The 140,804-nt window shown below is 38.6% G+C and overlaps 13 protein-coding genes and 2 long non-coding RNA genes across 25 annotated transcripts in view; 6 read left to right on the plus strand and 9 right to left on the minus strand.

The window, feature by feature from the left end:
* The window catches only part of LOC149045974 (uncharacterized), a 13,600-nt gene extending 1,721 nt beyond the window's left edge, over positions 1-11,879 (plus strand). For 2 of the 7 annotated variants that reach the window (XR_016186703.1, XR_016186705.1), the window contains 6 exons: positions 1-59; positions 575-620; positions 5,661-5,769; positions 8,622-8,806; positions 9,466-9,574; positions 11,080-11,879. The exon at positions 1-59 is cut by the window's left edge and continues 12 nt beyond it. This is a non-coding gene — a long non-coding RNA (uncharacterized LOC149045974). Of the gene's footprint in view, positions 60-574; positions 621-2,770; positions 3,010-3,476; positions 4,479-5,649; positions 5,770-8,621; positions 8,807-9,359; positions 9,575-11,079 lie in introns of those variants that run through there. The other 5 variants (XR_016186704.1, XR_016186700.1, XR_016186706.1 and 2 more) reach the window with 5 other exon arrangements.
* A 6,121-nt stretch (positions 11,880-18,000) lies between these two features.
* Positions 18,001-39,938, minus strand: LOC113676626 (WASH complex subunit 4). Its single transcript, XM_027193302.2, has 36 exons — positions 39,799-39,938; positions 39,587-39,726; positions 38,473-38,526; positions 37,574-37,639; positions 37,157-37,202; positions 36,298-36,445; positions 36,150-36,192; positions 35,570-35,673; positions 34,891-35,011; positions 34,222-34,339; positions 33,973-34,100; positions 32,953-33,113; positions 32,085-32,202; positions 31,523-31,648; positions 30,788-30,895; positions 30,261-30,302; positions 29,665-29,713; positions 28,928-28,983; positions 28,649-28,771; positions 27,962-28,024; positions 27,117-27,233; positions 26,101-26,193; positions 25,443-25,518; positions 24,590-24,744; positions 24,117-24,191; positions 23,837-24,031; positions 22,867-23,020; positions 22,483-22,549; positions 21,952-22,038; positions 21,137-21,200; positions 20,932-21,015; positions 20,440-20,536; positions 20,046-20,140; positions 19,343-19,441; positions 18,855-18,966; positions 18,001-18,620 (listed from the first exon to the last, which is right to left on the minus strand). The coding sequence occupies exons 1-36, from the start codon at positions 39,890-39,892 to the stop codon at positions 18,559-18,561; spliced, it is 3,540 nt and encodes a 1,179-aa protein (XP_027049103.2). The 5' UTR covers positions 39,893-39,938; the 3' UTR covers positions 18,001-18,558.
* A 182-nt stretch (positions 39,939-40,120) lies between these two features.
* LOC113676615 (archaemetzincin-2) lies at positions 40,121-44,510 on the plus strand. Its single transcript, XM_027193288.2, is given in 7 exon segments — positions 40,121-40,649; positions 40,841-40,957; positions 41,319-41,476; positions 42,092-42,205; positions 42,709-42,817; positions 43,314-43,396; positions 44,295-44,510. Coding segments are annotated over 7 exon segments (1,164 nt in total). The 5' UTR covers positions 40,121-40,159; the 3' UTR covers positions 44,388-44,510.
* Positions 44,511-46,889: 2,379 nt separating this feature from the next.
* On the plus strand, positions 46,890-55,998 carry LOC113676620 (uncharacterized). The gene is made up of 8 exons (XM_089206719.1): positions 46,890-46,986; positions 48,424-49,527; positions 50,416-50,638; positions 51,430-52,676; positions 53,579-53,719; positions 53,813-53,937; positions 54,219-54,375; positions 55,323-55,998. The coding sequence occupies exons 2-8, from the start codon at positions 48,435-48,437 to the stop codon at positions 55,478-55,480; spliced, it is 3,144 nt and encodes a 1,047-aa protein (XP_089062845.1). The 5' UTR covers positions 46,890-46,986; positions 48,424-48,434; the 3' UTR covers positions 55,481-55,998.
* LOC113676621 (uncharacterized) lies at positions 54,777-60,305 on the minus strand. The gene is made up of 7 exons (XM_027193295.2): positions 60,092-60,305; positions 58,712-58,792; positions 57,949-58,049; positions 57,725-57,827; positions 57,090-57,159; positions 56,735-56,852; positions 54,777-56,244 (listed from the first exon to the last, which is right to left on the minus strand). The coding sequence occupies exons 2-7, from the start codon at positions 58,785-58,787 to the stop codon at positions 56,107-56,109; spliced, it is 606 nt and encodes a 201-aa protein (XP_027049096.2). The 5' UTR covers positions 58,788-58,792; positions 60,092-60,305; the 3' UTR covers positions 54,777-56,106.
* A 6,759-nt stretch (positions 60,306-67,064) lies between these two features.
* Positions 67,065-75,612, minus strand: LOC113676625 (uncharacterized). Of its 2 annotated transcripts, none has more exons than XM_089206723.1 (7): positions 75,503-75,612; positions 70,538-70,633; positions 70,303-70,403; positions 69,376-69,478; positions 68,657-68,726; positions 68,091-68,208; positions 67,065-67,320 (listed from the first exon to the last, which is right to left on the minus strand). In XM_089206723.1, exons 2-7 carry the CDS (start codon positions 70,617-70,619, stop codon positions 67,198-67,200), a joined length of 597 nt encoding a protein of 198 aa, XP_089062849.1. In that variant the 5' UTR covers positions 70,620-70,633; positions 75,503-75,612; the 3' UTR covers positions 67,065-67,197. The 2 variants fall into 2 exon arrangements, with proteins under 2 accessions (XP_089062849.1, XP_027049101.2); XM_027193300.2 differs by lacking the exon at positions 75,503-75,612 and adding an exon at positions 72,525-72,780.
* Positions 69,427-71,140, plus strand: LOC149045975 (uncharacterized). The gene is made up of 2 exons (XR_016186709.1): positions 69,427-70,187; positions 70,481-71,140. It is a non-coding gene; the product is annotated as an uncharacterized LOC149045975 (long non-coding RNA).
* A 147-nt stretch (positions 75,613-75,759) lies between the features above and the next one.
* Positions 75,760-80,838, minus strand: LOC113676622 (uncharacterized). 2 transcript variants are annotated; one of them, XM_089206720.1, is made up of 7 exons: positions 80,313-80,838; positions 78,959-79,043; positions 78,351-78,451; positions 77,884-77,989; positions 77,257-77,326; positions 77,005-77,122; positions 75,760-76,774 (listed from the first exon to the last, which is right to left on the minus strand). In XM_089206720.1, exons 2-7 carry the CDS (start codon positions 79,029-79,031, stop codon positions 76,619-76,621), a joined length of 624 nt encoding a protein of 207 aa, XP_089062846.1. In that variant the 5' UTR covers positions 79,032-79,043; positions 80,313-80,838; the 3' UTR covers positions 75,760-76,618. The 2 variants fall into 2 exon arrangements, with proteins under 2 accessions (XP_089062846.1, XP_089062847.1); XM_089206721.1 differs by having other exon boundaries at positions 75,789-76,774; positions 78,959-79,039.
* A 682-nt stretch (positions 80,839-81,520) lies between these two features.
* LOC113673778 (protein DD3-3) lies at positions 81,521-93,285 on the minus strand. The gene is made up of 14 exons (XM_089206724.1): positions 93,109-93,285; positions 92,118-92,171; positions 91,878-91,964; positions 90,856-90,951; positions 90,718-90,774; positions 89,874-89,955; positions 88,916-89,191; positions 87,741-87,913; positions 86,974-87,201; positions 86,140-86,310; positions 85,640-85,824; positions 84,902-85,115; positions 83,808-84,133; positions 81,521-82,963 (listed from the first exon to the last, which is right to left on the minus strand). Exons 1-14 carry the CDS (start codon positions 93,177-93,179, stop codon positions 82,779-82,781), a joined length of 2,205 nt encoding a protein of 734 aa, XP_089062850.1. The 5' UTR covers positions 93,180-93,285; the 3' UTR covers positions 81,521-82,778.
* A 530-nt stretch (positions 93,286-93,815) lies between these two features.
* LOC113673777 (mitochondrial S-adenosylmethionine carrier protein) lies at positions 93,816-100,432 on the plus strand. Of its 2 annotated transcripts, none has more exons than XM_089206728.1 (11): positions 93,816-93,976; positions 94,319-94,425; positions 95,324-95,480; positions 95,902-96,011; positions 96,388-96,492; positions 96,800-96,847; positions 97,098-97,142; positions 97,772-97,841; positions 98,359-98,423; positions 99,079-99,152; positions 99,467-100,432. In XM_089206728.1, the coding sequence occupies exons 2-11, from the start codon at positions 94,381-94,383 to the stop codon at positions 99,576-99,578; spliced, it is 831 nt and encodes a 276-aa protein (XP_089062854.1). In that variant the 5' UTR covers positions 93,816-93,976; positions 94,319-94,380; the 3' UTR covers positions 99,579-100,432. The 2 variants fall into 2 exon arrangements, with proteins under 2 accessions (XP_089062854.1, XP_027046021.2); XM_027190220.2 differs by having other exon boundaries at positions 93,943-94,009.
* Positions 100,433-110,327, minus strand: LOC113673775 (uncharacterized). 2 transcript variants are annotated; one of them, XM_027190219.2, is made up of 15 exons: positions 110,042-110,327; positions 109,805-109,871; positions 109,207-109,252; positions 108,948-109,003; positions 108,204-108,318; positions 107,283-107,431; positions 106,332-106,494; positions 105,882-105,968; positions 105,303-105,451; positions 105,055-105,153; positions 104,396-104,484; positions 103,258-103,354; positions 102,627-102,660; positions 102,066-102,181; positions 100,433-101,616 (listed from the first exon to the last, which is right to left on the minus strand). In XM_027190219.2, the coding sequence occupies exons 1-15, from the start codon at positions 110,062-110,064 to the stop codon at positions 101,140-101,142; spliced, it is 1,767 nt and encodes a 588-aa protein (XP_027046020.2). In that variant the 5' UTR covers positions 110,065-110,327; the 3' UTR covers positions 100,433-101,139. The 2 variants fall into 2 exon arrangements, with proteins under 2 accessions (XP_027046020.2, XP_027046019.2); XM_027190218.2 differs by having other exon boundaries at positions 105,882-105,971; positions 110,042-110,319.
* On the plus strand, positions 110,318-121,511 carry LOC113673774 (uncharacterized). Its single transcript, XM_089206725.1, has 13 exons — positions 110,318-110,442; positions 110,938-111,020; positions 111,535-111,594; positions 111,740-111,778; positions 112,549-112,772; positions 113,124-113,383; positions 113,758-113,851; positions 114,018-114,067; positions 114,506-114,595; positions 115,138-115,214; positions 115,622-115,720; positions 120,040-120,118; positions 120,682-121,511. Exons 1-13 carry the CDS (start codon positions 110,361-110,363, stop codon positions 120,783-120,785), a joined length of 1,341 nt encoding a protein of 446 aa, XP_089062851.1. The 5' UTR covers positions 110,318-110,360; the 3' UTR covers positions 120,786-121,511.
* Positions 116,900-118,641, minus strand: LOC149045976 (uncharacterized). Its single transcript, XM_089206726.1, has one exon. The coding sequence runs from the start codon at positions 118,483-118,485 to the stop codon at positions 117,397-117,399; it is 1,089 nt and encodes a 362-aa protein (XP_089062852.1). The 5' UTR covers positions 118,486-118,641; the 3' UTR covers positions 116,900-117,396.
* Positions 121,512-126,247: 4,736 nt separating the features above from the next.
* On the minus strand, positions 126,248-127,995 carry LOC149045977 (uncharacterized). The gene has a single exon (XM_089206729.1). It carries the CDS (start codon positions 127,829-127,831, stop codon positions 126,743-126,745), a length of 1,089 nt encoding a protein of 362 aa, XP_089062855.1. The 5' UTR covers positions 127,832-127,995; the 3' UTR covers positions 126,248-126,742.
* Positions 127,996-137,590: 9,595 nt separating this feature from the next.
* LOC149045978 (uncharacterized) overlaps positions 137,591-140,804 on the minus strand; it is a 6,025-nt gene continuing 2,811 nt past the window's right edge. The window contains exon 1 of the mRNA XM_089205990.1: positions 137,591-140,804. This exon is cut by the window's right edge and continues 2,811 nt beyond it. Coding sequence (XP_089062116.1) covers positions 137,591-140,804 — 3,214 coding nt within the window.

Genomic DNA, 140,804 nt, shown 5'->3' on the forward strand with positions numbered 1-140,804 from the left:
TTTCAGATGTCAGGAGGCAAGAACAAATCGCAGATGGAAAAAAATGTCTCAAGTACAAGGTACGAATAGGGAAATGTATTCCTATAACTTTTTTGTAAATTTGCATTTTTTGATAAAGGAGTATCACTGGAAACATTAAATAATTTTTGGCGCAAACAGGTATAGTTTACCAGGATTAACTTAAGCCAACTATCTTTACACATAATAGAAAGGAAGGAAACTGGATTTAACATCACCATGAGCCTAGATGTTGTTTCCTTTGAAAAAAATTTGCATGTGCTGTTTGCATGTGATATGTGCTCTTTGAATTATAAAGTTAACATATGTATCCCTTGCTAAAGTTTAAGAAACCTGTAAACAATGAGAACTGAATGAGTGTCAAAAGAAAGAAAATATATGTCGCAATGTTGGAAACAAAACTCTTAGCTCCCTTTAAAAATTTTGAAATGTTTTCCATTTTAAAACTTTTATCTCCTTTTAAATATGTTGAAATGTTTTCCTTTTTAAGGCTGCCATGAGAGAAGTTTTTTTCAGAAACAATTTCTTTGATATTTTTTGGTTAATAAATAATCAGGTCAACTCTACATCCCTTGCCATTAAAGGAGGAACCATTTCTTGAGGTGAGAAGTTTGGCCCTGTGAAAATTAAGTTGAAATGTTTTCCTTTTTAAGGCTGCTATGAGAGAAGTTTTTTTCAGAATCAATTTCTTTGATATTTTTTGGTTAATAAATAATCAGGTCAACTCTACATCCCATCCCTTGCGAACTGAATTCCCAGTTTTCTGGGAATTCCTAGGAATTCCTAGGAATTCCTAGGAATTCTCAAAAATTCCCAATTATGCAAATGACTCTTGCAAACTGAATTCCCAGTTTTTTGGGAATTTCTGGGAATTCCTAGGAATTCCTAGGAATTCCTAGGAATTCCAAGGAATACTCAAAAATTCCCATCTATGCAAATTAACTCTGATTTAAAAAGCTTGGAATTACTGGGAATTTCTGGGAAAGGAAGACTCCAGTTTTGTGAGGACTTGGAATCCCTAGGAATTCCTAAGAATTCTCAGCTTTACAAACTACCTATAATTTAAGAAGTGTGGAACTCTTGGGAATTGCTGGGAATTGAATTTGAGGCAATTTTAATACCCTGAGGTCCACATAAATTCTAAGAAATTCTCAATACCTTGAATGTGAAGGTTTTAAGAAAAAGAGTAATTTCAGAGGCTTAAAACTTTGGCTCAATAAAAGGTATGCTATACAAAACTTACCAAGAGATATACATACAAGTACATGTTTATAACTTAAAGATCATGAAATTTATTACTCAAACTAAGTTTTAGTAAATCTTTATATTAATATGGATTTTCTCATGAACCAGCTGTCAGTTATGTTAAATGGAAATTGCCAACTTCCACAATAATTAACAATAATTACATTGTTATCTTACTTCCCTAACCTACATTACTGGTTGCCTTTGTTAGAAAACCTTGGAACAGTCAAGCTCAGTTGCCTCAAACGCTGTCAGAGACTTTTTGTTGACAATACTTTTAGTAGAAATTTCATGCCTTAGACCAACAAATTCAACACCTAATTAATCTTTCTTTTTTCATGATTGTTGTTGCTGCTTTTTTTCAGTTTTTTGCTCTATTTTCATGACTAATTGCTGTAATTTGTTTTCCTGTTTTTATTCTTACAAAACATTTTTGTAAGAGTTCCAATACTTGTGGATCATCCACACACTTTGCAAACATTTGGCATGCAGACAAGACAGAGGTAGTCAATGTACCCTTCGAGGAAAAACACCTTTTATATGACGTCTTCAATTTACTTTATTTGAAACTCTGATCTGAAAATATTTGTCAACAAGACTTGTTAGTAGTGAGAAGTACCAACCAAGTTTCCTTTCATAACTTAATTTCTTAAATGTCCCAATTACTGGATCTCCCCAAAAAATATTACATCCTTTTATTTTTGGTGCAAATTACAAGTCCTTCTTTATATAAAAATGAAAAATGCTAGTCACACTTCAGTAGTCACAGCTCTTATTAGTTTACTTGTTGTTCTTCTCTTTCTGTCAGCTATCAACAAAATTGTTTTATACTTCAGGCAGTGCATAACTATTTGTGGACCAGAGTTCCAACGCACCTCTGTAATCGCATATAGCTACTCCTGTCTCTTGTACAAATGTTTCTCCTTTGTAAGACGCACTCTACTCTGTTGTCAATACTGCTTTAAGTTCAGTGGAAATGACTGACTGAGGAATCGAGATGGCGGTGTTGGAACGTGTTGCTGAACGCTTGCTACGGTCAAGCTTTGTAGATTTAGGTACTGGTACACTGGGATCATCTATGTATCTCTTACACTTCCGAATGTGGTATCCTTCTTTTATAAATATGAGGGTAAAAGACGATTTGTAGTAGCATTCAAAACTGTGATTGGCTTGTGTTATTTCTCACCTTTGCCATTAACACAACTCAAGTGAGTTTCGAGTCTTTGTTTCCTCGACAACTTTCGGCCACAAATCGTGCATTTGTAATACGATCGATTCTTGTCGATTATTTCTACATAGAGTGAGCTCACATCTTTATTTATATCACCAAGCTATCCATATTCTAGAAGCAGAGAACCGGTCGGAGAAGTCAAAATAAAGTTCGGCGCTTCTCTTAACACTGCAATCGGCAAGCCAGCGGATTCACTTTGCTAGCCAATGACAAGTCCTAAAAGATCCACGTGATCATGCCCGTGATCGGAAACAAAGAAGACTCCATTTGGCGCTCATCTTTGAATGTACTTTTCATCGGTTGATCGCTTTTCTCAACTGTTTTGCTTAATATAACATTTCTAAAGATAGCTTTTATTCTGGTTCAATGGGAAAACGAGAATAGCGTGAGTGTTGTAAAAGAGAAGAAAGTCGTTGGCGCCGTGGAGTTAAAAGTAGGGACAACAGTTGACATATGGACCGGTACAAACAAGGGTCGAGTGGCCATCTGTAAAGCTACGATTTTGAAAGTTTGTGGTGAGTAAAAATTGCGATATTCGTTGTGATCAAAATCTTATAAAAGAATAGATGTAGCGGGTTGAATTAAGCTTACATAACGCTCGGCGCAACTGAAACTAGAATAATTCTGAGAATCGAATCGGTCACTTGCATGCCGCAGTTTCTTAAGCTTATGCTTTACAATGAAATAAACCTATCAGTAAGGTTTCAAGATTCCTCTAGTCACGTTTGGGAACATTCAAGATTCATAACAAACTTTAGTACATAAAGAAGCCCTCCTTGGTAAAAACAAAATAATGAATTCAGCCCTTTTTTAGTAAAATCCATGAGAGAGATGTACTAACTCCAATATAAAAGTCACTCAATATAACACAGATTTCTCAATTTGAGAATCCAATGAATGCCCTTTTCCTCATAGCCATCTTAAAAGCCTGGTCTGAGCTTTAAACATACATATTTTAATATATTTTTTTTTTCAAATTCAGATGTCAAGGAATCCAGATACAAAATGGTCAAGGTTCTTGTTGATAACCTCATTCAAGGCCAACTCATTGTGAGTCCAGGAAAAAAAATACAAACAGTACAAACAGCAGCTAAGTTTGCAGTTTAGGATAACTTCATTCTAATTTATTGTTACAGTTATAACAAGATTTTAATCAAAAAATCAATTTTATTTGTCTGTAATTAGCCCCTTCACTCCCAAGAATATAACTATATAAATATAACTTAGGATATTGTATTTTTTGGAAAAGAATCAACAGATTTTATTCACAATTTGTGTCAAACCAAATTTAATGATTGATTAGAACTATTTTATACGAATAGCTATAATTGAGGATTAATCCGTATGAAGTTTTCAAGAAAAGAAAAATAAATCAAATTCCATCCTAATATTACCACACATTGATGTTAATAATTAATCAAAAATATTTTACATGTACGCCTTAATCAAGCTTTTAAATAAATTTCATTGAATACTTGAATTTTAGCTGGGTTTTTTTAATTTAAAGTATTTATTTTATATCATTAGCCTCAAATTTTTGCTTAAAATTCCCAGTAATTCTTAAACATTCCTAAAAATTCCCAAAAATTCCCAGAAATTCCCAGAAATTCCTAGGAATTTTTTAGATTTACAGCTTTTCAGGGAAAGTCATTGGTTCTCTGAGTTGGAATTCCTAGGAATTCCTAGGAATTCCTAGGAATTCCAAGTCCTGTTGGCTATAAACTTGGAATTTCTGGGAATTTCTGGGAATTTCTGGGAATTTCTAGGAATTTCTAGGTTTTTAGAACCAGAGTTGTTATGGTTGGGAATTCCTAGGAATTCCTAGGAATTCCCAGTCCGAATTTACCGTGAAAATTCACACCTTTATTCCTAGGAATTCCTAGGAATAAATTCCTAGGAATTCCTAGGATTTTCCTAGGAATTCCTAGGAATTCCAAAAGCCATTTCGCAAGGGATGCCATTAGAGGAGGAACCATTTCTTGAGGTGAGAAGTTTGGCCTTGTGAAAATTGAAGTTATTGAATGATAGACATTCTCAGAAATTTGTGAACACTGTGAGTTTCATGTCAAAAGACACCATGCACTAAAAATGTTTCTTATTTGATGCACCAATTTTGACAAAATTAAAGCTAGCAAAATTTTCTTGTAACATGTTCACATAACCCCTAACATTTAAAACAATATTGACACCTACTTAATTACCTTATTTTACCCACAAGAAGTTATTTTTTTTGGTGACATTTGGTTTGTCACACATTCCTCTCAATAACATTGAAGTCATCAGAAGAGGTGCATAATTGCTGCTTGGATTGAAGAGAATAACAAACTGGAACCTAGATAGGAAAAACCAAAAACCGCATTGGATATTAAATCTGAAACCTTTTAGTAAGTTCTTTGATGAAATCTGCAAAGTACAATGAACATCAAAACCAAAATAGTTAAGTTTTTTGGGCACAAAAGCCACAAATTCAATCTAAAAAATACCCAAAACTGTTAAAGAGAAAATCCCAATGCCCCCTCTCTTTGTGTACAGACTCAACTGCTTACCTTTACTGTTTTCATTGGGACTCCAGCAAAAAAACCAGCAAAAACAAGAGCTTTATTTTGATTATGATTGTGAGAACTGTTTTAATATTACATTAGATGATCCATCTGGCACCTAGAGGAAATTTCAAACATCAAATAGACTATCACTATTACCAGAATGTTATTTCTTTTAGTTTTAGTCATTTCCTATCCTAGCAGTATGCAGGAAGTTTGTCACTAAGCACCTAGTTAAACAGCCAAGATGCTACAAGCCTGACCTTTATTCTCATGACATTGATGTTTGATTTAGGGGGCATATTGTAAGGAGAAATTAGATGCTTAATGGTCTGTCTTAGGTTTGCTTGATGGTGGACACCAGAGCTCTCAGACACACAATGATTCTTTTAAGAGCTGAGCATTGCCTCTTGATAGTTTATTGCTAAGGAAAATGTGATAAGCATCAGCATTATAAATCACTTGACTTGCATTTGCACAAGCAAGCAATTAATAACAAACAAGCTCCCATCCCTTAGGCTGGCTATGAATGAATTTTTACCGTCTCAGGAGTGACCAAAAACAAATTTCTCTTTTAGCAATATAAGGACACTTTTTAACATCCTTTTTTTTTTTTTTTTTTTCAGGAATATTGTGTCTGATGCATTTGTAGAGAGGGATAAAGGAAAGAAAGCCCAGTCAGGGAGTTCTGCCATGTCACTGCAAGCTTTCCTTGTGGTTTATCTCTACAAAAAGGTGAATGACGATTTTATTGTTGATATAATTTTCATATCCAGCTTATTACTTCAGTCTGTAACTAGGTGGCAATATAAAATTTCAAACTCATATGCGTGGTGTTTTGGCACGACTTATGTCATGGATTATCAGTTTTTTGTGTTTTATCCACCAACTTTGTTTTTACATGTTACATAAAAATTATGTTTTCAGTTTAATTTGAATCACAATATTTGAAATAAGTATGGTTGCAATAGTTGAATTCAACACTCGCATGCACAAATGTGCCCTTTGGAATGTTGATCTATGTGAAAACAAAATTACAATATTATCCAGCTAATGTTTTGATGGATTCATCATGGCTGTGTTAGTGTGTGGTCAATATTTTCACCATACTTGGATAGTTGATGATAAATTGTTTTCTATCTGGTTATTATGGATATTGGTTAAGCTTAGTTAGTTTTATTCTGTTGTTTCCAATATGAGCATGTTGGAGTTTGTATTAAATAATATTTAGGGTAATCAGCAACAGTTTTCTTAAGGCTGTCAATCTTTCAACCCTATAACTCCCATGAGTGACCAAGACAGCATTTCTCCTTACAACATCAATACAATATCAACCAGATATTAAGTGATGAGAATAAAGAAAAATATTAATCGGGGGTTCATTATTTGATCCAATACCAAATTGTCAAAACTAACATCACAAGAACTGTATAACAGACAGTAAATAAAAGAAAATTGCCAATGAGATCTTGGGAGTTAAAGGGTTAACTTCAAAGATCTGATTGTTAATTCTCCTTTCTAGCATCTAAAAATTTTCTGGTAAATGAGTTACTAGAATTTGATGTTAGATAACATAAAACTTCTAGCTGATACATTTCATTGCTATCTAACTGCGCAAAATAGAGTACAAATAATGTGCAAAGAGAGTTCAAATATCCTGCAATATTGTACAGTTATTTGGACAGGTGGCTATTTTGTACTGTAAAAAAACCTGTTTAAGCAGTTGGCTATGTGTGCTATGCTTCTCTATCTGCTTTGCTTTTCTTGCCTTATGAGAAATTTTATTAGTTTAGTATCCAATTAAAATTTAAATTATTAAACATTTTGGCATATAGTATTGCTGAGTATTCTAACTAACTGAGTATTCTAACATTGTTTTTATTTTGACAAGCCTTACAGGCTCATCAAAATAATGCACAACTTGTAAAAATACACAGCAATACTACACGCCAAAATGTCTAATAGGATATATGTATTCACACTGCCTGTTTTAACTGGATAATGATGGATATTATAAAGAGGAGTTGACTGCTAATAACATCTGGGAGTTAAAGGGTTAAAAATGATCAAGAACTTAACATTTCTATCCTCTCTTGAAGCCTCCCGCTCTATGAGGCTCTTTTCTCTGATAAGTTCCACATCTGAACATCAAGTTCCCTTTAATTCCCTTCTCTAGAACTTCAAGTTTCTAATATGCACCCCTTCTCTTCTAAGCTTCTGTCTAGAACTTAGAGTTTCTGATAAGCCCTCCACCCCTTGTAATCCCCCCCGTTTAGAACTTCAAGTCTACTAAGCCCCCTTTGTAAAAAAAAGCCCCTCTTCTATGAGCCCCTTCCTCAATAAGTTCCCCACACTCTTTAGCACCCTGCTCAAAGAAAGTCCCTTTCATTGAGCACCCCACTCTGATGAGCCCTACTCTTTTCAAGCATGCCCAGGTAACCTGAGCCTTCTATATTATCTGTCCTCTGTTTCCAGTGCCCCTTTCTTGAATTTCCCTCTCTATGAAGCACATCTCTGTGATAGGTCCCTCTGTTTAATAAGCCCAGTTATCTAACACCCCCTGCCTAACTGTGCACCCCTCTCTGATGAACCCCCTCTCTAATAGGCTCACCCTCTATTTAGCCCCCTTCTCTATTAAGCACACAACTCTAATAAGTCTCTTTTTTGATTGAAATAAGCCCTTCTCTAGTAACCCCTTAATCCCTGAGGGTGACTAACATCTAATTTCTTACTGAGGGATCACTACTAAATCCAACATAAAGACTTGTGAGAACCAAGGAAATGATTGCAAACTTGAACAGCTCCTGATTTTTAACTAAATTCTCCTTGTCATTGCCATGAGAAATATATTAAGAATAGTATGGAGAATATGCATGCTGATGTTAGGGTGTAAAGAGGTAAGCCCCTCTTTATTAAGCCCCTTGGCCAGAACATTGAGTTTGTCACAAGCTCCCTCTCTTTCAAACCCTCTTCTCCCCTTTCCCTCTAATGGTAGTGGTGGTGTTTTTTGTGTGGGTTAGGACAGGTTTCATTCCTAAGTGTTCAAGTCTATATTTAAGAGTCTGCATTACTGTACCTTCCATCTTAAATATATTTACCATAGGTTTGTCAGCCATACAATTGCATACATTATTCGGTATTCATTTTATCTGGACAGAAATATAAGAGAGAAATCATGGTTTGCACCAAGGCTATCAGTGGAATTTTGGAAAGCCCCCCTCCCCCCTCCCCCCTCCCCACCAACCTTTCCCAGCTTTGGGGTGGCCCTTGGGACAACTTTGGCTTTGCTTTACTGCACCCGATCCAAATGTGTTTAGAGCAACGTCAAAATACCAAAACCAGAGTTTTTGCCGAAAATTGATCTTCTCGCGCATGCGCATTGTGGGACCGCTGTGTGGGTTTTTCTAAACTGAAATATTTTTTTCTTGGAAGTGAAAACACCATTTCTTTGCTAATTTGCATTTCAAAAGACTGGAAGCTAAGAATATTCATGTGAAATAAGCATTTATATATTCAAGTTCTTTCAATGCTGAACGAGCATGGCGAACAACATTAAAAATTTAGCGTGGTTTTGTCTTTTTCTTCAGCGAGGAGGTCTCCCGCTTAGAGGCTTCGATGTTGGATGGGAACATAGCGTTTTGAAGAATATTTGCCTAAGAAAATATTTCATTTGCGGCTGAAAACAACTCATTGTTGGATTTTTATCCGCCTCTCAGCACGTGGAGATGAAATGACCGAGAAGGTTCAAGATGTGGATGTAGATACTGAAAAGGTACATAACTGGTCAAAGTTTGTTCTTGGAATTTTCCTTAATAGAGTAATTTAATATTATCAACTGAGTTGATAACGTAAATTGTCTTTTTTTTGAAGCAAGAGGGGAGGGCTTACCGTAGTTGGTTCTGTGATAGCTCATCTTAGAATGAATGAAGCGTTATTCATCACAAAGTTTCATTGAGTTTATAAATTAAGAAAATGATTCTCGTAGCTCAGATCTTTATCGACGCCGAAAGGCAGGGCAGCAACTGATTTACAAGGAAGTGTGTAACAGCTAGAGGAGAGAATTAGCAATTAGATCTTGGGAGTTAAAGGGTTAAGTCTGTGTGCTATACGGCCGTATCTGGGGACGAACTCGGCATGAAGCGACCAGATTAGGCCGATTTTCCCGTGGATGGGAAGCCAGACCTTTCCAGTATTTTGTTAGTTTTCCAAGGGACTTCGTTGATACTCCTTAAAACTCTTGGGTGGAGTAAGTCAATATAGATTTTAGTGTCTTGTCTAAGATCACTTCATACTGCTTGGGTTTGAATCTGGATCTCTCGACACAGAGTCTCGTCCAGTCCATTGAACCACAGTGTCTTCCGTTGTGCAAGATGTAGACAACTTTTTCCACAAATAACTTCATCATGTGACAATCATCCTGTCCTCCTACAGGCAAAAGCACGCAAGAACATGGTGGCGATAAACTGGATATGAATAGAAAATCACGCAATTTGTTGAGAAGAAAAGGTGACATTCAGGATGGACTTTTTCCAACGGTGAGGTAATCAATATTATCCAAACTAACACTTAAGTGCGTGGTGTGTGTCATGCGACTTGGGTTGTTTTTTCCGGTAAAATTTCCGCACAGCCCCATACTATTGTATAACAAATCTGTTTTCCCAATGGTAATGTATTGTTTTTGTCATTGTTTTCTCTATCCAAGAACTGAATGTATGATGTGGTATGAGGCTGTGCGGAAATTTTACCTTTTTTCCTTCGGGGAAACAAATGTTTGCGGCTGAAAGTGGCTGAAATTTGTGCTGCATGGAACTCATCTACTATGATTATATGTTCAAGCTACAGAAAATTAGTGAGGAAAGAAACGTATATTTTGAGTTAAAGAAAAATTTTCTAAATTTTGAAGTAGAGGGCTGTATTGTTAATGATTCGCTGATGAATATATCGGTGAGTGTTAATGCGACGTTTTTCATTTGACCGAAGTTATTTTTTGCGGATTGTTTCCCTTGGTGAAGGTTTTCTTGCGCACCTAGGGCTTATGCAGCAAATTCGCCACAAAAAAAAAATGCAAAAATTTTCTGGCCGCATGGACTTCATCGTTATTTTTTGAATGAGCTTTTTTGCTTTAACATTTTGAAATATGCTCAGCTGGGAAAAACACTGCAGAAGTTTTTGCATTCTGGACGTGCATACTGGATTGTTAACACATAAATTACGAAAATGAAATTGACTAATTGGGCCGCTGATTGGAAAGCGAGATGTGGCTTACGAGGTTTTACTGAAAAAAAAAGTAGGTAAAAAGAAAACTGAAAATGATTTGCGAAAGAACTCGAGGAAGGATTGATACCGAGTGCTAGTGATAATTTAAAGTTCGTGTTTTTTTCGGTGATTTTATCAAATGAAGGATTTGGAAAGATTTTTGTTTAAACCTATACTAGTCTAGAATAAAGCCTCAGTCCCAAAGGTAAACTATCGTTTTCGTTCTGTTTGTTCTTTTATCAAAGAAGGTGGTTGCACGAAAATCTTGCTGAACTCAGTTTAAAATTTTCACATTTTCTGGTTGACAACAATTTAAATTTTCTTTTTCAAGTTCTTGGAAAACTTCGGCTTGTAAGAAATAGATAAGACAAACGAATAACTCACGGAGTAATCATAGTAAGATGTGTAATGCAATATTGTCATGTTAACGTAGAGGAATGTTTGTAAATTTACGTTTAGTGAAGTAAACTTTCCCAAATTTGAAATAAGGTGTAAGAGCACCAGTTGAAAAGTTCTCGCGACTCCAATTCGCTGTTTTTTAAAAGGGTAAGCGAAAACGGCAGACGAACAGTGAAGTTTCAGAACAACGTATTTAAAAATTATTTGTGGACTATCGTTATGAACTGTAATGTATGTCCAAAAGAAATGGCAATCTTTGCGAATTATTTTATTTGTTTGTTGACTATGTTGTTTAATTTGCATCCACACAAAGCTTTCATTTAATTATTTTTGATTTGAAGTATCACTTTCGAAAGCCAAGAATAATATTTTTCTGTTCTTTTCTCGCAGCTCGAAGTCTGTCAAGACTCGAAGCGCATGATCGAAAAACAATCACTCAAGCGGGAAACAAGTTCACAGCAGAGTTGGAACACCAAGGTTACTAGATTATCTTTCAAGTGAGATTATTCGAAAGAGATTACAGTAGATTGACGCTTTCGTTTTCAAATAATTTCTTGCAAACAAGTCCATTATAGAAGACGACTTAAAATAATTCGTGAAAAAAAAAACTGACTAGATTTCATTTGGAGAGTTTTCGCGTAAGTTTCAAAAATTGCTTTGCTTAGTTCAGGGAATTCGACTCTTTTCTTTTTTTACAGTTTTTCGAACGAATTAATTTAATTGATAGGGTAATTCAGTATTATCAACGTGTTGATAAGGTATATTAGCCACCGTAAGGAGTTTCAAATCTGACGTTTTACCCTGCTATACTCTCCCACCGACGCAGCACCACAGTTTCTTTAGAAACTTACCCCTGTATTTATTTAATTAATAGCCTGCTTCAGGACGAATTTAAAATGAAAATGTTCTCCTCCCGCTTTTCCTTAGTAACACCTGTTCAAATTTTTAATATTCCTGCCTAAAAACCGCTGAAAATACGCATGCGCCTCATTTCTTCAAAAAAATTATTTATAGGCTTTGTAAGTAACATCTGTTCATATGTAGCAAATTTTCCCGCCAAAAAACTTAAAATACGGTGCTCAAAAATACGCACGCGCCGTTTTTTTAAAAATATTTTCCAATGTTATCGTAAAAGTTCATCTTTCACTTATGCTATATATTTATATTATGAATAAAAGTCAATAAACATAGCAATGTTGTTCACTTTTTTATTTGTAATCTTTATTTCATTCAATGAATATAATTCAAAGTTTTTTGTCTTACAAATCTCTTCTCCTAAATATTCCTTAATTAGTTGATAGAAATTCAATTAAATTATTATAAATATGTGAAACAAAATTTGTTCGTATATAAACTAAGTTTTTTGGCGGGAAAATGTGGTTGAATTTGCACAGAGTTTCCCTTGACAAATTTTTGACCAAAAAATTCAAAATGGTTTCCCTTAAATTCTTCTTCCCAAAGCTTTGTGAATAGCATTTTGTGCAAAATTTCTCAAGAAACCATTTCTGAACAGACTCTCGTCCAAATTCCTTGTAAAATTTACCAGATTTTTAGCTTACATCCTGATGAAGTAAAAATTTTTGAAGCAATAATTCTCTCGCTTCAGAATTTTGGTTTTCGAAAGTTTTTGCACAAGATGCAAATATATGAACATAACTACAAGACCTTTCCCAGCCATGGATTGCTTTGTTCGATATACTTAAAGCTGCCACTGATCGATAATTCTCGTCAAATTCAATTACTAAGCAAAGATAATCCTTCACCGTTTTCTTTTTGATAACGCAACTTCAAGTAATGTTCACGTATCTTTTCTTAATAATTGAGACACGAATTTAGCCGAGTTAAGTTCTATTTTTCGCCGATAAATTATGAAATTCAGATTAAATTCTCCAAAATTTCTTACATTCCTGTGTTACATCAATCTTAGGCTGGGAAAGGTCTGTCTACATTACAAATACGACAAAAAAACTATCAATGACTGGCTCAAAGAATATAAATTTACCTTCACTCGTTTCCTGAGCAATGTTGCATTCAACGAGAAACAACAAAACAAACAATATTTTGTTACGGGTTGTACAAACCAAAATCTTCTAACAATTCAAGAATTCTCTAGTTTCTTCACCATAAGTGAAAGAAAACATACAGTGCGCTACAAAAACGGGATTACGTAGCTAATTTTCATGGCAAAATGTGATTTCTGATCGCATGCGAAGAATTTTTTTAAATGAGAGAAAAACTTAAGAAGCTCTGTGAAGAAAGTGCTGCTTTGAAACAGATCACTGGATTCTCTGAACTTTCAAGTCTGCCGTTAATTTCAGAGCCAAACTTAATTAGAGAATTACTTTTCATTTGCTTGAAACTTTCTCAAGAAAACCTGAGCTGAACATGAATTCTAATTTTTATTGTTAGGGTTGAATGAGATAGACAAATGTTTTTTCTTAAAGATGTCACGACTAACGAGGTTATTGTGAAATGAAAGATAAAATTATTACAGGTTTGGTGCGTAGTTCACTGGAGTCCTTAAAAAATAAAAAAAACTGTCGGATCTTGAGATCTAGTACTTCCAAGCCAAATTGAAGTTTTTATGTGTTCTTCTGTTATTTACTTTGCATAAGAAATCAAAATGTCTTCGATCTTAAATTGACAATTTTGTGGTTTGCACAACTATAAACAAAACAGTTTTGAGAAAATTTCTCAGAGTTCTCTGAACCAGTAGTAGATTTTATTAACTAAAACTTGCAAAAGGACAAGAGGACGTTGGCAAATGGACTTTCCTAAAACATTTTACAAAAAGATAAAATAAATTTTATCGTTTAACTTGGGAGTATCAGTCGATCGTGTGGAATTGCGTTCGTCAAATGTGATTGGTCAATTTTGATCTGTCTGTGAAGTTCGTTCGTTGATGGTTTACAAACAGTTGGAAGGTGCCCATATATTTAATGGCATCTTTTTAGCTAAGGAAACAGCTTATAGCAAGTCAGTTGTTTTTGTATATAAATTGTAGACGATGTTGTAGGTTAAACCAAGAGCAAAGTGCTAGTGTGGTTGTTCGTTCATATTCAGATTTTTCGTCGTTTTCTTGTGTCCAGTCAGTCTTGTGTTTAGGTTTCTGCCAGTCTCATCCTTGTCTTAAAAGTCGATCACTAAATGTTGTAGATTGTAGGTTACATACAGTTTTGCTGCTCTAGATTTCGAAAGTAATTATTTTGTATTGTTCAGTCATCATTGTAAATAATAAGAAAACAGATTCAAGGTATAAATTTTCAAATGCTTTGTAAACAACAGTTTTGTTCGTCTTGCTGAGGTTGGGCTGTATAATGAATTGTTTAAAAAAGTTAGTCGTTTTGTACATCGGTTATGCATTCTTGATGTAGCGTAACCAAATCGTTTTGGTTTTCCAGTAAGTTGTCCTTTACGATAGTGAAAATAAAAAATTTGACATTTTTATCCCATTTTAAGTTTTAAGTTGCCATTGTTCTCTTTTCCAATGCAAGATGGATAAATTGTTAGAAAACTAAGTGAATTTTTTTTAAGGTGGCACTGGCAATTATGTTAAAAAAAATGTTTCCAAATTATCCCCGTCAAGGAATCCCTGTTTTCCAAATGAAGGAGCAACGGGTAATAGCAAATTGTTGCTTGGGTAATACAGGCCAAAATATCTGTTCACAAAGCGTCCCTAAATCATTTTTTTCGTCATTGTAGGTATCGTTGCTTTCTAATAAAGGCCAAAACGTTTTTCATGAATGGCTTTTTAGTCGTCACTGTTTGCAGTTCACCATAGAAATCTTTGTTGTTCTTAATATTCAGAGTTTCTTGAACCGTCTCTCTGTGCCTCCTTAAAAAATCCACCATAACTACTTAACTATTATAGTCGTAGAGACTCGACGGTGATACTTATCAGTGCAGCTTACTTAAAGGTCAGTGCTTGAGAAACCTAAGTCATGCAAAATTTAATTTCTACTGTGCAGTTTGTATAAAGAAATAATACAAATTGAAAAACAAATTAAACAGCTGATCATCTCAGACTTGACCTTTCAGTAAATCTGCACTATCAGTGCAACTGAAAAATTACTACAACAATATTATTTATAAATTCTTATCTTTACTGAGTGATTCCAGTTTGTGTTCCCGAGTTCCCTTTTTTTTCTTGTCTTCTTCCTAATCTTGCTTTTCCTGTAAACAAAAATAAACAAAGCTCTTATCAGATCGGTTGGCTAAATTACAAACTTTAAGTTTACAACCTAGCGCAGAATAAAACTAGGTCAAAAAACGAAGTTAGCAGTAACCAAGAAAAGTTCATTTGAACAATTTTAAAACACCGTGTCACAATTCCTCTTCGCCTACTAAAGTACATGAACTTCAAAAATATAACGCACGTGGCTGCGTTCAACTTGATTTACAAATGGGTCATCAGCTTTTACTCAAATTATTGGAGCAACTTCAGAATACCCCGCAACTCATTTACATGTCATTGAACAAGAATAGCGTCTATTGTGTTATGCCTCGATCTTCAAAGCCTCCCGACACATGTAAGTGAGGCGGAAATGAGTTGCGGGGTATTCTGAAGTTTAGCCAATTCGAAACTACGAAATAATTTATCTCAAAATATTAATGACACAGCATTATTTCTAAGTAAAGAATTGAGTTCGTTGGTTCGTAACAACGATAAAAGTGAACTACGTTCTTGTAGAGAATAACACTTAGTCGAAGACCAAGTTGAAAGCACTGAATGAAAGCGCACGAATTCAGAAACTTTGGTTCATTATTTCGCTTTCAGTTACTAGAATTAAATTAAAACAAAACTCACCATCGGTTGAAATAATGTTTAGTTATATCATTAGCTTCAGGCCATTCGGATTTTAAGCACGCCCTTGGTTAAACTTTCCCTAAACAGTAACACGTCCTCACCCGTCCACGACCTGTTTGGTTTGACGCACATTCAACAGCTACACATGAATATGGATTATAAAAACACCAGCCAATTACTGACGAAGGCGTTATAGCCTTGGAATTCATATTTTTAGTCGCGCTCTTTTGTATGCAAATAACAAAGATAAAAGAAGGTCATTTCAGGTGTAATTTTTTCTCCGAGATGAATAAAATTGAAGTTGCATTTGAAAAAAAGAAACGAAAAAGAAAAGAAACAGTGAAAACCTTGGGAAGTATATGAGAGTCACAAAAAATGTTTACATATTTCACCTCCATGAAAATTTCAGACTTATATTAAGAATTTGAGAAAAGAAGTGATATGAAATAATATCGTCTTTTCCCAAAAATGCTCAGATGCCGCACCAAATAGAATACTGGAAATTTCAACACATTTTGGCGCAAGCGGTGATCAAGCTGAATCTTTCTGGCGCTTTATTTTATTTTTTTTTTACTAGGAATATACGGAGGAGCTTGACACAAAAGAAAATACAACGAACATGATTTCTATGCGTTCGATTTCGGGACTAAAATGATACTGAGTACAAATTTTAGATGCTCTTCGCGCCGCAAATTACATATTTGAAGTTGGATATCTGGCCAAAAGCTTTCACCAAAAGTTCCTTGGCATGAGATGAACAAATACATGAATGAAAATGTATATTTGAAAAAAAGAAATAGCCAATAAATCATAACGATAAAAAGAAATAAAAGTGTTCAGGATTGCAAGGGTGGGGTTCAAGAGCAAGTCAGACATTTTAGCTTAAGTTTTAATCGAGAGACTTTGCAGATATGTTTCATAACTTAACATCTTTAATTTATTTGTACCCTAAATTAATTTACATGATACAAAAAATATATATTACATAAAAAATTGAGAGAGTTCAGGCTGCCCATTATGACCATTGAGGGCTACATAGAGCAACCTCACTGAGGTTATTAATAAATTATTATATAAGAGGGTTAGGTAACACACATGCGCACACATTACACAAAACACAAAAAGAAAAAAAGGAAAAAAGCTTGTAGAAAAAGAGAGACAAAAAGAGAAAGCTAAGTACGCCAGTATTTAACAACGGAAAGCTAGAAAAAGTATAACTTTGGTAGATGTACAGTTAATATTTAGCAAAAAGAATAGACTTCAAACTTTTTTTTTAAAAAGTAACGTTTACGGGAGGCTATCATCAAAGAACCACAATCAATAGGAAGGGCACCTGTACATTTGGCTGCTTCTTCAGTGAAAGGGTTAAAGCACCTTGAATAGATAATTATGTGATTTCTCCTCACAATATCAATAAACTATGCATCCAACATGCAATGAGAATAGACAAGCTTATCGCTAAGGCGTATATAATCTTTTAGTCAATAACTGCGACGTTTGGTTCAAAATACTCTACAGCCTGGGCTCTACGCATACTTACTTGGTTTGTAGGAGAAGGTTTTCTGACTGTTATGTGCAATGATACTCATCCACAAAAATGTGCACAGGACGAAGTAATGTCACAGGCCTCCCATCACAGCACTGATTCGACACTTCTGGGTCGGCGGCAAAGTACACTGATTGCACGGCTATCAGTGCGTATGACAAATGCACTACTATTTTACCACGGTAGATGCGCAGCTGATCAAACAGGAAATACGTCATCAGCAGGACTAGCAGGGAGATGATTAATAGACGCAAGTTTTACGACAAATCACAGCGCAAAAGTTAAGCAGCAATACCAATGAAGTTTGAGACTAATTTTGGAAGAACTTTCATTTGCGCCTAAAGTAATCCTCGTTTTCTTTGGTTTTGCTTAACTATGGGCTGTGAATGGTCAAGAAAAATCGTGCCATCCTTTCAACCAATCAAATTTGAAACAAAACCCAAGCGCGACTTGGTCACTCGCATTTTCCCGTGCTTCAAAAAGAAAGGTTTGCTTTATTTTACTCCGGGTTCTTATTAAGATTAATTTTCAGTTTTTCTAACAAAAATTAATAACTCAAATAATCCAATAACTAGTTCTACTCATTTGGGATAATTAGCTAGATTCTTGGTCACAACCACCTTATTTCTTGATTCTGCGATCCAAAAAAATATACATTGTTAAGCCTAGATTCCATGAAATCGATATAAATTCTACGACCGTCGCAGAAACCGAAAAACGTGATCTCAATCGGTAGTCATCATATGGACATCACACGGCTTAACAGTGGCAGCGATCCCAGCGATCATAGCAAATACAGCGACCACAATCATTGAGATCGAAAAATTCATATCTCATGCCTTGTTCCCAGACTATTAGCTACGAGAGTAGCCACCGCCGAAGAACGTGACTAGCAATTGTTCAAGCGCAGCAAACGGGATTTCTACAATCATTCGGATAAATCAATGTGCTAAGTTAATCACATCATTCCTGCTTTTTATTTCACAAACTAACAGAAAAAAAATCACAGAAAAAAAGCATTTTCTATTGCAATAAAAACCATTTAATACGATTTTTCATATAGTTCACCTGTACCTACCTTCGTTCATTTAGGGACAATGTAAAAACGTGAAAACTCAAAAATCATTTTTCGTGGTCTGGGATGTCTTTTATCTTCACTTAGTTTCCTTCAAATTGACGGATGGACAACTAAAATTAAAACTTCAAAAATTCACTGTACCAGAAGCTACACTAAATCTATTTTCTTGTATTTTATCTTATTTTTCATGTAGTTTCATCTTGAAAGAAAATTTATGTTAGCGCGCCGCGCGGAACTCTGGGAGTGTACGAAAAGCAGAGACTGCTCGTAATCTATATATTGACATTATCAAAGGCCTGGTACTGGCTCACTGGAAAATACGCTTGCTGCACATTTTTTTTCCTTTCCTTGTCATTCCGAAAAAGAGTAATAACAAAGTTTTTTCCCTCATCACACAGAGATAGATCTTAAGTGACTTCCTCGGGCCTCTAACTCAATTCAACTTCCTGTTGGGTCGACAGGGGGGCTGGGGGGCGCTGCTTCCTCATTTGAGGAGGGTCCTATAGGAAGAGAAAATACAAAAAAAAATTAGATTTAGAACGTACATTATTACGCGCAAAGCAATTTACGTTATTTCTTGGTTGAGGATCCTTTAAAGAGCGTTGTACAACAGGGGCCGGAGACAAAGACTATCGCTTTCTTTTGTATCAAAGAAAATAAAGCGTCTTAGTCAGTTGAGATGGAAGCCTCACTTTTCACTTTCCCAGAGCTCTATGATATTAACTTTTCTCTACCTTCTGGGGACGCCTCCTTGCTTTCTTTCTCCTCCTTTTCTTCGTCGGCGGTTTTGTCTGCTCTGAAGAAGATTCTTGCACTGTTCAGCGAGAAGTAGACAAGCTCAAACTCCTGCAAAATAGAGTACAGAGATTTAACGGTTTAATTTTCTAGCTTCAAGGGATTCTATAGTCTTTTTCGGTCGTGGGTAGCGAACAACTGTATTAGATCTGATCGCAGGTAAATAACCGAAGGTAGTTGGCCAGCAGTTGGCAAAAATTTGCCAGCATTCCGTGAAATTTTCGCGCGAGCGACCCGCCACAATTGACCAACCCCAATAACCTGCGACAATTACATTCTCCATCCTTCACATAAACAGCCTGCTTATCTTAATGTTCATATAAGGTGTCCCTACATAAAGATCCTGCTGGCAATCGTCCCGGGTTTGGGGCTGCAAAGCAGCAAAATTTATACTCGACCTGCTCGTGTTTCCTCAAGCAACACTCACCTGTTGATAAGTATTTAGTCGTTTCAATGTTAGATTCATGGTTTGTTGTAGTTTCTCGTCTCGCGCACTCCCACGGCTCAGTGAAACCTTCACTTCAGCCTTAGAGAAATTACATACACAATTATAAGTTAACGTTGTAAAATTATCACTAATAATAAGCACCAAGAATTGTTCAATTATACGGGATCAACTTTTCGTAACAAACCCAAAACATCATGGTTAGCGTAAAAAGGTTGTGGTTATTCATCGTGGTGAATAACAATAAAAGCTAAGTTTTTTCGTTTGTCTCACGATTTAGTCACGTGTGATGTAGATCGCGACGTTTCTACTGCATACTGCTAGTCCTCCTCAGGCGATGAGGTCGACTGGTCATGCGTGATCTTATAAAGCATGATGCTCTGCTGTGATTAGTTATGGTTATCATGGTTAGCGGTTACGAAGGACTTGTCTCGCAACTAAGACAACAAGCTTGTGAATAGATGTATTGATGCACATGTTGAAAGCAATGCTAGTACATCACAAGTACCCAATGCACCCCAAAGACATTTTGTCAGTTTACAGGTACCTATTTACAGCTGAGTACTCCTGGGTAGAGAGAAGCACTGGGTGAGTTCAGTGTGGTACCAAGGATGCTTCTCGCAAACGAGGAAAAAACGAAAATAAATATGAATTCGAACCACTGTTTGAAGATACTTTAATTTACCTTTTCTTTCTCGTATTTTTCCTGCACCGACTGGAACCAGTGAAGAGAATCAAACTCCTTGTACTGGTCAAGTAACTTTAAGATATACGCCACCCCTGCAAGAGATAGTAGGTTGTTCATGAGGGCGGTTAAAGGTAACTACATAGGAGGGCAGAATCTCCTGTGCCTCAATGACGTCACCAAGGCAACCGAGCCACAGCTCTATTTCTTGTTTCAGTTTTGGATCTGATTGGCTGAGAGAACGACACTAGTTTTCTGGGTCGATCACAGGGCGAAAAAAAAGAGGAAAAATCATTGAAAGCAATTCTGTATCAGAGAAATTGCTTTGGCAAGTGTTCTACATACTGTTAGAATCACCAATGTCGGAAAAACCGAATACTTCAGTGAAACTCACCCATTACAAAGCCATCATCAGTAAAAGAGGCTCCAATTTTGTTCTTCTTTGTGAGCTTTTCCTTGCAACTAAGCATGTATTCCACAAAGTTCAGAGTCTGCAAAGGATAAAATGCGAGACTGGTTTAACTTGAAGATAGTGAAAACTCTAGTGCTATCACATCGGAAATAAATAGAACGCTTCACGTGTGGCATGCGGTAAAACCAAAATCACAGTTATTAAAACAGCCAATCAGACAAAAGGGAAATGTCAAGAGCAGCCAATGGCAACTCAAAGTAAAAACGGGAAAATTGCCTAAAGTGCGGGAAAACGAGGGTGACCAAGTCACGATTCGTTTCAGTTTTGAATATGATTGGTTGAGAAAAAAGCGCAAGATTTCTGGACCAATCACGAGAAGAAGTAAAGCAAAAGAAAAACAATCCTTGATTATTATTGACACTCGATTGAAAATAATCAAAAGAAACAAAACGTGGCTCCAGGGAACAAGCTTACCAAAGGAGGTACGATGACATAGAAGTTTCTAAGATGCATGTTTTTGCTGTCCCTGAATTCTGGTGCGAACACATCGACAAGAAGCTAACGAGGAAAAAAACATTACACTGTCAGTATAAGTAAAGGAAACACACCTGGTTAAAGGGGGAAGTGAATAAAGGAGGGAAGGCACTACTTTTCCTATGAGGAACTAATCGTGAGTTACCTTGAAGTACTCGGTCGCACCAGCGAAATTCTTGGCCAAGTCGTTAATTGCAGCATCTAGGTTTCTAAAACAAGAACAATCCATAAATCAAATAACTAATCTAATGACCACCAAGTTCACGACAAGAGCAGTGGTCTGCTTTCGTTTTAGAGACTCACAAGACCGCGAGATTGGTGGACTTAGTTTTTCATAAATCCTTTGGCGTCTAAGCTTGCCCTTACCGCGCACAAAACAACCACGAACCGCCATTTAAAGATTCGTATGAAATCTTAAACGCTTCCCTGAGGACGAAATCCGATCCAAAACAGACTTAAACGCATGTAGAGTGACGCTATAAAGAACTCGTAGATATTCTATGCAAATATAAATAAAATTTACAGTGATTATTCTAAAGGCCGATGATCCTACGATTCTATGAAATAGAATTGAGCCGTCATTCCACAAAAGTCTGCCCCAATTCATCCGCCAACGATTTGTCCGCCATCTTTAATAAAACTTCTAAGGCCGGTCACGAAATTTGCATATCGAATCCCCGCAATACTCTTTCCTTAGCTTCGCATATCCACGAGTGAAAAAGGGAATTAAAAATAAGAGAAATCAGTCCATCTTAATTGATGTAATCACGGAGACAGCAATAACACATGCGTCAATGAAAAATATTCGAGTCCCGCAAAGGTTCGAGCCCAGGCTGTCCTGATTCTACAAGGCCATTGTGACAGGTACACCACACTACTCAGATCAGCAAATTCGAAAGCGTTCTGTTGGCGTCCTCTGCTTTTCATAGGGTATTAGTGTCAGTTACTCATTAAACTCACTTGGACGCCTGTTGTGATTCTTCTGAAAGGTTCTCTTCTTTTACCAGTTCCTCAAAAGACACAATGTCTTCGAGATCAGGAACGAATCTACGGAGATAATCAACAACAACATGTGGGTCGTTTTTTGGCATCATTTCTTGTCAGTACAGGAAAGGATTCCATGAATTGCTGGGGAAGTGGCATTTTTGCCTGCAAAGAGCACTTTTCAATCAATTGATTTTCCTTTATTTCGCTCTGTGATTGGTTCAGAAAACTCGCGCCACCCTCTCAACCAATCAGAAGCAAAATTTTACACCGATGGTCGCCTCCGTTTTCCCGCGATTCAGTCGGTTGGCTTATGTTTTCTCCGAGTTCTCATTGGCTCATTTTGGTTTTATGAACCTCGATCGAAACGCCCCTCAGTCAGTACCAGAATGTACCGATCACAGCCAAGAATACAATGCACCAATGATCACCAAGTGGTGGGAAGTTAGAGTCTAAAATAGCAAAATAGAAATTGCAACAGATAAATATTGAGATAGAATGTTTTACCTGATTGCATTACTACAGCAATGGAGACCTCCAGAACGAATCATACGAACATACCCCATTGCATTCCCTAAAGAAAAATAAGAAACAAAAATCTGAAAACATTATTTCCCTTGCTTACTTTTGTTGTGAACACAGGCTTAACACTCTCAGAGGAACATTTCTGACTCAAATCTAAGAAATCAAGAAGTACTACCAAGGGTGTAGCGTATATATAGCATGGAGAAGCGAAAGCAATTTGCAAATTAGCACTGACGCCTTAAATCCAAAAACGAAACGCTTTTTTTAAAGACGATTTCTCGTAGAATCGAAATCGAGAGACAACGAGACGAGGAATTTTTCATGGCCGCAGCACTTCTTAAGATTCTAACAGAGCAGACAATTTACCAATCTGGCTGATCAGGGTTCTGAACTGATCAAGATATGTTTGACCCTCAGGAGTCAAACCAAGTTTCCTGATTCCCTTGTTGAACTTCTCGGCTCGTTCAAACGGGTATTTTTGATCCGACTGTTCCTTCGTCTCTTTGAAGAAGCGAATATCCTGCAAAGAAGCGTTGGATAGTAACATGAGCCACAGTTACTACCAAAGACCCTTGCTTAGTAAACAAGAACCTAGAACATAAACAAAGTCAATATAATGGGACCATGGGAGCGCGAAGGACACTGCGTGCTTGATTACATGATATCCAAGAGGTGATGGAGCATTTTAAAACGTAGAGGGGGGGGCCCTTATTATTCGCTTATTATTCGCCAAAGCAAACCTCTGTGCAATCTTAACAGTGTCCTCTGTGATCGTAATCGATTTGTGACATTTCGTAGCGGGGCAATCGTTCAAAGAAATTTCTAAGATGAACTATCATAGAAGCTATTTATGCTCGGTCCCCAAGTCATGACCTCGAGCCAAACATTTTCCTTTCTGGTCCAACCAAACTCAGTAATTGACCATTTTTCATACGACCGTAGTTCTTTTCCCTTCTTCCCATTCCTGTGCACTTTGCATCTCGCGAAATCGAACGCAGGGCGGCGCAGCTTTCACCGGCCCAGCTCGCGACTTCGCACAGAACCATCGTACGGGGATTTTTCAAAAATGGCTTTCAGTAAAATCCCGCACGTGGCTGTATGCGTCTTATAACAGAAAATACTTTTTGACCGGAGCAGTCTTAATGAAACGAACTTTAAAATATTCACGGAACCAAATCTCTCGTCCGGGCCAATTTCTCGCGATTCTAGGGTTAATTTCCGTACTGAAACGTGGACGGAGTTGGAATCTGTTCCCCCTAAAATTTTCGTTTAGAGGGGGGGCCAACCTCCCTCCTCCTCCCAATGCCCCCCTACCCGCTACATCATCATCACGTACCTTGATGAGTCTTGCCTTGATGTGCTCGTCGTACAAGAACTGGGAAAAGATGAAGAATTTCTTGCGCAGAAACTGATAAGTAAAATTCACGGTTGTGTTCATAATCCCTGAGCCGTGCGTACGAATGGAGTTGGCAATATGACGGATATTTATAGTGTTCAAATGTTTGTTATTTGATGCGAGCTCGACAAAAATCTGAAACAAAAAACGACAAAGGTTTCAGGTATCACCCCAAAGCATTGATTGTTGACAAGAATTGTACAAAAATACATTTCCTAACCTGGTTGTTGAGGTTGTAAAGATATCGAGAAACAAACACGTGAATGTTCCGCATGATTTCCAACACGTCCAGACCCTACGGAAAAAATGATGGGATAAGGGCATCTCAATCAAATGGCTGAACAAAACATTAAAGCTTGAGTGTACAAATGATTGAATGGACTATCGAAAGATCGATCGGAGGTTGGACGAATGAGTGAACAGACTGACAGATGAATCAATGGACGGACAAAACAAAAGGAAGGAAAGAAAGATAGAGAGATGGATCAACGACCGACCTAACGCAACAACAAACACACAAACGAAGACATCAACGTGCCTACGAAGGGACGAACAAACAACAAACGAATACGAACGAACGAATACGTCAACTTTAAAAACTCTTTACGGTGGCCAATTTATATTATCAACTAAGTTGATAAAACCAAATTTTCTTTGAGTAGAATTTGGTCTTTGATGTTTCTCTGTAATCACCTGTTCAAGAGTTTGACTGGGCAGGTGAGCTTCAGTCATTTCCAGGCTGTACTTTTGTTTTGCTTGGTTTCTCATTTCACCGTACGTCCTCCAATCATGAAGGGCCACTGTAGTTAAGTTGTAGAATGTCGCATCAAGGTAATGAGTCACGTGTTCTGCAAGAAAAAATCAAAAATGAAGATTTAGATATATGAAAATTCACATATTTGCACTGCGGTGGAAAGATGAAATTAGAAGATCCTCACAGCTAAGAACACTACTGAAACTAGTAGTTGTAAGCAGGACCTGAAAAAAAAATTTCAGGCCCGTACGGGATTTGAACCCATGACCTCTGCGATTTTTGAAATTTTTTTCAGGTCCTGCTTACAACTACTAGTTTCAGTAGTGTTCTTAGCTGTGAGGATCTTCTAATTTCAAAAATCAAAAAGTTTTCCTACACGTTTTCGAAGAAAAAAAAATTTGAAAAACTAACTCGCGAAACTTTTCTTTTGAATAATCACACACAGAAAGGTTTCTTCCTAATACTTAAAAGTACTCATCACCTAGTAAAATATTATAAACAACAAAACTAGAAAGTACTGCTCTTTAGCTTTCAAATGAACTCTCACACACCAGGGTGTCATTTGCAGATTTTCACAACACAATAAAAGGTACTATCAAAAAACAGTGCTGGGCAGCTACCTTTTGCATAGTGAAAAACTCCATGAAAAACTGGAGTTTTTCACCAAACTGGAAATCAAAACCACCCCACTCAACATAATAAACAGAACCACATCAAAAAAGTTCTCAGTACTTTTCCTCAAAAAGGCTGTACAGACTGAAATACGGTATAGCAAGGTTTAGAAGAACTCACGTTTGATGTTGATGAACTGATGGAAAAATCTGATCGGCCTCATTTTCAAAAACTGGGAAAGGTCTCTCATTCCAACCTGAACGAAGGAAAAATTAAAATTAAATTGGGAGCACCATATTATGCAGACAGGCAGATCGACAAACAGAAAGACAGAGAGAGAGCAGAGAGCTAGCAGACCCTAAATATTGGCGCTGCGGGGAGATTGGAGACAAGTCACAGAGAGATTTGCTGGGGTCTGGTACTCATTATCGGTACCAAATCCCTCGCAAACCTCTCGTTGGCTAGCGTTGCTCAAGGCCGCATAATTTCCCGCAAAGGAGGAAACGCTCGTACTGAAGAACTAATAAAGACAGCCAGCTCGCGGGCTAACAGAAAGTGAAATGGACAGACTAATACAAACAGATGGACTCAGGGAGCACTCAGGAAGCAAGAAAGGAAGACCAACAAGTTAAGAGGAGGAAAAAACAAAGACCTGCAGAGGACACAGAGAACAGGCAAGCGGTGGACAGACACACAGATAGCCGGACACACTGACAGAAAAAAAAAACAAAAAAAAAAAACAGAGGAACAGATAGATAAGAACAAACAGGCAATGAGTCAGGCGGATAGAGGAAGAGGAAATCAGCTGAATAGCCATACACATAACTAATGAACAAACCTTGAAGGGATTTCTGTCATCTAACTGCAGATGCTGATGGATGTGAAGTCGTAGATCTGTTTCAATGTCACGACACAGTGGTTGAAGCAAGTTCTGAACAAAGAAAACATCAAAAATATGGAACTTGCTTAAGGGACTGTGTCACGCTACCTTACTATCGCGATATTACCAATACAGACCGGCTTTACTATAATGCCCCTGAAAAGTGTCACGCGGGGTCAAGCTAGTTTCCTGTCACGCTGGCTCAGTGCAGGAACTATTGAGAGCAAAAAGTCCGTTTTGAAGAAGTCACTAGCATGATGTCATTTGGAAGACTTGAAAACAGAATGAGACGCTGTCCAACCGACAAAAGAAACTAAGGGGTAAAGCTGAATTTTCGTAGTAATAATTTGGTTTCCAAAAACACATCTCTTGGAAGTTTACAAGTGGAGTAAATAGGATGCTTTAAACTGTAGTTATTTAGGCGTAAAATATTATGTTATGTTGTTTGGGACAGCTTTCACGAGTCACGATTGACAAAAACGAATGTAAATAATAAACGGTGAGGTTCTCCGTGATTGGAGAGATTCGAATGTACTCCATAACCGTCGGTATATTGTAAGATCTCATCAATAATTCTCCTTACTATCTGCCATACAACTCTTATGATGTTACTTTGGAGAATTTGGTATTGGATCTGCTAAAAATCCCCTAATTGCTATTTTTCTTTATTCTCGTCACTTGTCTTCTTGATATTGCATTGACAATGTGAGGAGAAATTCTCTCTTGTTCACTCATGGGAGTGAAAGGGTTGAATTTTACTGCCAACACTAAACACAAAAGGAATTGACAGTGACTGTCCTGCAGGAGAAACAAAACTATTAACCTTGGAAGATCGATTTTAAGCAGATTCTTTGATATAATAACACCTCCTCATGAAGAGTACGAAAACTCATTCATAACTCATAAAATTATTCAACAGACCTCAGGATAACATCCTTGGGAACTGAGAGGAACTTTTTAATCAGCATACTCACTTCATGTAGTGTGTCACCAATTTCTTTCTCAAATAATTCCAGCATGACTTGCGGTGATGGTTCGTGTTTCACTCGCTGAAGGACTGGAACACAATCGCCCAATGCGCTAATCATGTACTAAAAAAACCAAGTTGAAATTATGTTATACGTTACGAAAAGGATATAAAACAAATTATCGATGGATTCCTCCCTCCTCATAAAAAGAAAAGGTTGACTTGAGCTCAATAAAGTTACTGGGTATTTAAGGAGGACTGTTTTTACAGCAAAGGAGGGCTAAATAGCAGCAACCTTGCGACCATCTCTCTGGATTGGCCCTTCTGTACTCCCTTCCCCACTCCCCCCTCGCACTCTCCACTTCCCCCTCCCCCCGCCCCCCGCCCCCCGCCCCCCAAAGGGTTAACGCCGACTAACAAATTTTGTAACGTCTGGGCAACTTTTCTCTTGCTTTTTGCTCGTCTGTTTATTTGTCTGTCTATCTGTCTGTTTGTTTGTCTACTCCCCTTTTGGCCTGTTTTTTTGTTCGTTCGTTTATATCTGTTTTTTTCCTTTTTCTTCGATTTAGCTTTATACTTTACGTTTGCTTTCCTTTTGCTAAAAAAACAGTTTTCTGGAAGTTTTTACGGCAAAGGAAGTGCCAAACACAAGTCTTGAAGACAGCCGACAAGCGAAAAAACAACAAAGTCGAGTTTCGCAATTTCACTTCACCATAAAGCAAAAACGTGTAATGGTATGGCTGTCTATCCACCGATATCGACCTAATGCTTGGGCGAGGTTGCGTTTAATTTTCTTTTGCGGAGAGAGGCATAGAAAGATCTAGGTGCCCTATGACTCATTAGGAAACTTACATGAATTCGATGCACATCTGTAGCACTGTCATACAAGTCTGTCAAGTAAGTTGGAAACACAACCTACAACAGAAAGAAAAATAAAACGATCATCCATCTTTGTCATTATTCTTTAAACGTCCCAAAGTATAAGTACAAATTTCCTGAGCCTCAGGTTGTTTATTCTGTAAAAACAACGCACTTATTAGCCGAACTTGACTGATTGCTCAGTGAGGGAAAGGACTAATGTAGGTAAGCTTTAAAACCTACAACCAGAAGCCTTCCAGTGAATTCGCACGTGCCAGTTAAAAAGCACACCGATGAACGAGCCCAAGGAGATAAAACCACGAACTATACGTAAACAGCCGACAAACCAACGAATGTCGTGTAAACAGCTGACGAACTAACGAACGACATGTAAACAAGCAGACAAATGGGCGAACCGATGAACCGACGAACAGAGGAACTGACGAACTGACAAACCGACGAACTGACGAGCTGACGAACCAACAAGCAGACGAACGACGACGACTCAGCATTTAGCTCACGATTAAACCAACAATATAACAAGCGTATGTAAACCGAAATCTCCCTTTTTCATCCACTTCTCTGTTACTAATCTGCCGTTCACTATCGCGCTTCGTTTTACGATCTGCGCGCCTGGAAAAAGCAAGACAAAGTTAAAAGAGAAGAAAACAAGTAACTTACCCTATGCCAATGAAGAAATCCACAATCGCAAGCTTTTTTAACTCTTGATCTCAGATCACTGACCAGGTTAATTCGCTTCATTACACTGGTTAAACTGGCCATCTCGTCATCTCTGAAAGATTTCTGCGTCAATCAAAAGTTAAAATGGTGAAACTATGTACAATATTCACGATCTTTACATTAATGACGCACAGACTGTCACCAAAACTACGTGTTATTAAATCCTCTATCCACAACTAGACGCTTAACGATGTTAAAAAAAATAATGGAGAAACTCACCATTTGAACGCCCACATGAAGGCCTAACATGGCAATGAGTCTGCGCTCCTTTGTGGCTGAAGAAAAAAACAAAAGCAACAGAAATTCTGTCACAATCAGTGTAATGTTACAGTATTTTTATCACTACAACAGGGTAACCCAGTGTTCTGACGCCTGCTTAGTCTCTCCTCTAACAGTACCGCATAGGCTTGTGCATTTAAAAAAATTCGCTAGCCTACCTGAAGGCCCTCATCATCATTAGCGCTGCAGGACAAGCGTTCCTCCGCCCGCGGGAAGATTTGAGACTAGTCGAGGAAAGGTTTGCCCGGAGTCTGATACTTAAAGCCTCTCACCGGCTTGCGTTTCTCAAGGCTTCATAATTCTCGCAGGCGAAGAACCTCTCGTGCTGAAGCACAAATTATGAGGGCCTGCTCGCGGGCTAAAAATCCACAAGTTCAGTGATTTACAAAAATATGTCCTCTACATCATGGTTTGTTTTAATTCACAAAGCTTATCCTGTTCAGTATATTACCACTTTTTACTGACCACTCCCAAGAGTAAACTACTTGGATCTGACTTATCAATTCTCCGCTCTAGCTCCTATAAATTTCCTCCTCAATAATTTAAGAGATTTTGATGACTTATCAAGACAACACCCTTCACTTGATATGGGTGTCGATTCTCACCACCTGTTTCCTAGATAATGCATCGAAATCGTAGGGAGAAATTAAATGTAAATCACTCATTGTTCAAAGTACCTGGACCATTAAGAGCATTCTGCACTAAGACAAGCGCTGCCAATACGTCCTAAAATCAAGAAACAATTTTTTTTAATTACATTTAAAAAGAAACAAAAATTGATAGCGTGCCCAAGCATAAACTATAACAATTTCTCAAGAAAATCTACATTTCAGTCATCAAATCAATTTTCCATAGAGCAGATCGTTTTCAACGAACTTCAAGTTTATGCTTTACATAGCCACATCCTGTAAAGACGCCCGATGTTAATTCAGTGATAGCAAGCCTCTATATGCCTTGATTCTAGTCTCTCGAAGATCCGTTGACTGTTCGACTGACTGTTACTTACACCGCAAAAATTCAAACCTGATCAACAACCGGTCATCGAGGCAACTTGGATCTCTAAATGATTACCTTCTTTAAATGGACATCTTAGTGTTGAATCACACAGATTTGTTACAGGGAATTAAAAAAATAAAGCCACTAGGAGTAAATGGCTTTTTACTCTACATTGAAGAATCCAATGGGTTTTTCGCGCGTGCGAAGTTATCTAGCGCAGGAAAAACTTATCTTCGCGTTTCAAAGCAAAAAGAAAGTTGTAAGATGCTGAACTCACAAGTCGTTTGTCTGTGTATTTCTTGTCCGCTGCAATACGTTTCTGTAAAATAACAATATTGCAATCTTAGTACAAATGCAAGTGGCTGTATATGAAAACCATTGGACCTTAACTAAAACCTTCGCAGACAAAGATATCTTTCGAAAAGACTTTTTGACTACTTCCTATAAGTAGAACGTATTATATGTGGAATGAAGACATTTATCACTTAAAGGCGCATAACCGACCACAATAAAAGTCTATGCAACAGCCACATGTACAGAACACATACCTCTGCGGTGTTAATACAACAGCCATATGTATAGTACACCTACCTTAACGGTGTCAAAGCAACAGTCACGTGTACAGTACACATACTTTAACGGTGTCAATATAACAATCAATTGCACAGCACACCTCCCTAAGCAGTGTCAATACAACAGCCACATGTACAGTACTTGTACCTTAGCACTGTCAGTACAACAGACATGCACAGTACACCAACCTTAGTGGTGGCAATACCACAGTCACATGTACAGTACACGTACCTTTGCGGTGTCAATACAAGCTAATGCCATGAACGTCAAATGTTGGATCATGTGGTTAACACTTTCTGCTATAAGCATACTGCGCCGATGAAACGTGTGCTCGATGGCCTACAGAGAAAGACAGAAGAACTTGACGGTGCACTGCAATGATTGTTCAAGGACAACCCAAGAAGGCGGGTAACCATGCTCGTTTGTGGAGAATCCAACTCAATCTAAATATTACATGAAATTATCATAAATTTCGTGGGTTTTGATCACTTTCCACGTTTCGAAATCCTAAAACATCACTCAAAATACAGAACTAATGTGCAAATCTGGGGACAATCGTCACTTTTCACATAAGATAATGACATCAACTCCCGATGAGCATGAGACGAAGAAAACTCCAAGTGCCGTGTTAACATTTAAACTCCTGCTAATCGAAGTTCCCATTTCTTAGTGAGGTGGTCTTCAACCTGAGCTACGGAAAACATCTCGGCGAATCTCTCTAATTGAAGACTTACAAGCTAAGTTACCTTCCCAAGAAGTAAAAAATGCACTCACGCTCGTAAAATTTATTTTTTTTCGTGTATTTCTGGTTTTTCATCTTCAACTTCTTTATTAACTTTGATTAGGGAGCCGGAGAAAATGCTAGTGACTGAGTTCCTGGTCAATGTTATATTTTTAATTCTTCCCTTTGCACTCATAGCTTAAGGGAAACACTTACTGTAGTCTTGCAAATGCAGAGGCTCTTACCTTTAAAAGCTCTGTGAGCCTGCACAGGGCCATTACACACGACTTGGTCAGCGGTTTAGATAACACCAGATGCAAATTCATGATAGTGCGCACCAAGTGACTCACAGTGTGCGCTATGAGGACACCCTAAAATAAGTGAAATATTGGGAAAAAGCATTGCTTGTTCCAGTATTCTCTCAAACGTAATTTATCAAGAATTGAGGTTTCTTTGGTCGAGCTTTCAGCAAGAATATTTTGAGGCCTGGGGAACTCACTCTTAAAAAAATAACTCACTTCAGTCATTCTCCAAAATCTTGAACCAAAGCGAGTTTCCAATAGCGTGCGATTTCCTACACGTTAACTCTTTAACCTTTTAGATTGACTAGCATCTAACTTCTCCATACAATATCAGTCCCACAACTCACATTAAGGTCATGGGAATTACGCAAATGATCACCAACTAAAAAACGTCTGGATTGTTAAGCAAATTCTCCTTGTCAGCAGCTCAAGAAATGTAAGAGAACACTATGGAGAATATGAAAGTGATAGGTTAGAAGATGGAGCTAACAGGTTTACAAGGTACCTTAATAAACAGAACACATCGCGTGTTAAGATCATCGACTAAGGTGCCTCCCTTGTTTAGACTGGACTCCATGTGAACCATCCATGAACTGACTTGCATCTGGTACAGCTGTGCATCTCTGAGAAGAAAAACAAAAGCATCACGTATTTGAAAACAGTATTTTGACATCAAGCTTGAAACGTGACGGTCTTACGCCAACAAGTTGAACTCTGAATCAAAGGGTCTGGGTTCAAATCCTACCTGAGTCATTGTGTTGTGATCTCAGGAATGACACTTAATGCTCTCAGCGGCTATATCCTCTCAAGAAAAAAATTAATACCAGCAAACCTTCGGGAAATCTGACAAAACCTGGAGTGTTACGAGCCCATTCAGAAGGAGTAACAATACTAATACAGCAGTCAAAATGTCTGCACATGTGGGAATTTTGTTATAACTAGGCCGCGTGCTTTTATGGTGTACGAACCAAGTTGTCTGACACGTGTTGTAAACAACCAAACAAACCCGTAAGTCACGGTGTTTTAAAAGCGTATAAATTTTTTGGTGAAGCTCAAAACAGAGTGGTAAATGAACATGAAACCTGTAATTAAATGAGTTTTGTGCGCGAAAAATCTTGAGTTGTCCTTCGCCTTATTTTTGTTACCTTGTACAAATTTCTTTGAACGTTTCAATATTTCTGTGAAAAGTTTGCGTGACCGCGGTTGCAATTTTGCGCGGGAAATTAGCACACGGCCGGTCAAAATTGATCTCCTTGCGCATGCCCTACATTTGACCGCTGTCTTAGTAATACTCCCAACCAATTAATTGCAAACTCGTACCAAAACGTATTTGAAAATAAATTATCAAAAAAAGTTAGTTAATTTTCTCCCACCTGACCAAGTTTTGATTACAGTTCGTCAAATACTGCTCCTTAGAAGATTCCACAGCTTGCCTCTGTTTCTTGTCCACAATCTTGCTGAGGTGAGGAATTCTTCGAACGAGAAATTCATTTGGAAAGAACATAATGTCCCCAACAAGATGCACAGCTGGGACCTGAAAAAAAGAATTGTTCAAATTCCACCATCAAAACCTTAATTTTCAAAATACGAAAAATCGAGTAAAAAGACTTAAAGAAAAGGAATACATCAGATGTTTATAAAAGAGAATATTGGAGGTTTGTCACTTCTACATCAGAGACAATGATAAACATAATCAGATAATTGAACTAGATACTTCATTTGCCGAGTAGCAATCCAAACGGATGCTAGCTGACAAGTACATGAATGTATTTTCACTAAGTAGCGTTTATTACGTAACAGTGTATATGAAAAAATTACGCGCTTCTGATTGGCTGAAAAAGAGTGCATTCTCATGTAACACGAGTGCAAAGTTGTGCAAAGTTGTGACACGAGTTTAAATTACAAATAACGTGCACGCTTTCAAAATTTCGTCTGTTTTGACTTTCTGTGATGTTTTTTCCTTGGAAGTTGTTAACGAGCAATAACATAATTTCTCATCCAATTTGGTGTGATAAGCAATTATAAATTTTTGAAAGACTACAAATTGCACTTGCCCTACAGGCTCGACTGTGCAATTTTTTGTCTTTGAAAAATTTCCTCCAGCTTATTAACAGCAAATTGCAGTCGAAATCGTGTTATTACTTTTACTTATCCAAGATGACTCTAACTTTGAAGTCTGTGGATAAAGCCCTCAAGTGAGAACTACTGAGCAGAAATTTCATGTAGTACTATCTCTTATGGTCTACATGGTGGTTTTAAATTTTAAGCCTATGGATGAGAAACTTTCTTAAGTGTGTGACCAGGCAATTGAAAGCTACCCAGCTTGCAGTGCTGTCACGTGCTTCTGTCAGTAATTCAGTTACTGTACAGCATGGATCAAGTCTAGACCCCACCTTTTTATGAATGTCCCAAAACTTGCTGAAGAACTTTCTGTCAATGCCCTTGTATATCTGATGTTGCAAGATAAACAAGCCAAGCAGACCAACAATCTTATGGCGCTGATCAACCTCATGAGGCTCGTCTGAAAACAGAGCAAGAGAACAAATAAATTAGCATTTCCCTAAAAAAATTTGCAGGCTAAACATTAAAATGAAAAAGCAACTCTTACTACAAAATTATTGGAAATTGTTTTTAGTACTTACTCATTCTTGTATCAAGACTTTGAAAGATGACTTTGATATTGAACAGGAATTCCTCGCCAAATTCATTAGTTCTGGCCACTCTCACAAATTGACCATCAAATGGCTGCTCGATGCAGTTCTGAAATATATTTTCATCAAAAAAGATAAAAGGAAAGTCAGCTTGTAAACCCTAAGATCATCCTACTACAGTTCATCTCATTTTCAGTTACTAGGATTAACCTCACCCCCCTGTGATGTTGGTCCACTGCACCCTTCCCCCCCCCCAAAAAAAAAAGTACCTGATCACTTCGCTGACATAAAAACTTGCCAACAACCAACTCAGCAACTCTATCAACAAACTACCCAACAGTCATCTTAGATCAACTCACTGGTATACCAAAGCTATTGGCAAGTTGACAATGACAATTTGATCAGAAGTGAATTGACCACACTGAAAGGGGTTTATGAGTTGACTAACAGTGTCTGCAAGCTGGTTGTAGGTGAGTTGACATGTCAGTAAAGTGACTGGTTACAACCCAAGAAAACAACACAATTATTGAATTGTGGCAGACCTTGAAGCAATGAGGCCATGTACTGACAACCTCTTACAAAAAGTAACAGAAGAATTATTTTAGTAATTCTCTTTATTATCTACCATACAATTCAAGGTCAGAAGTTACTACTCTGTACCTGCAAAATAACACCATCAAGGAGCTGTCCTTCCAAACTCATAAGAAGTTTTTCAAGTCGCCGAAGCTTTGCCTCTTCAATCCCAAACAAAGCAGTATTGTTGTGGACTGATTTTAACATTCTATAAGTTAAAGAAAAGTCTTTATGCATATGAAAATCAGGCATGCATCTCATAGATATGGAATAGTTTTGCAGAGAAGCTTATTTACATTGAAATTATTGTTGCAACACCAGTAAATGTACTGACACAATCGAGTAAAGGACTCAGGTCTCATTCACTGACTTACAGAATCTTTGACTCAGATTCACTGACTCACTGCCTGATTGTCACTGACTCACTGCCTGACTCCCTGACTGATTGACCGACTGACTAGTAACTAACTGACTGACTGACTAATCTAACGACTGACTGACTAATCTAACGACTGACTGACTGAGTAACATACTCACTGACTCACTGAATAACTATTAGCTCTGACTTACCAACTCACTAACTGACTTGCTGACTAACAGACTGACCGACTGACTGACTGTCTAACTGGTTAACTGGCTAAATGACTGACTGTACAAGTAACTGACTGACTGACTAACTCTTTGACCCAGATTTCACCAACCAACTGACTGACCAACCAACTGACTGACCAACCAACTGTATGAAGTGACAAACAAGGCAAGTTACCTCCTGTATTGTTTCCAGTGTTCCTTCAGAGTGTGACTGGCATCCATAATCTCATCCAAGGTGATCAGCACTCCCAGTAGTCCAGCAAGATGTTCAAAAACAGTCTGTCAAAATGGGAAACATCTTAGAAAAATGATGATCATGTGAGCCAATAATTTCACTTCATTTCAAACAGATTCATACTCCTTTACCTGCCTGATACATTGAGCTATTATTAAATAATAGAAAAACGTAATAAAGGTGATAATCAATGTGTAGAAATAACATCACAAATACCATAAAAACCAAAACTAAAACAAGGGATATGGGAATTTTTTTTGGTCATACTGTACACCCTAACAAGAGCCCTTTGACCACTAGGAGAGACTGCCATAGCATCAAATTTCTCCACAAAATATCACCCTTGAATTAATCATTCAGGTCACAAGAACAAAAGAAATGATTATCAATTAGAAAAGTTCTTGATTATTAAACAAATTCTCCTTTTCAATACCTTAAGAGATGTATCAAGAACTGCATGGAGAATCTACATACTGATCCTAGGGTATAATTAGTTAAAATGAAGGGAAAAACTCCTTACTGTAAAATGAACTCCAGTCACATCCATCACTTTAGGACCCTCTCTAGAAAGAAAAAAGAAAAATGCTTGTGATTTCTTCACACATTTTGCATGGTGTATGAAACATTGAGGAAAGGTGCAGAGCAACTTATGAAACTAAAAATCTCACTTTGAATGTAATGAAGCTAACTGCTGTATCACGTTCTTGACAACCTCATATGCTCGTGTCACAAAACTGGAGATATCTTGTAGCAGGGGTAACATTCTTCCAAGACGAACTTGATTGTCTCCTTCTTGCACCTGTTCTTTATCTGCTCCTGAAATTTAAAAAAAAATTACAGACTAAGTAGTGTAAGGGGGCACTGTAGGACATAGCCAATCAGATTCTAGGATTTTGTACCACATGGTACACATAACCCAATCATATCTTGGATGACAACCTGGCCATCTGATTGGTTAATGTGTACAAAACAATACAAAATCTTGAAATAGAACAAGTTTAGAGGATCTTTGTCCAATGTGTTGATTATCCACATGCATAGTGAAATCCCTTATAATCACTGACATCATCTTTGAACATGCTGTGCACACACAAGGGGGTCAATTCCCTGTGTGGCTTTCTTATTTACCCACACCATTTCAAAAGAAAACAGGAGAAACAACCACTATAACACAAAATATGCAAAAACATGAAACAACTTATGAAATTTGTAAAAGGAAAACTAAAGAATATTCACACACAAAGCTAATTTAATTACAGGTATCCTGTGGATTTGCCATTTGATTCGAGCTCAATCAAAAAGTTTTATGGTTTTCAAACATAGTAAATCGCTGGCTTGTGTGGTTGTTTATAACTCCTTGAAGACAACTTGGTTCTGGCTCCAGGTGTTGTACATCATAGTATAATCAATATCTCATCATAATCTTGATTTTCAACACAATTAGAACTTACAGCTTCAAAAAACTGGCCCTTTCTACTATGACAAATGTTGTTTGTTATATTTGCTTAATTTCCTTCCCTCACATACCTGCTTCTTCATAGAGCAGCAGAGGAGTGAAGAACTTTGTTGTGGCCTAAAACATTCAAAAGTTTTTTTGTTTTCAATTTCTCATCATTATTTTTGAGAAAGAAATGATGTAAAAGAGTACTACAAAAAAAAACAAAAAATTATATTTATTACTTGTAGCAATTAAACAGAAATAATTACAATCACATAAAAAATATAATTAAAATGCCACCAATACAATGCTTGCATAAGGCCGCAGGATGTATTTTAGAAAAACTTGAAGCTAAATACTGGAAAATGAAATGATACCTGAATACCAAATCCTTATTGGATGGTTTAACTTACAACACAGGCAATTATTTTGCTAGTTGAAGAAAATTTTTCCAAGCCCCATTGAGGTTAGGAAAAATATAAGCTATGATTACAAATGGTTCCCACCTCATGCTTCAGCTGATCCATTTCCCGACAAAGAGATGCAAACACCATTATCACTTTGTTAAAGACCTGGAAAAGAAAATTATACTTAGTTTTTGTATTACTCAGCCATGCCATTTAAATGATTAGGTAAAAATATCAAATAATTTGTGGTATGAATTCTCACTGGGAACTCAGATCTTTTCTTATAAACAAATTTCCTTAACAATTTTAATACTAATACAAACAGCATCATAACATCATCATCATTATCATATTCGTAACAGTTATTTTATTACAAGTTGTGTTGTGCATATTTATCCCTTTTATCATTAACAGATTTCTTTAACAATTTTAATACTAATACAAAATAGCATCATCAACATCATCATCATTATCATATTCGTAATAGTTATTTTATTACAAGTTGTGCTGTGCACATTTATCTCATAAAATGTTCAAATGTGCACATGGCTGATCAGATATTATGAGTACATTAAGTCTCCTAATAAAAATCTACATGTTACAATCTATGCTACAAATGTAATAACATATATGAAAAAATTGCACACTTCTAATTGGCTGAAAACAAGTGCATTCTCATGTAACACAATGCAAAGTTGTAACACGAGTGCAAAATTGCAACATGAGTGCAAATTTGCAAATAGCACACACATGCCTTTAAAATGTCATCTGTCTTAACTTTCTGTGATGTTTTTCCATGTATATTACTAGCAAGTAATAACGTGATATCTCTTGCAATTTGCTGTAATAAGCACATGTCAATTTTTAAGAGACTGCAAATTACATTGCCTTATGGGCTCATGCAATTTTGTAATTTTTTACTGAGGCTTATTAACATCAAATTGCCCTGGAAATCATGTCATTACCTATACTAACAAAATGCTAAAAGCAAAATAAACCTTGTTTTCTGTCTTGATGAGTTCCAACATCCTTGACTGCTCATACGGCAGAGTCTAATTCAAAAGAGAGCACTGTCATTTCCAAAATTGTTCCTCTTTCCACAATATATCTAAGTTCAAATCTGGGCTAAAAACAATTCTTCACGATTTTAGGGGTATTGATTCAAATTACTCTTCTCTCTTTAATACCCAGTAATACCCAAAACTATTATGAAATTCTCAAATGTGGTTGGTTATCACCAGCCTGATTTGAGCACTAATAGAACAGTGTATGCATCATGATTGTAATAAAACAGTGTAACAGGACAGTTCACACCTTATAGCTATGTGAGTGGACAGTATGTATATGTGTCATATGCGTGCATTCTTGTCATGCACAATTGTTTTTTTTAACCCTTTCACTCCCAAGATCTAATTATTAATTCTCCTTACTATCTGCCATACTATTCTTATGACGTTAGCTCAGAGAATTTGGTATTGGATCAACTAATAATCCCATGATTGATATCCTTCTCTATTCTCATCACCTGCCTGCTTGATATTGTATTGATATTGTAAGGAGAAATTCTGTCTTGGTCACTTATGGGAGTGAAAGGGTTAATGAAAATGTAAAGAAGATGGTAAGACAAGTTTTTCGTCAAATTTTAATTAATTGGTAACAAGACTTTGTGTTGTCAAACTTGGGCTGATATCATACTCATGATTAATAAATCAGACTCCTTCTTTGAAGTCTTCCAATTGTGTTGATCACAGACCAAATTGGACTCCACTCAGACCTATTACTATTATGAATTTCAATTAACCCATTTAGCTGCCAATCAGTTTCTTGAAAACTTGTCAAGATAATTACGCAGGCTATCTCATTAACTGTTTGCTGGATAACGTATTCAACTCGTTCTTAATAAGATATAGGGCCTCAGTAGATGAAAGAGTGAAGGGGGGGGGGGGTGTGCTAAGATATAAATGAGGAGGGGCGGGTGAGGTGGTGGTATCCGGGTCGGAATATATGATCATGACACTTGCGGAGTAAATAAGATTTTGATAAATCAAGGATGATAACAACATATATCTTAAAAAATATATCATTTAACCATCTCCGTAATTTTCTACTCACTTGCAACGCAATGGGATCAAGACTGAAATCCCACGAGTCTCCAACAGAGTCGTCCAAGGCATCCTCGATCGCCTTGAGCTGTGAAGCGTATTCCTCCAAAAATTGGCCATACTTTTTCAACTGCGCTTCGCCGACGAGTTCTGCAGGTAATAAATCCTTGTTAAATAATTTTTCGACTTATGCTAGTGTCAATTTAAAGTGTTAAAACTTACTCAATGAACCGTCGTCGAAGGCATCTAAATGCCACCCTTCCTCCATCTTGGAATAGTCACGTGACGATGAATGAGTCGTAAATGTTGTCATCATGTTTTTCAGTTTTCCCACCGGGGGAGTCTCATACGCAATTCTTGTCACAGCACTTTTGCGAAAGCAAAAGAAGACATATTGCACTTGAATAATCTAATATCTAACCTAATAGTGAAATATTTAGTTTATAAGTCTCTAAAAGTAGAATAAATTGGGATGTAAGAGTCACTTTAACGTGTACTTTTTAAATAATTTAACCTCTCCCCCGAAAGACTGAAAATGACATCTCAAACTTTAAAGTTTGGCCTGGTTACCTGAGATGTCAACATGTCGGCCGCGCGAAGAACAAGGAAACGAAAACAGTCTGAATCTGAAGTCCCATTTGCCGCAGGATTTCGTCTTCCAACATTAAAACAAAGCAGAAATGCAATAGGATTATCTAAGATTCCAAAAATTTACGATCCAGGACCAGAAAGTGCTTATTTTCGACGTATTCCGCAGCCGCTCTCCGAAGATGATTGGTTAGCGCAATACAACGAGGAAGGACAGTCCTTTAAAAACTTTTTGAGGACCTGTCCTTGGATCTCAGGTCGCAAAGTGAAATACACGAGGCAAAAGTTTATTTCCGATGGAAAAAATCTCAAGCAGAGATACCCAGATGGAAAAATTTACTTACAACCTCTGGGCGATTTTGATCAAAGCTGTTCGAACAGTTGTAATCCCGGCATTGATGACTTAGCAGACTACACAGAACGTTTTTATTCGTTGCCTGTTGTTGTATTACCAGCAGTGAAGCTTAGGCTTCCCACAAAGAAAGGTAATGGTGTGAAGCTGTTATAAAATTGTGGATCGCTGAATGTGCCTTGGCGTAAACATATGAAAGTCCTCTCTGCTTCTAATGTAGAAAACATTGATAGCAGGGAGGACGAGACGAGACACTCGTGCTACTAGAAACGAGACGAGACCAGTGGCTAGCATGCCTGACCTCCAAAGAGCTTTCCCTTGCAGGTGATTTGGCATACTGGAATTATGGATTCAACGAACTAGTTACCTCATCAAGTGCATCGCGGACAAGTTCAAGAGTACAGTTAAAACAGCTTGAACTCAATCATCGTTGGTCTCATGGTATGTCACAATTATCTGTTTTTTCTTTGTCGTGACTGGCCAGCAGAGCAGTGGTATGTCATCTGAGGGCATGCATGACATCTTGAAGGAAGCATGTTATCATTTTCCCGATCACCTTGCAAGATGAATGAAAGATTGGCGACCTGGGTATAGGGCTTCTCCTTCCAACTCCCACCTTCCTCTATCAACTGATAATTCTTTCATACTGTGAAAATTCAGCCTAGTAAAAGGCAGAGGCCCATTCTGCAGAGAAAAAATGAGCATTATCTGTCCACAAAAAATATGTTAGCACTGTATAATGAGGTGTGCTGAGTGATTTGTAATTGGTTTAACAATTAACACTGATTGGCTTCTCCACTAGGGCATGTATAACTAAGGGTAGACAGCATCCACAGGCTTCTGCAACAACAGATTACTGGCGATGCTCTCTGTCTAATTGGTCTCACCATGGTAGACCTGTATGAGGACGAATCTGACCTGTTTGTGGCAGGGCTGGCTGCAGGAAATCAAAGAGTTGCTGTGAGTGGGTATTATGACATAACTATGCATTAGATTTGTCATGGAGGTATGACCTATTGACCCCTAGAAGTGATTAACATTCATCTTCTTGTCACAATCTTACTTAACTTAGCAAAAGGTACCAATGATTGGCAAATATAACTGCAAGAAGTGTATGTTCATGTACCTTGGTATAATATCAGATTTCCTCAGAGACATTTAGGATGGGATCCAGGAGTTTTTGATAGGGGGGTATGCAAGCTTTGTTTTGGAAAACAAAAGATTTTTTCTAAGCTATAACTTAAATGAGCTGAAAAATATTTCAAGATCTGTGGATTTGAAATTCTTCATATTGACTTGTAATTTGCAATCTTGTTGTAGTGAGAATTTTGGTGTCAGACAATAAGAAAAGGGAGGTTCTGGAACCCCTGGGACCTTCCTCCTGGGACCTCCCCCCAGGGACCTCCCCCTGGGACCTCCCCCTGGATCCATTACTGACACTGTAATTGCAGGCACATGTTGCACCAATTTACTAAAATTTTTGGATCCTCACTTCACTAAATAACATGACATAGTGTGGCCCTGTGTGTAACTTTTAAAATGTTGTACCTCCTCACATCAGATTATTCCCTTCAGGTTTTTAGTTTTGCGCGGTACGATCCATCTTTGTCATTCTCCACTGAACACTGGTATGACATCTTGCCATCCAAACAACTTGATCCACTCAAGAAGAAGCAGATAATTCTACAGGTACTGATTGCCAGGAAAGTTATGTTATCCTTAACCCTTTACACTCTAACATCAGTATGCATATTCTCCATACTGTTCTCTAAAAATTTCCTAAGGTGCTGACGAGGAGATTGTCAAACAATCAAGAGCTTCTTTAGTTGTTGATCGCTTCCTTTATTCTCCTGACCCCAATATTTGATCCAGGGGTGATAAAGACCCAAAAATGGGTCTTGAATACGTTTCACGACAATCCTAACTCCAGTCTTCATAAGTAGTTGAACAAGACGTCGATCAACTTTGGCCCTGAAATGTCAACATTCCGTCGCGTGGCGTCAGAAGCAAGAATCAAAACCCAACCCTAATTTCAGATCCTACATTTCGTGCAACGAATCTGGCTTGTGCCAGGCTTTTGGTTTTAGATGACGTAGAAGTCAGACATCTCTACCCTGACTTTTTAAAAATACTTAGACAACAACGCGTAAGTTTTATACTTGAATTATAGTCACTGTGGTTACTTTTCACAGAGAAGTTGTAAATTATTGGTACATGAGATTGCACACCTTTTCGGAGTAGAGCACTGCATCTGGTATGCCTGCTGTATGAATGGTTCAGGTCACCTTGCTGAAGATTTCGGTGAGTTTTGTATCAAATGATTTGACTTAACAGTCAACATTTTCCATGATAAACAGCTTGGGCATTTTCTCCGTATCTTCTCTGTGCCTTGGTTGGTTTCCGTTGGTTTTCGTTTTGATTTTGATCGGTAGAGAAGTGGTTTTCTGAGGCTAATCGCAGAACGTAACTTATTAAAACGGACGAATTCAGAAATATAAAACTTTCCCCAAGATTGTTATTTTTCCAAAGATGGCTACCTGACGATACGATTAAATCTAAGGCATAACGCATTGATGTTCTCGACTTCAGTTGGTAAACAAGAGAATATTAAAAGAGGCACAATCTTAACGCGTGAAAGACGCGTTCTTGATGCGACACGACCAGAACCTCTTCCGTTTTACGATCTGCGTTTTAATCGGGCTCGTTTGCTTATTGAACGCTTGGAAAAGTAACTTTCATTGACGAATGATGATGAAATTCTTGTTATGGTTCATTTTTATTTTTTTTTTTTTTCCAGCTCAACCAATTAACCTTTGTCCTGTTGATCTCCACAAACTACAACAACTGTGCGGTTTCGACATTGTTGATAGGTATCAAAAGGTATTGAGTTTTTCTTTTTCTTTTTTATACCTGTGGGAAGATACGACCAGGGGAACTACATGTAGAGTTGGCCACCGTAAAGAGTTGAAAAGCTGACGTTTCGAGCGTTAGCCCTTCGACAATCGCTCTAACGAAAGGCTAACGCTCGAAACGTGAGCTTTTAAACTATTGACGGTAGCCAATTTACATTGTTAACTCAGTTAATAATACTAAATTACCTTGTTATACTCCCCCACCGACGCAGCACCACTGTTTCTTTAGAAACTTACCTCCTTTATACAAATAGAGTTGGTTGTTCATGTTTTGTGGTCACAACTTGACCGCAGTTTTTTAACCATCACGCGTTCCGCTCACGTGACGAGCTTTTCGGCAATCGTACTGTTTCCGTCTTGTTTTCTAAATGGCCTTTAAGAGTCAAAAAATCGTTCGGCTGCTTCGACGACAATTTACCGAAAACCAAGCGACGCTTTCCGACAAAATTCTACATGGAACCCTCTGTTACGATACTTTTACGGCTTGCAAAAGTATCTTAAGGTTATCGAACACTACAAAATATTAGTTTGGTAAGATTTGAATGTAAAACAAATAAATAAATAAATAAACCACGAGTGAAGAAGTATGGCTCAAGATGGAGGAATTCAAACAGATAACCCATGGCGAACCTGATAGAGGAGGAATCTTTCAAAATGCACCAATTTTGATGTGGTTCATTTAAATCATTTAATTAATTTAAGTCAGCGTAAAAAAGCACATTATAAGTTGCTGTGGGATTACGCAAGTAAATTAATCAGTTGAAATTAAAATCTTGTTTCTTAGGGCGACAATTTTTTTATTGAATGTTTAAGAAGGCTGCCTTTTCTTGTCAAGAATTATTGTCTTAATGTATTTTCTTTTATAGCTACTGGAGTTTTTCAAGAAGCATAAAATGTTAGAAGAAACGCGATGGTTTGAGTCAAGACTGGCCTTTATAAATGAATCTGGAAGTAGATAAAGAAGAGAGAAAACCAGCCTGACTTCGCAACTGAAGACAAAACATGCCACGAAGAAAGAAGACACACTGATATTAGCAATGATATTGTCTGCGTCAGTTGAAATAAAAGTTGCTGTTATTTATTTCAATGTCAAATCGTTAAGCTCAGTCTTTTCCCCACACTTTGACACCTAGACTTCATGTCAGGGTTTTGACGCTCGTTTAAAATTATCATCAAATATCAATTCCTGTTTCAAATCTTTCTTTAACAATTTCGAACAAAGCATACATTCGTATTATTTAACAATTCTTTCAAACTTCTGTCAAAAGCCAGAAAGGAGTTTAATATTTACTTTTTAAAAAGAAGCCGAGGATGGCACCGAAACACCGACGAAATAAAAATCCGTTACGGCTGGAAAAGCAAACGGGTTTCCTTTGTTTACCTTAAACATTCGGTATGGTGTGGTATATTTCGCTCTGACGGAGGCTTACGCTCGAAACATCAGCTTAGAAACTTTGTATGAAGGATAATTAACATTATCAACTCAGTTGATAAAACCAAAATTTTCTTGCAATATCCCCCGCTAACGCTACAGCGTATTTCAGACGGCTTCTCATAAAATGGATTATGAGGGACTTTATCGGTTAAGGGCATGTATTGATTAAAGCCAGATGCTTGCAAAGGTGGTATTTTATAAGTTACTCTAAGAGTCTTCTTGAACAAGTAGTTCGGACGAACAAAGCAAAAAGACGAACAGTCAGATTTTTTCTTACTCTTCAGTCTCGCCACCTGATATTAACATGTCATGGATAATTTGCGAATCATCGAGGCGACCCCTCAGGGCCTCATTACGCGAGCCTGGTTTGATTTGTTGCCCGGGTTAAATCACCGCAAAGTGTCCTAAAAATAGCAGTCCACCTCACATGAACCCGAGCTGCCAGTCTGCATGAAAATGTGGTTCTCTTCGAGATTTACTCGGGTCAGCCTTTCCACCGACGAAAACATTGTCAAATAATATTGACTATAAAGTAACAAGACGTCCATTATGACGAAATGGTGCTAGGTCAGGATTTAGAAACAAAGATAGTATTAAAAGCACAGAAAAAATGTTTATTTGGGTGAAAGTGCCAAAAAGAAGTAAAGTTGACTTGAGGAAAAAATTGGGAAAATTCACCCATTCTAGGCGGGTCAACCAGGCTCTAGGCAAGGGTTACACGGCAAGGAGAGCAGGCCCGGTTTGACTACTTTTGTCATTTAAAGGCGTACAAATAAAAAATATGACTCTGAAAGGGTTACCCCTTGCTGGGATTTAATCGAGGGCAAAAAGCAACCTGGGGTTGTGTAAAGAGGTTCCTGATCCAAGCCCTAGGATTTCTAAAGGTCTTCCCCCACATTTAAATTATATAAAGTGTTAGTTTTAAAAAACATTATGATTATGTTTTTAAAACTATTCTTTGAAAAGTTTAAAGTACTGAATGAACTTGAGCTTGAAGCTTGAAGTTGGACTTGGACTTGATTATGTCGTGTTTGGTTCTTTCGTGATCAAAACTGTGAAAAATTGGAAAGATTTCTATAGCACCCCAAACTGATCTTCGACAAAGCATGAGCCCCAAAGGTAAACTGTTATTTTATCCTTTGTTCTGTTTTTTTCCTTATTATCATTATTTGTTTTTATCAAAAACAAATAATGAGTAATGCATAATGAATATCCTCAATGAAGAATGGGTTAAAACGAAAGTCTTGCGTAAAAATTCAAAGTGTGAAGCTCCAGGAACCTTCATCAGTTTTAATTAAACAATATATATCAGTGCAATTCAGAAATCTTTCTTTCCTTCATTTGTTAGCTTTCGTCAGTTAATTGATGGACCAACCTTCCGCTTACGAACATGAAGTAAAAGCGTCTTGTTTGATGTCGATATTTCCGACATATCACAAGAAACAGTGGTCACAAATACTTCCGTGATAGTGCAGTAATAGAAGCTGATAGTACGACAGCCTAATAAAACTACAAATTTAAAAGTATATTTAAAAATCGCGCATGTACTTTTTTCACCCCAAGGCTTATTTTTGGTGCGATAACAGGCCGCTGTCCAGGGGATGCACCCACGTCCCGCCTCAATAGAGTTCCTTCTCAATGACCGAAGCCGAGCAAATGGCAGAAACAGAACCTACCTTTTTTACCGAGACATTGGTCCAAATTAACGCTGCTTTCCTGTGCTTTTAAATCATAGTTTCCTGTTTTCGACACAATCAAACTCTTGCACAAAAGCCCCAAGACGCAAGTCCTAAATAGGATGATCAAAGACAAAACGGATTCATCCGTTCTTGTTACTAGCTCATTAATTTCTTACACAGCGAAACTTGTGAAAATTTATCTTTGCCTCAGAAATCTGAGCCCTTTCCTTTATTTCTCTAGTTTGTTTTCGTTCTTCTTATTGTCGTAGAACACGGTTTTGGAAGGAAGTTTGACAATCAAATTAAAGCTTTCGAAATCTTTATTTGGGATTTTTTAATTTAATAAGCCTTAGTAGAAAAAACCCTTGACATTCTGTAAGTTGTTCGGTAAGCCTTCCACTGAGACACACTTGAGGCCTGAAGTTTACGACGGAATCGCTCAAGGTATGACGTTAAAAGTGCAACTTAGATAAATTATATCATGACGCTGTCAACATAAAAGCATAGTCAGTAAAGAAATTCAGACCTAAAATCATGATAAGATTTCATAACCATACCTTCTAAGAAACATTTTCTCCATTTCCTATATTTTAACTAGTTTTTAGGTGGAGCTAATAACCAGACGATAAAATTCAACATTTTCAAATGTTTTTTCAACGCATGCATCGGAAAGTTTTTTTTCTTCCAGAAAAGAAGTTCCCTACACATCAATAGCTAACAAGATTTTCTCCCTTGTAACAGCTGTAACTGACGGGTTTTCGTTTCGTTCTGTGAGGGTGAAAATCGTTCACATAATATAAAATACTGTAAAAAAAACGTTCGTTTGGCACCAAATAACTAACTACCAAAGGTCTCCGAAACTCAGGTTTTAATAACAAAACTTTCTTACTCGCTATCAAAATCTGAAAACGTCCTCGAGACGTTATTTACGAGGTAAATTTTAGCCCACGTGAAGCCATAACTTCCCCCCTAGGGTGAAACTTAGGTCATCAAGCGCTCAACCTTTTCAATGCATGAAGTTTAGTTCATCATACCAAGGTAAATTTACTAATCAAGAGCCAAAATATACAAAAAGCTAAGAAAAATTTGAGTGGATGTTTGAGAGCCTGGTGAAATGGCCGATCCATTCGAGAACTCTGGAGAGCCTAAACAGAATTATTTCAAGACGTTTTCTCATCAAGTAAATGTAGCTTCGTTGATCATTATAAAATTCATCAAAATAGTGAACGGATTCAGTTTTTTATAGTCTAGTCGATGATGTTTTGGCTGTGAAAAGCGTTGTATGAGGAGATTGAAGGTTTAGAATCTCGGGAAGTGATGCGCACTGCGCATAAAACGCTTTGAAGTACCTCTCAAGCAACGATACACGAAACTTGTTTGTTTGTTTGTCTTGTTTTGTTTTGCAATATGGTTCAAGAATTAACTTACATCTGCAAAAATTTCCCTTAAAAAACTGCATACTACTCAATGCTGTCTGGCCAAAGTTACCCGCACAGTTTTGTAAAGAACCATGAGTCTATAGATATGGCGCTACAGAAATCTTTCAATATCGATCATCATCATTATTATTATCATAACTGAAATTTGAATCACTACGCTGGGTTCGTGGTCGACTTTCATTTCAATTGAGTGTCAAAGGTCATGTGGAATTTTATTGCATTTCCCTTTTTGGCGATGTAGAAGACACGCGTCACCATCTCAACTAATCAGATGCTAAGCTAAAACCAATAGCGACTTGTTAAGATCTAACTTTTTTTGCACTTTCCGTCTGATGTTTCTTTTTTATCTGATTGGCTAATGTGACTTTTCTCGGCTTTGGTGTTTCGAGATTTAAGCTCTTGTTCATCATTTTCCTCTTTATACATTTCTGGTGTCTCTCAGTTGCGGATGCTATGTTCTCACTGTGGGTCATAGCTATTCTTGCGCCATCCTCGGCACAATCGCCTTTGACATCATCGCCGTCTACACTGACGCCATCACCATCAACTTGGCCATCTTCAGCATTGTCAGCTTCATCATCAACCTCTCCATCGCCACCTCAAGAACCGCAAATTATCCGGCCACGACCGATTATCCTTCCACCAGGACCATTATCTGCACAAGTAACATCACTGCTATCTTCCCTGACACTGTCGCCATCGTATTCAAGATCGTCCCCAGCTTTACTGTCAGCTTCATTCTTATCCACACCATCGGCTCCTCAAGAACCGCAAATTGTCCATCCACGACCGATTTTCTTCCCACCACTTCCACTTCCCGTAGCGTTACTGCCACAACATTCTTCTCCGACTCTGACCTTATCCCATGCACCACCGTCCTCAGCATTATTGTCCACTTCATCTTCATCTATACCAGCGCCACCTCAAGAACCGCAAATTTCCCCGCCAAAATCGATTTTCCTATCACCGACACTGCAATCTACCCTGACACCGTCGCCATCGCATTCAGCATCATTATCACCCTGGTCATCAACCTTATCATCAACGTCACCATCGCCATCACTTTTACCATTGTCATCAGTATACCGCTTACTACCAACCTCATCAACACCTTCGCCATCACTTTTACCATTGTCGTCAGCATTCCGCCTACTATCAACCTCATCAATACCTTCGCCATCACTTTTACCGTTATCGTCAGCATCCCGCTTACTACCAACCTCATCAACACCTTCGCCATCGCAACCACCTCCACCTTTGCCGCCAAAGATACCTATACGAAATCCACCTTGGGTGCCGCCACCGCCACAACTTATACAACCGTTATCACCTTCTCCATCGTCGTTACGGCAATCACCGCTGATACTAGTTCCATCACGGGTGTCAGTAGGACAGTCCGTTTCCGTGCCACCATCTTCATTCCAATCGTCCATGGTGATGCCACTTCCGCCAATAACACAACAGTCAATGACAACGATGTCATCAATATCACCATCAGAGTCTTCCACGTGGTCAACTACAACATCACCACCACAGAAAAAGACAGGTAAGGGACCGGTCATTGGGGGGGAGGAGGGGTTGTCTCATCATAAGATTCCCCTGATTTCCCCCCACCCCCCCTCTTTAAGGCTCTGTAATGTTCTGATGAATTTTCCCTCCCCTCCCCCTATTCGTTATTAATTGGAAGTCAATATTTTACAGACACTAGTCAAATATTCCGACCACAGGTGTTTTACATTTTTTACATAAGGGGGGAGGGCAAAGTGAGAGTGGTAAAATCCCCACGGCTCTTATTTCGCTAACGACTTTGGACGCTGATCTCAGAAAATTTAGAAAGTCTGCGAGATGCGTATCTTAGAAAGCTAAGCGGTGATTTGTTTGGCTGAAACATTCCAAACTAGCTGTCTTAGATAACGAGAAATTAAAAGCCGGTCGCTCTTACATGTTAAAAGGTTAACAGAGCTCACTCACAAAATAACCCACGCGTGATGCAGGTACAAAGCAGGAAAACGTTTGTGAATTTTGTTGGTGCTTTTGTGATTTACTACCTCATCGATCATTCCCTAAACATCCCAAGTGATTTAATACCTATTTCATTAAAATTAATTGCAAAATTTTTTACTTTTCTAAGAAATTATCAAGATCATAAGGATAGGTTGATTAATGATAGCGTGCATAAGATCTCCAGTATCTCAGGATTTATCTCATTCGATTTTAACACCTCGGTGTTAACAGTTAAATGAAAGAAATTATACTTATTTCTTGCATTATTTAACAATAACTAAGGTCGCTGAACGAGATTCGACACGCAGATAGCTCCGAAATGGTCCAACAACCGTGCGCGTTTTTAAAAAGAAACAGAGCGAGTATAAGAAAGGAGACGAAAACCGGGAAGAGCCACCAGACTGAATTTTTTTTTCATTCTTGTTCCCAGGTCCTTGTCAACTATTCAAGAAGAAACAGAGTAAACTTTGCTCTGAAATGCAGAAATTGGAGCAAAAGTATGGCGTTGGAAAGTTTTGCAATCGTTATAAAGCGTCATGCAACTACAACATCACTGATGGTCCTTCAGACCGCAAAATGTTACTTTGGAAAAACTGCTATTGTGATTCTCTCTGTGAGGAAATGGGTGATTGCTGTATCGATTATGACAAATGGTATGAGTCAGTTGAAATTTTTTTGGTCACATTAGTTACAGAAAAACGTTAGACCAGTTTGTTTTTGGTTCAAGTACAAGTATCTTCTCATTCTTTTCAGGTAACAACATTAACCCTGTAAAGAAAGGTGTTATTCGTCTTGTCACAAGCGTGGGACAAAGAAAAAAAATCTGAGTTCCTATGAGGAATCAAACTTCTTATTCTATTTACAAACATGACGCTATCGACATTGCTGATCCTAGCAGTATGCAGGACGTGAGTCATATGAACTTCGTAATAGACTGCGCTCGCCTTAAAGTCTCTGTGGCTCAGTGGTAGAGCATCGGAGCGCAAATCCGAAGGTTTGAGGTTCGATTCTTCATGGGGCCTCAGAATTTTTTCTTTGTCCTGCGCTTGTGACAAGATAAAAAACATCTTTCTCTATATCTTTACCGAGCTCAAAATTTACCATCTCTATTATTCTATTCACAAACATTAACCCTCTTCACCCTAACATCAGTATTTATGTTTTTTCCACACTGTCCTCGTTTCTTGTGGTTGCCTTGGGTCGTTAGGCGGTTCGCGTAGTGAACCCCCAAAGCTCCTTCGTTTCTTCACTTACTCGCTAGTATTGCGCCGTTTACCATTGTGCTTCGTCTTCTAACTAGCTGAAAGCCTGCAGGGAACAAGTTGTCGGATGTGTGATTGTCTGACAGATTAATTGATTGCTTGTCGTATGACTCAGAACAGTGGTGAAACTTTTTAATTATTTCAAACACTGATTAGCATACTGTTTGTACTTATCATTTAAGGCGCACAAGTGTTCCAAAAGCACCAAAGAACGAAACTCAGCAAACGCAACTTTCTTGCATAAGTGCTCCAGGGTCAAAGAAGAGATCCTGCTACGGTTACATTATGATTGACAGCTGCCCAACTTCATGGTGGAATCCACCAATCAAGCGTGCTTGTAAGAAAAGCAATTATACCGCTGACCCTCTCGTGGCTTTACCGGTTTTTGATGTAACAACAAACGTTAGTTATGCCAATATATACTGTGCCATATGTAATGGAAAGTCACGCAATCTTCACTTCTGGAGTGTCAAGATTGTACACGCACCGCGCAGAAGTTCTACTTTGCAGGATATTAAATATACCGATACCGTTTGGCATACAATACCGATTGATGCTAAAAAGACTGAAAAATGTATTGCAACACCTCTTGTGGCCAATAGAAAACCTCGTCGTAAGATCGATCGTTTATGTCGTTCATACGCAAATGTTATTAAATGGCTCGATGGAAATCAGCCGATGCGTTTGTTAAAAAATCCTCACTGTGCTTTATTAGAAGATGCAACAGCTCTAGTTAACAAAACCGTCAATTGTCCAACCAATGTTAATGTTCCCAACGTCGGAATCAGAGATTATTCAACGATTTTCGTGTTCTCTATTTATGCAGAACATTTCACTGATAGCTTCGTAAAGACCGTGCCTGTGAAATTTAGTTGTCCTGTTCACACGTTTTACGATCCGTTCGAAGAAAAATGTTTGTTGGTACCACGTAAACCTTCCTCTGTTAAGAACATAGACACTAAGAACGTCTCTTTCACCCTCGTCTCTCACACCCTCGTCTCACACACTCTCGTCTCTCACACTCTCGTCTCACACACTCTCGTCTCTCACACCAACGATGAATCTCGGAGTACAACGCCCACTACGCATGTACACGATCCACGCGTTGAAAGCGGAAAATCATCGGATTATTCGCTAACTCTTCGCATCACCACCTGTGTCGGATTCTCCCTGTCAATCACTGCCCTGCTCTTCCTGCTGATGACGTATTTCCTGTTCGCTGAGCTGCGCACATTTCCTGGTAAAATGGCGATGCAGTTGTCATGCGCGATGATAGCCCTGCAGTTAGTATACTTTGCTTCAGACCCGGATGTTGTTTCCTGGGCAGTCTGTGCCGTGATGGGAGCTCTGTTACATTATTTGAACCTGGTTGTATTTCTATGGACGGGCTGCATCGCCCACGATACTCACAAAACTTTCACAAACCCAAGTAAGTGTATTGCGCTATGGTTGTGCTTCTGCTATCAAAAAAATACACTTTGGCCTGATGCTGGTCTCGTACCCAGACCTTTCACGGCTAAGCGGTTTCAGTTACAGCTACACGGTAGGATCTGGGTACGGGATTAGTCCAACGCCTTTCTCCACCAATGTAAGTGGGTAAGTGGGTACTTGCCAAATACCAAGGAAACTGGGCCGTGGAGTGGCGGGGGGAAGGGGGGAGGGGATACACACTTGTCCAGCGCGTGCATTTCCCAAAAGTAGGTAATCTTATACTCGTTTCCACGTCCTTCTTGGTTATGCTGCGCTTGTTTGATTGGCCTTAAAATGTTATATCCCTCTTCCTCCTCCGAATCGATCAGATGAGAAACTAAATCCAATTAAAATGGTGCGTTTCCTCACGCGGAAGATGGTTTGCTCACTTTTACTTGGATTTCCATCGGCTCCATTTGATGTTTCCGTTTTTTTCTGATTGGTCTGATTGTAAGTCTTTAGTTTTACAAAAATCACTGGAAAGGCATTTGACCCTTTATACCCTAACATCAGTATTTATATTCTCCGTACTGTTCTCTGTACAGTTACTAAGCTGCTGACAAGGAGAATTTCTTTAACAATCAAGAGTTTCTTTTAGTTGGTGATCATTTCCTTTATTCTCATGACATTAAAGTATGATTCAGGGGTGATATTGTAAGGAGAAAATAGATGTTAGTCACTCCTAGGGGTTAAAGGGTTAATCAATGAATTCTTCTCGTAAACATTTCCTTTCTTTCTTTATTTTATGGAGATTTTATAGCTCAACTTCGAAATAGTCCGGAGTATTTTTATTAACTTTGAAAACTTAGCCATGGCGTAACAGTGAAGAACAGTGTAATCCTTTCCTTTCCTTTTCTTCAGACATTGATTTCCAAGAGCCGTCGGTCATCGCCAAAAGGAAGAGGTCCTACAATCGTTGCAGCTTGTTTTCCTGGGGTTCCCCTGTCGTCGTTGTCATGTTTTTCATGACTTTGCAACTGTCCAATACCGCAAATATTTACGGTGAGTTTACGATGGTTATTTTCCACACCCCTTAGCTTTGTCCTTTTTCAATGATTCCTTTTATTTTTACTTGTAAAATTACTTGTCTTGCAGGAAACGAGCATAACTGTGGACTGTCGTTCCCAGCTCGCTATTATGCCGAAGTGACGCCTGTTTTATCATCGCTTCTGTTTGTGACCATTGCTTTAACTCGCACAGTTGTTGCCATGAACCAGCAGGTACAGATATCTATTTCTCCACCCCTCCCTCTCCTTCCTTTTGGCCGTCGCCCACCCCCTTGGTACAAATTTCTGTCTCTCCTTATAGTCTCAGCCTTTCGCTGCTGTAAAAAAACAAAGATGGCAGCTTTGATTTTCACCAAGAAAATACTGAGCACCCTCTCGCCAAAATTACGACTGCTCTGCAGGCTTGCCAAGATAATTTTGCAACTATATTCCGCGTACATATGATATGTAAATTTCCGTAACAGGCTATGTCATTTTTTTACTCTGTATCACAGGGCAATTCAACCACCTTCCAAAACCACGCTACCCTCCCTCAAACGGTGTTAATTTTGACAGTTGCCATAGGGATAACCTGGATCCTGGGACTTGTGGTGGCTTTTCATCCTACTCCAAATTTGGAATACCCATACGTCATAGTCAACAGTTGTCAAGGTGCGTATCGTTTGAATGGTCTCTAGCCCCTGTCTTTGTGACTAGATCTCTTATGAATTTAACGGTACCAGAAACAAAGGCTTCGGCGCGACATGCACGATTTGCGTGCACTTGCACTTAGACATACTGTATATCCTCGAGTAAGCGCCCACGCTCTAATAAGCGCCCACGCTCTAATAAGCGCCCTCCCCCCAAAATAAGCGCCCACCCTAATCTCGTACCCAGATCTTAGACTTTAACTGTAACTGAAATAACCGCTTGGCCGTGGAAGGTCTGGTTACGAAAATACGCTCACCCCCTGGACCATAATTTCAAACAAGTGCTCCCCCCCTCGATTAACAGCCCTCCCCCCATTCTTCCGTCCTCACTTTCTTAAATAATAGGACTACAAAGATAGCTGGTTTCTATTGCCACTTGATTTATAACTTTTTAAGCCTCGACTAAAGTGGAATCAATACAGGAGAATAGTTCTTTTCAGTTCCAGTTATTTCTATCTCCATGTGCTCGAAGATTTCCGAGTTATGTGTGTTATCTTTCCTTTTGATTTTTTTTCCTTTTACTCCGCCAACTTAACAGCCCTCCCTCCCCCCCTCTTTTAGCCGAAATTTTAAATAAGCGTACGGGTGCTTATTCACGGAAATTTGGTATTCAAATTTGTAGGCTTGCTGGCAAGTGGTTCGTGGGATTATCACGTGTGCGAATGATTTTTACCGCGTTCCCATTTCGGGGGTATTTTCTGGCCCATTATTTTTTTGTATCATTCTCATTTCTGGATTCCCCTCATCATGAGAATTTTTGTGGTAAATCTGCAACTGCATCTATCCCCACAATGATATGCTAATGTAACAATTACGTCACAGTAAAGAAGCCCATAATCCGATCACGAAAACCTACCACCAGTCTCCCAATGAAACCTCTCAGATTCATTTCTTCAATTTATTTCACAGGTGTCCTCATCTGCATTTTATTCGTATTTAAGAAACAAGTGATTACCCTGTACAAACAGAGGTTTATAAACAAAACAAATCCTGGGCCGGAGCCGAACGGAGATGATCAAAACAGGATTACTGATCAGGAACTCACAGGAAACGGGGACGGTTATTAAAGTGCAGCCATCCTCTAGACAGCAAGAGACTTGTCAAAACAAAAAAAAATAAAGGAGTTGGAATAAAACCGTATCATTAACTGCACTGGAATAGAGTGAAGAGTTGGTACCAAACTCCTCGAAAGGTGCTCCCTCGTTATAACAAAAAATCCGAAAAGTAGTAGAGTCCAATGACGTAGTTAGAGATAGAATAAATTTCTTAAATCCAAAAGAAATTTAGCTTGAAATGAAGACTTCGAAAGATCTTGACTCCAAAACAAAACAAGTGACAAATTTTCGACAAAAAAGCCCAAAAACAAAACTGAACTGTGAGAAACAAGGGAACACGAAAGTACCCTCGTCAACTTCTATTGCCAAATTCAAATCTGTGGACGAGATTGGCTAACTTATCGAATCATGCGTGCCGCGTAATACTAAAGAATGAACTATACAAAAGCATGAGGACAATTTCAACACTTGTGTTACCATTAAGAAAGATTACCGACATGTTCTAAGAGACACCAATTTCTTTCATTCGAAAATCAATAATACACTGAAGACTATTACTGTCGTTCGACTGCCATAGCAAACTTTAGTAATTGCAAAAAATTCTAAGTATCTACTCAAGGATAGAAACCGAAACTGTTCTAGTTTAAATCCCGGCTCATTGTTGGCGTGAGAAAGATAACACCGCATCCCAAACGAGCACCTGCGTTACCAGTTATCAGGCTCTCGCGTCTGGCTGGACCAACCCCTCGTCCGAGGTCGTCAGGTCTCTGATGAATCTGTGAACAAGAGGAATTAAAATAGTTGAAGGTGCAAACCGTTTAGGGCGTAGCATATAAAAAGTGTCCTGATCTTTAACCAATACTGGATTGTTCTCTTGAGGAACGAGTTTGCTAACCTGCGTAATTGGCAGTTTTGTGCGAGCTTTAAGAGTTTTTAAAGCATCAGAACCGCAAAAAACAAGGTAGTCGTGCGAAGCTTGGGACGGGAAATAATGGTTTCTCCGCTCAGACGTCAACTGCCCGTTTTTGCAGTTCCGCCCTTTTCATGAAAAAAAACGTCTGCCATCCTCTCAACCAATAAAATTGAAGAGCTAGAGCCAATCGCGACCTGCTCGTCTGCGTTTTCCTACGCTTCAAGCTTTTAATTTGACTGTTTTTATACGAAAATCTCATTGGTTCCATGTGACAATTACCCCCGTTCTGATTGATCATTCCGTTTATTGTCGTTTTGGTTCTACGATTCTCGATCGAGAAGCAGTCACCTTACCACAAATGCTCGTCCTAATACTGATAAGGGTCCGACAACAGAAATAAGATGATCGGAAAACTTTGCTTTGATAGTTCCACTCGCATCCGCAACAAGGTTACCCAAATCTCCAACATGGCTGCAGATGAGAAACAAAAATACCTTACTTTCCAATATAAAGTCCTTGTATATTGTCTGGCAAAGCTTAAAGAGACAGCATGAATATTACAGAGCCTGAATGTGGGATCAGGCAAATTTTATCGAAACATGATCAAAATCCTCTGCCCTGCTCCCCCCCCACAATCCCCCGGACGATAAACACTGATGCCCCCCCTCCCGCCATCCTCCAGGCGATAAACACTGGCGTTTCGCTTACCGAAATTGGTCTTGAGGTGCTCCATGGCAAAGATTAAACGGGTTGTAATGGCCTCCCGTGCTCTGACATCCTACGAAAAATTGTCGTATTTATTATATGATTAAATCTTTGATCAAGATAACAACGTACATGTCACTTTCAACCATAGTTAACATGTCGGGTCAGACAAGTGTCTCACGACATATGCCGATACATGCCGATGATTGCCGACGACGATTGCCGTTGATTTTTCGAAGTCTTTGAACTTCTTTTGTCAGTCTGTTCTTATATTTCCCTTCATTGTTTCTTATTCGTTCTCACTTGATCGCTTGTCAAAATTGAAACGAAAACTGTTTTTATGTTGACCCAAAAAAAACACCTTGAGAGGAACTCAAATTGGAAAAAGTTTCCGGAGATAATTTTATAAATTTTTTTGATGTCAACTTTATCTTCAAAGGTACTTTGATATGTTGTTTGTGTTACGATAGGAACTGATTATCTGTAATTCGAGGCGTGACTTGATTTACGTGGGGCGCACACCTACGGTGGCTAATTTACCGAATCTTCTGTGTAACCCCGTGCATGATTTTAGCCGTATGAAATAAACTGATTGTTTTGAAACTGAAAGTTGTCTTCCCATTTTTATCACAACGTACCTTCCGTTAAAGTATCTCCGTACTCGTGAACATGAAAGCCGTGTGTGGTGTTAGGGCCAAGACCTGATATATTTATTTCTATGCATGTTAAACCTCCATACCGCTACAGAAAGAAAAAAGCAATACAAAAATCTTCAACTGGGTCCAAAAATATGAAACAAGTATTACCCTAAAAGACGGTTGTCAAGCTGCGTGATAAGATACTCGTCACCAGTTCACCTTACCGGTTGCGTCAGTTTGACTGTTCCCCTCACTGGAGTCTTGGTGCCGGGAGGTGGCTGGGAATTTGGAGCGATAAAACTCATAGCTTTTACTATATCTGCACCTAACCGAGAAGGAATGAATACTTTAGAAATTGTAATACCAATGAAATTGTTTTCTTCGATGAAGTGTTGTAAGGAGGATTTGTCACTTTCCTTTTACTGATTGACTGACTGACAGCCAGACAGGAAGACTGACGACTGACTGACTGACTGTCAAAAAGACTGATAGGGTATTTTAGTATTATCAACTGGGTTGATAACGTAAACTAGCCACCGTAAAGAGTTTTAAAGCTGACGTTTCGAGCGTTAGCCCTTCGTCAGAGCGATTGGCGAAGGGCTAGCGCTCGAAACGTCAGCTTTGAAATTCTTTACGGTAGCTAATTTACGTTATCATCTCAGTTGATAATACTAAATTGCACTTTTGTACTCTCCCACCGACGCAGCACCACAGTTTCTTTAGAAATTTAGCTCATTTATTCATTTGTTGTAAAGACCGACTGACTGACAAACTGAATGACCTGACTCGGCCATAAACCGATTGAAAAGGTTGACTGACTCACTAACGGACAGTCAGATTGACTCACCAACTGGATAACTGACTGAGTCACTGACAGACCGTAAGACTGACGGACGGCACATTGACCAACTCTCTGACTGGTTCACCTAAGAACTATCGCAATAGCTTACGGATCGACCTACTAACATAATTATTCAGTTTACTTACCAGGATAACATCCGTAGACGTGGTCAGCAGCTACCGTTGCCACAACGCTCAGTGCCCAAGTAAAAATCAGAACCATTCTCCCTACGGATTTTAGAAGTTCCTTAATGTCACTTACGTCACTTTACCAAGATGCATGGGAAAGTGCAGGAAGGCGAGTGCATTCCGTGATTTTTGCGTATGAGTGGTGTTTTTAAAGATGTCTTCAAAACGTCTCGAATTACAAAATTTAAGAGCATTTCAAATAATTTTCTTTTCTTTAACATAAAATCTTTCCCTAAACCTGCTTTGTAAATACTAAATCAGTAGATAGCGTCGAAGGCGCGCTCTGATTGTCTACTCAACACCGAATATCCTTTGCCATTCACCTAAAAATAAATATTGCAATCGTTGCAGAGATGAACGAGTTAAAATTATATTTTTGAGCTATGTTATCTCATTGTTTTAGTATATACCAAAACAACTATTTACCTCAATGTCGGTGGCTGGTTTTGGATAATTCGTTAAATAGTTGTTAAATATGGTAACGAAATAAAAGTGGCTGTTTGTATCTTACTCGAGGAAGTATCCATGTTCACTGTATGTATGTTATAATGAGTAAATGGTAAGCCGCTGCTAAGAGTAAGTTTGAAAGAATTCCACTATACTTATGTTGGGGAATCATACTAGAATGACGAATCATAGAACTCGAATGAAAAGAAATTATGAATTTTCGTGCCTTAAATTAGGAATAATGAAATACGAGTTACTGTTTAAATACGTCATGAGTGTCGAAAAAAACATGTCAATAAATCATAAATCCTTGGCTACAAAAAGGCAAGGATCACGAATCAGGTCAAATAATTCCTACTATGGCCCACGTGTGTAATACAAAAGTAATTATCCCAGTACAAAGTTATATATTCAAGTCGAAAATTGTTTACTCCGGCATAAAAATATTTATCCTAGTATAGAAATATTGTCTCTGTACAACATTAGATTCGATTCCGCCTCCATTAATCCCGGTAGAATTGTTCGCGGGGTGAATTAAATATGTAACGTGAAACATAACCTTTCCGGAGTTTTTTCTGAACTGTTTATCTTAAACTCAAACATGCAAGCTAGTTGATGTTCTTATCAACAGTTGTGTGAGCACCTCTGCATACATTCTAAAAATCGTTGTTCAACAATTCCGGAGCCTCTTTTTGCTTCTTCTTTTAATAAACGTCGGAAAGATTCAAATTCCGATTCTTTCAGAGAAAATCTGGCCAGAAAAGAGATTTTGGCGTTGCTAAACGGCACGATCCACCTCAGACATGTATCAAAAAATTTCACCTACGACTGCAAACACTTTTTTTTGTAGCCGTCTAACTCTAAAATCTAAGAAAAGGAATCAGGTCTTACCTGCGAGGTGAACTTCAGAGCTTAACTGGAAAACGTCCGTGTCAATTCAACTGTCTGTGTGGCCTGTTCTCTAGTTGTTCGTGTGACTTCTCGTGTGTCTAAATGGCAATAAATAGCAGGTATTTGAAGGTGGCTAGTTTCCGCGTAGGGAACTTGTTCTGCTCTCTAACCTGTTAACCCCTCACCTCCCAAGAGCCAGTGATATAGACAGACTTTCTCCTTACAATATCAATACAATATCAAGCAGACAAGTGAAGAGAATAAAGCAAAATAGCAGTTAGGAGATTATGAGTAGACCCATCACCAAATTCTCCGAACTAACATCACAAGAGTTGTATGACAGACAGTAAGGAGAATTATCTATGAGATCTTGGGATGAAAGGGTAACTCAACTCATCTATCAATCACAATAGTGGACAATTTCCTGGTTGGTGGTTTCTATAGATATTGACATTTGTCATTTTCTACAAAACTGAAAAATATTCTGCGTCTTTCTTATGTTCTTTCAAGGGTGATTAATTCAATTTATTAATATCACCCTTTGAAGGCTCAAAATCGCCAAAATTACATCTGCTGTCAAGAACGATGACGGGGACATTTGAGGAAGTAGAACTCAGGTCTTGAATAAAACCTATATCGCGAGACACAACGTAACAAAGCCTTCACACAACAAGTTTTGTCAGCGATATTCGACTTACGAAAGGAGATGAACTTTATTCGATTGTCTCATCATGGAGTCACTTTGGATGTTAATCGTGAGACAAAGGAATAAAATTCATCTCCTGTCTTATTCAACGATGAAAAATAACCACATACGTTATTAGATATTCGACTTAGTTTGCAATATTTATAATTGTTTCCAATACACAAGCTAACAAGAGTGAACGAGAACTCGCTCGTGCTATCTTTGAAAGCTTGAAAAGCTGATTGTGACAGTCTTTCAAGATGCCTTGAGAATGTAAAAGACCTCCTCTCCTCAGTTCGTACTTTGGAGACCAAACGTTGATAACATTGGGTCACCAACACCTATCGGAACAAGTTTACGTCATTGCGGGGTTCCCCAAGGACCTAACCTGAAATAGACACATGCTTTCAACATAAAAACGCAAATGAAGTCACTTTTCATTCCCCTTCAGAAGTGGCTCTCTAGAGGCTCCTTCAACAAAGGGTTCATTAAATTTGTAATGCTTACTCAATCAAACAAAAGATTCCCTTGATGACATCTCTCCAGTCTGAGAGTCAATAAGCTAAATCTAAAAATATACCAGCACTTTTCGTCTGTTTTCACTGTCTGCAGAGGCGACACGATTAGTCGTTAGGCTCACCAGACGTAACCACTCAAGTGTTCCTCTTGATCAAATACAAGAAGAGTCTCGTTCCTAAATCAGTCAAAGGCTACTACAGGAGACGACGAAAAATATTTTTTTTGATTTTTAGCTTGAACCCCTCCATAAAAAAAGAAATGAAATAAATGAGTAAATAAATAAAGAACGATTTGAATCTCCTTCGGATTCGTTCCGATTTTGCCGCCAGCAGCTCTTCCTCCTCAGCTAGAGATAGCTTATTGGCTTGTTCCGTCATAATCTAAATTTGTATATAACACGTTTCCGACTAATTACATAATCCAGCAATATCATTGCTGAAAGCTTTCTGCCCTTGATGTTAGGATAATAAGATTTGAACACGCTAGTCGAATAAATAAACACCATTGACTGTTTGTCCCAAGCCTTTGGGATACGAAAATGATTTTACGAATTCAGGAAAAGCCGCTTTTGAGTTAGTGAAGAGAGTCTCAGTTTCGAAGGGGTAGCTGTGACGACGGTTACAGTTAGATTTTTTCAGGTTAAATTCAAATGCCTATGACGGTAGACGTTTATTAGAAGAATATTTCTCATACAGGTCACATTGGAGCTAATTTTGTTTGTTTAAAATGTAAATCTGTCTAGAAGTTCAAAGCGACCTTGCCATAATCTTGCAAATCGCTAAAATTTCGCCTGTCATCTAAGGAATCGAAGTCCTGCCTCGGAGGATTCCAAATTTTGGCAAAACAGGCATTTTGATTAAGCCATTTCAAAATCAAAATTTATACATTGCGGAGGTCATGTCTGAAACAAGTACGTCGTGAATTACGTTTCCTTGAAGCCGATTCTACCCGCTGAAACGTCTGCTGGTAGTGTACCAAGGATACTGAAATTGCTGTGTTGCTTTTCTGTTAAGACTGAAAGACAATATTCTACCCAAAAACGTACCCGAAAGCCGATACGATTCGTGGCATGATCAGAAACAAATTATCGATGTAGTGAGCTATTTTGATTATCAAAATATTTACAAGATAAAGTTTTTTTCAAATTGTCGAAAATTAGTGAAAATTTCCATAGAATGAATATATTTGGAAACTTGGAGATTGCATTCCAGATGTAGAGAATCTTCCAGATCTCGAACTGTTCGATGCAAGCTGCTACAATAATGAGATTTGAAAGAACTTTAAACAATTTGACTTTCCTGAATAAAATAAAGGAAATATATGTTATTTGCCGGCTGGGAGGTCCGTATGGTGAAAAACTGTGACCTCGGTCTTGAAACACAGTTTTTCACCATACGGACCTCCCAGCCAGCAAATAACATATTTATTTTTTGGAAACTTCACGGAATTCTTTCCGAAAGAACCTGAACGATTTAGAACTGTAAATACGGCAAGATCTTCCATAAACTGAACAGTTTTTGGGCGAGTAAATGGTAGTTAAAATAGAGATGATGCAAATTCAAGAGAGACGCCTCAGCGAAACATTTTCATTTCCGTAACGATAATTTAAAAGGCTTCAAAACAAACCTTGAAACATTACTTTTACAAGTATCTGTCACAATCTGACCTGTCAATTAGAGAGTGCGCAAGTAAAAAAAAGCGTAAGAATATTTGAAAAACAACGGAACTAGTTTGGCAAGGACTGCCACGACAATATTTTCTTCAAAAACAGTCAATGATCTAACGGATAGTATTATTCACTCTCATCGACGATTGATTCATGTACGAAGATTTACTTCTGTTCATTAAGTAGACGGCGAAGAAAGTAATTGTGAGTAAATTCAATTTTTTTATTTCGAAGTTGTGAGAGTTTGCTGCAATAGCGTGTGTAAATCTGGTCTTTCCTTCACAAAAACTAAATTCGAATGGCACACTCCAACGAGACACGAGGTGATTTAATGCGGCCTTTTCTCAAAAAATTCCTTCAGTTTCTCTTGTGCAATTTACAGTACAAATGTTCAGATTGAACGGACTTGGAAAGACTCACCGAGAGCGTATATTTGTTGTAGAACTTAAATTATAACTTCGCTCGCTCTTTCACTGCGAACAAATTGCATGAGAAAATTCAGGTATTAAATAAATGAAAGTTCCATCTTTCAGTTTAACTGTAACCAAATACCTCACGTTTTAACTTTCTAGGTACTTTTTGTGAACGATTAAAATTAATTGCAGACGGGTTTTAGGCCGCTTGTCAACCAACGTAATGACACTATTGTTTATACAAATTCACTCTGAAACCAATATTTTTCTGTCAACCAAAGTGATTTGATAGATAGAAAAGAGAGGAATCATAAGTTATTCATCGGCTTAAAGTAGTGACCGACGTGTTAGCTTAAAAATACTGCCCAGCCGGAAAAACGAGATATATTTATGAAAAATGGCAACGAAAGTTTGGATGCACTTGGCGACTCATGAAAGCGTTACCGTGGCCCGGCCCGTGGGCAGAGATGGGAAAATACTGACCAGGTAAGGAACCAATCAGATTGCAAGATTCGTTACCGTGCCCTCTCAAAAAAAAAATAAATATATGTTATTTGCCGGCTAAGGGTCGGTCCGTATGGTGAAAAACTGTGACCGAGGTCTTGAAAATGCTGCCCGAGGCCTACGGCCTCGGGCAGCATTTTCAAGACCGAGGTCACAGTTTTTCACCATACGGACCGACCCTTAGCCGGTAAATAACATATTTATTGTTTTTAAACTTGACGAAATTCTTTCCGAAAGAACCCGAATGATTTATGGACGTAAATACGGCAAGATCTTCCATAAACTGAACAATTTTTGAGTGGGTAAATGGTAGTTAAAATAGAGGTGATGCAAATTTAAGAGAGATGCCTTAGCGAAACATTTTCATTTCCGTAACGATAAAGGTGATTTAAAAGGCTTCCAAACAAACTTTGAAACATTATTTTTACAAGTATCTGTCACAATCTGACACCTGTCAATTAGAGAGCGCGCAAGAAAAAAAAAGCGTAGGAACATTTGAAAACCAACAGAACTAGTTTGGCAAGGACTGTCACGACAATGTTTTCTTCAAAATCAGTCAATGATCTAACGGAAAGTATTATTCACTCTCATCGACCGTTTATTCATGTACGAAGATTTACCTCTGTTCATTAAGTAAACGGCGAGGAAAGTAATTGTGAGTACATTCAACTTTTTTATTTTGAAGTTGTGAGAGTTTGCTCGTTTGTTTGCTGTAATGGCGTGTTTAATTCTGGTCTTTCCTTCACAAAAACTAATTTCGAACGGCACACTCCAACGAGACACAAGGGAATTTAATGCGGCCTTTTCTCAAAAAATTCCTTCAATTTCTGTTGTGCAATTTACGGTACAAATGTCCAAATTGAACGGAATTGGAAAGACTCACCGGGAGCGTATATTTGTTGTAGAACTTAAATTAAAACTTTGCTCGCTCTTTCACTATGAACAAATTGCTCGAGAAAATTCAGATATTAAATGAATGAAAGTTCCATCGTTCAGTTTAACTGTAACCAAATACCTCACGTTTCAACTTTCTGGGTACTTTTTGTGAACGATTAAAATTAATTGCAGACGGTTTTTTGGCCGCTTGTCAACTAACGTAATGACACTATTGTTTAAACAAATTCATTCTGAAACCAATATTTTTCTGTCAACCAAAGTGATTTGATAGAGAAAAGAGAGGATTTATAAGTTATTTATCGGCTTGAGGTAGTGACCGACGTGTTTGCTTAAAAATACTGCCAATCCGGAAACCGAGGTATATTTATGAAAAATGACGAAAGTTGGGATGTACTCGGCGACTCACGAAAGCGTTACCGTGGCCCGTGGGCAGAGATAGGAAAATACTGACCGGGTAAAGAACCAATCAGATTGCAAGATTCGTTACCGTGCCCTTTAAAAAAACAATAAAAACTGATATTTCATTTCTCTAAATTAGGATATATTCACAGCCCCTTTTCCTGTCTTTTCCTGTCTATAATAATAATGATAATAACAGTAATAAAGTTTTTTGGGCGCATTTAGAAAACTCAATGCGCCCACATAACTATACAGAAAAAATAAATTAGTTAAAACCTACAAAATGTTTCTTATAGTAGTAATAAATAAAATAAATGAAATAATTAATTAGGAATCAGGTGACATGAAAGCTAGGTATAGTTCCTCATAGAATAAGTCAAAAATAACATTTCTGAAACAAGAATGTTTTGAGGGCAGATTTAAAAGATGAAAGAGATGTTGTATCCTTAACAGAATCCGCTAGACTGTTCCATGATAATATAAGTGCAGAAAAAGAAAAGGCATGTTCACCGTATGCCACAGAGTTCACAGTAAGGACAATAAAAAGTAGTTTAGAGGATAAGCGCAGGCTTCGCTGCGGGTGGTATTGTTGTAGGAAGGAACACGTAAGCCACATTCACGCTTAGGGTTAATTGTGGCTGCTGACGAATGTACCAAGGAGGGACGACGAAGTAGGCTGGACAAAGTCCATGGATAATCTTGAAAGTGATGAGCAGAACTTTGAATATAATTCGTGACTCAACAGGTAGCCAGTGTAGTTCTCGAAGGGTAGGTTTGATGTGCTTGTATCGTTTAGTTCCAGTGAGCAGTATTTTGAATTCTTTGCGGTCTATCCAGTTCCCGTTTTGGGAGATCATAAAGGATACTGTTACGGTAGTCTAGACGTGATATTACTAGTGCATTGACTAACAGTTTGAGTTTTTCCTTGGTGATTTATTTGCGAATGCGATCGACCTATGGACCTGATGGTGTTAGCTGCTTTCCTACACGTCTCGTTTATGTGGTGTGTCAGTGATAGGCTTTTATCTAAATTAACACCATGATCACAAACTCTCTCAGTTCGTTCAATGACGGTATTGGCAAAAGAGAGCTTTTCGATATTAGGTGTCTTAGTGAACCTGGATGTAAGTAGTATAACCTCCGTCAGCATTACTTTTCAGTATGTTTTGCGTGTTCCGTCGTATTACATCCTCTATACAACTTCGCAGGGTAGTCAGAGATAGAGCCTGATTTGCAGGATCAATAGCTATATATAGTTGAGTGTCATCTGCATAAAACAGTTCAAGTTATGGCGAGCAATTGCATCTTGAAGAGGGGCGATATACAGGGTGAAAAGCAATGGTACACGTATAGACCCTTGTGGGGTACCATGACGCAGAGCGCAACGAGTAGACACTTGATCTCCAATGACTATTGATTGCCGACGGTTTTCAAGGTAAGATCTGAACTAATATAGAGTCAGTTTTGAGAAACCAAAGTAAGGCTTGAGTCTTTCCACCAAGATTGTATGATCAATAGTGTCAAAGGCCGCTGATAAATCAAGTAGTACTAATACAACATCTTGGCGACGGTCAATCGTTCAAAGAATACCGTTTGTCACACGTAGCAAGGTCGTTTCCGTAGAGTGGTGTTTCCTATATGCAGAATGCATAGTTGGCATCAAATTGTAAGCTTCTACGTAGTTGTGCGTTTGTGTGGCGACAACATTTTCGGTCACTTTGCTAAGGAACGGAGTATTAGCAACAGGTCTGTAGTTCTTAAGAATCTCCTTGTCGAGGTTATCCTTTTTCAGACGTGAGCGTACGTGTGATAACTTTAAGAGAAAAGGAAACTCCCTCGTTGTCAGTGACTGATTTTACTATATTAGTTATCAAAAATATTGCAATCACGAAAATTTATTACCGCTTTTAATTCCACTCGTTTGTGATCATGAACTAAAATAAATTTAATCTCTTAACAACAGAATTACTTTAACTTGTCGAGAGCCGGTATGGTATCACAAGACGATGAATCTTTACTTTACTTAGTTGGTAGGCATGTAGAAGATAACACCGCATGCCAATCGCGGACCTGCATTTCCAGTTTTTAAGCTCTCATTTCTAGCTGGCCCAGTACCTCGACCCAGATCATCGATTTTCTGATGAATCTGTTCACAAAAAGAACAAAAAAAAAACATGTTTTTAGTTACGAACTGGAAATCGCCCACCTTAAAAACTTTCGCGCGTTCCACATGGCGCTTTTGAAACTACTTATCTTAGCTTGGTGAAGGATGATTGAAATATGAACCAAATACAGAGTACATGAGCTTTCTCGGTACAGGCTCTCCGAAGGTCGATGGCAAAGCATCCACCACTAGTAATGCGGAGGGGTATGGGTCCCACTCTCCCCAGGTATCAACATTCTTTTATACTGGGCACACCACACATGAATGCGGAGATCTTCGAAAATTGAAAAATTTGCGCTAAACCAGTTTTCTCGTCTGCTCGGGAAGACGAAACCTCAAAAGCTGTTCGCTGTATTTACTAGATTAAACGCCGTCAGCGATTTCGTGCAACCCGCAAGAGAGCGGCGCATCACAGAACTCATCGAATATACAGGGAATATAAATAAAAGATAACCAAGGTAGAACAAAAGTAACAGAAGTAGCCCCCAAAGCTGTGGCTCATTCTTTTTGCAATGAGCACCGCCTGGGCAAGCGCTGCACTTGAGCCGCAAAGCATTAAACCCGTTCCAGGCTGTTCCTAGAAACGAGTGAAGGAGGGGAGGTTACCCAACGTTTCCATAACAACCACAACAGCCATCTGTCGCTTGCCAGCTCCTTCGCTCGTGTCCAAGGAATGGACACCAAGAACAGGTGGGAAAATATTCGAACCACGACGTGCCGTATGACTGAGTGAGCAGGTTACTCCAGCTTACCACAAAAGATCTTCCCAGGACAGAGTACTCCCCTACGAGAGACACTAGGTGGTCAACAATCTTCGTACTGATCATTCCCCTCTCATCTGAGTACACGTTTCCTAGGTCACCAACATGACTGAAAACGATAGAAGTCATTCAGTTTTTTATCTGTCCCGTGCGCCCCCCCCCCCCCCTCGCACGTTTTTATCGAGAAAAATTGAACATTCCTTGTGGAAGTGCCGTATGCGATAGCGTCGGGAAAGACGTACGGCCTGACGAGATACAGGCTTAAAGAAGAGAGAAAGAACGAAAGACAGCTACATCTATACAATAATATGCTCATTAACTGTGCCTAGGTCAAGCCGGACAGGTAAAATAATTGAATCTCAGTCATGAAATAAGGGCGGGCCATGACCTGGAGGCAAATATTTTCTCGTGCGGCCCTCCCACTCAGTCCATAAGTGCATAATACTACGTCTAATTTTACAGCTACAGAGCAGAAACTCAAATCTGCTCATTTCACTTTCAACTCTTACAGTCCAACGGAAGTAACTTAACGTGACATTGCATGGACGTAGGGTTACCGTTTCTTGTCCAGCGGTCCTCCGTGGGTCATATTGAACGGATTGTAATGACTACCAGTACTCTGGCACCCTGAAAAATATTCATCGATATTTCTCATTTTCAATCTATTTCGATATATACATCGATATTTCTCATTTTCAAGCTCTGTCGTGCACCCTCGTCCAATCTCGATCCCAGAGTCCTAATTCCTTTGACAAGTGCCTGCTCCCTAAGAAAAGGGTTATAGAGACTCTCGGAACGATATTGCGCCTTACATTGCACAGCGGTTAAACGTCACGCACGCACACATGGAATAATTTGCCGAGCGCTGACAGGTGCATGGAAATCTACGAGTTGAAAGTTGAAGTTGAAGGCGTAGCTTAAATCATTGATTGTCCAATTAATGCTTTCAACGTTCGCACAAGCGCAGAAAATAAAGACTCTACATGCAGCTCCTAAGCACAAATGGTGCTGCATCGAAGCTGACATGTGCTGATACGAAAGCTGTGTACATTGTGTTGCATACCACCATCTTACTGAAGTAACGCTATCTGATACATAATGCTGCCTTTAGGCAGCTACGCACTTCCATAAGATAATTTGTAGTTACATCAACATACCAATCTAGAGCTAATAAATGTTTCTTATCTCATCATTTGTTTGCTGGATTGATATATCCATAACGTAAGGAAAAGCTAAAAATTGATCACTTTTAGAAATAAAACAGTTACAAGCTTACCCTGTGAAAAAGTATCTCCAAACTCGTGAATATGGAAGCCGTGAGGTGTGTTTGGAGGAAGATTTAGTAAGTTAACAGTCATGGTAGTTTCGCCACCAGATTTCTGTAATAAATTGATAAATAAACATTTATATATATAAATAAATGAATAACTAGATTAATAACACGTATGAGAGGTTATCAAGGGCATTAACCGTTAGTCGTAAAACCGCCGGAAAATTTAGCTGTTAGGCGTAAAAATTGACAAATTTTAACTGATAGTCGTAAAAAAAGTTAGCCGCAAAATAGGTTATGGTGACAACAATGGAATAATATTGACGTTAGCTGTAAAATAGCCAAAATTTTAACCGTTGGCCATAAAAACCACCACACATTGAGACCCTCTCATAGTGATAAATACACCTCGAAATAAAAATGTATTTGCTGTCCTTTAGCTAAACACTATGACTTTCGCTATCACTTGTTTCCTTCGTTTTTGTTTGTGTTTTTTTATTTGGCTTGTTTTTTCTGCTTTGCTTTGTTTTTATGTTGCAGGGTCAAAGGTCTAGAGCGCTTGGAAAAAAAAAGACAGAGGAAGAGACTGGGGAGAGACGCATACTTCGTTAGCGCTCGGACATTCTCGTTCCAAGACCCCTCGCTCCTTTTGGTCAAGTGGTCAGCCGAGGGAAAACGAGTGACTCTCGAGACAAGATTGGTGCAAAGCACGAAAATTGTCTCTCTTCCCACATGTACTTACTCAAGTTTGTGGAATGAAGCGCGGGAGATATACAGCAAAAAGACATCCCCGCACGTTCGCCAGCGGTTAGAGCAAAGTACGTGAACAGTAAGAACGTTGCATTAGAAATTCTCCGTATGTTTGTTTTAATTTCTACGAACCATTACTCGATACATCGATGAAATCTAATGTTCGCCACTAGTTCACCTTACCGGCTGCATCATCCTGACTATTCCCGCGACCTTAGTCACAAGGCCGGAAGGGGGCTGGGTATTCGGGATGATAAAGCTCATGGCTTTTACAACAAGTTCACCTGAAAAGTAGAAAAATAGGAAACGATTTTTTAAAATGTTTTCTCCTTTCTTCCATCTTTTATTTATGCCGCAAAAGTGACAGGTCACGCAAGTAACTTTGGTTTAAACTATCAAACAAATTAACTGATAGTACCTTCAGGGGTTTCCCTCGAAATGGCTTCACGTGAGGCAGCTGTCGCCAGCATCACCAATCCACAGGCGAAGAGAAGCATCATGTATTTGATTGGATCTAGAAAGATTTTGGAAATAATGAATGACGGCCTCTTTTAAATGCCCATTTCACTGCGTTGTCTCAACGTGCGATAAGGCTCTCATTTAAAAAACGGCACTACACTCCTTTTTATCATAAGAATCTTTTCTATAAAAATATTCAGGCTGAGATTAACACAAAATTTTAAGAATATGCTATGAGCATACCCAGGCTGAGAGTCAGTTTAGTTTGTAATTATTTTGCTCTTTTTTGCGAGAGGTATGCATCAGCATGAGAGAGATGTAAAACTCAAATATTAAGTGAAATTTTTTACCGTTAAAAACGTGGTTTCCTCATAGTTCGATAAACTGAACTTTAACCTTGTAACTCCCCAGATCTCATTAGTAATTCTCCTCACTGTCTGCCATACAGTTCTTATGATGTGAATTTGGAGAATTTGGTATTGGAGCAACTAATAATCCCCTAACTGATATTTTACTTTATTCTCATCACTTCTGTGCTTGATATTATATTGATATTGTAAGGAGAAATTCTCTTTTTTGTCACTCATGGGAGGTAGAGAAGATTTTCAGGCTTAGATCGCGAAAAAAAAATTTTTAAAAAAGTTCAGTCTCGCCCCCAAAAGTAGACGTTCTCGTAAGAAAAAAAAGAGTGTAATCAGTCTAAACAATGCTATTCCCTTCTCTATTCCTGCTATGTTTTGAGTTATATTTTCTTCTTTACTTCTTGTTCGTCTATAAAAACTTGTAATTTCTAAAACCCTGGGCAAAACAATAGCTCAGCACGTGCGGTTTAAAACTGTGTACATTTCTTAGCCGTCCTCTGCAAAACAACAACAACGAAATCACCAAAATTCCCTCGATCAGGGAGAAGGAAACCCCGATGGAAAATTATTCAAGTTTCCATTTGAGACTCGACGCGGCTCCCATACATTATGCTTAAGTTAAGGTGTAGCACCGTAAGAGACGGCTAACACATCCAGCTATTAGCGAAATTCTAACCAAAAGTATAAATTAAATCGACCCCTTTCTTAGCGTTGCTGACTGCTTAAAGTCCCTATCAGTAAGAACAACAGCAGCAAACAAGCGTGCTCTTCTTTGTCAAGCTGTTTCCCTTCAGCTTATTGTTTTTCGTTTTTGAGGATCCTTTGTTCTGCCTCATTCGTAAATTTTTAAAATTAGCTTCAGTACCGGAAGAGTCCACGACGACATCGACTGATGGAAGATTCTGAGCGATCATCAGAAGTGACACATAAAGAACATGTTTCTATGTCACGCCTTCCACACTGATCACGAGTTTTTACCCTTGCCAGGCGCTTATCACCACCCCCCCCCTCCTTGTTAAGCTGTTTCCCTTCAGCTTATTGTTTTTCGTTTTTTCGTTTTTGAGGATCCTTTGTTCATCAGAAGTGTAGCGGCTGATACAAGCGAAGCAAATTTTCAACGACAACTATGAGTGTCGCGAATAAAGACACACTATCAAGCGAGGATATATTTTACGGAAAAGACTTAAATCGTTTTATTAGCGTAGTCGAGGTATCCAAGTACTTATTATAAACTGAAATATGAAATTATAAGGAAGAAGCTAAGCTAAATTCTAATACATGAACCAACATTCCAATCATTCCGATATAAAGGCAAGATCCAAAAAGACTAGCCAAAACTCTGAAACAAACTCACAAAAAGACTAACTTCAAAGGATAAAGGAGAACCGCTTGAAAACGAATTCTAACAAAACTAATAACCGAGTAGGAAAAACGAGCGGCATTCTAACAAAGCGTGAACAACGTAAGCCACCTGTTACAAGGTTACGAGAACAAGTGATAAAGAAACTGGTGTAAAAACTGGGCGAAACTACTGAAAGACTAGATGTTCAGTCAAGCACAAAGAAAAGGGACATAAGCACTTACATAACAGTCCCGCTTGTAAGAGTTTGACCTGAAAAAGAACTTCAAGATAAGGTAGGCAAAAAGGCGCTTTTTTATAAACACGTCTTATCGTTAGCTCAAAGCAAGACAACTAACTAGAATGCGGTTCTGCGTGGAACTTAAAGATCACGTCCCTCATGGACAAACAGTAACGTCACTATTGCGGTTTAACACGTTTAACACGAAACAAACTTATAGCGAATCAGTGTCCGGTGGCAAAGGTGCGGCAGCCGTTACAGAAGTGACACAAAAAGCAAAGAGCAGGTTTCCATGTCATGCCTTTCATGCTGATCACGAGTTTTTACCCTTACCAGGCGCTTATCACCTCCCCCTCCCCCCTTTGTTAAGCTGTTTCCCTTCAGCGTATTGTTTTTCGTTTTTGAGGATCCTTTGTTCATCAGAAATGACACATAAAGAGAATGTTTTCATGCCACACTTTACACAATGATCACGAGTTTTTACCCTTGCTAGGCGCTCATAACACCCCCCTCCCCCCACGACCTAAACATACACTTATTTTGTCAAGTCGAATGCTACATCCCTTGCCTCATTGTACAATAAAAAGAAAGAGACGAAAATAAGCAACAGCAATTGCTAATCCACAGGCGATGTTTTTTGGCACCACACACCGCTAAGGTCAACGAGGGGGGCATTGGGATTATTTCGGTTTTGCGGTTTCTATTAGACCCAATGCCCTCCTCGTCAACCAAGGAGAGCCCCTTCCTCCCCCCACCCCTCCGGGTCCTCAGGGTGTTGCTTTATTATCCCAAGGGAATATTAAAGATAAATTAAGAAAGTCTAAAAAAATGTCAACACGGTTCGTGTACGTGCTACGTGGCACTTGGCAAGTTTTTTCAGTTGTCTCGGATCAAATGCAGTGACCTTGCTTGATATTAGTGTTTAGCCATGCAGGATTTAGATATTTTTTTAACTCCTCAAATATTTAGGTTCTTCAACAATTGTATAGCTTTAAGTGGAGTTGTTCGTTCGATAAAAAGCCACAGACAACAAGTTTAAATCAAACTTGTCGCGGAAGAGAAGAGGTAACGTTAGCATGCATTGACACATTGAATAAATGATTCTACTACTGCTGTATTTAAAAGTATTCCCTGGTGATCGAAGCACAGTTTTAACAAGCCTCTCCAACTTACTAGCTAAATCAAACCAAACGGATTGCGCAAAGAAATTGAATTATACTACCAAGTGTACCAGTATGTTACATCGTCAACTGACATCTTATCTTTGAACAAAGCCTTCCAAAATGCGTAAATACAGTTTATCCCAAAGGGTAATATAGTTCTCCGTAACAAGGTGTTTGAAAAGAACTGAGGACACTCAAAAGCATGGTCTGTAATGGATGTATTAACCTCAAAACGCCTAAGGTAACGAGATTCGCTTGAAAAAAAGTAACAAGTAGTTGACAGTCTGTAATAACGCATTCACCCTTTTGGGGCACCTTCACGCGCTATCCACCAATGTCAACAGCTTATGTTACAGTATTTGACTGCAAGAGAAGAGAACTGCTTCGATATATGTTAGACATGTATCAAGAATGTAGTATTGATATGAATATTGCAATCAACAATCCATCACTGAGGTGAAAAAAATCGTGTCAAAACAAGTTTTAGAACATTTAGAATGTTCTTTGCTTAAATGGTGGTTTCCTTACAACAAGGCAAATACTGGAGCATCTTGTGGTTTTCAGGAATATCATTTGTAAAATGTTTAGTTGAGGTTTAGGCACTTATGCTTTAAATGTGTGGCAGAAATTTACATAAAGCTCATTTGGTTTCTTTTTTTGTTACTGTTCAGTGCAGCTTTCAAACATTTTTATCCACTTTTCAATTTTATAGAACTTGTAGAAAGTAATTTAGAAAATATCAGAGAATGCCATCATAGTTATTGTTACAGTTAAAAATTTAAATGATCAAAATAATGTGGTATGATAGCATGCATAAATACTCAATTTACTTTCTTACTCAAACCTACTTTAAAGATCGATGCTGTTTTTATATCAGAAGTTATAAGTCAAGTTATGTTTTTGTGGTCCAATTGAACAAAGACAAATAAACTATTTAAAAAGTAATTGGTTGGTTAGTTCTAAAACCTAATATATAGATCTATACTATTTATAACTCTGGTTCTAAATATTGTGTTAACCCCAGTAAGCGGAAGTTAACACTCCCTTATAAGCAAAGTTATATGTTTGCTCTCATTTGCTTATCTCAACAAACTTATTCGGTACTGAGAATTTGATCATGTTTGCTATACAGAGCGAAGTTGGTCAATGCTTTTTTTGGTCAAGAGTTTGCTCACATTTACCATACCAAGCAAACTGGGTCAAACTTTTGATTTTGTCAGCATTTTATTATCTGAGCAAACTTATTCAATGCTAAGAATTTGATCATATTTGCCATACGGAGCAAACTTGCTCAATACCAAAAATTTGCCATGCAAATCTCATCAATTCTACGAGTTTCATCATGTTTGCTGATCCAAGTAAACACTCCAAAATTACGCTTTTGAGTACATTTACAGCGTTTTGTGAGCTTGTTGGTAATCATAAGTTTGCATGTTTTTACATCGGAAGCAAACGTGGCACAAAAAAGGAGATCTGCTCATAAATTTACCTCGTGTGTAAACAGGCATCAAATAAACACATTTACATCCGCATTTGCCCCGTGGGCAAATGAAACGAAAATTCATAGCTTCACAATACTTTTGTACAAGAGTGGAAATCTTTAACAAATGTGGCATTTACCACCTTTGCTACGGGTAACAAATGTGGTGTAAAATCGATCTTTGTTCTTTGGCAAACTAAGGCAAATATGTACAAATGTGGTATTTGCTTCCGTTTTGCTATAGATTTGCTACCAACGTAAATCTATTTTTTCGTCCAGTGTCCGTTTATAATTTAGAGATAGAGGTTTTGAAGGCAAAATAATAAACTTTAGTCTTACTTTTCTCTTGAAGAGCAGCGCTGAAACTGCGTCGAAATTTCGCTTTTGTTCAGCTGGGTCTCCTACGTAAGTGACGTATGTAATTATCGAAAACAGGATTCGATTCTTCTGGATACAAGCCAGGAAACTGGGTCGAGTATTTTATTAATCAACTATCAACTATGTTTAAAATTGCTTTTACTTCTAAAAGTACAACAATTTATATCAACTGGTATAGGAAGAAAAAAAAAAACAGATCAATGATGAGGAAATCTAACAAAAACCATTTAGGCTTGTAAAGTAAGGTTCTTTCCGTGACGGAGGGGGCGGGGGAGGGAGATTTAGGGGATAACATGGTTTTCAGGGGGGAATGGAGGGGGGATTACTCGTCGCCTAAACAGTTTAAAGGGGGAACTGGCTAAAGAGAATTGACAACAAATCAATTATAAATGAGAGGGGAGGGGGTGGGGGAGGTTAATAGAACATAACAGAACCAGTAGTCCAGGTAATTTTATTGTAACAAAACCAAACTCCTCCAAATCCCACCCACCTCAGGCGATAAATAAGGACCGATCCCTAAATAAATCTAGAAACAGAGCTCGTTGACAAGCCATATCATAATCTACAATGAAATTAGCAGTCGTTAGGTTTTTAAGTTTTTTTTTCTTAATAGATGAAGTCCAGGCTTGCTGGCAGAATTCCTTAAAATGCTGCATTGACGAGTGTGAAACAACAATTTACTTCAGTCATTCAAGACAATTTTTCCGGGGAAAGTGCCGTCGCACAAATGACTGCTTTTTTCTACAGAATGTTGACCAAAATTCCAAACATTGATTCCAGCTAAATTGAAATAGGCTTTGATACCATTACTATATGTGTTCTCAAGAGAAAAGAATGAGACCATTATTTTCTTTTGGTATTCTTGAGTGCCTCGAGACCTCATTGTAAACCTATAATAAACCATATTCATTCCATTTTTACTTTTAACTTCCAGAGAGCGTTAAAAATCTGATAGCAATCTTCATTAACCGCGAAAATCTGGTGACCACAAAATTTTGATTTTTCTTAGCCAAGCAGACGGCGTCATCATGAGGTTTCGACATCTGGATCTTGTTGGCCTACTTTCAGACGGCGTCATCATGAGGTTTCGACATCTGGATCTTGTTGGCCTACTTTCACGGGCGCAAGTCGAATAACGCCGCATCCCAAACGAGCGCCCGCGTTACCGGTTTTCAAACTCTCAACTTGAAGTGGCCCAGTCCCTTGACCGAGGTCATCTATCTTTTCATGGATCTGGGAACGAAACATAACAAATCTCTCAGAGAAATGAACGTTCTGCAGTCTCAATGAATTTTCTATGCAGTGGGAATATTTATTAAAGAAAAAGATCTGATAATGATGATGATTACATTAATGGAGACAAAATAATTTAATAGCGATGTTGATGAACGAACTGCCAACGCGAGCTGAATGCGTCTCTTCTTCGGAAATTATTTACAATATGTTTTCCAATTTCAGCTCACCACAAACGCTCTTCCAACAACTGAGAAGGGCCCAAACAAGGACACCCGAGGATCAACAAGCACAGCATTGACGACTCCCTCTTTATCTGCAACCACGTTTCCCAAGTCTCCAAAGTGGCTATAAACAGAAATTAATTGTTTACTCTACGCAACAAATAAGATACGCCATAGCGATATGTATTAGTCACATTAAAAGAAACATAAACAGTCATATAACGATTGTGCGACATTGTGTGACAAGCAGTTGCTTACCGTATTTTATCTTGAGGCGCACCGTGTGTCATATGCAACGGGTTGTAGTGACTTCCGGTGCTTTGACACCCTGGAGGATAATTTAAAGCGATCAGTGTTAGTCTTAGTCTGGTGATAATCAGTGCCTTTGAGCGCGTGATTAACCGAACTTATGCTTCATTCTTTATGTTTGGAAATGGGCGATTTTTACGTTCAGTGTGGATTGGGACGAAGGCGAGGTCCATAAAAACGAAAAAAACAGAACGAAGCCATCATCCAGCTACCTTGATCGAACAAATTTAGCCAAATGAAATCACAAGATTAGTCGAAGTTTCCTTTGTTTTTAGTGTCTTCATGACAAGGATTGGGACAGGTGTTTGTTTGTTTGTTTTTTATTTTGTCTTGTCTTACGAGAGAAGGCAATCGCTCGGTAAGAGTGAGGAGAACTCACACGTTAAGGAGCGCTTCTCCTTCTCCTTTGGTGCATGACTCGCCCTTCACGCTCACCTCGCGTTCCCCTCGCGTTTGTCTCGTGTTCGCCCTGCGCTTGCCTCTGCTCGTCTAAAAAACGTGGAAAGACGAGGCTCGTTCCGCATGCTATCAAGACGTTGGTCACGATTTTATTAGTATTAGACCAGGCAAACGAACCTTCTGAAAATGTGTCTCCGTATTCATGGATGTGAAATCCATGTACTGTGTTGGGAGGAAGACCTTTTATATGAATATGCATGGTTGTGGGACCCATTCCCAATGGCTGCAAAAAAAGAAACAAAAATGACAAAGAACAATTTGAGAACCATCAAACAAAAAGAAACATGTAAGAATTGTGCTCTGATAGCTTTAGGTGATATCGATCTCCCCTCCCTCCCCTCTCCCCCCTCATTACTTATGTCCCATCTGATCAGTGCTGAGTCTCATGCAAAAGACCTCCCACTAAAATAGCGGCTGAAAATAAAATCCCTAAGCGTTAATTGGAAAACAAGCTAAGAAAATAAACATTGAATTTAAGAAATTTCCTTAGATTGGTCAGTAGTGTATTTAATGTCGACCACTGGTCACGGTAACGAAGGCTCTTGGTTAACGGTGTCGTGACATTAGGTACCAGTTCTCCTTACCGGTTGAGTCATCATTACTTCTCCTCTAACTGGTGTTTCAGTCCCGGGAGGGGGCGCGGAATTAGAAGTGATATAACATACAGCTGTCAATAACACTTTTTCTGAAAGGCAAAACGGAACTCAGACAAACTGTCAGTGATACAGGTTTAAAATCCTGCACGAATATATAACGCAAACGCGTAAGTACTATAGTTGCTGCAGTTTCGTTTTATCAGTCAAATTGTCGGCGTCAAAGCTTGCTAGCTTATTTTCGTTGATAGACGCTCACGTTATTTTAATTATAAGACTCCTTTCTTTCAAATTATTTTCTACCCAGGACTCGTCCTTGCTATTACGACATTTCACAAAATCATGTTAGTAAAATGAACTAGACTATCACGTTCTTCCCTAAAATTGTGCTGATTCACGCGCGCGCTTATGCGGACTGGTCCCAAAAACACTCTCGCTTGGCAAGCAAGGAAGCTCTGACATTGGGATCGGTATACTCCTTTACTAATGAAAAATTCTTCAGTGTACATGTTACAAACCTTGAAGGCCTTTGGTTATTCAATAAGTGAAATAGGAAATTAATAATTTTAGATCATAATGAGAAAAGCAGAGACATCTACCTGCGACACCTTTGACGTTTACTTCCCCGACAGTTGCTGACAACAGCACAAATCCGTAAGTAATGAACAGCATTGCGCCGTCTTCCTGAAAACATATCAATACTTGAAATGATTCAGTTTACACTGGAATATTTTTGCAAGTCAATTGAACTTAAAATCAGAAAAAAGTAAGGGACTCTCTTTTCAAAATATAAGATTCATCGATTTAAATGAATATCAGAGTAGGCCATGAGTAGGATGTGCGTGTAGAGAGAGACAAGCGTGGTAATAAACGATTAAGGCCAGAGAAAAGAACGAAAATTTTCCACGCGCGTAATATTTATGCCCTGTAAACCGCAAAGCACCCTCTTCGAGTGAAAAAAGCGCGCCGTAATCTGTCATGGTTCCGAGTCGGCGCGCTCAACCAGAAAATTCTATTGCGTGCTAGCTACTTTCAATCTCTTTAACTACAGGTAGTTTTATTTGCGGAAATTATGATAGAGTTGATGGTAAGTTTGTACTGGAAAGCCAAGAACTGAATACACAAACGATTTCAGGGTGCGAGGAACTTCCAACTGTTGCCCGTGTAAGGTGGCCATATTGTGTCGATTATTGTTTATACAAGTTGCACAGGTTTTGATAAGCTTATATTTATTCCAAATACTTCAATTTTTTTTACTATTCTGATAGCTTGATCACAATGTCGAGCGCTGGTTATTTACTTGAGTTTTAATCACTAATGAAGACTTATACAGGCTGAAGATTTACCAGGACACAAATGACTGATTATGCAAATTTAAGGCAATTGGTGAATTAGCAAGTACCTCAGGCAAACAGCAAACAGAAAATCTTCGCTCATTAAATTATCATTTTCGCGATAAAATTTGCTCTTGCTTACTAGGAAGGTACGCGATTAATTGTTTCTCGACAGATTGAATGATTTCAATGAATGATTGAATGAATCCTCCACGTCCAGTTAAGACTGTTAAGACAAAGTTTTCCAAAGTTTAGCAAGCGGGGATCCAAGTGTGCGATCAACTGAATCAAAAGAGTAATTCAAATTAGTATATCCTGGTGCCTTTGGGACGAAACACACCAAATTTAACTCGGAAACAGCGGACAGGACGGGACCGCTTAACCTTTGATTTCAGAAATGTTCTACCATGTTAAAATCCTAACATTACTTCAAGTACACTGCAGGTTTGACCACTTTGAAGACAACAGTACCCTACCTACGTACAGCGCCCTACAATGATATGACTCATCGATGCAGCGATGCGTGCCATTGGTAATCTCTCGGTGGGAAAAAAATTTAAAAAGGCAACACGACTTTTTAGTACACTAAAAAGCTATGGTAAAAGCACTCATATCTTACCTATGTCTTGAGAAGCAGAGCTGGAAGAACCTGATACTCTCTCTTTTGACAACTACAGTAAACGTGTGTGCGGTGCAAAAGGCGCTCTGTTTTATTCAAATTGTCGTATTTAACACGAGACTCGCGCTGTTGTTGTACTCATATATACAATCAATTGGAATTAATTTCTCCTGCAGGTACCTATTTTAGGTCACGAGCACTCAAGGCATACATTATTCAATACATAGATCTCACCTAGCGGAGCTTCAAATGTTATCTTTTTGAAGGTCTGATTCACAAAGATGAGCCACCTACTTTGTCAAAGACGGGAAGGCCAGCCATTTTTAATTCAATATATTGATTCAGCCGAGTATAAAAACGGAGCTTCGAATGTTTTAAGCCGTATATAAGTCACATACAGGGCAGGTAATTAATTATATGATAAGCTGAAATGACTGTGAATATATAAAAATATATATGTGAACTGCGGATAAAGACGTGATATGAAAGCGATCTTCGTAGTAATAAACGCTATTTGAGCAGTAACGAAAAGAAGGCCTGAAAAAACAAACAAACAAAAAAAAGATAATAAAATTCAAACCCCGTACATGCCTGAATTTTTTTCAGGCCTTATTTTCACTATAACTGCTCGAGTAGTGTTCATTACTACAAAGATCGCTTTCATATTCGCATATGCTGCAATATGCACTCATTATTTTGATTGGTTCTTCCTTATCATCTATTAGAGGCCAGACGCATGGTTGACGTCACCATTAAGAACATTTTGCTTTCCTATCAATAAATAAAATCGATTCATATTGCCGCGGTTCTACACTATAATATCTCACAGATGTCAAAACGTATTCTTACCGTGTTTTGATGTCATCTGAGATCTATTACTGAACAGACAGACGCTCGACGCTGTTTTCCAAAGAAATATATTTCTTCCCCATCAAGAGATATAAATATTCCAGCAAAGATATACAAAGAGAATTTACTTTCGCGACCTCGGAAATCCCCGTTTGGGAATTTTTCTCTCTCCACGCTTGAAGGCAAAGCCAGCGCCTTCAAATTTCTTCGATTTTGTGAGCGTTCTCTTTAAGATCTGTTTTCAATATGGAGAACTTATCTGCATAAGTGTTTAAAGTTGCTTTAAAATTCATCCGAGGCAATGTGAACCGGGTTTCAAACTAATATCCACTCATTTTCCTTCCCCCATAAAACAACACTTTTTTTTATAGAAATGCAATCATTTTATTACAAACGACAGTAACAAATAATAATAAAAAAACCACTCCAAGTCAAGTCCATAAAAAACATCTTAAAAATTCGACAAAGGAATTGTAATTTCATGGTTGGGGAGGTTGAACCAGCAACCTCGTCAATTCAGACCACAAAGTTAATATTTGTCAAAATTACATAAAATTTACTCAACACTTATCTGTTGATTTAATATTTACATCGTATGACAATCGCAATCTTAAATTTAAGTATTCATACAGAAAACTTTGAAACTCTGATCTGATCAAACACATGAACCTACGAAACTGTGGTAAACTTTACATTTTTCTCAATCTGAAATGAACCTTTGCACACATTCGCATGATACTTCAATAACCCACTGATAACAACCAGGGACCTCGTTAAAATAATGATTGCGCATGACTGACGAAATTCTAACGCTGTTGTTTTTGAGCCTGCCAATGCTGCTGCACGTGAATAGAGCGTGGCTAACATAGTTTGCGCAGGCGCGACAAAATATCAAGCGCATGTGCACAAAAGCTCCTCGTCTCAAGATAACTAAAAGTTTACAAATCTCATTGTTCGCAAGTTTGTGATAATCTTTCTGGTTCTGGTTGGCCGTTGTGTAAACTTAATTTAAGACTCCAAATCACTATAGGTGCTTTATATCAATATTTCAATTCGGATATATACTCTTTAGGAAACCATTTAACAATTAAATCCTTTTTCTAAACTCTATCAGTAACAATTAAGACAATGAATTCGAAAACTTTCCATTCAGACACTGTATTATTCCTTTCTTTGTCTGCCAAGAAGCTACGCAACGAGATTTTGAACCGTTTCAACTCAGAGGCGCAGAAAACTTCACTCAGCGAGAGGTTAACTATTAAAGAGTGGTTTGGTCAGATAGAAAAACAACATGGCGTAGTGCAGGTCCTCATTATTAGCGCTTCGGCACAGGCATTTCTTCGCTCGCGGAAAGTACGAGATGTGTACAGGGTCTAACACTGATAATTAGTACCAGACCTCTCCCCGACTCGTCTCAAGTCTTCCCGCGGGCGGAGAAACGCACGTCTTGCACCGATGATAATGAGGGCCTGATCACAAGCTAAATAGGGATCAACACAAATAGAACACGGATGGAAAAGAAAGGCAGATTTACACAGATTGCAAATGACAACGTTAATCCTGAGTTTCATACGGAACAAAAACCCGTTAAATAACTTCTTCTAATCTCATATTTGATCAAACTTTGCCTTTGCACGAGCGGCATCCATTCACAACAGATGTCTTAAGATTCTGCCATTTGTCTGGGTGACGTCTGAAGTAAAATACTGATCCACCGATCGCAATCACGATAACAAGACACATGATCACTATCCCGGCTATAGCGGCTTTGTCAGGCACGGTTCGTGCCACGTAGATTCCGCCTAGAAAAAAATTAAACAAGAGGTTACTCAAAATAGCAAGTTTTCGTTATCGAGATTATAAGAGAGTGGGACTGGAATTGGTTTTGTCTTACTATGGTCTGTGATTGGACCGCAAAACTTGCGCCATGTTCTCGACCAATAAAATGCATTGCTGGCTAAGTTTAATCGCGACTTGACCTCTCACGCTTTCCCGCGTTTTTACCTCTCACGTTTTCCCGCGCTTTTACAGTCGGTTTCCTTGTTTTTACATGGAGTTTTTTTATTGGCTTCTTTTGATATTTTCTTTGTTATGATTGGTCGTCGCTATAACTTTAGCACTGGCTTCATCACAATTGGTCGAAAAGCGTTCTGATAAGCAGCATTAGAATTGCCTATAAGGCAATCGCCAATGTTTTGGCATTTCTTTTACAAGGAAACGCATACGTATACAGTTGAAGGAAGGGACTTTCGAAAAGGTGAAAAAGCTGTACCACGCTTCCTTATTATGTCACGGTTTATTCACTTGATTTAACGATTCTATTACAACGCTTCGGTTAACTCCCACTCACAACTCCCAGCTCCTTCGAAAAGAACACACTTAAACGTCCCGTAGTAAGAACGTAGGAACAATACCATATATAGGGCGATAAAACACGTGCCGCATACATGTTTGTTTGGTTATGTAAATATAAGCGAAATCACTTATAAATGTCAATCAAATTAAGAATAATTAACGTATCGTACAGTTTCCAGCAAGACGCGTTGTGAAGTCATTGAAGCGTTCTCACTAGCATAACTTGTGATGACTTACTAGATTCATCCTAGATATTGGGCGAATGAATAGGAGAATTAATAAACGTCTCACCTTTATCTGTCTCTACTGTGGCAAAGTCGTCTGAAATGGTAGAGTCCACTTTGTACCAAGTTTTTAGATCCATATCGTCGGAGGAACGATAAAACTGCACTTTAGACGCTGCACTGGAATCAATCTTCATTCCGATTTTGAACTTTTTGTTCGTCTCTAACGAGTGTGGGTTCACAGCTAAAAAGGCGCTCGCGTACCCACTACCAACACCCATTCTACCTCCTCTCTCCTCGATCATTTTGTCGCCATCTTCTGCCGACATAAGCTCGACACTGATTGGCTGTAACTGAGATAGAGCCTCTGCCTCAAAGGTCACATGCTGACCACTGATGGGAAAATGAAAAATGAGAGTTTAGCTCTTAACACCCTAACATCAGTATGCGTATTCTCCAGACTGCTCTTTACACATTTCCTAAGGCGCTGACAAGGAGAATTTGTTTACCAATCAAAAGCCTCCTTCGTTGGTGATCATTTCCTTTACTCTCACGACCTTGACGCGTGATTCAGGGGTGATATTGAAGGAAGAAATTTGACGCTAGTCACTCTTAGGGTTTGAGGAGGTTAACGTTAGAGATACATTATTTTAGCAATTCAGATACAAACGAAAGAAAGAGACAAAGAATGAAAAAAAAGGAATGAAAGAAATAAAGAAGGAAAGAAAGGAAGACGTGAAAGAAATGGATTATTAAATGAAAGAAAGATGGGTGGAAAGAACGGGAGAAAAGAGAATGGGAGAAAAAAGAATGAGAGAAAAGAGAACGAGAGAAAAGAGAATGGGAGAAAAAAGAATGAGAGAAAAGAGAACGAGAGAAAAGAGAATGGGAGAAAAGAGAATGAGAGAAAAGAGAATGAGAGAAAAGAGAATGGGAGAAAAGAGAATGGGAGAAAAGAGAATGAGAGAAAAGAGAATGAGAGAAAAGACAATGAGAGAAAAGAGAATGAGAGAAAAGACAATGAGATAGATAGATATGAAAGAGAGAAAAAGAGAAAGAAAGAGAAAAAGAAAGGAAAAATTAAGTGAAAAAGCGAAAAAAGAGAGAAAGAGAGAAAGAAAGAAAAAAGAAAGAAAAAAAGAAAAAGCCTGTATCACTTACTCACTAAACACTAGCTTTCCGCCAGTTCTACCGATCATTTTCTCGATTCGCTCTGTGTTTGAGATAATGATCTTTCCTTTCTGGCTGCGATTTGAAAAGTTGTTGTTTCTGGTGCTCATGTAATGATATGTTCCTGTTCCAGTCACTTTCTTTGGTCCCAAGTCAAAATATGTTCCGGCATCGTCCAGCTCTGACATGTCACCTCCAAACTGACCTGTCACCATATCATATAGCATTGTTTATTGACATATATCGTACATTTTCATCTATAATCATATATTACAAGTCATCATACACAACCACCTATCACCATTCATCTAGCCTACGTGTAGCCGTACCCTTCCCCCTCCCAGTTGAAACGGAGGGGAGGGAACGTCTACGAAAACCTGACACAAATCGTGTTCTAAGACGTTACTCTTTTGCGAGAAAGTACACAATGACTTTTAATTGGTTGACCCTTTTTGTCGATTTCCTTTCCTGAATTCTGATTGGCCGAGGTTGGTGGTATTCATTCTGAAGAGGAAAGTCCTCAGGAAGGAAAAGTCAACTTCACAGGGCCTTTTTCTCCTTAAAAAAGCGCCGGAGAAAAGACTCTGGAAACCTGTGCAGTTGATGGTAAACTAGGCGTAAAAGCAAAGCACGCGGAAACACACGTGTCTAAGAATCACTCGCTAACGTATATCAGTCCTAGATGTGAAGACTAAAAAGGCAACATAAAGATTCTCTGACTTTACTTACTATTGTCTAAGACCGCCAGGTTATGCAGACTGTTCTTATCCAGACCTAAAAAGGTGGTACTGTCCAGATGTGGCGGGTAGTTTCTACGCCATTCGTTCTCTTTCAATAGGACCACGTTTGATCGGTCTGTTCCGGCTTTTCCCTGGCCATCGTTGTTATTAGGGTTCGAGTTTGAACCAGTCCACCTGATAATGGATAGGATTACCATTACCATTTTGTGCCAATATTGTCCCAATACTGGTGCTAATAGAGCTATTTTCAACTGAATATCGAAATTAATCTAGGATTGTATTTGGTTTGCTTTATTTATTTTTGATTGGTCCAGAAACCTAGCGCCTCCCCTCAACCAATCAGATGTGAAACTGATATCAACCGCTGACTTGGTTGTGATATTTTTTCTTCTCTCTGATTGGCGTTTTGATAAATTTGGTTTGGGTTTCAACAACACTTAATTGGAAAGTGCATTATATAAGAAAAGATTTCTCCATAGTTTTACTTACTGAAAGTGGATGTAGTCACCATCTTTCACAAACATGGAGTTGGGAAAAAAGTCGTACTCTACGCCGGGATAAACTTGAACAATGTTACCGCGCTTCCCACGAACATTCAAATTGTGAATATGGACACCTTCCAGATCAGATGGCCGGGGGCGTACTGCAAATGTGTGGGACCTAGGAAAAGTAAACTAATGATGACTCCAGATGTAGATTATTAAAGATAATTGCTGCGATGAAACGACTCAAAGATTCTGTGAACAGATGGACTATGAGTGTGAGACTTAGCAATCTGTAGAATAAAAGCCTACGAACAGGATTCGATTGGAAGGACCCAGGAGTTTCGAGAGAAGAGGCCGGTCGGAGAGGGGGGAGAATGAAGATCGTTCGGTCTCCTAATACTGCCTTACCTTGACCAGAGAGCCTGGGTAGGAGACAAGATGGCCTAGTACCAGTCTCTCTATCTCGGGCATGTGTATTGTTTTCAATATCGTCATCGTCAAAGTTTTAAGGGCGTGACCCCCCTCTCCTTTAAGATAATTATTTTCCTTTAATCAACAGCATATTAACATGATAATTCAGAATTGAGGAAGCATGCGTACGTAAAGAATCTTCATGGTATAAATCTTTTTCAGTATTTAATACTGAATACGCCATTTGCAGGTCCTTGTTGATTTAAGTACGAGCCCACTGACAGACAGCGTTATCACCAACTACACTTTGCCCCTCCTCCGAAAAACATACTGGCCACCCCCTATACGAAAAACTTGGCAACCCCCCGCGTTATCTCTACGGCTATCGTTATTTTGTGGGGATATTTGACGCGTAGTATGAACCCACCTGTCTTGAAAAACTCGGCCATATTGATTTGTATTAATTGCTAATCTGAGCTTCAAATCAAAAGACGGGAACAGTTTTACTATAGGATTCTGTTTGTAGACGTAACCTCTTTGGGCTGCCACTGTCTTGTTCATTCCGTACTTCTCTCCCACGTCAAGCTTTATTCCATTCACGGAGCTGTTTACTGAGGAGTCCCAACCGTCATAATCGCCAGTGGAAATATTGTACCTGAAGGAAATGTTCATTAAACGCAAGCTAATGATCTGCTTCACCAAAGAGGAAATGCAAATTGAACATGCATTACGTACGCATCTCAGCGGTCAAACGTCGCGCATGTGCAAGTGGATAAATTTTACCCGGCCGCGCGTCAATTTCCCGCGAAAACTTTTTTAAGCAAAACATATGCAACAACCGCTGTCACGCAAAATTCGACAAAAGATAAAGAAGAAACAGATGTGTCAGTAAAACGAAACAAACAGGAAGTAAATAGAAAACTCGAGACTTTTCGAACACAAAGTTTACCTAATAACGTGTATCTATGTAAATTACCACTTCGTTTTAAGCTTTACCAAAATAGTCATACACCAACATATCAAAATTCATCTTTCTTCAATATTAAAGAAAAAAAAAATTCAGAGCTTCCTTAAATCTCTACAAATCAACAGGTTCGGCCTTACTGTGGAATCATGAATGCGTAACTAAATCATAAAGCTTAAGGGCTGCAATTGTACACAAGTCAAAGACAAAGCCTTTATCAGGAACCTCACCTTATTCGCAAGACGCAATTTTCGTGATTCAACTTGGGTAGCGTCCAGTTATAGTTATTGGCGTAACCACCCATTCCGTTGCCAAGGTGATTGTCACGTGACCAGGCGGATTCCCGGCACTCTGGAGCATCGAGGCCATGTGACGGGAACCTCTTCCACGTTGCATTTAATGCCTTGAAAAACAGATTACAAAGGATAAATTGCTTACGAGTGACACGCGGTTAAAAAAGTCTACACGTGCGCACCATGCCTCTAATTTAAGCACGCGGTATTTCAATCCACGGTATTAATTTTTCTTTCAACTGCTTTCTTGCATTGAAAAAAGGTAAAAAAAAACAAACAAAAAAACACGGGGTCTTATTTTCACGACCGGATTGACAATAAGAGAGTTGCATTTTCCGTCGAGTTACAGGAATGGGGTCGCACATTTTCTAGATTTTAGGGGTAAAAACATTCTGGTAGGTAGGAATTTAAAAAATGGAAGATTGGCGGATAAAAAGTTGATACTGAACATTGCGATCGTGAAAAATTACATTCGTCCAACAGTGACCGAGACGGGGTCTCAGTTGGCCACAGAATAGACTTTAATGTATGCCGAGTAGAGGTTTCGAGAGGCCGGCAGCATTGGTGATCAAAACTACACTGTTATATGTCGCGCTCTAATCAAATCTATAACACAATTCTCGAACGTGATTAGTCATCACCAGCCCGATTTGAGCACTAATAGGACAGTATACGCGTCATGCTTGTAATTGGACAGTGTGAAAGGAAAGTTAAAAGGACAGTTAACACTTCATGCCTGTGTAAGTGGACAGAACGCGTCATGTGCGCGCGCTGTCTTCTTGCATTTCGCCGAGTTAACTGTTGTCTTTTTTATGTAAACGTCTAACCGATGTTTATTGTCTTTCTAAAATTATTTCATAGTTTTGATTAATTGGTGACAATACTTTGTGTCGTCCAGTTCTGTCTGAAATCATACTCGTGATTAACAAATCGGACTACCGCTTCGCGATCGTCCGAGTTTGTTACCGAATTGGACTCTACTTGGTCACGATATGATCACTATAAATCGGGCTAGTTATAACCAATCACGTTCAAGAATTTCCTTATAGTCTTGTATACTGTATCATCCCTGATGCAGCATTGTTTTATCACCATTATAGTAACTGTTATACCTTGCATTCCTCCTCGTTGTTTGGTATCCTGTAATTCCTCCATCTCTTAGCCTTCAGGTATTCTTTGGGTAATTCGCAAGCGTAGCGATCTTTCACATTCTGGCTTTCTGACTGGTACAATCCACATCTCGAAATATCATTGGTTAACACGGCAATGTCCTTCCATGGGGTGGGGTGCCAATAAGGGTAATAGTCTCTCTCTTCGGGACATTCATAGCCACGCCTTGTTCCCCCAGGGTTTTGCCTGGTTGCAGTGGCAGATAACCTCTTCAGCTTCTATAGGAATACAAAGAAAGACAGAGTTCAGGAAAAAGTATTCTGTATAAATTAATTACAATAATTTGGTGTTAAATCAAGATAACAACTTTGACCTGATAACTTTGAACATTCTCATAACCTGTTGGCTGAATAATGTATGGATATTATAGGGAGAAGATACATGTTAATCACTTGGGAGTTAAAGGATTAAGTGGATATCAGGTGGTGTAGGAGAAGGAAAGGGTGGATTATGGGGGGGGGGGGAGCATGAGGCTCTCTATTATATTCTCTTTCCTTTGCATTTCTCAAGTCACTTTGGTCCTTACACCACAACTCATTATCAATGGCAGTTCAAAGGAGAGGGTCTGAGGGTCTGCACCCCCCCCTCCCATCAGACATATGAGTATTTTACCACTAGCCTGATGCCAAAAATTTGTGCAATGATAGAACTCTACATCTCTTTATAATGCAAGGTCTTTAATTTATTATGCAATAATTCTTAGCTTATTCAGCCTATTACATTAAAAAGTTGCATTTTCTGAATCGAAGTTTGAACCCTTTCCATCAAAAATTCCTGGATCTTCTCCTTACAGGTATCTCCCTAAGGGTGCTACAAGAAAGGACCCAGTCTCCCCTTTAGGCAAATCAATAGTACAATAATCAAATGAAGATAAAAACAGCATTCATCTCTGTACATTACCTGATCAGCAGTAAAAAGACCTTTGTTTCTGTCCCTGTATTTACAATCCATGTAATAATCATAGTCCTCATGCATTCCAAATCTGTCAGAGAAAAATTTAAGTAAAATTTATGCCAATCAAGCCAAGCGGCTCATCTGGTCAGAGCATATTGTAGTCTCTGTAGCAAGAGAAAACTCTAGGAGTATTTCTTTAACCCTTTCTCTACCATGAGTGATCAAGACAGAACTTCTCCTTACAATTCCAACACAATATCAAACAGACAAGTGTTGAGAATAAAGAAAAATGGCAATTAGGGGATCATTGGTTGATCCAATACTAAATTCCCTGAGCTAACATCATAAGAATTGTATGGCAGATAGTAAGGAGAATTATTAATGAGATCTTGCTAGTGAGAGGGTGGATCCCCTAGATGGAATGCTAGTCCATTGCCGGTTACTACCCTTCCACCCCCCCCCCCCCCCCTCCCTTAGTATTTTAACAGCCTTCCATCACTGACAGTTTTTCCATTTTTATCCTGGGTGGAGAGAGTTATTGTGAGAGGTGACTGCTTTGCCCAAATGCAGACCTCTCAACCTGGAGTCCAGAGTGCTAACAAAAGGCCACTGCATCTCTCAAACAACAAAAAAACAACAACAACAATGAAGATTATATTGGTCTCTTAATTGGATCATAATACCATAGGTAGCAGCGCTAATAGAACACAGGCTTAGAGAATCAGAATAATTTGTCAGACATACCATCCAAAAAGTCAGTGGTAATATGTCACACATTCAGTGATGAACAGTAAGTCACAATCAGTGACCAATTAAGGCCACCAAAAAGACTGGAAGTTGCATTACTCACCTAACATCACTGTTACAGTCATAATTCTGGCACAATGCAGGATTGTCTGGAATGGTTCTAGAAAATGAATTGACACAGGTACTTTATAAAGAAGTCAGAACCCAAAGAGCCACACAATGAGTTTATATAGTTACTTACTGTGTAGTGATTCCATCCCGTACATCATCCCCACACATGTACTGTAAAATCGTATCACAATGGTTGTTAGGGTCTGCACAAGAATGTTGATTTGTCCTGAAATGAGCATCAACCAAATATCAATAAAATATCAACTTACACCCAAGTAGGAGGCAATCTATTTATATGAGCAAATTTTTTTATGGGTTAATGCACATGTACCATTCATGTTTCGCCTCCATTTTAGATGTCAGAACACTCATAAATAAATTAGACTTTTGGTGCTGAGGTAGCTTAAGCATGCCTTTACCTACCCCTGCCTAAAAGTAACACTCTGGACCCCTTTCTATTATCTTATTCTGTTGTGGATTCTAAAGCCTGCTGTCTCGCAACATGGCACTGTAAATAACACGCCTAACTGTAACTAAAGGAAAGGGTAGTTTATTGTCATATGACAACAAAACCCCTAAAATATTGGGCCTTTGGAGCTACAATTGTAAATAGCTTAACCCTTTAACTCCCAAGATCTGATTGTTGATTCTCCCCTCTGGCTGCTATCCATTTCTTTGTAAATTAGTAACGAGAATTTGTTGGATTAAGATAACAACTTCTACCCGATAAGTTTGAGTTTTCTTATGACCTGTTTGTTGAATGAGGTGAGGATATCTTAGGGAGAAGTTACATAATAATCACTTCTAGGAGTTAACCCTTTAACTCCCATGAGTGACCAAGACAGAATTTCTCCATACAGTATCAATACAATATCAAGTAGACGAGTGATGAGAATAAAGAACAATATCAATTAGGGGAGTATAAGTTGATCTTATACTAAATTCTCCCAACTAACATCACAAGAACTGTATGGAAGACAGAAAGGAGAATTACCAATGAGATCTTGGGAGTTAAAGGGTTAAAGAGTCAATATTTGTGTGTGCAGTGTAGGGCATCTGTCAAGTCTGATTTTTTTTTCCAATTAAGACTTCACCATCATCATCATAAATCTCATTGAAAAATAAATCTGTAATCTATCAAAGGATACTCACCACTCAATAGACAGGACTGAGCCTTCATAGTAATATAACTTTCCAACATTGTATCCACCACGGTTATTGTTCTGTGAGTCAAATAACCTGTGCATGCAAACAGACACTTTTGAGATTAAAATATCAGCTGCTTAGTGAAACACAAGCACAAAAGATAACCTGGTACAGAACACTGTGGAAAATCCAAAAATTGTGGAAAAAATTTCAAAAGTTTTAAATATTTATAATAATATTCATTACCTGTTTGCATTATTTCTCTCTCTCCGAGCTTCATTAAGACGATTGTTGCTTCCTCTAAACAGTGGGCAACAAGACAAAATTATTTAAGACTTAACTAAGGACGTAACTCAGGTAGAGTATTGATCTTCATGCAGATCAGAAAAAAATCTCCTAGCTTCAGTTTCGTCACTGTTTACCGCAACGTGTGAAAAACGGTACTGATAGTGCAAGATTTCTTTAGAAACACTTAACGTAAGTATCTCCAGGAAATCTTGCTGTTAAAAAGCCCAATTATTTTGGTATATTCTTGTCAAAATTTTACTTTGAAGTGATATGCCAACTATTATCAAGTTTTTATCTATATCTTTCGAAAGTAAAATTTAGGGGTGTCATGTCATTAACAGTCGAAATATGTTCCAAACTAGGTGAGTATAGAAAAGGAAGAAAAATAAGAACTTTTCAACATCCTGATTTAAATTTCAAGTTGGTTGTTTTCACTTCCTTGTTTAAATTTCAAGTTGGCTGTCTTCACACAAACACATTAGACGAAACTAAAAAATTATCCCAAGCAACATCTTTAAAGTTAAACATTAACCGAAACTTTTAAAGATTTCAGCAATATAAAGACGTCTTCAACTTAGCACTGCAGTACTAATACGACGTAAAAGAGCAACTGTTTGAAAGAAAAACATCCAATTTAAAGAACAGTGGCATAATTCGAGTATGCCAAGAACTTATCAAAGTGATAAACTCTTGTTAAGTATCCTCATTGAACTGCAGATTTACATTTCCTTTTCACAAATTAATCAAGATTGTGATTTTATAGCGGAGAAGATAAGAATTAAAGCATATTGGGCGTAAAAAAAGATAAAACATTTTGATTTAAAACGAAATATTGGTTGATCTCACGGTTTGTTGATCAAGCGCACAAACGTACCAAATTCATTAGCGCTCGACTCTTCGATGATTCTCCTTTACAAGCATGAAAATAGTTTCGGAAAAGTTGTCTCACCTTGGATTGTGCATATAAATGTCACCTGCGACTAAAGCCCCCAAACACGAGAAGAAGAGAAGGGAATTCATTTTCAGTTTTCTTTAAACACTCCGCGATGTCGCAGCTTATGTGTTCTGCAGCGGCGGTGTCCAGAGATTTCGAAATTAATTGTTATTTCCTCTGATGATATTACCAAATATGGGTATCTACTGACTTCCGGGACATGACATCATGACGAAATTTAGTGAAGTCGCGTAACACAGGCCATCTGTAAGCCGGCAGTGCTGATACTAGGTGAACATTCTTGTGTAATAAAATTTGGTTCACAAATTTCATTGCTTTTGATCATTCGAAAATTAAATGAAATAACGGACTATGACCTAGTGGAAACACAAAGCCTTAATTTACCTATGAGCTGAGAGAGGAATGAAACAAGTGAGCAGTCACGCATATGTCACGCAAAACGTGATGCTTTGAAAAAACAAACGATTTTGTTCAATCTACATCAGTTATATGTGGTACGGGTAGTATTCAAAAGCGAGGTTAAGTGGTGAGCTCTGTCAAAAAGTCAATAAAAATGCAAACTTGCCACTGCACAATCTACTCAATTTGTCATAAAAAAAAGGTACTGCTACGAGGAATGTATAAAGGAATATTCTTGCTTTATAACATTTTTTTAAATCTGATTTGTATTATCACTGTATTATTAAATCTGTATCTTGCAGCGTTTCAGTTTTATCACAGGCACCTCAGACATTGACCTCGAAAAAGGTAAACCAAGTAGATGTCACGTATATGTCACGCAAGACATTAGTACAGTTTGTGATCACGCAATCTACTTAAGTACCAGTAGATGTCTCGTGGTTCCAAAATGGCGGCAAGCACAGTAAGTTATGCTTTCCAATTTCTTTTTGTTGAGGTAAATAAATTATCAAAAATTATTTTTTCCTCGACCTTTACTAAATGGATATTTTTTTCGTTCCTGTAAAAAGTTGTAAAGGTAGCCAATTATTTTTTAATTTCGACCCAGTCTCGATCTTTCAATATTCAATGGTATTCAAACGAAGAAAGAACCGTGAACTTTTTTGACGATCAGGGATGAATCGATAAATATTTGGCTATTTATACGTATTTGGTGTAGTGTTCTTACAAGCATAACACAGCTCTCACTTACTTCAAACACCGGTGGGTGCAAATTTGTGATTTAATTTCATTACATGTCTTGTAGTAAAGCAACTAGAAATGGAGAACGACAAGACTACTTGTTAGTTTGACCAACAAAAAAACCACATGACAAAGAAAGAAAGACCAGTTCCATTTCATGTCTCCCTTCTGGTAAGGATATACTCAGGAATTGTATATTAACCCATAAACTTCAGTGAAGTGATTAACATGTAATTTCTCTACAAAATTTCCATATATTATACAGCAAACAGGTAATGAGAATATTAAAACTTATCAGGTAGAAGCTGTTATCTTGAATGAACACCAAATTTCCGTAACTGGGGGTTAAAGAAGAAGGTGAAGAAGGTGGTGTTGTGAAATTAGGATTTACTCTACTGTTGGTCACTTCTTTAAGATTTACCCCTACCCCCAAAAGTAGGTGACCAGTCACTTATTGTCACAGATCGATTCATTTTCACACCTCCTCTCTCTCTCTCTCTCTCTCTCTCTCTCTCTCTCTCTCTCTCTCTCTCTCTCTCTCTCTCTCTCTCTCTCTCTCTCTCTCTCTCTCTCTCTCTCTCTCCCAAAATGCTCATTGAGGTTGTAATACATAAAGAACCTCTGAGTAAAACATAACTGGAACCAACATGCTAAGAAACCACAAATAAGTGACCTATGCCAATAGCCATAAATTATACAGCTAGGGTGTTAGTTCTCTAGGTTGGTGCACAAACAGTGAGGCCATGGGTGTTGAGCAGTAAGATGAAGACAGAAAAAAGAGGGTCTGGACAACATCTATACATATCAGGCAACAAAGGACTTTGTTGAATTGGGTGTTAATCTGTGGTTAAGGGTAAATTTTAAGAAAGAAGTGAATTGAAACTCACCCAAGGCTTAGGGAATTGTTAGTGTGATGCAAAGTTCAGGGTTGTAAAAATGCATTTGAATAAACAATTGTACAGATCAGTTTGGAGTTTTTTCCATTTCTAAGATTTTGTAGAGTATCCACTCCTTTCTGAAGTGTTAATTGGACTGAAGCCTAACAATGTTTATTCTTATGATTTTGTAGGCAGGAGGAGTGGCTGGAACTGCTGTTGATGTGATTTTGTTTCCCCTCGACACTCTGAAGACAAGGCTGCAGTCAGTAGAAGGTTTTGTCAAAGCTGGTGGCTTCAGAGGAATATATTCAGGGATTGCTTCTGCCGCAAGTGGTTCAGCTCCTGCAGGTGATGCATCTATGATTCTTTTTCCTGAACTCTGTCCTTTTGACCCTTCAACTCCCACAAGTGACTAAGACAGAATTATTCCTTTCAATATGGAAATAATATAAAGCAGGAGTGATGAGAATAAAGAAAAATATCAATTAGGGGATTATTAGTTGATCCAATACCAATTTCCTTAACCCTTTTACTCCCACAAGTGACCAAGACAGAATTTCTCCTTACAATATCAATACAATATCAAGCAGGCAGGTGATGAGAATAGAGAAGAATATCAATTATGGGATTATTAGTTGATTCAATACTAAATTCTCACAAGAATTGTGTGACAGACATTAAGGAGAATAACTAACAAGATATTGGGAGTGAAAGGGTTAGGAAAATGAAATTCTTTACTAAATTTGGATTTGATGTTCATCTCTTTCAGCTGCTACATTTTTTTGTACATATGAACTGACCAAAAATGTACTCAAGCCAAGGACATCATCAACAATGTTCCCATTTGTACACATGTGTGCGGCAACTCTTGGTGAAGTCGTAAGTTATCATCAGCCCTTTAACCTTTTAACTCCCAAGATCTCATTAGTAATTCTCCTTACTGTCTACTGTACAGTTCTTGTAATGTTAGTTTGGAGAATTTGGTTTTGGATCAACTTATAATCCCCTGATTGACATTTTTCTTTTTCTTATTACTTGTTTGCTTGATATAGCATTGATATTGTAAGGAGAAATTCTGTCTTGGTCACTCATGGGAGTTTAAGGGTTAAATCTCCCTTAACCCTAGAAAAGGTGAACAAAGATCCAACCTGTGAAAGTGTTACAGCTGATTTCTAAACTTCAATTCAATATAGTATCTTCTTTTTTTACATTTAAATTCATACCTAAGTAAAAAATTATTCTATTTATGTGACAGGTATCACTTTTTGTGAGAAATCCATTTGAAGTTGTAAAGCAGCGAGCTCAAGCTTACACCCATATGAACAGTGTGCAAGCTCTGAAGTACACCCTTGTACAAGAGGTACCCTGTACATGCTAGTTAAAAATTTACATTTAGAAAGTATTTGCTACATTGTACACTTGGATACCTAAAATAATGTTCATGTAACTGTCTTTTTTGGGTCTATAATTGAATATCCATTTGTTAAAAATATATTTAAAAATGGTATTGACAAGGATGAAAATGAAAATAATGGTAATAATGATGTCCTCAGAAACCATGCTGATGACATTAATAACCACAAAAAAAAAATGACTGTGGACAGTTATAAAAAGAGAGAAAATTTATATCCTTTAAGTGATGCTCATTTTGGTAAACTGCATTCTAGGGTGTCCGTGGTTTTTACAGAGGTTACTGGAACACACTTATGAGAGAGGTACTGTATTATACAATCCACTGTCCTTAAATTATTCAGAAGGACTTGGATATGTGGAAACTAGATTTTTCTTTCTCAATTCTGCTCTATAGGGAAACATGTAACATTTGTACCACTTGTTCACTGTGTTCACTACTTCATTTTTTTGATGCATCCCAACGCATGAAGAAAAATTGTTTGTGCACACTTTCCATGGAATAATCTCTGTTTTTCTCGAAACTCCCACTTTATTTTTTTTCATTTTCTTCAGATACCATTTTCACTGATACAGTATCCGTTATGGGAATTGTTTAAGGTGAGGATCTCAACAACTGGACATGAATGTAAGCAACAAACTAAATAATAGCATGTACCTTTGCCAAAACATCATAAGGACCGATTTAGAAAATTTTTTTAATGGATGGGGGAAGGGATTGCAAACTTTGATCTCAAGAACACAAAAGCTTTTTACAGCAAATTACTTCTTGACCACCCCTCCTAACCTCCCCCCCCCACCCTGCTATACTTGCAGTTACACAAATATTTCACTATCAACAAAATCAGCAGATGAGTGTAGAACTGATATGTGATCCTGTCATGGATGGTGAGAAGCCTCTGTTTGCCACAGAGTAACCCTCCCCTTTGAAAAATCATGGTCACAACTCTGCTTATTGTTGCCAGGTGGCAAGGAAGGGGGGAGGGTTCAGCTAAAAACAGGGCTGAAACTATGGGAAAATATTCCACAGACAGTGAGGAGAATTGATTTTCAGATCATAGAAGTAAAAGGAATAGCAGTCAACTTTATCTATAGTAAATCCTCCAGCCTTAATTTTCAACTACTTGTGGAAGTGATGATAAAAAAGGCTATAGGGATATTTGCATGACAAGCACCTATCAGGTTTCTTTTTGGTTTATTTATTTTTTATGATTCCTTAATCTTGTCAGAGTATCTGGTCATGGGAACAAGGCTATCAAGTTTGGGCGTGGCAATCAAGTATTTGTGGTGCAGTCTCGGGTAAGAAAAAACAATTTTTGTTTACGTGGCTGCTCGAGCTTGTTCTGATTACTGAGGGTTAAATAGCATGTTCCAGGCATTCAGTTAGAAAAATGGAGCAAAAAGTAAACGGCGCGATAAAAGCGGCAGAACGCAACCCGACTCAAATCTCCTTCGTTTCCACTCCTCCGCTACTATCGCACCGTTTCGCAACGCTATTCGCTGCCATAAATCTCTTTAAGGTGGATAGCGCATTACGTTTTGTTCACAATTATCGGTTGAATAGCGATTTATCCTTGGGACAGCGTTACCCGCCCTTTGAAGAAATGGGCCTTAGAAGCTAGAGTGTGGAACTCTCCTTGAAAACTAAATACGATCACTTATGTTTTCGTGAATTTTTTTCCGGTTTCACACAGTTAGATTTAGTTCTTGTAGGTGTTTGCTTTTTTTGTGGCTTTACGACACTCAGTTTGCGTTTTACAATCACCGTATCTTAGTCTCTCAATTACCAAATATTTTCTCTTATTGTATTCTTCAGGTGGATTTGGAGCTGCCGTTACGACGCCTTTAGATGTTGCAAAAACAAGAGTTATGCTTGCACCGGTATAAGAAATTATATTTTAAAATCTCTCGTGTATGTCTTGTCAAAAGTAATGCATCGTTGCGACTCAATTTCAAAGGGTTTGCTTCACTATGTTCTATGATTGGTCAAGGAATTCGCGCCACCCACCTAACCAATGAGATTTAAAACTAAAGCCAATCGCGTCTTGGTCACACACGTTTTCCCGCGCTTTAGACAGTTTGCTTATTTGTGAGTTCTCATTGGCTCCTTGAGATATTTTTCAGCCAATCAGATTCAAAACTAAAGCCAACTAAGTTTTGTTCACTCAAGTTTTCCCGCTCTTGAGGTAGTTTGCTTGTTTTCTCCTTCGTTCTCATTGGCTACTTGAGATATTTCTCTTAAATCTGATTGGTCGTTGTGGTTACTTAAGTTTACGGATTTAAACAAAAAGATACAAGAATCGGAAACGGAGCAAAGTTGACAAAAGTGTCATCGCAGGCCTTCAGCAAACTCTGGGAACTTTTTTCCTTATGTACAGTACTTTGCTGAATTAGAATGTACAAGAGTGGTGGCCCTTTGCTAGGAATATTCCTCTGAGACAAATATCTACCTTTTTTCTGTTAGTCAGTCTTGCCAAATGTGAAGAGCAAAAACATTAGTCAAAGACTGCAACATATTTTTATTCTTCTTTAACAGAAAGATTCTCTGTACACTCAAGCAAGTGTGACCCAAGTGATTATATTAATCAAATCTCAGGAAGGATTTGCAGGGTAAGGTTACTTTGTACGTAGTTCCTTTAGGTCACATACATGATCTCGTCCGAAGTCTGTTGTTAAATTTAAGCTCGCCAAGGCGTAGGTAATCTCAAAATTACTGGATTTTATTATATGAAAACAATACTGCTTTTATTTTCTGTAGAAATGAAGTGCTGTGGTATCTTTTTATTCTAAATGAAATCCGAAATGAGCGGCGGTCGCAGAGGTTATCCCTGGGGTTGCCCGCTATAGTATAGCATCACATCCCTGCATTAAGGTGCCAGTATGCTCTTGACACTAAAAAAAACTTTTTTTTTTCGTCTTCACAGCTTATTTGCTGGGGTTACAATGCGAACTACGTGGATTTCTCTTGGAGGAGCAGTGTTCTTTGGTTTTTACGAGAAAGCTAAACAAGTTCTTATGAATAAGCTTGAAAGCTGACTAATATTTTGTACCTTTGTCGCACTGAAAATCTACAAAAAATAAATGTAATGAGGCAGCTTTTTAAAAATGTTATTTAACAATATAAGCAAGAGCGGTCTAAGTGTAAGAAGCTTGTGACTATGAACTCACATTTGAAGCCCTAGCGATGCAGGGAATTGGAGAAATGACATGTTTCCAATTTGTTTTCATTTTCTGTTTTGTAGCTTAGACAAGTGTTTCCTCTATGTTAAGTAATTTTTCATCGCCGCCTTGAAATCTCGTTATTTATTCATCTGATGAACAATGTCGAGTTTACTGCCATTTGTTTCTTTTCTCTCAGAATGATTCACAAGGCAATTCAAAACTTTTAAAAAGCGTCTCAGTTGATAACCATGCACGCCATTTAATTCGCAAAACAGATTCTCTCACTTCGGTAACGATGAGCGCTATTCGTTTTCGTTTCGTAAAAGCAAAATCAAATGTCATCACAACGGCTTATCAAATCAAAAAAGGAATACACCACAAAAAGCTAATGAAAACTCAACGTTAAAACAAGCAACCACTTAAAGCGCGGGAAAACGTAAGCGACTAAGTCGCGGTTGGTTTTAGATTGCATCTGATTGGTTGAGCGAAGGACACCAGTTTTAAGGAAGTATTGCTAAACCAATGGAATCCCCCATTACTTGCGAAACAACTGAAAATTGCTCTTTCAAAACGAGTATTGAAAGTTTCGCAAATTTTATAAGCGGCAGTTAAAGTTGAGATGCAACGAAATGAGTATTTTGATACTTTTTGTGGAAAACAAGAGAAATAAAAGCCCATGTAACGTTAATCAGAATTACAATAAACTCATATTATTAAAAAGCCATAAATGCATCGTTGTCCTTTTATTTAGGATGCATGTACAAAAAACAACTTTTTTTCGATAAGTCATGACTGAAACTGTTTCACACTCGACAGTAATTAAATCGCATACCTTCAGACGAATGCATATATTAAGCGCAACTATATATACTTCATGTACGTGTAAAAACTTGTAAACTTTAAACCTGCTCACTCGAGGAAGTTTTGGAAGTTATTGTTATGGTGGTTTTAAATCTTAGCTTGCTCCGATTTGTTTCCGATCAATTGCTCGGAAATATCGACCGAGCACACGTGACAAACTTACCATCAACGTAAAGTAAAATTCAACGGAGAAATGATCTCTGAATCAAAGACAAACTTATCACAACGCCTCAAAGGAAAAACATAAAATAATTCCTTTTAGCTGAAAAAGGATCACAAGGAGTCGATAGGAACTGGAATTAAAAACTTGTAACCGTCCTCTAAAGTGAGAAAACACACGTGACCAAAGCGCCATTGGTTTAATTTTTGTTTGTGATTGGTTGATAGAGTGGCGTGAGTTTTCTAAGCCAATCACAGTACGAAGTGGAACAAAACCAGTACAATCTACGATTGCTTCGAAATTCAGTTGAAAATTCCACTGAGGTAGAGACTTCCTGTAGACAAACGATTTCTCTATGGATCGCAACGACCATTTTGCAAATAAATAAGAGTATTACAGCTCTTCAGGCGTTCTTTAAGTTCTGCTCTTCGGCCGGTCACCTCTGTCATTTGAGAGAATCGAGTTCTGTGAATGAGCGCGTGGATTCGATTCTCTCATAGAAGCCCTAGCAAGAGAATCATTTAAGCTCTGTCCCTGCATATCTTGATCATCTTCCAGAGTCACGCTCTGTTGTGACCGCCTGCCGTGCCGTTTCAGCTTGCTTGAATCATTTCTTTGTGAACTCTGTTGACTCTGAGCGCGGCGCTCTTCATTACCTGGTTTGCAAGTGCTTCGGTGCGTACTCTGTGCACTATCCGGTCTCGCGTTCTCGGAATTCTCGTCGTCAAGTATCGCGAACATAGCGGTTTCATCTTCCTCTTGGATCATTTCCTCTCCTGGTCTGGCGGAAGAAAGAGCCGACATGACACTTTCCGACACTGTTGTACTTCTTGAAGTTGTTCGTGAGCTAACATCAATAAGCCTGGCCAGGATCTCTTCCGACAAACCAGCCTGAAATACGTAAATTAAAACCCTGATTATATCTCAAGTACATGTCAAAAGGAACTCACCATTACAGTAATTTTGCTTCGCGTCTCTGTGATTAATCAGAAAAACTCGTGCCATTCTCTAAGCCAATCAGTTGCAAAACTTAAAACAATTGTGACTTTGTCTACCGCGTTTTCCCGCGCTTTAGCTTTGTGATTGGTCTAAAAAACACAGATGCAAAACTTCAACCAATCAAAACTTAACAGCGTATGTTTTCCCGCGCTTGAAAACGGTTACATATTTAACTTTGAGTTTTCATTGGCTTCTTGAGACATTTTCCTTTTCTTCTGTTTGGCCAATTTGATTACTGACGTTGATTCTGGATTAACGAAAGTCACTCAAGATGCTCTCTAGGGAGTGGATTGCGCCAGGATTAACCGTCCAAATCAAATTTTTCGGTAACTGTTACTGACCTCAGATTCATTACCAGTCTCTCGGTACAAAGTCTGAAGCTCAGCTTCGATAGCAAGCAGTCTCGATTTCATGTCCCTCATTTCTTTTTCTTCTCTAAGAATCCTCTCTCCCAGTCCTAAATAATAACAATTTATAAATAACTGAAGTATAGAAATAATTTCAATTAATACGACAAAATTAAAACACAGTTTTGTAAAAGGAATAGAATATAAGAATAATTTTTCATCGAGTGTTGAAAGCAAAGCGGAATTCCATTGGTTTCGCTTTCTTCGCTCAATGATTGGTCCGAAGAACTCACGCTATCCTCTTAACCAATCAGACGCTGCAATAAAACCAATCATGATGCGGTCACATGCATCTTCTCGCGCTTAAGACGTTTACTTAGTTGCACTACGAGCTGTCAAGTGGCAACACGGTCTGGTTGTTTTCACCTTTTCTTCTGATTTGTCGAGGTGAATACCCTAGTTTTGATTTCGCGACATTCGGTGAAAATGATCCCTGTGGGTCGACACTTTTCAAAATCATACGAAATATATCATAAACAAGGGAAACATACTCACCAATGGTGTCTGTACTTATCTCACTTGAACTGTCCTGGGAGTCAGTAAAAAATAATATTAGTACTCAAAAAGCAGAAAATATCACTTATATTTTTAGGAAAAATCTTCCTCCTTAAAATCTTCGTGTGGAAAATTTTGGTATCAAAAAACTACAAAACAGAAGAAGTCGTACAAAGTATCCGTAAGTGCAGTAGGATTGAGCAGCATTTAAGAAACAGTAATTAAAAACAAGAAGGGACAGACGACTAAGGATGATAGAATATTCGGTTTTGTGAACAGAGTTGATGATGTAAATTGGCCACCGTAAGACGTTTTTAAAGTTGACGTTTCAAGCGTTAGACCTTCGTCAGAGCGAAGCGGTAATCAAGGGCTAACGCTCGAAACGTCAGCTTAAAAACCTTTACGGTGGCCAATTTACGTTATCAACTCAGTTGATAATACCCTGTCGTACTCTTCCACCGACGTAGCACCACAGTTTCTTTAGAAACCTACTCCCTTTATTAAGGGAGGAAGATACCGACAAGGATTGAGAATTTTGGAAGTTTAAAACTTTTAGTTAGATTTTTCAGGATGAACAGTCCGTAACCCAAAAAACAAACAAACAAACAAACAAACACATAAAACTTCTCACTGTCTGTGGTATATGATCCAACTGTTTGTGAGGCTCCCAATTCTCTTGGTTTGCTAATAAGTCGATTTCTTCTTGAGGTACAAGTTCCTGAAGTTTACTGGAGAATCAGGAGAAAAGGTGTAGTTAACTAGAATAAGTAACAGCTTTTCGACAAGTAAAAAGCGAAGTTAATTTAGGATAGATGTTATTCATTTGTACCGAGCGTGACGCAAAGAAAAACTTTGAGTATCCCACGTACATTCAAACCTCTAAGCTGTTCCAGGCCTTCAGTAAGTACAACGAGGTGCGATTGTAAACGGCGGCGATTACAGCGGAGGGTTTAAAAAAACGGAGGAGTTTTAAGTCGCTTTTTCACTCCACCGTTACTATCACGCGCTTTCCTATTTTGCTTCGTTTCACTAAATGAATGCCTGGAACATGCTGTCGAACCGCAAACTTCAAGGTTTCGCAGTCTGCTGTTCTGCCACTGTGCTAAAGAGAACTCCGAGACCGAATAACGCACCGTTGTCAGAACTACTTCTCGAGCTTTCAGCCTTTAACTCCTAGAAGTGATCAATGTCAAACTTCTCCCTATTATATTCTTACACTATCCAGAAAATAGCTAATGAGGATATTTAAACTTATCAGGTAGAAGTTGTTATCTTGATCTAGCACCACATTCTCATAACTAATTTACAAGGAAATGTGTAGCAGCTAGAGGGGAGAATTACCCAATCAAATCGTGGGAGTTGAAGGGTTAAAAGCACCAACAAAGATTTTCAGGGAGTGAATGTATAAGCTACGTAGTTGACCGTTTTTTGGCCGTTCGATGGCTTTCCTTGTGACTCGCGGCTAAAAGACTAAAAGCAGTCCCTCCTTTACGGCGAAGTCCGTCGCGCGAGAAAAAATAAAACCAGTGAAAATAAAATTGATGATAATGTGCCACGTGGAACTCTGGGAGTTAGTCGCAAGAAAAGTTCGGCGCGGTGCGTTAACATGGATTTTTCTGAGCTGATGTTTTTTTTTTTGTTTAACTTACGCGACGGGCTTTGCCGGAAAGGAAGGACTGCTCGTAATCTCTGACTTCCCTGTTCATCACTTCAAAATGCCCATAAAAATCGCTAGCTGTGCAGGGCAAAGGATCTGTGGAAATTCTAACCTGTCTATTTCGGCGAGTGAAGCTTTTGACTCACAGTCCAGGGTAAAACCTTCACCTGCTGCTAGTGATAGTCCTTCTGAGTACGCATTCTGTTGGACGAAATACAGAAAGTCATGAAAGAAAACATTTTAAAGTACATTTTAACTAAGTGTTGTTGAACAATACTAGAGTAATTACAACGACCAATAAGAACATAGGTGCAAAAGGAGCCAATGAAAACTCAAGATAAATCCACGTGACCGGCCTTAAGAGCTAAAGCGCGGGAAAATGACCAAGTCATGGCTGTTTGCAGTGTGTCATTTAATTCGTTGAGAGCATAGCGCAAGACTTGTAGACCAAAGCGAGTGAAACAAATTTTTTAAAGCGCGTTTGACTATAAAGCGTCGAAAAGGCAAAACAAAGTGTAATCACAACGCAAAATCAGAACAAAGGTAAATAATACAAAAAGCCATTGAGCATTTAAACTAAAAAAAGGAAGCTCCCTGAAGCGCGGGAAAAGTGGTTGCCCAAGTCGCAGTTGGTCTAAATCTTGTATCTGATTGGTTAAGAAGACGGCGTGAGTCGAGAGTTTCCTATCCCAATCACAGAGCGCAGTGAAGTAACACTGGGAAAAGGCTAAATTACTTGTGACATTATACAGAAAATTGCTTGAGGCAAACCTCCACCATTAGAAGATCTGTTTCATCCGAGAGTAGTTCATCTAAACGTTTTTTCTCCGCTTCTGTCATGGGGATCAGATTCCCAGCATCAGCAGCCAACTGAAACAAAGTTACGTAATATATACTTAGCTGAGCTGATGTAGTGTTAAATTCTTACACCTCATATTACAGGAAATACAAAACAATCTGTCGGGAGAATAACTATTTTAGAAACAAAAATAAAACGAAATATGTAAATCACATTATACCTCGATGTTTCGCTTGACAAAGTTCTGTTCTTTTCTTTTAGTTTTGGAAGATTGTTTACTCCCTCTCCTCTTGGGCGTTCTTTTGGAGCCTTTGTTTTCTACATGGTCAATATCTTGTTCTGTCCATGAATCACAGCTGGAGGTAACACCTGAAAAGGGAAACGCACACGCTTACTCTTTGGCAACGACTTCACTAGAGCGCATTCCGATTGTGTGTCGCAAAAGGAAAACCAAAAAAATCACAAGAACCAATCAGAGCGAAGGAAGATATCACAAACAGCCAATGAGAATTTTCATTAAAATCAAGCCAACTGCCTGAAGCGCGGGAAAACGCAAGTGACCAAGTCGCGATTGGTGTTACTTTTGAATCTGATTAGTTGGGAAAATGGCGTAAGTTTTCTGAACCAATTATAGAGCGAAGTATTTCGCTTATTGCAAAGACTAAGGCAAAGGTTCTTAGAAGTGTGGTCTGGTCTTTGTCCGGGTCTTCGTAGCTTTCCGTCAGCATATCGCTGCCAAATTACTCTCCGACCTAAACAAAGAAGCACTTAAGAAAAAGACAAAAAATTGTTGGCCTACCTCTGTCAGAGGGAGAAGAGCTGTGCTTTCGTTCATCAGCGAGAGGTTGTGTGGCAAACAACGGTGTAAGAGGTGGCTCCTCTTCATCTGCTTTCAATAAATACAGAGTTAGTGATAACTAAAACCAGGTTCTTAGGTAATAAACATCCTTTAAACTTTTCAGGATCGGAAACCTCAACGAGAAAGATTCTCATGTCACAATAGCAGTTTCTAAACATTGATAAGACATCTATTCGATAGCTCAAGCCACGAGTTTCTCCACCCGCGAGAAGAGAAAGGACGAGTCGGGGATAAGTTTACCGGGTGTCTGGTACTAATTATATGTACTAGACCTCTCGCAGACCACTCGCCAGATATCGTTGCTCAAACGAGTCAGTCCGGCCCAAAACAAATTCATGCCTGCGAACACTACCTCTGTTGTTTTAATAAACGATTATTCATAACTGTTACCTGGGACGTAGTCATCAGCGGGCGGACCGAGGGCCAGTGCATGGCTGACACCCAAGTCAATTTTACCATGACCTTCTTGTTCTCGTTGTTGGTCCAGTTGATTTAACTCCTCTCTCCACTTCTTTTCCAGTTGTCTTCTATGAATCTTGACCTCTTTTTCTTTCTGTGAATGTTTCAGAAAACTTAGCAAGGTTGACAACACTTCTTTTTGAAGTAAAAGGAAAGATTAGCGGCGTGACTGTCAAATTCATTGACCCTAGTGAACGTTTGAAGTTGTCCTTCAGCAGAATTTTGTTAAAAATGATTAAAAAGACGATTCAATGGAGGCCATGAGCTACTGTATTTTTTTCCAAAGCGTTCGCCGATCTACGGCATCGTCAGGGAATGATAATAACCCAACCAGGGTTTTAGCTCTGAGCAGGTCTTTGCAAAACTCTTGAAAGGCTTCTTTCCAGCAGGAGTAGGAGTGGGTACCAGTAAACATGGAAAAAAGCTGTAAGAGACTTGTAACAGACATACCAAGCGTTGACGGTTTTTGGTCGCGATGGATTCTGGGAAAATTTTCCCAACTAAACTTGCAGTGTAAATCACCAATTTGGTGAGCTGTGTTCGGTGGTCATGATTACCAAGTTGTAACATTCTTATAATTTAGTTTTTATGGTCTGAAGTCAAAGTGACGAGGACATTTTCAAAACTGTCACAGATGTTTCTTTTAGATGCAATTTCTTTTGAAAAATTTTGTACAACAAAAATCTTTTTCTGGTAATCATTTTAAATTTTAGATCTAATGGCGACTTTGAAAACAAAATTGAGCTTGGAACACTAAGACTGTGATATTTTCTTTCCAAATTGTCATGTTCCTTTTTCTGAAACAAAGCAAAAAGTAGGAAAGAGCATTAAGAAGACAAATAAAAATTAAGTACAGGAATATGGCAAAAATCAAAGACTCACCTTCAGTTTATCAGCAAGAATTGCATCCAGTTTCCTTATCCTCTCAAGTCCTTTTCTAACTTTTGGATCCAGATTTGCTTCAAAATCCTCCTCATCTTGGGACACGCCCTGTTTGACTACATGACCACTCCTCTCTGATGCACTCTCCTCTGTTTTTATGAATATATAAATAAAGAAATGATTGAAAGTAAATGATGAAGTTATGTATTGTGCAAATAGACTGCAATGTCCTTCCATCCAACTCTATCTCAGTTCCTCTGGTTCCACTGCCATGGGAGCAGGGGCAGGCTGGACACAGCAGAAGATTCTGGATACCACAATTACCCACTTTCCATTTAAGCAGGGCAGATCTTACAGTAAATTCTTCCTCACATTTTAATTTGCTAGCAAGCAGGCAGGTAGAGAGAATTTAGCAACCTATAAACTTGTGGATACAAATAACCAAAAAGAAATGTATGTGGATCATTTTGGAGAATAAACTTTTGGATCTCTTAGCCCTTTAACCCTCTAACTCCCATGAGTGACCAAGACAGAATTTCTCCATACAGTATCAATACAATATCAACCAGATAAGTGATGAGAACAAAGAAAAATATCAATTTGGGGATAATTAGTTGATCCAATACTAAATTCTCTAAACTAACATTATAAGAATTGAATGGTTGACTGTAAGGAGAATTTCAAATTTGATCTGGGAGTTAAAGGGTTAACCCCGTGAGTGACGAAGACAGAATTTCTCCTTAAAATATCAATACAATATCAACCAGATAAATGATGAGAACAGAGAAAAATATCAATTTGGAGATAATAAGTTGATCCAATACTAAATTCTCTGAACTAAAATTGTAAGAATTGTATGGTTGACAATAAGGACAATGACAAATTTGATCTGGAAGTTAAAGAGTCGATTGACAGATTTACCTGATTGATCATCTTCCTGATCATCTACCACTTCCTCTTCTACACTGCTGTTTGCTGTAGTAGTTCTTTCTGGGACGTCTTCTAAAATAACATCATTTTCAACAGGAGATATGATCTGCAAGAGTATTAAGAATGTCAATTCTTCTTTGCAAACAAGTTTTAATGTTTTTTGATGCTCTTGATGGTAAGTTAAAACATAAAAAAAAATACTCAGAATCAGAAACCCATTCACAGGTGTTCTCTTGAACATGGTGCTCAGAGCAAGAATTCTTGGGCTTTTTTTTCAATGGCCTAAACTAGATTATATTCAGATGTAGAAAATATCCTCCTGTTTCACCAACAAGTGTAGCAGCATTCTCCCCCTACTACAATTAACAATTGGTTCCTACGTCAGCGTGCGTTCATCAAGATATGAAGCATGCGGGAAGTTTGGAGAGCACGAAAGATGCGCAAGAGTTGCCCAAGGCATAGCCAAGAGCAACTCTAGCTTCTTTAGTGCTCTCCAAACTTCCCAAGTGCTTCATATCTCGATGAACACACAGCTGACATATGAACCAATTGTTTTATAACATTCGCAACCCGATGGAAAATTTTTTTCTCGAGGGATTTGTTTGCTGATGTCATGAGCGTGCACAATAGGAATATGAAGCATGCTTGCGCAGTTGAATTTGATTAGACAAATTTACTAGCTATGTTATAATTCTTTATGAAAACCATGTTAAAAGGATTACAAATGAAACTTACTGAGTCTTCCTCAGAGTCAAGATGATCAACATCTTCATCTAAGGTGTTTGTGACAGCTGAAAGTAACACATTGAAAACTCTTTACTATTTGATACTGTGAAAGATAATATTATTATGTGAGACACAAGCATACTTGGAAAAAAAATTCAGAGTAATGCCGACACTCTGGTAATTGATTAAAATGAATTTTTAAGGTCTGCATATAAGAAATAAATGAAAGTTCTACCTCAAAATGACATGAAGATTCTTCCAAGCTTACCTTCAGGAGGGAGCTCTTCTAGAAAGCCTCTCATTTGACCATGTTTCTATTACAATGCAGAAAAACAATGAATGGTTAAAATATGGGAATTCCAGTCAACTGGTAAATTCAACAGGAAAAACTATCTGTCATAACACACCAGTCACAAGGGTGGGACAAGGAAAACAACTAAGGTCCACCATAAGGAATCAAACCCTGGACCTTGGCATTTCACTCTACAATGCAACAAGGGAAGCAGGGATGGCACAGTGGTGAAAGCACTTGCATCCCACCACTGTCAGGCCCAGGTTCGATTCTTGGATCTGGCATCACATTTGGGTTGAGTTTGTTGTTGGTTCTCCTCCTTTCCCCAAACTTACATCCAGAAGACAAGGAAGAAGCTGAGCATTCTTTGCCACCTCACTTAGTTTGTTAACCGTTTAACCCCTTGAAGTTACCAGCTTCTATTTTCTCCTTACAATATCACCCCTGAATCAAATATTAAGGTCACAAGAATCAAGGAAATGATCACTAACTAAATGTTACAAAATAACAAATGTATTTATAGTATTTCTAATTTAGAGTTTGTTAGAATGGAAAGGCCTCATTGGAAACTTACTTGAGGTAAGTTTTGATCTCTAGATCTTGTAGTATCACAACTTGCAGGTCTGCTTATAGACTCCAAACTTGAAAATAAAAAGAAAACAATAAAACAATGAGATGCATGCATGGTTTCTTAACACCAGTTAAAACATACTTGTCAGAGTTATACTATAATTTTTTTAAACACATCACGCATCAGAAGAAGCAACTTAACCGTAATAAAGTCTCGACTTTAAGAATAATGACAACTAACCTTCCTTCCGAGACGATTTCCATGACAACTTCGTTGCAAGTTATCCAGAACGCAAATTCCAAACTGGAATGGCACTCTTCTTTAACGAACGCAAGCAGCCGTTTCTCATCTTTCTATCCACAAACAATGGTAAAATTCTTACAAAAGTGAGATAAAATATTCTTTAGACGACAGAAGTTCCCTGATCTCTTCCAGAAATATCGCAAAGATGCAGCAATAATTTCAGGTCCATCGTAAACAAACTCGCGGCTGCTAAGTCGCCATTTTGAATTAAAGGCGAGGTTCCAAAGCTATAGTCAGTTTCCGCAGAGAGGACAACATGTCGCTCTACGATGGAGTCGACATCGACGGTGTGCCAATGCAATCAACTGCCACGGAAGGAACCGACATTACCAAGCTTTGTAAGTTATCTTATGGTTTATTTTACTTCAAGGTGTAGTCTTTTGCAGCTAACCGGCAATTAATATAAATTTGTAGCATTCGTAAACACAACTTTGTTGAGCGAAAGTGATTCAGATTTGAATAAATCGTGAGTCATGATCATACAGTTCGATTTGATAAATGGAAACTTTAGAACAAAGGCATATCATGTGGACTACGTCCTGGCTGATAAGGAAAGCACAGACACGTTTTTGTTGCTCCAGACTGGGAATTGATGCGACATAAACACGCGGAGGTCAGGGAAGGTAACAGAGATCAATACTTGGGTTCCCCCCCCCCCCCCCCATCTCAGGTTGAACGAGCGTTATAATTACATTTAACTGAATGGTGCTATCTTGATTTTAACTTGATATAACAGAAAATTCTCAAAACTAATTTAAAAGGATATTTATGGCAGCGAGAAGAGAAAATAACTGATAAGTTCTTGAGATATAAAGAGATAAAATTTCTTGCAGCTGGCTGGTCCTCCAGTTACAAACTTCTACAGACTCAGCTACAAAGAAAGAAAGTTGCTCAAACAAGACCATTATCAACATCTGTAAGTTGTTCAAATGCTAACAGTCAAACCCTTTAAAACTTCCTCTCTCCTTATGGCACAGTCTTTGATTCCTGTTATGTTCTTTAATCAAACCTATCAACTTTTGGTTTTAGCAACACAACTGGGGTGACCAGAAACAATTTTCCTATGCTTCTGTCTCAAAGAATGAAATCCTGAAGCTGTGAACAAATCTATCAAGGATTTGCCGAGGCTGTCCCTAAAAACTGTTTGACTGAATTTCCCAATAACATTGACATAAGAAATCAGCAATCTTTTGGTTAATAAGTGTGTGAGAATTGTTTGAGTATGAAGAGGGGAAGTTTGTTTTTGAGCACTCTGAAGATAGCTGGTTAGAGTGTTTGAAAACTGTTTTTAGCCATTTCAAGTTTGATGAAGTTTGTTGTTCAGTCCTTCCACTTCCATTGTGAAATTCTACACTTTGATTAAAAGTCTCCTTATCACAATAAAGTTTCTTCTTCTGATTTTTGATTTGTAAATATGCTTTGTATTACAGCGAACAAAGGCTGTAAATCAAGTGGTCCTGGGCATCAAGAGAACAGCTGATGATTTGGAGGTTATTGTAATGTTTTGTTTTTTTTCTCTTCTTACATGCATCTTGCTAACTGATTTTGAGGTTTATGATGCAAGTTATGGTCCATGTTTTTTTCTGCTAGGATTTTATGGCCCATTGTTTTAATTTTTTCTCTTGTTCTTTGTAGGATTCTACAGCATCAGATATTGATGGTAGAGAAATGCTGGTAAGCTTTATACCTCTCATACCTCTTTCTAATCATTTGCAAGTGCTGTACTGTAGGTTATGGACTGAGTTTTTGCCCCTTTAATTTATGGTGGAAGGGGATGGGTCATAAATAGGCAAGGAAAAAGATGACCTGTAACGTATCTTACAGTACAAGAGGATAAGGTTTATATGATGTTTGTCATGTGGCTGCTGTGTGTACAACAGATTCCAGGAAACAATCTTTTGGTCATAGTAAAGAGCTTCAAATTGACTTATGATCATCGAAGAGAGACAAGGTGGAGAATCCTTGTAAAGTCATTAAAACATTCTTAAATCCAATTAAAAAGATATTAACCTTCATTAGCCAGTCAGAGCTATGTCAAATTGCCAATGAATAATGATGTTTATTAAGTTTAATAGGTCCTGCAATGTAGTACTGCCAACTTCTATCATTCTGATAATAATTCTTCTTTTCTTAACCCTTGAACTCCCTGAAGTGATTAACATGTCACCTCTCCCTACAATATCCATACAATATCCAGTAAACAGGGAATGAGAATACTCAAACTTATCAGGTTGAAATTGTTATCTTGATCTAACACCAAATTCTCCTAACTCAGTACCAAGAACTTGTGTAGCAGCTAGAAGGGAGAATCAACAATCAGATCTTGGGATTTAAAGGGTTAAAACATCTTTATCTGACCATATACTTGCAAATTTTGATCTTGACTTTGATAGAAATATTTAAAATCATAAATAATGTCATCACCTTTTCATTTATTTTGCAAGGATGCTGACCTCCAAAAGGTCCCAGAACCCTTCACAGAGACAGAAGCCTCACTTGCTGTTGTCATCGATGAATATGATCCTTTGAGACCAAATGAATATGAGTTGGTCAAACAAAAGTTTAGGGAAGAGAAAGAAAATGAGAGAGGGGACAGAGGTGAAAGGTCAGAGAGGACAGACAATCGAGAAAGATCACGCGGCGACCGTGATTATGATAGAGGAGAGAGGTAAGTCAGCACTTCAACCAGCAATGTTTCTCTGTAGAATGAGGTTAAAATGATTCCAGGTTAAAATGATGTCAAACTAGGTTGAATTGCATTTCCTTGTGTTCAAAGACTGTGGGTATTTAAATAGAAAAAAGAAGTTAACCAAAAAACCTGGATTCAAATAACTTTCAAATTGAAAGAAAATCTAGCTTCAGTTTCAACCATGACAACCACCAGTAGGTTAATAAATGTATATACAGTGCTACTGCTTGGCTTGCTTTTCTCAAACTTTCCTGCAGATAAAAAAAGCTTGTACTGCAGCACAAGAGCATACTTTCGGGCTACTAACCAACATACACTTTTTCTTGAAAGACACAGAGATCGTGAGCGCGACAGAGACCATGATCGTGAGAGAGACCGTGACAGGGACCGGGATAGAGACCGCGACAGAGATCGTGACAGAGATAGGGACAGAGACCGGGATCGAGACTACCACAGAGACAGAGGAAGAGACAGAGGAAGACGCAGGGGTGATGATGACGATAGTTATGGCAGCCAACCTCCACGTCGAGGATTTCCTGGGGGAGCAGCCATTGCACCACCCCCATCTCTTATGCAGGATTCAGCACCTGGTAATCAAACCTAGAATATCAAGGGAATAAGTAAAAGTAGTATGAAATAATTATGGTATTTAGGGAAAAACCAGAGTTGTACCCTAACCCTAACCTAACCCTATACCTTGACAATTCCATTTCTGAGGCTTAAAAAAAAGCTTAAAAGGCCTAAATTGGAAATAGAAAGTTATAAATAATTTGATTGTTGTTTTGTAAAGTGTAAGGAAATCTTTCCCTTCTAGTATCAAAACTTTTACATATGAGAATTTATGAGGAACGACCTTCTGAAGGGAAATCATTTTGGTTGAGATTCTGTTGTCTCAAATATTTGTGTATTTTACATTTCTTACCAAATTGGGCCTTTTAGAAAATATATTTTTTTGTTCTCTTAGTGGAACAAGCTGCCCAACAGTGGCCAGTGTCCAGTGGAGCAGACTTTAATTTTGCATCTGAAAATAAACCAAAAGCTGGTGGCTTTTCTGCCAGGTGAGATTACAGTAACTAGTGATGATGGATTTATGCTCTAAAATCATGGACAGCTCAATAGCATTTTTTTCCATTAATAATATCACTTAAAACTGTTTTCAAAATTCTCAATTGCAATTAGTTAAATACAGCTGATTAAGGTAACATTGTTCAATCTCCCTTACAGTCCTGTTGCATCTCAGATTATGGCAAAATATGGTTGGAAAGATGGCCAAGGTAACTTTATGTTTTTTTGTTTTTTGGTGTTGTTTGCTTTTGTTGTTTGCAAATTGTTTGCACCTTGGTATAAACTTTGTTGTCACTCAAAGAAGGCAATTCTTAGATGAAATGAAAATAATAATATTTGGAAAAAGAAGTGATGGGTTTTAAACCCTTGGCACCTAAGATTTGTGAATGCTTAATAGTGATTGTCTTAATAATTTTAATAGACAGTCAAACCACAAGAAAGAAAAATTTTTCAGCCACAGATACTTCCTTAGATAAAACAGCTAGTTATTAAGCTAGTCTAGGTGGAAAGAATTTACTAGTAAATCTTGGGAATTAATAGATTAATTCTGTAGGGAAGAATTAGAGGAATTTCTGTTTTAATTTATCCAAGTTTGAGAGTGATTTTGTAATAGAAATCTGATGAAGCCACTTTTTATTTATTTTCAGGTTTAGGAAAACAAGAGCAAGGTATTAACACATGTTTGCAAGTGGAGAAAACCAGCAAGCGAGGCGGAAAAATAATCAACCAAGACAAAGGTTTGTGTTTTATTTATTATCATTTCTGTTAAAGAACTAAAGAGGTTCTGGCATAAAAACCAAACCCAACATAATCACAGTAGCCAATTACAACAAAGGCACGCAACTCAATGAACCAATGAGAACTCAAGGTAAATTCACGTGACGGTCTAAAGCGCGGGAAAACGCGTGTGACCAAGTCGTAGCTATTTATAACCTCACATTTAATTGGTTGAGAGCTTGGAGCGAGATATTTGGACCAATCACAAACCATTTAAAGCAAAACTAGTGCAATCCCCGATAACTTCTTTTGTGCAAAGTGTACGACTCAGCCTCAGCAGCTGCGAACGGTAGACCAAAATACTTTCTTGCCATTATACTTTCTGGTATCCCAGATAATTTCCCGCCATTTGTGCCGCTTCTACCAAAGTTCTCAGTTGTTTTGCCGCAAGTTGCTCTAAGTGCACCGATATATCTATTAATTCTCCCAAATTTTGAAAATAGGAAACTTTAAGGAGGCTTGAAATGTTCAATGAAAGAGTAAATATCCTTTTGATCAACAGAATCAAAAGCTGCAATGCAAGAAGCAGAACCAGTTACCAGCGTTATGAGGAACCCAAGCAAAGTTGTTGTTTTGAGGGTAAGTAGCAGTGTTTTTTGGCCTTTTTATGGAAGTCTCTAAGTAATTATTTCAGTTTTTATTTAAGTGTCGAAAAATCAAAACTAAAGTTTTCCCAGCGACCCTATCAGAACAAAGGATTACATCATCAATAGCAAATGAAAACTCAAAGCGATGACAAGTAGATTTCTTGAAGCGCGGGAAAACGCGGGTGACCAAGTCGTGATTGTTCGTAGTTTTACATCTCATTAGTTGATACGAAGGCGCTGGAACAATCCCAAAGCAAAGCGAAGTAAAAACAAAGCAATCCTGGATTGTTTTCGACATTTAATTGTAAATTGCTTTGTTCTGTGGTTTCCTTCACTTCGAATCTAATTACGCGTGTTGCAACATTTAATTTGGGTTAAAAACGTTCGTCTGCTTTTCAGAATATGGTTGGTCCGGGGGAGGTGGACGAAGAGTTACAACCTGAAGTCGTGGAGGAGTGTAACAAGTATGGTGAAGTTGCCAAAGTTGTAATATATGAGGTGGGTGTCTGATGTTAATGGTTAAATTTCCTGTCAGTTTTACATGGTATTCTTACAGGCATATAATTATAGAAAGATACTGAAAATTTGAGTCCTTACTCATCAAGATGGTCCGAGCTCAAGATCTTCCGATTTTACTTTCAAGTACCCGTTCTTGTACTTCTTCGAAATAGGAAAATGATGAGATTTAACATATAATCTTTCAATTACGAAGTATTATTCATTTTTTTCTTAGTTTCGTCGGTGCTTCGCGAGATTCAGCAGAGAAATGCGACATTAAACAACGCTTTGTGGAACATTCCGTCGATGTTTTGCACTTTTTCTGGGGCCCGTTAACAAAACTGTCGCGTTTTGCAGAATTTATGATTCGCGCAAATGACACTCTGGGGAGCAATATGACAATTTCTAAAATTTAAAGATAGTACGCGCTCTCTCATTGGTCTACAGATGTGTACAGATGAGAGTATGCAAACACGGTTCTGACCTCACGCTTTCTGTTCTTTGTGAGATATATTTTTTAGAAAACCGATAGGAGACCTTTCTTTTCAAAATTCAGAGTTTGTGCGCATGATTCATTTATGATTCACCGTTTAACATTTTCGCTTTGTTATTGGAGGCAGGTGTGAACTTGTAATGGTAAAAAATCAATTTGTTTTCCACACTTGGACTATGAAAGAGCACTTGAAGTCTAACTGGTGCTCGTAGTTTACTCTTCCTGAATTTTCTATAAACAAAGTACCAGAGAAATGCTGTAATCATTTATTCGCCCGCAACTTGCTAGATTTATTATTTAATATTCAAATATGACGCATTTTAAAGTTAAGGTTTGGTGTATTCATGTGGAAGTTTTTTTTCGTCGTGATTCTGGGGCTAAGTCGGCTATAAGAGAAAAGAGAAAAGCAAGAAAAAGCATTGGTTCACTCTGTATAAATGTATCGATGGAGAAGCTGGCATCGCCCCAATGACATAAAGTTAGGGAAACGAACATTCTTCCTCGATTGAAAACGCCGCTTACGCAGGGTCTGAGAGGCACGCGCATTTGAATGGTTCCGACTGAAACTTTGAAAAGGTTTCAAATGAAATTGTTGTTTTTAACTTCACTGGACACGATTTATTCAGTCTATTCTCCAGTTTTTAGGGAGACATAAGCGAGGACAGGACATAAATCATGATCTAACCTGACGGAAATGTTTTGTTTATTCACGTGCAATCGTTAAATACATATTAGAATACTGGTTCCAAGAAGAAAGCGGAAAAAATCTCAATCAATCACTTAAAGTATGTTATACTAAACGATAAAAACTAATGGATGTTAGTTCTTCTTCGTGGTAGAGGATGAAAATTCTACATAGCTCCTATTTACATGGTAATTAAGTTTTCGACTTTGCGAAAGCATATATATCTTGTCAGTGTTCAATTATTTCCCAGTCTGCTATGATATTGAATTGAAGACGATTGTTATCTTTGAAGTCTGTCATTAAAGTGAGAGACGATGAACCTACGATCTGCCTATTAGTACTTAGAGTGCTCTACCACTGAGATATAGGAGACTCGAGGCAGCATTGGCGGTTTAACTAGTTTCTACTAAACTTTTGTTTAAATATAAACGGTATTTATGAGATTCTGGTGTTTTAAAAACACGGAAGTCTTTTCGCATGAATACAGGCAACCTTCAACTACAAACAACAGCAAAACGCCTTGGCTGTATTCTTTACTGCCATTCTCACTTCTCTGATCCTCCAGCAGTAAAGAAAGGGATTCAGAGATGAATTTGAATAAACTAAAGTTACCGTGAACAACCAAAGACCATAAATTGTTTTTCCACTAAGTACTGTAAGTCTCAATAATGACACAGTTAAGAAAGGGGCATAGCATACTACTAAAGTCAACTGCAACCAGAATATGCTGTAAACTACTTTCTTATATTGTACGATATTCAGTCGAACTCTTTCTTGAATTCTTCGCTTTGGTGATACTTTTGCTTTCCCTGCTCTTAAACTTCTTTCATCTGTCGCTCTTCCTGTGCCTTCTACTTCTGCGCCTGGTTCTTCTTCTGTGTCACTACCTGCCCCTGTCGTTTCTCCTACTCCTTCCTCTGTGGCTCTTCCTGCCTCTTTCTCTCCTCCACCCACCTCTTCATCTTCGTTTGACTGTCCACCCCCAGAGCTGTCTTCTACTGTAGCCTGATTCCCCTGTAGTCTCAGGTGGATCTTTACGTAGCAAAGCACGGAAGTAACTAAAGATACCAATACGATCACTAAAAAGACAATCTGTGAAATCGTTTGACTCCAGACGCGAACCAATCCACATGAAACAGCAGTTACCCAGCATAAGACTATAACAACTTGAGCGCGCTTCAGAGTCACAACCTGTCTGTACTTTAGCCTCAACAACAGGACAAGAAGTCTGTCCACACTGATGGTTGTCGATATCAACACAGACACTCCACACAACACAGAACTGGAGATATGAATAACTTCACCCACGTACTGCAGAATATCCAAGTTGGTGTCGGCAATATCAATGTTAAGTATGATATGAGCTACGAACAGAGGCTGCGAAAAGAGACCCACACAAAGGTCGGTAGTTGCCAGACACGCAAACAGGAGCTTTGTCACAGGATGCAGAAAAGAAACTTTATAAAGTGTCAACAGGAGCAGAACATTACCCAGAGATGCGGTGAAGGAGAGGATAATGTTGAAAGCTAGGAGAGATGTGAGGACGCCAATTGGTAATTGTAATGATGTGCCTGTAATGTTGGCCATTGGTGTTTACATTCAGACGTCTGGCTCTATCTTTCCTTCTTTTTTTTCAGCAAATGAACCTTTTACGGACGATAATTATTTGGTATAGGCGTCCTGTCGCAGTGTTGCCCAATCAGCAGTTGCTATTGAATAAAAATGCTCCACCCCGATGTTTCAGTTGACAAATATTGCAGCGTCAGTCAGACCTGTTTTTAACTCTTCTGCTTTTTAACTATATTTTTCGCGTTTTATTAATATTCAATGAGCAGTGTAGCCTTGGGGTGCTTAGTAAATTTGTAAAAGCTATCATCGTTCAGGTGTGTTGTCGACATAAACATATTAGTATAGGTAAATAAATAGACACGAGTAAATTTTTTTAAAGACTAACAAAATTGCACGAGCCCCTAGGGCGAGTGTAAGTTGTGGTCGTTGAAAAAATTAGCAAGTGTTAATAATATACAAGATGGCTTATAATTAAGAATAAGCAAAGCGCGCTTATCAAGTGCAAAAATAATTTATTCAAACCGTGCGTTCGGTCAAAACAACCGCGTACGATCAAAACAATAGTATGCAATGATATCTTCACATCTTTAAGGTGCAAAAAAGTTCAAAGTCTGGCTTAACAGTTCAAGGAACTGTTCAGTCTGTGTCCGAATCACTTTCGATGAAATGGAATCGTCGTTTCCGAGGTTTAACCATGTTTGTTTTTAATTTCAGCGTTGGATCGCTCGAGCAAAGTGTTAGGCAGGGTCGGCTCGTAATTTTTCCTTGGCAATTCCCTTCTCTAAACACCACGTTTTCCAAACCGACAACCGAAAAGCAGTGCTTTTTACAGTATTTTCGTTATGTGAGCTGTTTTTCAGCTGCGGTGGCGAAAGAAAACCTACTTAATCACGCCGGCCATTGTTTCGCTCACAAATTTTCAAATGTTCAAATTTTGTTGCGACATCTAAGGTTGGCATTTGATTGGCTATCTGCGAGTTTCTTTGATGATTGACCAATCAGAATATCTACTTTCTTTGCACTGAATTAACCCATTGAATTAACTCTCTTCTGCACTAAATTACCTGAAAACTGCATTTATCTTAACCAATCAGAACTGAGTAATTTTTCCATGTATATTATTAAGTCGGAAAGCCGATAGTTAAGCAGAAAAAACAAACAAACAAACAAAAAAACAAAACAAAAAATACGAAAATTGTCATAGTTTCACTACCTGTCGGAAGTATGTTTATCGTTTATTTTTTATGGAACCAGTCATTTTTCATCGCCTTGGGGGTGGGGTGGAGGATTTTTGGGAGAATATATGGCTCGAGGGGGAACGGAGGGGGGATCATTTGTCACCAAAAGAGTATTAAGGGGGACTATAGAATATTGACTGCCGATGAGGAGGGAGGGGGGGTCACGAGAATATTAGAGAGCCTTATTGGGGAATCAGGTAAATTTTATCATGACGTAGCTCAAATCCTCCAAACCCCCCCCCCCCCCCCTCCTCCTCCTGCTCCTAGGCGATAAAAAAAAAAAACGGTTTAGGTGTCCTCTCTCCATTTTTAACTTGCATTTTTTTTCTGTCAGTTTCCCCAAGGAGTTCAGCCTGACGAGGAATCAGTTCGCATTTTTGTGGAATTTCAGCGGGTTGAGTCTGCGATAAAAGGTATTTTAACACAGTTTTTTCTCGAGCATCAAAATAAACCTAGTATTTCATCGGTTTGCTTCATCACTGATTTGTTTCGAAAACTGCGCCATCTTCTCAACCAATCAGACGCAAAGCTGAAACCAATCGCGACTTGGTTATCCGTGTTTTTCCGCGCTAGAGATCATTTGTGTGTATCTACTTTGAGTTTTCGTGGGTTCCCATGCGACAGTTTCTTTTGTTTTCAACGGTTGTTCATGGTTCGTGGTGACGTCAAGCTTTGTTGTGATTGGCTGTGGAGTTTTCCTTTTGTTTTGCGACACTCCACCGAAAGCGTCTTAAAGCTAAAAAACGCCTGGGCCCTGATGTATAAAGGGCAGATAACACTATCCAACGGATAAACCGCTATCCAGTGGATAAGGGATTGCAAAACGTTTAGCGCTATCCACCGCATAGAGATTTATCCAGTAGATAGTGTTATCCGACCTGCGAACAACCGGGGCCTGATCTTTAGATGACTCATACAACCAACAATTTACCTCTTGACTTGATTGATTAATTTTCCTCTCCAACTTTCTTTACAGCTCTCGTGGATCTCAATGGAAGATTTTTTGGGGGTCGAACTGTCAGAGGTGCATTCTTCAACTTGGACAAGTTCAGAAGACTCGATCTAATGGCCGATCTCTAATTCGGACAAAAGGCCGTATGATAATTTATGGAACTTGTTTATTAGTCGACATGATTTCGAACTAGAAATGAAGTGCCATAAGAGAATCAGATACGATTTCGTGGAGGAGTTCAAGTTTCATGTCTATCGCATTGGCCAAAGTAGAAAACTTAACATGTCTATATTTGGAATTGCGGAGGAGTCTTGTTACCGACCCTCGTTTTATCCCTCGGTTCATAGTACAAAGCATGCGCACGAAAATCGATATATGCAACAATTTCCTTTCCTTGGCCAACAGTTTTTGTTGAGAATTTTTGTGCAGTTTATCGATGGAAGCGGGTGGATCTTTCACCGCCTGATGCTGCTTTCCGAACGGACCCAAAAGAATTGGAGAACGAAGTCAAGAACTTTGATTTAACTCTGGCTTTTAACCCTTTACACCCTAACCTCAGTATGCAAACTCTCCATACTATGCTCTATACATTTCCTACGGTGCTGACAAGGAGATTTTGTTTAACAATCAAGCGCTTCCTTAGTTAATGATCATTTCCTTTATTCTCGTTACCTAAATAGGTGATATGGTGAGGAGAAATTAGGTATTAATCACTCCTGGAAAGAATAACAGATGACAGACCTACACCCATGTAATTAAAAGCGCGTTTTCCTTGTTTGTTGTGTCAATGCAACGCTGCTCTAAAAATTACTTAGAATGTATTTGCATTTATAAATGCAACTTGCCAAGAAGAACACCTTAGTATTTGTTTGGGATTTTTCCTTCTCTCTCACAGTTCCCGTAGCCTCCCCGCGAGGCACCCAAAAATGCAGAGTGCTGTGGTGGTTGAGGGTGAGTGTACACTCATTTCTAGCCCTTCTTATGAGGTTTCGATTAAAGCATACTAAGTCGAAAAAAAAACCGCAAGGGCACGTTTTTCGAAGATCCCGATAACTGAAAGGACCCCTTAAGCTGTTCTTTTTTCATTCAAGAGGGAGGGAAGAAGTCCGAAAGTTTTTCTAGTTACACCTTGGAACCCCCAGAAGTGACTAAAATGCAACTTCTCCCTGTAATATCAATATATTATTTAGCAAACAGGTTATGAGAAAACTCGAACTTTTTCGGGGAGCATTTATTGTAGTCGCACACCAAATTCTCTTAATCAATTTGCAGAGAGCTGTATAGCAGCTAGAACAGAGAATTAAAAATCAGATATAGGGTTAACCTCGGTCACAACATGGGCAGCCTTTTCCATTTCAACTTTTAAAAATACTGAAAAAAAATTCGGTTATGAACAGACTTGTATGACTTATCCTTCAACAACACGGAACGTGCTACGCATGTACCCTTAGCACTGAGGTCACATCCTGTCATGACAATTCTAACTTTAAAATTTCCATCCAATAAAATAAGGCTTGCTTAAGCCATGCACTTTAAGTAAGGGGCTGGTAATTTCACAAGAAAAGCAGTTCTGACAATTATGGTAAAAACAGGAAAAGAAGAGTAATTTGAAGGAATTTCCATCGGAACTGAGGCATCTCCAATTGATTTACCACAGGAAGACACTTTACTCCATAAATGGGATAACTGAACATGTAGAGCTAATTATGTGGTTGCTTTGCTTGCTCACATTTTATATTCTGATTTCCGAAGATAAAGAACTGACTCTAACCTTCATTAGAATTAAGAACATCCCCGCAGTTTGGGAATGAAGAAACACTCAATGTGAAACTTCCTTCACAATAAACATTATACACTGACATAATACAGAGCAAGCAATTACTTTTTTCAGCTGCGTGCCTCAATTATTTTTAAGAATTTATTTCATCGGCCAGTGTAGAATATGTCATGTTGTTACAGAAAGGACTAGCACCGTTGTCTTGCGATAAATCTGTTTTGTCCATACTAGATTTCAAGGAGCTACAACTACTGTTTTATGGTGTTCAACAGGCACAGTCCTTTGAGTTGAGTTTGTTATCATTTGAGAGTCTTTGGTACCTGTTCTTGTGCTTCTTCGATATAGAATAATGATGAAATTTAACATTTAATCTTTTAATTACGTATTATTGTTTTTTTTTTCTTAGTTTCGTCGGTGCTTCGCGAGATTTAGCAGAGAAATGTGACATTAAACAACTCATTGTGAAACATTCCGTCGATGTTTTGCACTTTTTCTGGGGCCCGCTAACAAAACTGTCGTGTTTTGCAGAATTTATGATTCGCGCAAATGACACTCTGAGGAGCAATATGACAATTTCTAAAATTTAAAGATAGTACGCGCTCTCTCATTGGTCTACAGATGTGTACAGACGAGAGTATGGAGGACTTTTGAGAGAACACATGGCTCGAGGGGGAACGGGGGGGGGGGGGGGGGGGAAAGAGAGGAGAGAATCGGTGGTCGCCAAAAGATGAGTAAGGGGGAGGATGATGAGAATATTAGAGAGCCTTATTGGGGGAATCAGGTAAATTTTATCTGACGCAGCTCAAATCCTCCTCCTTGCAACAATTTCTTTTCCTTAGCCAACAGTTAGTTTTGAAAGTATTGGTTCATTTTTGATGGAAGTGGGTGAATCTTTCACCGCCTGATGCTGCTTTCCGAACGGACCCCAAAGAATTGGAGAGCGAGGTCAAGGACTTTTATCCAACTCTCGCTTTTAAGACTACAGTAGTAATATGATCAAAGGACATAGGAAACGAACTTTTGACTGCAATTGTCGTTCAAAACAAAAGACAGATCTAAACCCATGTAATTAAAAGCGCGTTTTCCTTGTTTGTAGTGTCATTACAACGCTGTTGTAAAAATTACTTAAAATGTATTTGCAATTGTAATTGCATCTTGCAAGAACACTTTAGTATTTGCTTGGGATTTTTACCTCTCGCTCACAGTTCCCGTAGCCTCCCCGCGCGGCACACAAAATGCGAAGAGCCATGGTGGTTGAGGGTGAGTATTTTCTTATTTCAAGCTTTTTCTATGAGGTTTCGATTAGAGCACGTTAGATCGAAAAAAGGTCCCGCTGGAGCCCGTTTCTCGAAGGTTCCGGTAACTGAACGGACCCCTAAAGCTGTTCTGTTTTCATTCAAGAGGGAGGGGGAGAGTCCAAAAGTTCTTCCAAGTTACACCCTCAAACCCCCAGAAGTGATCCACATATAACTTCTCCCTATAATATTCATACATTATCTAGCAAACAGGTTATGTCAATAATCAAACTTGTTCGGGTAGGATTTATCGTGGCCGAACACCAAATTCTCGTAATCAATTTACAAAGAAATGTGTTGCAGCTAGAGGAGAGAATTAATAATCAGATGTGGAGAGATACAGGGTTAACCTCGGTCGGGCAGCCTTTTCCATTTGTACTTTTAGAAATACTGAAAATGATTCGGTTATAAACAGTCTTGTAGGACTTATACTTCAACAACACGGAACGTGCTAAGCATGTACCCTTAGCACTGAGGTCACATCCTTTCATTACAATCCCACGTTTAAAATTTCTATTTAACAAAAAAATGAGGTCTACTAAAGCCGTGCACTTGAGCAAAGGGCTGGAGGTATTTCCATTGGAACCGAGGCAACTCCATTTGATTTACTACTGGAAGACACAATTTTCTCCATAAATGGGTAACTGAACATGTAGGGCTAATTATGTTGTTGCTTGGCTGTCTCACTTTTTACATCCAGGTCCTTCTTGGTTTCCAACAATAAAGAACTGACTCGAACTTTTATTAGAAAAACAAATTAAGAACATCCTGGCAGTTTGAGAGTTAAGAAACACTGTGAAACTTCCTTTCCAATGACCATGTGTGAACTTTTCTGGCGAATAAAATAGTCAACGATTTTGATATATGATTACTAGGAAAGTGTCTCTAAAACCACCACTTTTTACCGAAGGTTTACATTTCATTTAATTACATACATTGTACATTCATTTCAATCTATGATCTACTACTACAGTGCAGCAAATTTTCCACATATCACAATCATGCAATAACAACGTAACACAAATCAGGTATGACAATAAATCTATTTCTCTGTGGAAAAATGTCAAGATATGTAACAATATTTCCCCTACCCACTAATACAGACGAGTGAAATGCTACAAAATTTTATGACAACTGACATTTTTCCATGCAGGAGACTTGGGTAAAAATTGTGGCATCCTTCACAATAAACATCGTACACTGACATAATACAGAGCAAGCACTTACTTTTTGCAGCTGCGTGCCTCAATTATTTTCAAGAATTTATTTCATTGGCCAGTGTAGAATATATCATGTTGTTACAGAAAGGAATAGCATCGTTGTCTTGCGCTAAATTTGTCTTGTCCATACTAGATTTCAAGGAGCTACAACTACTGTTTTATGGTGTTTAACAGGCACAGTTCTTCGAGTTGGGTTTGTTATCATTTAAGAGTCTTTGGTACCTGTTATTGTGCTTCTTCGACATAGAATAATGATGAAATTTAACATTTAATCTTCCAATTAGATATTATTGTTTTTTTTCTTAGTTTCTTCGGTGCTTCACGAGATTTAGCAGAGAAATATGACATTAAACAACGCTTTGTGAAACATTCCGTCGATGTTTTTCACTTTTTCTGGGGCCCGCTAACAAAACTGTCGTGTTTTGCAGAATTTAAAATTAGTGCAAATGACACTCTGGGGAGCAATATGACAAATTCTTAAATTTAAAGATAGTACGCGCTCTCTCATTGGTCTACAGGTGTGTACAGATGAGAGTATGCAAACACGGTTCTGACCTCACGCTTTCTGTTCTTTGTGAGAAATATTTTAAAAAAGCGATAGGAGACGTTTCTTTTCAAAATTCAGAGCTCGTGCGCATGATTTATTTATGATTCATCGTTTAACATTTTCGCTTTGTTATTGGAGGCAGGTGTGAACTTGTTATGGAAAAAAATCAATTTTTTCCCATACATGGACAATGAAAGAGGCTGAAACGAATGCCAGGGTTTTCACCATAGAGCACTTGAAGTTTAACTGGTGCTCGTTGTTTTTTCTTAGCGAATTTACTATTAACAAAATATAAGAGAGATGCTGTAATCACTTCTCCGCCATTTTTGTGGCATCCGCAACTTGCTAGATGTATAATGTGGTCCTATTTAATATTCAAATATGGCGCATTTCAAAGTGAAGGTTAATTGTATTTATGTGGAGGTTTTTTCTCTTGATTCTGGGGCTAAGTCGGCTGTAAGAGAAAAGAATAAAACAACAAAAAGCATTGGTTCACTCTGTTTACATGAATGGATGGAGGAGCTGACCCAATGACATTAAGTTAGGGAAATGAACACTTTTCCTCGATTGAAAACGCCGCTTATATACGGTCTAGGGGGCACGCGCATTTGAATGATTCCGACTGAAACTGTGAAAAGGTTTCAAATGAAAATGTTGTTTTTAACCTCACTGAACACGATTTATTCAGTCTATTCTCTCGTTTTTAGGGTAACATAAGCGAGGACGGGGCATATCGAACAAAAACACGATCTTACCTGACGGAAATGTTTTGTTTATGTATGTGCAATCTTTGAATACATATTAGAATAATGGTTTAAAGTAGAAGGCGGAAAAAATCAATCATTTAAATTATGTTATTCTAAACGATAAAGACTAATGGATGTTAGTTCTTCTTCGTGGTAGAGGATAAAAATTCTACATAGCTCCTATTTACATGGTAATTAATTTTTCGAATTTTTCGAGGGCACTTATAGCTTGTCAGTATTCAATTATTTCCCAGTGCTATGATATTGAATTGTAGACGATTGTTATCTTTGAAGCCTGTCATTAAAGTGAGCGACGATGAACCTACGATCTACCGATTAGTACTTAGAGTGTTCTACCACTGAGATTTAGGAGACTCGAGGCAGCATAGGCTGTTAAACTAGGTTCTACAAAACTGTTGTTTAAATATTAACGGTTTTTATGAGATTCTGGTGTTTTAAGAACACGGAAGTCTTTTCGCATGAATACAGGCAACCTTCAACTACAAACAACAGCAAAACGCCTTGGCTGTGTTTTTTACTGCCATTCTCACTTCTCTGATCCTCCAGCAGTAAAGAAAGGGATTCAGAGATGAATTTGAATAAACTAAAGTTACCGTGAACAACCAAAGACTATAAACTGTTTTTCCACTGAGCAATGTATGTCTCAATAATGAAACAGTTATGAAAGGGGCATAGCATGCTACTAAAGTCAACTGCAACCAGAATATACTGGAAACTACTTTCTTATATTGTACGATATTCAGTCGAACTCTTTCTTGAATTCTTCGCTTTGGTGATACTTTTGCTGCCCCTGCTCTTAAACATCTTCCATCTGTCGCTCTTCCCGTGCCTTCTACTCCTGCGCCTGGTTCTTCTTCTGTGTCACTACCTGCCCCTGTCGTTTCTCCTACTCCTTCCTCTGTGGCTCTTCCTGCCCCTTTCTCTCCTCCACCCACCTCTTCATCTTCGTTTGACTGTCCACCCCCAGAGCTGTCTTCTACTGTAGCCTGATTCGTCTGTAGTCTCAGGTGGATCTTTACGTAGCAAAACACAGAAGTAACTAAAGAAACCAATCCGATCACTAAAACGAAAATCTGTGAAATCGTTTGACTCCAGACGTGACCCAATCCACATGAAACAGCAGTTACCCAGCATATGAGTATAACAACTTGAGCTCGCTTCAGAGTCACAACCTGTCTGTATTTTAGCCTCAACAATAGGACAAGAAGTCTGTCCACACTGATGGCTGTCGATATCAACACGGACACTCCACACAACACATAACTGGAGATAAAAACAGCTTCGTCCATTTGGGACAAAATGTCCAAGTCGGTGTTGGCAAGATCAATGTTAAGTATTTTATTAGCTACGAACAGAGGCTGAGAAAAGAGACCCACACAAAGGTCGGTAGTTGCCAGACACGCAAACAGGAGCTTTGTCACAGGATGTAGAAAGGAAACTTTATAAATTGTCAACAGGATCAGAAAATTACCCAGAGATGCGGTGAAGGAGAGGATAATGTTGAAAGCTAGGAGAGATGTTAGGACGCCAATTGGTAATTGTAATGATGTGCCTGTAATGTTGGCCATTGGTGTTTACGTTCAGACGTCTGGCTCTGTCTTTCCTTCTTATTTTTGGCAAATCAACCTTTTGCGGACGATAATTATTCGGTATAGGCGTCATGTCGCAGTGTTGCCCAATCAGCGGTTGCTATTGGATAAAAATGCTCCACCCTGATGTTTCACTTGACAAATATTGCAACGTCAATCAGACCAGTTTTTAACTCTTCCACTTTTTAACTATATTTTTGGCGTTTTATTAATGTTTAATGAGCTGGTGTCGTATTGATTTGATCTGATTTATTATGCAGATTTTCTTACTTATTGTCGCTTCTGTTTTGAAGGGCTTCAACAACGGTTATGTATTTTTGATCCGTGTGTTTCTCTGCCCTTCATACCCATACTCGCTCGTTTTTCATTTTTGTTAACGCAATCAAATCTCGAGTTTTCTAGGTCTGAAATCTAATTTCTCGATGTTTCTCTCTCAACGATAAGACAATTACTCAAGTTAATACTTAAAATACTCTGCTGGTGTAGCCTTAGGGTGCTTAGCAAATTTATAAAAGCTATCATCGTTCAGGTGTGTTGTCGACACAAACATATTAAGTCGGAAAGCTGATAGTTGAGCAGGAAAACAAACAAAGAAACAAAGAAACAAAGAAACAAGGAAACAAAACAAAACAAAAAAATATATACAAAAATTGTTATATTTGCACTACCTGTCGGAAGTATATGTATCGTTTATTTTTTGAGGGACCAGTCATTTTTTATCGCCTTGGGGGTGGGGTGGAGGATTTTTGGGAGAACACATGGCTCGACGGGGACGGGGGGGGGGGGGGGAAAGAATCATTTGTCGCCAAAAGAGTATAAAGTGGACTATAGAAAATTAACTGCCGATGGGGAGGGCGGAAGGGGGAGGATGATGAGAATATTAGAGAGCCTTATTGGGGAAATTAGGTAAATTTTATCTGACGCAGCTCAAATCCTCCTCCATGCAACAATTACCTTTCCTTAGCCAACAGTTAATTTTGAAAGTGTTGGTTCATTTTTAAGAGAAGTGGGTGAATCTTTCACCGCCTGATGCTGCTTTCCGAACGGACCCAAAAGAATTGGAGAGCGAAATCAAGGACTTTTATCCAACTCTCGCTTTTAAGACTACAGTACTAATATGATCAAAGGACTTAGGAAACGAACTTTTGACTGCAATTGCCGTTCAAAACAAAAGGCAGACCTAAACCCATGTAATTAAAAGCGCTTTCTCCTGGTGGTTGAGGGTGAGTATTTTCTTATTTCAAGCTTTTTCTTATGAGGTTTCGATTAGAGCACGTTAGATCGAAAAAAGGTTCCACTGGAGCCCGTTTCTCGAAGGTTCCGGTAACTGAACGGACCGCTAAAGCTGTTCTGTTTTAATTCAAGAGGGAGGGGGAGAGTGCAAAAGTTCTTCCAAGTTACACCCTCAAACCCTCAGAAGTGATCCACATATAACTTCTCCCTTCTTCTATAACTTCTTCTCTTCGTCGCCGAACACTAAATTCTCGTAATCAATTTACAAGGAAATATGTAGCAGCTTTTGCTGCACTGGGGGAGTGGGTAGTGTAAATATGCACTAGTAAAATCGATCTCTATCGGTGTACCCAGGTGTAGACTTGACTCCGTTTAGCCCATCGAGCCAAAGGTTCGCAAATTCAAAAATAATTAAATTTATCCGTATTGCAGTGACTTATCTAAACCACCTCTCTCTATATGTAAGTCAAGTCGCCTGGTTTTTACCAGTCAGTTTTGTCAACGTACAAATATATTTTTTGGTCTTACTACTGGTGTTAAATACAATCGAAAGTAAAGGTTTTCTGTGGAGAGCTTCGAGGCGATTAAAGACCTTTAAGATTAAAGCACAGCTGTTTTCAAATGAGGCGCTCATCATTTTTATAACCAACATGTTTACCTAACACGAGGAACCTTTTTTTGCAAAAGAGCCGAATTCGTGTAACGTGTTGATGATACAAGATATACTGATCAAAGCAATGATTTCCAGTTTTTGCGAGAGCATGTATATGAGTTATTTTCGTTTTTAATCAAACGCGTGGCAAGATGAGGGTGTGATATTTCTTCTCTCACGAGACTCACAATGAAGAAGGTGCGAGTTTTTTTTATTTGTCTTTTGCAAAAAAAAAGCTGGTCCCGCTTAAAAGTAAGTCTCTCTCATTAAAAACTATTAGAGTTTTACAGCGGATTTTAACAATCTTTGTTAAAAGTAAGGAGCTGTCAACAGTCAAATTCTCCAAATTTTCGCAGAGAGCAGGCGCTGGCGCACAGCTGTTTTCTAATGAGGCGCTTACTTTCTAGAACCAACAAGTCTACCTAAGAAGAGGATTCTGTTTTAAAAAAGCACAGAATTCTTGCAAAGATGTTGATGACACAAGATGTACTGATCGAGGAAATTATCTCTAGTTTTTGAGAGAACATCTTTTTGAGTTATTCTCGTTTTCAATCAAACGCGCGGCAAGACGAGGGTGTGATATTTTACTCACTAGTCTCACAATGGAGAAGTTGCGAATTTTTTTTGGTTTGTTTTATATCCTCTTTCAAAGAAAAAAAAACAGGTCTTGCTTGAACTTACATAGTTTTACGACGGATTCTAACAGTCTTTATTAAAATTATAAAGCTTTCAACAGTTTTCCCTAATATTCCCCTTGTAGAAAGCGGACGTTAGGACTTTATGTTTGTTCTCAATCAAGTGAGGCGGCATTTAACGAATCAAGAGGTGTGATTTTTTCGCGTGTTAAGTTTTTGCTGGGCTTATGCATTTACGCTGCGGTAAACAATTAGCATTTGTACGGTAAATAGAGTGTTTCAGTAAGCAAATTCATTATCACTTACGACGAACTCGTGAAAGATACATCTGCCTTGCTAAAATGCCGTAAAACTACATGAATTAACGACGCGCGAGGCTTCGGACGTTATTACCAGGTTTAAATCATACGCTAGAGTAAGGAGAATATGAACCTTTTTTGTGCACATCAGGAACAAAATCTCATTCACGCAGCGCGAAATTTAAATACACGCATATTAAACAATCGAGCAAATGACGATAGTCTCCTACATGATTCAACGGCGTGGTAGGCTTCGGACGTTAATACCGGTTACACATGCTCTCGTCACCTTTGTATCGCACAGTGAGCCTCTAATTGAATATATCTTTCGCCAGTTTTAAGCAATGTAAAGGAAAAAACGGTGACATCTCTTTACTTCAGATACGAAAGCTACAGTCGCCCCACCATCCACCCCACCGTGACTACTTGCATCCTAAAAAATCTACCAGAATCACCCCCACCGGGAGGATTCGTCTTATCATCGGTTTTGCCGATGGTTTAAATCTACCGCTCGTATGATAATCGGAAATTTTGAAAAATCCTGCGTGTATTTTAAAGCTGTTTCCGCCATTGTTCCAAAATAGCCATATACGGTCATTTTCAATCGTTAAACAAAGCCTGCTTAATTTTAAGTTGATCCGCTTTTCTTGATACACTAGAGGAGAAAATAAACGATCAGATGTAGGGAGATTCAGGGTTAACCTCGGTCAAAACATGTACAATCTTTTCTATTTGTACTTTTAAAAATACCGCAAAAGATTCGGTTATAAACAATCTTGTATGACTTATAATTCAACGACAAGGAACGTGCGAAGCATGTACCCTTAGCAATGAGGTCATATTCTTTCATGACAATCTCAGGTTTAAAATTTCTATCAAAAACAATAAGGCTTGCTAAAGCCGAGCACTCAAGTAAGGGGCTGGTAATTTTACAACAAAGCAATTCTGACAATTTTGGTAAAAACTGGCAAACGAGTAATTTTAAGGTGTTTCCAGTGGAACTGAGGCAAATCCATTTGACTTACTACAGGAAGACACACTTTTCTCCATAAATGGGATAAGTGAACATGTAGGGCTAATTTTTTGGTTACCTGGCTGTCTCACTTTTTATTTCCAGGTCCTTCCTGGTTTCCCACAATAAAGACTTGACTCGAACTTTTTTTTATAAAACCAAATTAAGCCGGAACATCCTGGCAGTTTGAGAATTAAGAAACACTGTGAAACTTCCTTTCCAATGACCAAGTTTGAACTTTTGCCGCGACTGAAATAGTCAACGATTTAGATATATGTTTACTAGTTAACTCAAATTAATTATTCCTCTCTTTACAATTAGCAGTAGTTATTGAGCAAAAGCAATAATTAACCGTAAAAGTGTGAACTATAAGTAGACCTGGTAAGATACTCTTGACACACTAGTACAATAATTCTGTGTTCACCTTTTGAATATAAATGCCTTTGTCAAGTCAACTTACAATGATGAAATAAGGAATTTAAGTGAAGCTCACGGTATAAAGGTCGAAATAACAGACAAACGTTTTTCTTTTAACACAATGCTAAAAACTATATATTACTAGTTAACCACTTGTGAAAATGTCCATACTAAATAGAAGTTCACGCTGTATTTACAACCAGTTCAAATACTCTCATTACATTGCGAAAGCACTACAAGGTACAACAGGTTACTTGACGCTAATAGAACGGTCTTACAAAGCTACAGCTAATGTGTATGTAAGAATCTCAGCCAAGTGAATTTACAACACTTCTGTGCTTAAAATAAGGCAATATGCGCGGTAAACGTTCTACAACCACGGTCACTATTTACAGTATGTCTCTTCGTCTTTGCATCCAAAATCCAGTGAGAAATGGCAGGACCAGAACAGTATTCGTTGGTGGAAACATCAGAGGAACGAAACCTCATTAAATCTACCAAGCTTCCTGGTGAGATTCGTGTGCGAACATTACTCTTAGGCTGGTTCATGGCCGAGAGGCTCCTTTCACACTTGGCTATGGATGGAAACAATGTCACCATAAGGTCTACAAGAACGAGGCAGTCTTTCACGTCATCAGGTCTTGACGTGAGAAGGTTTGAAAATATATTAACTGGATTGTTTGCCCTTTGTCTGCTGAGTTTGGTATGCAGCATGGGCCACGGATCAAGGATACTTTCCTTCTCTTTCTCAGTAGGGAAATATCCAAAGTACTGAACAAGGAAACGAATTTCATTATACCCATAGGCGGCGAGGGTCTGAGGTATCTCTCGTGGGTCGAATGTTCTGATCATTGTAGGGTTCCTCCTGAAGATTTCCAAACCTTGACTTCAAGTAAGTCAGGAGTTCTGTAAGAAAAGTGTAAAACTGTTGACCAAGCATGATGCTTGAATGTGTCAGTTTTAGTTGGTATCCTTTGTCCTTGCCACAGATGAACACAGCTGTTTTCTCAGAATAACTCTACATAAACTTTATATAATGACCTCCTCTTCGGAGCTTCAACTCTTCTAACCTGGCCAAGGTCGTCTCTAGTTTTGCAACTACGTTTGTTATGTAAACTTTAATTTATTGGAATGATTTACTCAGCTCTGACAAAATCTTCATCACATCCAACAAGAAGTAAAGGTGTTTGACAAACCTCTCGGATAGTAGTTGTTTTAGAATTCCCCATATTCACCAGTGGATCCAGTTTTATGCTGCAGGTGCATAAAAGTAGTGACATAGTGCTTCTCCAAGGCAGTAATAGCGCGGTAGCTGCTTGCCAGCCACCTCGTCTTCTGCAGACCGCTGTAAAGACCGCATTTTACTCGATGATATTGGCCATCTCATTAACCTCTCTTCGTCGTTTTGGAGAACAATAATAAAAACTTGTACCCCTCTTTCACTGTATCCTCAAATGTTGGAAGGTAAGGGCACCTCTTCATAGCATCAAGTACGGCCAGTTCCAGTTTGTGAGCTACACAGTAGATGATGCATAGTGGATGACCAACTTTATCCTCCTCTAGACACAAACTCTTTACACTTCATTCCATTGCGATAATTATTTCCTATATCTAGACCATTCTTCTCTTGTAGATTACACAAACCCGTGAATTCTTTGAATGCGAGACCTTCTTTTACCACATAATGAGCAGTATTGAACAATCTTTCCATTCTTGATTTGGTTTCTTCATCCAGCTTTGCAGATATTGTCTTCATCATTGTTGCAAGGGGTTTGTCTGCATTTTCTTTGTCGACTTTCCATTTGTTCAAGCACTTTCCGAAGTCGCTAGATATGTTATGGTACTAGAGACTTTGTACACGATATTTTCCAAAACTACCAGCACCTTCGTAAAGGGGACTTGATTTATCACAAATGTTTGGATAAGCACGGCATTCCTAGATGAAAATGTCAATTGTCAACAGCTATAACAACAAACTGGATCAGACAAATCCTCGTAACATGTTACACTCAATTGTAAACACAACTATAGCTCAATTTGAAAGGTTATATATGACGCCTGATGGTAAGTTCCATAACTCATAAACAACTTTGCTTTAAGGTGTTAAGCAGAGGTCTCGTAAGGGAGAGGTTAGCGGTATGCTTGGGTTGTGGCTTTCTGCGAAAGAGAGTTTCTGTCATTAGCCATAGTCTACGGTATTTTATAATAAAGTTCGGATATAACGCGCGCTGTCATTGGTTGAAAGGGCGTGCTCTATGAGAGTATAGAGCATAGAACTGAGCTAAAGCTGTCACGCCATCTGCCAAATTATTCTATGTTCGACCTTTTCCGGGACTTCTTTTTAGCTTTTTTTCCGATAGTTGAAAGTGAAATTTCGGAACAAGCGAGCCGGCAAGTAGCAACGGAAGAACCAAACAAAGGTTTGTAAACATACCAGGCGCCGTAATTTACGTTATTAAAACGTATGAAAATCCTTAAAGGAAAAACAAAATAGACATTCCGAGTTTCAAAGATTTTCACGCTCAGTTAGATTGCAAGCTTAAGTACGGTAATAAAAATCAAACACAGCAAACACTCGAATGGTATATAAAGTTCAGAGTTCAAAAACAAAATAGAACAAAACAGAAATGATGAAAAACATAACCAAACTGACATAACTGTTAAAATTCATACTAATCATGACGGTGTCTGAGCAAATATGATCATGCTGAAGTCCATCGCGGCTCGCTTATCATGACGATCTCCGGTCATCACAGTAAAGCAAGCCTCAGAAACTACATCGGCCGCCCTTCGAGTGAAAAAATAAGAACTCGCTCTGATATCCTTTCCGATGCGTTGAGTGGAAAGTCACTTCAGTCACTGCAGCCGAGTTTTGCGACGCTGTCATTCCGAGCGATCTTCATGTTCCGGCGAATTCGGCTGTCGTTCATTTAAAAAACACTCGCCTTGAACAGTTTGTTTTCTACCTTGTCATGTGAAAAAACTTGCGTTTTTTATGAGCCATAATTCGGCTGAAGTTCACTGAACATTTCACTTGAGGATTCTGTATTAAAAACTTCAAGCAAAAGCGTTAAATTCGACTTGCCGAACTATTTTAGTTTATAAACTATCTCAGATTGTGAACTTTAATGGTTTTTGAACTTTGATGGTTTTTGAACTTTGATGGTTTGACACTTTTGACAGCTTTTGTCTTGTAGAGCCAATCAGACTATTTGAACCATTCTAACAGGGATTCTGATTGGCCTATTGTAGCGTGCTCTCAAGAAGTGGGGAGAAACACTCGACTACGTCTCGTGTTTCTCCCTACACTTCTTTCGTGCTCTAGCCGCTTCCTGCGTGCTTTATAACAGAACAGAGCACAGTCAAGGCTTCTCTATTTGTTAAATACAGTATTGTATTGTAGTCAACACTTTGTGATAGTGCCTTTGATTTTTAAAAATTGTGCAAGCTTAACCTAAACACAAAGACTGACTGAGATCAAAATCTTTTATTGCACTTCACATACCTTGCAAAACATTACATCGTTGATGGAATCATGCTCAACCCGAGGATACACTTGTTTTTTTAGTGGTCCTGAAAGACACGCTGCCTCTTTATTTCATATTTCTCTGTCGTTGTTTTGTCATTCCTTTCTTTTCCTTATGGTGAAGCTTTTAACTGCGCCTTCTCTTCATGAACTCTTTTCTAACTCTTGCTCCCATGTTTTGGTGGATGGCTTTCATCCTCTTCCAAACACTGCTTCTTAACAGGTGGAGTACTTTCTTCCTCAGATTGTAGAGAGTAATGTTTTAAAAAAAAGATCACTTATTTTTCGTCGCTTTCTCTTCTGCACCCTATCGCGCTGGTCTTTCTCCAATGCTGTATTTGCTGGGGGCTGTTTTGGTAGATCGCCTTGGATGAATATTGGTACATATCAGTTTCCGGGGCGGTTGTCTAGGTTGTTATCCTCGGACCAAAGAATCATCGCTGTATTGGCACTAGTGTCTCGTTACTTTGTACCATAATCTCGTGGCAAAATTTCTTTGCGACAAAGAGGACGAGTATTTTTGTTGCATTCAGGATAAAGAGAGAATATTAGCCTGCCAATAACAGTTGAAAGAGCCATCATGTCAATCATTTCGGACCTTTTTTTGTCCCGGCATCCAGCAATAGCTTCACCTTTCACAGCCTCGATACGATCCTTTGTGTTCTCAAATACTTTAAGCCCTCAATCAGACAAAAACTGGATAAACAAGCTAATCTCTGCAAGACAACAGTCGCTTGCAGCTTCAGGCAAGTTTGGGTGTGTTGCATAGAATGGTACATTCCTATACAATTCAACAGCAGTTAGAAGCCTTAGTAGTAGGGATAGATCTTCATTTCCGTTTAGAATAATCGAAGCAGAATTATACAGACAGTTCCCATTACTTGTTGCTTATTTCGACTGTAATTCTTCAGCTTCAAGATCGCTTGGCAAGTCTTTTGGTAGCAGGCTTTTTCCAAGGCTGTCGTCGGATAAATATTTTCATTTGAAATACTCAAGGTTCTGTAACGCTTTGAGTTCAACGCAATATTCACTCCTGATGTCTTCAACTGGTTTTGCTGTTTTGCTCTCGGCGCTGCCACACTGTAGAATTTTTTCCTAAGTCCACCGAAACACGTGATTAGACATTTGAGAGTTTAGAAACACATTTTTTAAGAAAAAAAAACGGCTTTGAAACCGTGAAACCAAAGATTTCAATGGACACACTAAACGACAAAGTCGACAACGCGAAAAGCTGTCAGTGAAAGCGCTTCATTCTTCGATTTGCAGCCAAAAAAATTTCCCACGGGAGCATTTCTTAGCAGCTGACAGGGGAGATATTATAGCCGCAAACGCTAATCACACGTATTTCAAACTTTACTAGAACAAACTTGACACATTGTTGAATACGGTAACTGAAAATGACAAAATTACGAACACGCGAATGAGCATAAAATAACTTACATCGTATGAGTGAAAGTACTGGAAAACGACAAAGCGAGATAAACAAGGATACTTACAAGACGAATGTGACCAACCCAAAGACGAAAACATGAAACCCAGAGCTAGATATGTAACGGTAATTTTTACAAACTAGACAACTAACCAAATAAATTACGCGCAACCAATATATATACGATATGCAAATAAATATAACAAGTACAAAACTGATAACTGACAAAGGACACTAATGGAAGACGAGAAAATAAACACCTAACACGAAACTATGAAACACCAACACTAACAAAAAATGATAGTACAAATTCTTGCGCCTACATTCCGGCCCCTTAAATACGAAGATCTAAATCCAAGTATTTACCAGCAAAACACTAAAAGGCGCAAACTTAACAAAGCTAATTGAACTTAGGCGATCTTTACTTAATGTTCAGACGCCTAACAGAGTCAACAAAGTACTATAAAGTGTCAATTTAAATCTTTCTCCTCAAAGAAAAGTCACGCAATCTTGGTAATCATACGATTAAGGAAAGTCAATTAATTTTTCCTTCCACTTGTTCAATTGATTCCAGAAGACATAGTTTACTGATAGGGCGCTCCAAAGTTGATGTCTTGGTTTTAACCTTGACACGGCGGACAAATCCATATTTGTCAGGAAAAACCTCTGTAATCCGACCAATTGCCCACGCATTCCTTGGCAAAGTTTCGTCAACCACGATAACAGTGTCCCCCACGGCAAAGTTTTTCTTTGGTCGAAACCATTTCTGACGTGATTGCAACAGAGGGAGATATTCTCTCTTCCAGCGACCCCAGAAAACATCAGCCAAATATTGTACTTGCCGCCATCTTCTCCTGAAGAATGTGTCGCTCTTTAAGAACAAGCCTGGAGGAAGAGGTGTCTCGCTGCGAAGCAGGAGAAGGTGGTTCGGTGATAGTGGTTCCAAATCCTTTGGATCGTCAGAAACTGTGGTCAGAGGTCTTCCATTGATAATGCTCTCACATTCACACAACAAGGTCTGAAGACTCTCATCATCGAGACTTTGTTCTTTAACCAGGGCACCCAGAACCTTGCGTGTAGATCTAATTAGCCTCTCCCAGACACCACCATGATGCGAGGCTCCGGGTGGGTTAAAAACCCATTTGATGCTTTTCTGCAGAAGGGCGTCATGAATTTTAGCTTGATTCCAGCTGTCAATCATGACACGAAGCTCCCTTTCACCTCCTACGAAATTTAAACCATTGTCGGAGCGAATTTCTTTAACTTGACTTCTACGAGCGATAAAACGTCTGAGTGCGTGAATAAAAGAGTCAGTGTCCAGTGAGTGACACACCTCCAGATAAACAGCTCGCAGTGCCAAACAAGTGAAGATTGCACCATAACGTTTGACCATGCTCCTCTTTTGACGAACAAGAAAGGGACCAAAATAATCTATCCCCACGCACGTGAAGGGGGGTTGATCTGGTGTAACTCGAGGTCGAGGCAGATTTGCCATCTTTTGTTCTCCAACGGGACCTTTTCGTCGTTTGCAATCAAAGCAGGATGAAAGCACACTTCTAACAGTAGAGTTGGCACGAATCAACCGGAAACGTTCGCGCAACAGAGCCAGGACATATTCTCTACCAGAATGGCCGCTTTTCTGGTGAAAGTGGTTCACAAGCAGACGAGCTAGATGAGAATCTTTAGGAATGATAATCTGATGCTTAGAGTCGTCTGATAGGGTAGCCCTGCTAAGGCGCCCGCCAACACGAAGAAGACCATCGGTCAAGATCAGATCTAATCTTGCAAGTGCACTTGACCCCTTGACGCATTTACCTCCCTTAACGGCTTCTAATTCTTCTGCAAAGGTGAGATTCTGCTCGAACTTGATAATCTCTTTTCCGGCTTCTTCCAGCTCTGCGTTTGTCACCAATTTCGCTCCAGATGCGTCAGCAGTATCCAAACAATTCTCCTTTGACACTTTTCTCCTCATCACAAATCTTCTCTGGCAGCGAAGACACAGCGCGATAAACTTCAACAATTTGAACCATGAAGAAAACCGTTGGATGATAGAAACGATACTCGAATCTTTGCTCTCGTGAACAACAAAAGATTTCGGCTCTCGTTTCACCTCTGGGTCATCTTCTTCCAGTTCTACGCCGCACAGAGGGGACCTTTCCCATTCAGATTTCTGTTTCAGCAGAAACGCCGGCCCCTTTATCTGGGAAAGTTTCGGTAGACCATTTAGCCACACACGCCAACGAGATAGGTAGTCGCTGGGAATCTCATCATCCCAACCCAAACTCTTTCTGCACAGATCCTGAAGGAGCAGTTTTGCCGGAAGGATGAAAGGCGCTGCCATACCGAGAGGATCGTAAACTGAACTCACCACGGAAAGGATACCACGCCTGGTACAAGGTTTCTCCTTAAAGTTCACTTTGAAACCAAATGTATCTGTCTCGACAAACCAGGATACACCTAGGGCTCTCTCTGCAGGAAGCACGTCGTTATCAAGATCCAGATCTTTAACACCCTTCGCTCTAGCTTCTACAGGAATGGATTCCAAGACTTCGCGGTCATTGCTGATCCATTTAGTCAAATTGAAACCTCCCCTCAGCATTAGCCGACGAAGTTCTTCCACATGTTTTATTGCAACAGCCGCTGAAGGTAAGGACTTCAGGCAGTCGTCAACGTAGAAATTCTTCAAGACAGTACTAACAACGTCAGGGGAAAACTCGTGCCTATGATCTTCGGCATTCCGTCGCATGGCGAAGTTAGCACAACTGGGAGACGAAACCGCACCGAACAGATGTACGGTCATCCGATACTCTTCTAATTTCTTAGAGAAGTCGCCTCGGGGCCACCAAAGGAACCGTAGGAGGTCTCTATCTACTTCTGGGACACGCACCTGAAGGAACATAGATTGAACGTCACCCATGACTGCGACTGGCTCCTGACGGAAACGGATCAGCACGCCAACCAGATTATTGGTTAAGTCAGGACCTTGAAACAGCTCATCATTCAGGGAAGTTCCTTGAGAATGGGCTGAGCAATCGAAAACGACACGTATTCTATCCGGTTTCTTATGATGATAAACGCCGTGGTGCGGGATAAACCACACCTTACCATCTGATCTCTCCAGGACATCCAGGGGAACCTTTTCTGCAAAACTGTCACCGATCACCTTCTCAAGACAAGCAACATAGTCCTCGCGAAACTTCACATCTTTAGAGAATTTACGTTTAAGATAGAGGGCACGGCGTTCTGCTTGACTCCGGTTTGCTGGCATCTGCAAGTTGAGGTCCCTTAACGGTAGAGAAACCTGATAATGACCATCTTCACACTGCATAACTGAATCCTCTACAATGTTCATGAACTTTAAGTCATCCCTTGACATGCTTAAACCATCGGAAAGAGTGGCATCTGCAAAATCAGCACATGCTATACACATAGGATGAGTCTCCTTACAGTTAACAAAGAAACTAGAAGATGGGACAAACTTTTGCTTTCTTCCAGTTGGGCCATTGATAACCCAGCCAAGATCAACTCTAGTTGCATATGGACCCCCATCAGAGGCAGGGACAACTTCTCTCGGTTGTAGGGCTTCAGGTACGTTTGCACCAATTAATAGATCCACCTCGGAATTCAATTCTGCTAGGTATACATAGCCTTGAAGGTGCGGCCATCGCTCCACATCCTCTTGTTTCGGGATCTCGTCTTTCACTACAGGCATAGAAGGTCGGGAAAGAACTTCTGGCAAGGAAATGACA

Source organism: Pocillopora damicornis, chromosome 5 (genome assembly GCF_964200805.1).
Source record: "Pocillopora damicornis chromosome 5, jaPocDami1.2, whole genome shotgun sequence".
In the NCBI taxonomy this organism is placed as follows: domain Eukaryota; kingdom Metazoa; phylum Cnidaria; class Anthozoa; order Scleractinia; family Pocilloporidae; genus Pocillopora; species Pocillopora damicornis.

Coding starts and splice junctions, on each gene's coding strand:
- LOC113676626 (XM_027193302.2), bottom strand. CDS start 39,892: ATGATGACAACATTTACGACTCATTCATCGTCACGTGACTATTCCAAG. Junction 28,025..28,648: donor GATTTCTTCATTGGCATAGG/GTAAGTTACTTG, acceptor TTTCTGTTGTAG/GTTGTGTTTCCAACTTACTT. Junction 26,194..27,116: donor TTGGTGACACACTACATGAA/GTGAGTATGCTG, acceptor TTCTTTGTTCAG/AACTTGCTTCAACCACTGTG.
- LOC113676620 (XM_089206719.1), top strand. CDS start 48,435: ATGTTCTCACTGTGGGTCATAGCTATTCTTGCGCCATCCTCGGCACAA. Junction 49,528..50,415: donor ACCACCACAGAAAAAGACAG/GTAAGGGACCGG, acceptor TCTTGTTCCCAG/GTCCTTGTCAACTATTCAAG. Junction 53,938..54,218: donor TTGTTGCCATGAACCAGCAG/GTACAGATATCT, acceptor TCTGTATCACAG/GGCAATTCAACCACCTTCCA.
- LOC113676621 (XM_027193295.2), bottom strand. CDS start 58,787: ATGGTTCTGATTTTTACTTGGGCACTGAGCGTTGTGGCAACGGTAGCT. Junction 58,050..58,711: donor CGTCTACGGATGTTATCCTG/GTAAGTAAACTG, acceptor CTTCTCGGTTAG/GTGCAGATATAGTAAAAGCT. Junction 56,245..56,734: donor TATTAGGACGAGCATTTGTG/GTAAGGTGACTG, acceptor TCTTGTTCACAG/ATTCATCAGAGACCTGACGA.
- LOC113676625 (XM_089206723.1), bottom strand. CDS start 70,619: ATGATGCTTCTCTTCGCCTGTGGATTGGTGATGCTGGCGACAGCTGCC. Junction 68,209..68,656: donor GGACCGCTGGACAAGAAACG/GTAACCCTACGT, acceptor TATCGTTTTCAG/TCATGTTGGTGACCTAGGAA. Junction 67,321..68,090: donor TCCTGGGAAGATCTTTTGTG/GTAAGCTGGAGT, acceptor TTTTGTGAACAG/ATTCATCAGAAAATCGATGA.
- LOC113676622 (XM_089206720.1), bottom strand. CDS start 79,031: ATGCTGTTCATTACTTACGGATTTGTGCTGTTGTCAGCAACTGTCGGG. Junction 77,123..77,256: donor GCGCCTCAAGATAAAATACG/GTAAGCAACTGC, acceptor TTCTGTTTATAG/CCACTTTGGAGACTTGGGAA. Junction 76,775..77,004: donor TTGTTGGAAGAGCGTTTGTG/GTGAGCTGAAAT, acceptor TTTCGTTCCCAG/ATCCATGAAAAGATAGATGA.
- LOC113673778 (XM_089206724.1), bottom strand. CDS start 93,179: ATGAATTCCCTTCTCTTCTTCTCGTGTTTGGGGGCTTTAGTCGCAGGT. Junction 89,956..90,717: donor GACTGTAACAGTGATGTTAG/GTGAGTAATGCA, acceptor TTTCTCTGACAG/ATTTGGAATGCATGAGGACT. Junction 87,202..87,740: donor AATTGCGTCTTGCGAATAAG/GTGAGGTTCCTG, acceptor CATTTCCTTCAG/GTACAATATTTCCACTGGCG.
- LOC113673777 (XM_089206728.1), top strand. CDS start 94,381: ATGACAAAGAAAGAAAGACCAGTTCCATTTCATGTCTCCCTTCTG. Junction 94,426..95,323: donor CATTTCATGTCTCCCTTCTG/GTAAGGATATAC, acceptor ATGATTTTGTAG/GCAGGAGGAGTGGCTGGAAC. Junction 95,481..95,901: donor AAGTGGTTCAGCTCCTGCAG/GTGATGCATCTA, acceptor CATCTCTTTCAG/CTGCTACATTTTTTTGTACA.
- LOC113673775 (XM_027190218.2), bottom strand. CDS start 110,064: ATGGAAATCGTCTCGGAAGGAAG. Junction 109,253..109,804: donor GAGATCAAAACTTACCTCAA/GTAAGTTTCCAA, acceptor GCATTGTAATAG/AAACATGGTCAAATGAGAGG. Junction 108,319..108,947: donor TTGACTCTGAGGAAGACTCA/GTAAGTTTCATT, acceptor ATACTCTTGCAG/ATCATATCTCCTGTTGAAAA.
- LOC113673774 (XM_089206725.1), top strand. CDS start 110,361: ATGTCGCTCTACGATGGAGTCGACATCGACGGTGTGCCAATGCAATCA. Junction 111,021..111,534: donor CAAGACCATTATCAACATCT/GTAAGTTGTTCA, acceptor TTTGTATTACAG/CGAACAAAGGCTGTAAATCA. Junction 120,119..120,681: donor GGTTGAGTCTGCGATAAAAG/GTATTTTAACAC, acceptor CTTTCTTTACAG/CTCTCGTGGATCTCAATGGA.
- LOC149045976 (XM_089206726.1), bottom strand. CDS start 118,485: ATGGCCAACATTACAGGCACATCATTACAATTACCAATTGGCGTCCTC.
- LOC149045977 (XM_089206729.1), bottom strand. CDS start 127,831: ATGGCCAACATTACAGGCACATCATTACAATTACCAATTGGCGTCCTA.